At 37.4% G+C, this 141,155-nt stretch overlaps 25 protein-coding genes across 25 annotated transcripts; 13 read left to right on the plus strand and 12 right to left on the minus strand.

Annotated features, from left to right (window-relative positions):
* Positions 1–2,056: 2,056 nt before the first annotated feature.
* GCK72_024442 (uncharacterized protein) lies at positions 2,057–2,448 on the plus strand (the record flags this gene model as incomplete). The annotated part of the gene is made up of 2 exons (XM_003118243.2): positions 2,057–2,266; positions 2,320–2,448. The coding sequence occupies 2 exons, from the start codon at positions 2,057–2,059 to the stop codon at positions 2,446–2,448; spliced, it is 339 nt and encodes a 112-aa protein (XP_003118291.2).
* Positions 2,449–7,871: 5,423 nt separating this feature from the next.
* Positions 7,872–9,652, plus strand: GCK72_024443 (uncharacterized protein; the record flags this gene model as incomplete). The annotated part of the gene is made up of 9 exons (XM_053735890.1): positions 7,872–7,968; positions 8,145–8,248; positions 8,306–8,378; positions 8,645–8,802; positions 8,876–9,004; positions 9,090–9,224; positions 9,274–9,392; positions 9,445–9,525; positions 9,595–9,652. The coding sequence occupies 9 exons, from the start codon at positions 7,872–7,874 to the stop codon at positions 9,650–9,652; spliced, it is 954 nt and encodes a 317-aa protein (XP_053579456.1).
* Positions 9,653–10,417: 765 nt separating this feature from the next.
* GCK72_024444 (uncharacterized protein) lies at positions 10,418–14,099 on the plus strand (the record flags this gene model as incomplete). The annotated part of the gene is made up of 4 exons (XM_053735891.1): positions 10,418–10,573; positions 10,647–10,720; positions 11,498–11,583; positions 11,770–14,099. 4 exons carry the CDS (start codon positions 10,418–10,420, stop codon positions 14,097–14,099), a joined length of 2,646 nt encoding a protein of 881 aa, XP_053579457.1.
* A 2,411-nt stretch (positions 14,100–16,510) lies between these two features.
* GCK72_024445 (uncharacterized protein) lies at positions 16,511–17,876 on the plus strand (the record flags this gene model as incomplete). Its single annotated transcript, XM_003117706.1, has 7 exons — positions 16,511–16,668; positions 16,714–16,826; positions 16,879–16,999; positions 17,055–17,207; positions 17,256–17,499; positions 17,548–17,672; positions 17,729–17,876. The coding sequence occupies 7 exons, from the start codon at positions 16,511–16,513 to the stop codon at positions 17,874–17,876; spliced, it is 1,062 nt and encodes a 353-aa protein (XP_003117754.1).
* Positions 17,877–18,396: 520 nt separating this feature from the next.
* On the minus strand, positions 18,397–21,426 carry GCK72_024446 (uncharacterized protein; the record flags this gene model as incomplete). The annotated part of the gene is made up of 16 exons (XM_053735892.1): positions 18,397–18,908; positions 18,961–19,216; positions 19,260–19,332; positions 19,377–19,483; positions 19,528–19,815; positions 19,861–19,940; positions 19,987–20,054; positions 20,102–20,184; positions 20,229–20,387; positions 20,433–20,535; positions 20,582–20,646; positions 20,691–20,755; positions 20,798–20,980; positions 21,027–21,097; positions 21,223–21,371; positions 21,418–21,426. The coding sequence occupies 16 exons, from the start codon at positions 21,424–21,426 to the stop codon at positions 18,397–18,399; spliced, it is 2,271 nt and encodes a 756-aa protein (XP_053579458.1).
* A 1,935-nt stretch (positions 21,427–23,361) lies between these two features.
* GCK72_024447 (uncharacterized protein) lies at positions 23,362–27,648 on the plus strand (the record flags this gene model as incomplete). Its single annotated transcript, XM_053735893.1, has 18 exons — positions 23,362–23,436; positions 23,927–24,068; positions 24,138–24,266; positions 24,320–24,408; positions 24,482–24,736; positions 24,785–24,909; positions 24,992–25,209; positions 25,370–25,471; positions 25,521–25,635; positions 25,686–26,061; positions 26,105–26,233; positions 26,277–26,418; positions 26,464–26,638; positions 26,685–26,817; positions 27,005–27,113; positions 27,190–27,236; positions 27,385–27,480; positions 27,532–27,648. 18 exons carry the CDS (start codon positions 23,362–23,364, stop codon positions 27,646–27,648), a joined length of 2,574 nt encoding a protein of 857 aa, XP_053579459.1.
* A 416-nt stretch (positions 27,649–28,064) lies between these two features.
* GCK72_024448 (uncharacterized protein) lies at positions 28,065–29,993 on the minus strand (the record flags this gene model as incomplete). The annotated part of the gene is made up of 9 exons (XM_053735894.1): positions 28,065–28,186; positions 28,235–28,310; positions 28,359–28,532; positions 28,587–28,735; positions 28,783–28,953; positions 29,010–29,108; positions 29,208–29,366; positions 29,416–29,587; positions 29,895–29,993. The coding sequence occupies 9 exons, from the start codon at positions 29,991–29,993 to the stop codon at positions 28,065–28,067; spliced, it is 1,221 nt and encodes a 406-aa protein (XP_053579460.1).
* A 13,767-nt stretch (positions 29,994–43,760) lies between these two features.
* GCK72_024449 (uncharacterized protein) lies at positions 43,761–45,182 on the plus strand (the record flags this gene model as incomplete). The annotated part of the gene is made up of 5 exons (XM_003117962.2): positions 43,761–43,979; positions 44,026–44,190; positions 44,346–44,516; positions 44,704–44,804; positions 44,855–45,182. The coding sequence occupies 5 exons, from the start codon at positions 43,761–43,763 to the stop codon at positions 45,180–45,182; spliced, it is 984 nt and encodes a 327-aa protein (XP_003118010.1).
* Positions 45,183–46,338: 1,156 nt separating this feature from the next.
* On the plus strand, positions 46,339–47,020 carry GCK72_024450 (uncharacterized protein; the record flags this gene model as incomplete). The annotated part of the gene is made up of 3 exons (XM_053735895.1): positions 46,339–46,533; positions 46,581–46,733; positions 46,778–47,020. 3 exons carry the CDS (start codon positions 46,339–46,341, stop codon positions 47,018–47,020), a joined length of 591 nt encoding a protein of 196 aa, XP_053579461.1.
* Positions 47,021–48,738: 1,718 nt separating this feature from the next.
* GCK72_024451 (uncharacterized protein) lies at positions 48,739–49,594 on the plus strand (the record flags this gene model as incomplete). Its single annotated transcript, XM_003118340.2, has 3 exons — positions 48,739–48,922; positions 48,968–49,063; positions 49,293–49,594. The coding sequence occupies 3 exons, from the start codon at positions 48,739–48,741 to the stop codon at positions 49,592–49,594; spliced, it is 582 nt and encodes a 193-aa protein (XP_003118388.2).
* A 796-nt stretch (positions 49,595–50,390) lies between these two features.
* Positions 50,391–52,426, minus strand: GCK72_024452 (uncharacterized protein; the record flags this gene model as incomplete). The annotated part of the gene is made up of 6 exons (XM_003117946.2): positions 50,391–51,138; positions 51,186–51,459; positions 51,503–51,701; positions 51,814–52,122; positions 52,168–52,281; positions 52,334–52,426. The coding sequence occupies 6 exons, from the start codon at positions 52,424–52,426 to the stop codon at positions 50,391–50,393; spliced, it is 1,737 nt and encodes a 578-aa protein (XP_003117994.2).
* Positions 52,427–53,036: 610 nt separating this feature from the next.
* Positions 53,037–54,069, minus strand: GCK72_024453 (uncharacterized protein; the record flags this gene model as incomplete). The annotated part of the gene is made up of 6 exons (XM_003118327.2): positions 53,037–53,169; positions 53,219–53,328; positions 53,381–53,542; positions 53,588–53,726; positions 53,780–53,892; positions 53,941–54,069. 6 exons carry the CDS (start codon positions 54,067–54,069, stop codon positions 53,037–53,039), a joined length of 786 nt encoding a protein of 261 aa, XP_003118375.2.
* Positions 54,070–55,811: 1,742 nt separating this feature from the next.
* On the plus strand, positions 55,812–57,883 carry GCK72_024454 (uncharacterized protein; the record flags this gene model as incomplete). The annotated part of the gene is made up of 7 exons (XM_003118158.2): positions 55,812–56,021; positions 56,132–56,238; positions 56,295–56,365; positions 57,178–57,331; positions 57,477–57,594; positions 57,645–57,766; positions 57,817–57,883. 7 exons carry the CDS (start codon positions 55,812–55,814, stop codon positions 57,881–57,883), a joined length of 849 nt encoding a protein of 282 aa, XP_003118206.1.
* Positions 57,884–62,262: 4,379 nt separating this feature from the next.
* Positions 62,263–62,921, plus strand: GCK72_024455 (uncharacterized protein; the record flags this gene model as incomplete). The annotated part of the gene is made up of 3 exons (XM_003117612.2): positions 62,263–62,391; positions 62,438–62,766; positions 62,813–62,921. 3 exons carry the CDS (start codon positions 62,263–62,265, stop codon positions 62,919–62,921), a joined length of 567 nt encoding a protein of 188 aa, XP_003117660.2.
* A 9,827-nt stretch (positions 62,922–72,748) lies between these two features.
* On the plus strand, positions 72,749–78,011 carry GCK72_024456 (uncharacterized protein; the record flags this gene model as incomplete). Its single annotated transcript, XM_053735896.1, has 10 exons — positions 72,749–72,892; positions 74,180–74,262; positions 76,082–76,174; positions 76,222–76,288; positions 76,345–76,428; positions 76,853–76,991; positions 77,036–77,308; positions 77,359–77,577; positions 77,647–77,876; positions 77,931–78,011. The coding sequence occupies 10 exons, from the start codon at positions 72,749–72,751 to the stop codon at positions 78,009–78,011; spliced, it is 1,413 nt and encodes a 470-aa protein (XP_053579462.1).
* Positions 78,012–79,646: 1,635 nt separating this feature from the next.
* GCK72_024457 (uncharacterized protein) lies at positions 79,647–81,133 on the minus strand (the record flags this gene model as incomplete). Its single annotated transcript, XM_053735897.1, has 8 exons — positions 79,647–79,947; positions 80,009–80,106; positions 80,150–80,319; positions 80,371–80,504; positions 80,570–80,628; positions 80,677–80,775; positions 80,819–80,989; positions 81,101–81,133. The coding sequence occupies 8 exons, from the start codon at positions 81,131–81,133 to the stop codon at positions 79,647–79,649; spliced, it is 1,065 nt and encodes a 354-aa protein (XP_053579463.1).
* A 1,091-nt stretch (positions 81,134–82,224) lies between these two features.
* GCK72_024458 (uncharacterized protein) lies at positions 82,225–84,093 on the minus strand (the record flags this gene model as incomplete). The annotated part of the gene is made up of 8 exons (XM_053735898.1): positions 82,225–82,903; positions 82,949–83,055; positions 83,102–83,268; positions 83,313–83,446; positions 83,495–83,562; positions 83,609–83,746; positions 83,802–83,972; positions 84,028–84,093. The coding sequence occupies 8 exons, from the start codon at positions 84,091–84,093 to the stop codon at positions 82,225–82,227; spliced, it is 1,530 nt and encodes a 509-aa protein (XP_053579464.1).
* A 3,031-nt stretch (positions 84,094–87,124) lies between these two features.
* Positions 87,125–89,034, minus strand: GCK72_024459 (uncharacterized protein; the record flags this gene model as incomplete). The annotated part of the gene is made up of 11 exons (XM_053735899.1): positions 87,125–87,220; positions 87,331–87,526; positions 87,576–87,673; positions 87,720–87,913; positions 88,097–88,221; positions 88,266–88,306; positions 88,353–88,436; positions 88,486–88,645; positions 88,688–88,762; positions 88,808–88,979; positions 89,025–89,034. 11 exons carry the CDS (start codon positions 89,032–89,034, stop codon positions 87,125–87,127), a joined length of 1,251 nt encoding a protein of 416 aa, XP_053579465.1.
* Positions 89,035–96,206: 7,172 nt separating this feature from the next.
* GCK72_024460 (uncharacterized protein) lies at positions 96,207–96,660 on the plus strand (the record flags this gene model as incomplete). The annotated part of the gene is made up of 4 exons (XM_003118106.2): positions 96,207–96,242; positions 96,288–96,338; positions 96,383–96,523; positions 96,568–96,660. 4 exons carry the CDS (start codon positions 96,207–96,209, stop codon positions 96,658–96,660), a joined length of 321 nt encoding a protein of 106 aa, XP_003118154.2.
* A 1,549-nt stretch (positions 96,661–98,209) lies between these two features.
* Positions 98,210–101,640, minus strand: GCK72_024461 (uncharacterized protein; the record flags this gene model as incomplete). The annotated part of the gene is made up of 8 exons (XM_053735900.1): positions 98,210–98,413; positions 98,464–98,576; positions 98,626–98,804; positions 98,854–99,098; positions 99,155–99,347; positions 100,677–100,761; positions 101,027–101,198; positions 101,248–101,640. 8 exons carry the CDS (start codon positions 101,638–101,640, stop codon positions 98,210–98,212), a joined length of 1,584 nt encoding a protein of 527 aa, XP_053579466.1.
* Positions 101,641–107,981: 6,341 nt separating this feature from the next.
* On the minus strand, positions 107,982–110,568 carry GCK72_024462 (uncharacterized protein; the record flags this gene model as incomplete). The annotated part of the gene is made up of 11 exons (XM_053735901.1): positions 107,982–108,207; positions 108,257–108,422; positions 108,472–108,587; positions 108,635–108,809; positions 108,923–109,024; positions 109,071–109,253; positions 109,773–109,915; positions 109,960–110,145; positions 110,190–110,359; positions 110,408–110,502; positions 110,550–110,568. 11 exons carry the CDS (start codon positions 110,566–110,568, stop codon positions 107,982–107,984), a joined length of 1,581 nt encoding a protein of 526 aa, XP_053579467.1.
* Positions 110,569–113,709: 3,141 nt separating this feature from the next.
* On the plus strand, positions 113,710–115,850 carry GCK72_024463 (uncharacterized protein; the record flags this gene model as incomplete). Its single annotated transcript, XM_003117976.2, has 10 exons — positions 113,710–113,762; positions 113,809–114,055; positions 114,137–114,262; positions 114,313–114,407; positions 114,454–114,605; positions 114,652–114,935; positions 115,074–115,303; positions 115,351–115,494; positions 115,544–115,718; positions 115,770–115,850. 10 exons carry the CDS (start codon positions 113,710–113,712, stop codon positions 115,848–115,850), a joined length of 1,587 nt encoding a protein of 528 aa, XP_003118024.2.
* A 94-nt stretch (positions 115,851–115,944) lies between these two features.
* GCK72_024464 (uncharacterized protein) lies at positions 115,945–117,422 on the minus strand (the record flags this gene model as incomplete). Its single annotated transcript, XM_053735902.1, has 7 exons — positions 115,945–116,185; positions 116,236–116,474; positions 116,553–116,683; positions 116,735–116,853; positions 116,897–117,012; positions 117,067–117,276; positions 117,327–117,422. The coding sequence occupies 7 exons, from the start codon at positions 117,420–117,422 to the stop codon at positions 115,945–115,947; spliced, it is 1,152 nt and encodes a 383-aa protein (XP_053579468.1).
* Positions 117,423–118,279: 857 nt separating this feature from the next.
* On the minus strand, positions 118,280–125,362 carry GCK72_024465 (uncharacterized protein; the record flags this gene model as incomplete). Its single annotated transcript, XM_053735903.1, has 11 exons — positions 118,280–118,786; positions 119,271–119,396; positions 119,445–119,549; positions 119,860–120,059; positions 120,106–120,299; positions 120,650–120,876; positions 122,401–122,822; positions 122,989–123,118; positions 123,167–123,322; positions 123,372–123,503; positions 125,225–125,362. 11 exons carry the CDS (start codon positions 125,360–125,362, stop codon positions 118,280–118,282), a joined length of 2,337 nt encoding a protein of 778 aa, XP_053579469.1.
* Positions 125,363–135,649: 10,287 nt separating this feature from the next.
* Positions 135,650–138,546, minus strand: GCK72_024466 (uncharacterized protein; the record flags this gene model as incomplete). The annotated part of the gene is made up of 13 exons (XM_053735904.1): positions 135,650–135,802; positions 135,847–135,935; positions 136,300–136,410; positions 136,460–136,561; positions 136,646–136,782; positions 136,851–136,990; positions 137,042–137,128; positions 137,432–137,549; positions 137,597–137,733; positions 137,780–137,917; positions 137,965–138,097; positions 138,368–138,444; positions 138,490–138,546. The coding sequence occupies 13 exons, from the start codon at positions 138,544–138,546 to the stop codon at positions 135,650–135,652; spliced, it is 1,479 nt and encodes a 492-aa protein (XP_053579470.1).
* Positions 138,547–141,155: the final 2,609 nt, after the last annotated feature.

The following is a 141,155-nucleotide window of genomic DNA, read 5'->3' on the forward strand; positions in this document are numbered from 1 at the left end:
CGAAAACAGATTGAGTTTATCCGTTGTTGATTAGCTTCTTAGAAGCCTGAAATTCTGTAACTTTCTTGAGCAGTACTCGTCTTGCCGCTTAATTGCTTGTTTAGAGCATCTAGAATTTCAATCCACTGAAAAACAAGCTAAATGTTATTTCTATCTAACCAGTTATTACCAATATGTCACTCATTACCCAAAGTGTTGAGTTTTCAATCTTCCCAGATTTTATGGAATTTAAAATTAGATTGTGGGTAAATTCCTTTTAGAAATTCTGTGTTCGTCACCGAGAAACATATGGAAAAGGGGAGAAGACTTTAAAGAAAGCACTTCTGCGGCTCAATGCTTGCTTCTCATAGCATTCTGATTAAAAATTCGACATACCCACTTATTCTTCTCATTTTTCTGTCGTCACGTCACCTGCTTCCGTAACAGAACTTTTTTCGAAAAAAAAAACGAAGAGACAAAAAGTCGGGTTAGGCTGTCAAGAAGAAAGTCTGTTTTATTCATCAAATCGGCGATACTCTCCATACTCTACTTGAGACAATTTTTTCTTCTTCATCTGATGTTGTCCGAGCCGCTCCTGCTTTTTCCGGCATGATAGCGTGATGACTGAACAATTTTTGGAGACAAGAGAGGTCCTTTATGCGCATCAAGGAAATCTCTGCCGGGGGTTGACTTTGAGGGAAAACGAGGAGGCGAAGAAGCGAATGAGTTAATGAGGCTAAGGAAGGACTGAGAGCATAAACCTCTTCTCAAGAGGGAAAAGTGTACTTTCTGTAGAAAAGTGTAGTGAGAACTCGGGAATAGTTTATTGAGAACATTTATCTCTGCAAAACATTCAAATCATCATCATCATCATTTCTGCAAACATAGTATTTTTGAAATTCAACGAATGTTTCCAATATCTCCGGAGCCCCCGCAAGGTTGATTCAATTGGTTTACATCCTTTTTCCATAACGTACAACATATACATACATGAAATACATCCTTCACACGTTATGTGTTTTTGCAGTCCCCCTCTCCACTTCTCTTTTTTCCATTTATAGCCGGAATGACACGTTTCCGCACTCTCAGGTAGCAACAACAAATGTTGAGAACTTGTATACCAGCAGTTCAAAACAGAAAAGGGAAAACCGAGAGGTATTAACAGAAAATGAGTTCAGAAGGATTTGTATGGAAACCATGAAACACTCGACTTGATTTTTGAAAATAAGGGGAGAGTCGTCTCAGGTTTCTTCAAATCCTACTCTGTGTCTTTTTCGAAAGTTATTCTTGACAGATACGTGGGAAACACATAAACAATACGACGAAAAGAGAAGTGATGAGGAAGGAAAGAATAAAAGAGCAATTGATGAAAAGTCAATGAATCGGAAGGAATTAGATGTTTCGAAAAACAAGTGTCTATCTGAGGTATTCTTATGAATAACGGAAAAAATATTTTTTTTAAAGAAAAAAAGGAAGTGACTAACAAGTTAGACTTCTTAAATGACAATGAAAAAGTGTTATCTAAAATGATAAACAATAAAACATGGGCATTGTAGAAAGATAAAAATTTATCTTGAACAATTTGATTCTTCAAATCATTTTATCCTGTGCCGGTTCCTGTTCCTTCAAAACTGCCAAAAGTCTCTCATATGATCCCTATCACATTTCCCATCCTTCAAAAGTATCGTTGACCTTTTTTCCAAGAAACTACTACTCCAAAGACCGTCGTAATATATGCATGTAAGTCCTACTATCTAAGTTTCTTTGTCTTCAAAAAAGAAAATTCTCCCAAAACTCTTGCATTCCGATAGACACCATTGAGTCACGCCAGTCAACATGCTCTGCAGTCTGCACTGTTATATCTGAACCGTTTTCGATGCATTTGTGATCAGAGACGTCATATAACGGTCGGAGAAAAGAGAGCGTCTTCATGGTCTCTCCAACCCATGAGTCTGCTCATGGAAATCCATACATTCGAGAGTACATCCCACTATTCCAAGTGTTTATGTGTCATTCGTGAATCCTAGTCCTGTATTCTGTAGTTGAATGTCCACACATTCAATCTATGAGCACCGCAATGTCATCGGCTCGCAATTCGGTTGTTTCACTTTCTTCCAACGGTTCTGTCAAAGTTGAAACCCGATTGGTTAGCAACGAACGGAACTCTAGTATTCAACAAGAAGGCGCCATGCTTCCATCGTCAAGTTCCAAAGACGATGATCTACTATCAACATCATCTGATGAAGTGGAGAATATGGCCACAAGGACGTTACAACAACTAGAAGAGGTGTGTGTCTATTAGATTTTTTGGTTTCCGGATTATCTTTGTTTCCGCTCTAGAGTACATCAATCATCTCTGCCAATAGCGACGATGACTCAGTTAGGAAGGAAAAACAGGACAAGAAGAATCATGTGGAGATGGCCAGAGACACCGACAGGGATGAAAAAGGTTTATACTTTGACACTTGACTTTTATTAATTCAAGATTTATCTAACGTTTGGATTATTCACTCTGTCTATGAGGAAGTATCAGTCCATATATGTAAATGTTTAGTTGGAACGGTGGTATCAATTTTTTTTAATTTGAGTAGTTAAGTATAAACTACTGGGAAAGATGCATGTCGAAAGTATATAAGAGCTTTATATTTTAGTTTTAAAAACAAAATCATTATCGCTGAACTTTGAAAATTCCCGCTTCATCGAATCTGCTGACGAGAACGAATTTTTAGTTAAAAAAGAACTTCTGATTACATGTTGGTCGTCACGCTGTTATTTTTTCATTTTTCCTTTCTCAGCATTGTTACCGCTAAAAATGTTCCATATATTCTTCTATCAAACACTTTCATTCTTAAAAATTTATAATATTGTAAACACTTCTGAAACCCCTAAAGAAATCTAAAAACGGAACACCGGAAAACAAGGCAAGAGTATTACTGAATTGGTGGTCCAAGTGAATTCCCATTTTGTTCTTCTTTCACTTAGTTGCGGAAGGAAATCATTTTATTTCTTCAGAACGAAATACTAGTCGTTCTCTATGAAACGTCCGCAAAGCATCTAATCAGTGGCTTAGCGTTAGGTGAATTAACTAGACTGATCGACTTCAATCCGAGAGCATAAAAAAGTGGCAAGGCGTGAAGGAACTCATGAATAGTAATTGAATATTAGTACGATTGTTTACCACTTATCGTGGAACCACAACGATTAAGCGTTCCTTTTTTAATGTCACGCTTTGAAATTACTGTGAAATTATTTTTTTTTCTTTTCATTCTTTTTTGTCATGCTAGCCATTGTCAGTGCTCAGAGATTCTCGAGTAACGAGAAATATAATAGACTCATTTAACGGATAAGCAGTAGCCAAGTAAATGAGAATTTTACTTGTTTGTTTCGTTTTCCTTTTTCTTTTTCAGAACCCCTTTAGTGTCTGAAAAATAGTTTACTCACCTCGTTCTTCTTTTTTTCATAAGCCTTATGTATTGCCTCTGGAAAAGAAGCTTCTCTTTTCTTGCCCGGTTATTTGTATGTTTTTTTCAACTTAGTCGGTTTTTTTCCGGGACCCCCGATCTTCCTCCCTTGCCTATCGCCTTTTTTGTGTATGCGAGTGAGTTTGTCGTTCTAAGAAGATAAAAATTGAAAACAGGCTGTGTTTTAGACGTATCATTCTGAATATCCAGACTGAAAATATTTTTGTTATTATTTCAAGACTGAAGTGTCAAATCTTCAATTTCAGAATGCTGAAATAGATGGCTGATCAATTTTTTGGCCCTCCAATTAAGGAAATTTTGACAATTTTTGTGAATTCTGGGGACTGGCTTTCGATCAAGGAGAAAAAACGGGTTTTCATTTTTTTTAAATGCTTCAAGCATACTGTAGTTTTATGTTATTTAAACCTGAATTCTGCTAAAAATAGATTTTAACTGAACTTTTTCCGTTCCGAAATACGATTAGAATTTTCGACATTTTTCTTGGAACAGTTTTTTGTTATGTTCTCTACTTCTGTTTTTCTCACAAATTGCAACTTTAACTGATCTTCTGTCTGAAAATGCGAAATTACATTTTGGAAACGATGTTTTCGTGTTTCTTTCTAGAAAAGTAATTTTCCAGAGTGAAAAAAGTTTATCACTGTGGAAGCCTGCAACAAAAACATAGTTGGAAGAAGTTAGTCACACTCGGAACTTTTTTATGCGAAAAACAAGATTTAGGAAGAAAAGTATCCTCATTTTTCTTCTTTTTCCAGTTGTTCTGTGTTTACTTTTAATGCAGACATCAAACAAACCCAGTTTTTTCCTTTTTCTTCTCTCCTCTGGATATCTTTAATTAAGCTTAAAAGTGCTGACGTCCTCCTTTTTTCTGCATTTCAGATTCTTTTAGATAAAGTAGCACGCATCAACAAAAAGGTGTAAGAGCACGAGTCTTGACACCCCATTGTTGCTATCTATCCAAATCTAACATATTTGCAACATTGATGGCGTCCAAGAAGACGTTGCGGTGTAGTTTTAATAGACGTCACGCAACGATGGCAAATTTTGAACCGAAATGAAATTTGAAGTGAAAAAAGGATGAAACCGAGAAAAGAAAATGAGATGAATTCGTCTTTTTCTTATATGTCTCATTTACCAAAACATAATAGTTTTGTCTTTTTGTCACTATTTTCTCGCTTTTTTCAAATTTCGAAAACCTTTTCTGGAAGAAAATCTACTCATTGCTCATGCGAACGGCTTAACTGTTAACCCCACAAGTTCCGAGTTTCTCCCATTTATTTTCGAAACCTCAATCCTTCCGTTTTTGTTCAGTTTTCTTGTCAAGAGACAACAAACAAGTGATAAATCAGTTCATTTTATTCGTTTCAATCCAGCCTAGCCTAGTGTACATTTGTTTATAAAAGTCAGATCTCATCTTAGTCTCGATTGAAAATTTGTTTTGTTTTCTTCTCCATTCTTGCTTGTGATTTAGATTGCGAGACCCACTCAATTCGAGTTTTCATTCAAAATCTTGGAAATCGAATTCAAATTTCGACTATAAATCCAAACTAAACCTCAAATGCTGACACTTACATTTCATGCAGCGTTTTTTATGGTTGTTATTAGGTTTTTGAATGAGAATGCATCATTTTTCTTGTCTCATTTTGTGTCACATCCTCAATTTTGTTCTTCGTTTATTTCTGCTCCTTCTATTTATGCAGCGATCTTTACAAACCGCTCGAACCTTCATACGACTTAATATAGCTCATTTCTTTCCATGTTCATGGATTCCCAAACGACAACACTACGACATACCTAAAAAGTTATGTATGACGATCCGGTTGAACGCAAGTTTTCCGTTCCGCCACCACGAGAATTCAAGTTTTCACCTTATATTCCACGTATCACTACCGATGTGAAAAAACCACCGCTTGAGCCGCTTGGAGGTAAGAATTCTATCTGGACACCCGGCACTTGAGGCTCAGGAAAAATAATGTCCTATTGTTTCAAGTTGCCCTTTTTGTCCAATTTGTAAGAATGTGGACCAACTCCCAGAGGTCCCTTAAAATGACTTCCCACCCACTGTGTTATTTTCTTTTGTCTTTGACTGACAGCTAACATGTTTTCATAACTATATTCTGTTTTCTATTCAATTTGGACTAACTTTCCTACATATGATTGTGCATTGGGGCATCGTTAGTAGCCTCGTATTCTCAAAATGTTATACCAAGAGATATTCTTCACACCTATCATTCACATGCGACGCAGAGACGATCAGAAGTCCGACAAGAAATCTGGTACTGGTTAAACTTTGCAAAAACTTCTCTCAGATTTCAAAAAAAAGAGAAGAAGCGAAAGTGAGAAAAAAGCAAAACTAAATTCAAACAAGACGTAAAATCAAAACATGTGTGGATTTCTACTCTATGAGCAGGCAATGGCTGCTATTATATGCTAAGTGTGTTTCTTCATTATATGCTTCCGAATAAGTCTTCTCAGTACACCTAGTTATGCAAAAAAGTAAGTTTGTTCAAAAATCAGATTTTGAAAAATGAAAATGGATTTTTGAAAAATGAAAAATTCTCCGAATAAGAACGCTCACTTTTTAAGTGTCAACTTACGTTACTCATCTGGATTATCCCCTTCCCTCGGATGTTTTTGTTTTTCATCTTTCTCCGTTTTCTTGAATGAAATAGAATCTACTAATCTTCAATATCACCATGGCACGAACAAGACACTTCGCCTTTTTGAATTCATACGTTTTGTTCATCCTGCGGACGGATACTAACGTATTTATGGCGAATGTCTCTTGATCTCATGCCAACACTTTTATATCAAAACTAAATTTTAAGCATCATGTACTGTTTGGCTCCTTTTCAATTTTAAACGCGAATTTTGGGTTCGTCTGCTCCCTCACCCACTTTCCAAATATGAAAAGTGTCTGCCAAAACTCAAAAGCTTAAAACTCAAAACAAAAAAAAAACCAAACCTTTTTGCCGCCTACTAATAATCCATTCTTTTTCTCATAAGTACCCAAACAACGGCAACCGACGAACCCATAAAAAAGTCAGGAAACTCAGCCAAAAAGCCATCGCCAACATTACTCACTTTTTCAATTTTTTCTTCCCGTCGTCTGTCACCCGTTGCACTTTTTCAATTCTTCAATCCGCCTTTTGTACGGAAAGAGTGCAATGTGGAGATTGGCGAGGTTGCATTAAATCATACCACAATTCTTCATTTTCATTTCACTCGGACCTTCACATAAAATCCTAAGTACCCTCTCAGTTTTTTTTTTCGTATACCGGGATCTCCGTTGAAAAAAAGATAGAAGAGATATACTTCATCCTCATAACTTTCCGTTCCGATTCCTCAATTTTATTTCATTTTTTGAAGAGCACACTTTCTCTATTTCCTTTTGATACAAACTTGGAATACACATTTTTTTTTAACATGACCAGTAGGACCCCATTCAATATGTCATTCATTGTATAACTACACTCATAAAAACCCAAAAATTCTCATTTCTGAATTAATTCATTGAAGCGAAGAGAAAGTATGAGATGCTAGGCCGAAGGTCCCTTCCAAAATTTAGTTTTGATGATATAATTACTTTTCTCCAAGTGCCAGACACAATTTGTATTTTTTGTTTGTTTTTGTTTTCAATAAAACAAGATTCAAATCGGTTTGAAATATTGAAAAATATATATTCATACCGGATATTTTCCTATTTTCACTTCTTTTTCACAGAAACGGAAAGGAACATACATCTTTTTTCTTCCTGCAATGATCCACTAATCAGAACTGATCACTTATAGAACGTCAGCTGTTTTCTACGTTATGAAAACTAATAATGGATCTTTTGTTGAGTTAGAACAAGTTATTTCAACTTTAAAACTAGGATTCAAACTTTTTTAAAACATTATATTAGTCCGGACGATGATGTGATATTATATTTGTTGACACTAACCATAGGAACCCTGATAAGATCGGATGCAATTTTCTGTTTCCTGGTACAAATTTTCAATGCTATTCTGATTTCTTATTTTTAAGGAGTGTCTTCGTCACTGATCCTTAGTACTTTTTAAGACCTAATCTGTCTGCTCATGGTCACAATGTTATTTGATAACAATGATCATTTGCTTCTTTGGATTTCCATAGTTATTCTTTGTCATCCTTTGTTATTTCTTGCTTTTGAAGAAGCACGTTCTTCAAAAAACAAGGCCTGTAATTTCTCGACAAAAAAAAAAAAACAGAATTAAAGGGACAAAATATAGGTACAACGAAACCTAGGTGCTGTCATTTGATATCAACGTCGCTTTATGCCCGCTGGCAGCCAAAGCTAAGAAAAACGAGAAAAGAAGAAGCTGTGTTGCCTTCTTCTTTTACAATTCCATTCGTCCACTCTTCCTCGCATCCCGAGTTCATATTTCGAACTGAATGAAAACACGCGAAACGGTCGCCACGACAAGTGGTACCGATTCGTCACCGAAGACAACGATATTGCCAGCAAAAAAGGACTATTTTCATGTTGAAGGTTTGATGTTAGCGACTGAACAAAAATGTAGAAAATGTGTTTTTTGTTTTATTTTTCAAATAAACAAATTATTATGAAGATTGAATATAACAGGGATCATTTAAACAAAACTGGGACTGGGGTGGTTTTGGGGGCATTTTGAATTTCTGACAAAGAAAAATGTATTTATATTTCAGCCAACATTCAAAATGAGTTTGGAGTCTGTGGATGGATTCTCACTATCCTCTCTTATCTTCTCATTTTCTTCACTCTCCCAATTTCGGCATGCATGTGTATAAAGGTAATTGAAAAGAAACTGAAAGTGGATAATTGAATGGTTCATATTGTATAATTGCAGGTAGTTCAAGAATATGAGAGAGCTGTTATCTTCCGTCTTGGTCGTCTCATGCCAGGTGGTGCAAAAGGACCAGGTTGGTTTATAGCTTTAGGGCTAATGGATTTCCTGCAAGAAATTTGAGCGGATTTCATTTGTCTGGGGGACCGATGTGAAAGGTTTTCGACAAACAAGCCTAAAATTTAAAATTTAAATCGGTATAAGACTTTTGCTTTCAATTTTGAATCTGACTATGGTTGACAGCTGGTCATTTTAATTTTGCGTCCTTTTTTGAAGACTAAAAGCAAAAGTTTTATGTACATAGTTGAACACTCTTTCAAAACTCACTCTTTCAAAATTTAGGTATATTCTTCATTGTTCCATGCATTGACACCTACCGGAAAGTTGATCTCCGCGTCCTTTCATTCGAAGTCCCTCCACAAGAAATTCTGTCAAAAGATTCTGTAACTGTTGCTGTCGATGCTGTCGTTTACTTCCGTATTTCTAATGCAACTATCTCGGTGAGTACTAAAACTATGTTTTAGTTGCTCTGTTTTCACTTAAAAAACAACAAATGCTAGTTTTTCTTTTCAGGTCACCAATGTTGAAGACGCTGCTAGATCCACAAAACTTCTTGCTCAGACAACTCTTCGTAACATTCTCGGAACTAAAACTCTCGCTGAAATGCTCTCAGACAGAGAAGCCATTTCTCATCAAATGCAGGTATGTTCATTGCACTACCAGAAATCTGTAGTCATCATATTGTAGTATTTGTATGTTATTCAATAATTATCCTAATTCTTTGCAGACAACTCTGGATGAAGCTACTGAGCCATGGGGTGTAAAAGTCGAGAGAGTCGAAGTTAAGGATGTCCGTTTGCCAGTACAACTTCAACGTGCTATGGCAGCTGAAGCTGAAGCTGCTCGTGAAGCTAGAGCCAAGGTAGGAACTTTTCGGCTATTAGCAATTATTACTGAACTACAATTCTCAGGTCATTGTTGCCGAAGGAGAACAAAAAGCGTCCCGTGCACTCAAGGAAGCTGCCGAAGTCATTGCTGAAAGCCCATCTGCTCTTCAACTCCGTTACTTGCAAACATTGAACAGTATTTCGTAAGTTATAGTTATTCATCCTGTGTTTTCAAAACTCCATTTTATATTTTAGTGCCGAGAAAAACTCAACAATCATCTTCCCTTTCCCGATTGACTTGCTGAGCGCTTTCCTCCAACGACCTGCAGCAAAAGTGTAAGTTGAATGAAAAGTTTTTTTTTGCTTCAAATCACCTTGCTTTTTATTCATTCTCTTCAATTGCAGTGATAACAATTTTGCATCACAACAACAAAAAGCCGGTGGAATACCGTCTTCATCTTGAACACTTCACGCTTCACACACGTGTGATATTCCAAAGCTTTCCATCATTTCTTCTCTGAATTCATCTCATTTCTCACATCTTTTTGAGTGACCTCATCTTTCACAAACCAAAAAAAATCGAATTTTAATATTTTTTCCCCTTAAATAATTTCAACAAGGAACTTAGAGTGTTCCAAAGACACTGGTCATAACAACTTACAAATTTTCCTCTTGAAATACATAGTCATTATTTTTAACTGAGTAACCTCGGTGAACCCATTTAATCCCTTCCTGTATGTTTTCCCTGTCCTGTCCTATTATTTCTTTTCTAACAGTAACATTTCATGTTTTGAAAATGTGATATAACGTCCATCCTCCAACTTGCTTATTACAAATTTTCAATGGAATTACTTTCTATTTGCCATTCAACTTTAATAGCTGGCTTTTTCAATAGAAACTCCCGAATCTCTTTATGATTTTACATTTAATTGTACAATTTTTTTGAATGTTCAATATTCCCTCACCAGCACATACTTTTTTTCAATGAACTGTCTCATATCATTGTCACCGAATCACTGTTATGGATTGGCTTACATGAAATATGATACCTACACCGAGTATTACATGTTTCTGCAACAGAAAATAAGTCATGTGTGGCTTTGACTTACAACGGAAGAGCACCTGCAAATTCGAAAAATGAATGATACATTTTTTACAACAGGTCAACACGTGTTTTGTAACACGACGATATACATATTCAAATTAATATTTAACCTATTCCCAAAATATGAATTTCAGTGAGGAACCCCCTGCTCTTCCGAAGAAAATAAGATCGTGTTGTCTTTATAAATATCCTGATTGGGTACAAGGAATGGTTGGAGGGGAAGGCGGTGGCGGTGGTCATGGACACTCTCATGGTGGGGGAGGACTTGGATCTTCTCAGGTGAGGGCGAAAGGTACGCATATACTAATAGCTATTCATGGTTTGTTTTCTGACCACATCCGTATATTTTAAGGGAGCATACCATCCATCTCAAGCCGGTTCCGGCCCGAGCACCACAACCACCAGTGGCCGTCCGCTGCTCCGCAGGTAATAGTAACAATGAAAATCCGTTTATAATATAAAAGAGCCGGCTGATTCCACTCTATAAACACGCACCATGTGTTTTCGAACATTTCCATCATACTTTTTCGATCGTTTTATTATAAGCAAAACGATGTTACGTGTTGGAATAGCACATACAAACGAGCGGGACCGCTTAGATCTCAGAATTGAGACCCCGTTACATAATATCACTATAAAAAAGACAGAGAAGAGAGAAAAGAGAAGAAAAAGAACAAGGAGCAAAAGAAGTCTGTTTGAAATATTCACAATCACTTGCCTTTTCTCCTGTCTTCTTTTCGTTTCTTCCATTGATCAACAGCTGACACCGAAGAGAGTGCGAAAAAGAACAGCCGATTTTGTGCTATTTTTCAAATCTTTTCACACACACACATATATCCATGATATAGTGTATCTGTTGTGGTATTATCATTATCAAATCCAAACACAAACATTACAATGAATTTGTGTTGTAAGCTAGTTGCAGGGGTCTATACTCCCACTATTCGAAATATTCCTATTAGTAAAGATGAACAGTTTTGGTAAGTGCATGTCTAATTGTTTTTTAAACATTTTATAGTTAGAATAACGTAATTGAAGTGATAGCTGTAAAAGTTACAAGACCATTATTTATACTGTTAAATCGTCTTCATATAGAAGATGGGCCATATGTAATTTATAAGATTATAGATTTTATAAAACTTGTAGTGTTGTGACAAAATTCAATTTAGAAGCTTTCAATCATACATGTTTCATATTTTCCAGCATGCGAGAAGCGCAGCTTCACTCCGCAGTGCCGCCGATCTCAGCTCCAAGTCAGTCCCAAACATCAGCGAGTCAGCTGGACCCAGGTGAGAACAATTACTATTCTCCTGTCACTATTAGTATGTGGTTGCTTGGTTTTTTCGTTTCCGTAGCACTCAATTTCTGAAGCATCGCATTCCTTTCTTCTTTTTTTATACGAAGAAGACTTGTCATAAATCAAGCACTCGCACCCATCAGTTTCTTCAAAGTTGCCCGACAGAGCATGTGTTCAGGTTCGCGCTATGGTCAACAATCTCGTCGAAGCAGCAAAGCTCCAGGAACCGGAGCTAATTCATTGCTCAAACAGGCGATTGCCAACAGAATGATGCCACATGTAGCACCATTGGATGGAGGTGAAACGTCGACAAATCCAAATTTCGCCTCGTCTTCTGCAACTTCCCCTACCACAGAACCAGCTAGGATCCATAGAACTGATTCTAGTGAAATGTCAAAGAGTGTGCTTTTGAACCCCGCTTGGTATCGTGATGATCAGGGAAGAACCGGATACAAAACGTCTGACTGGGAGAAAATGTCGAATCAGCAGAAAAATGTAGTGAAAGAGAATAGGAAGAAGCGGAAAGAATCTACAAGTGAAACTGGTGTCATCAAAGAACTGGATCCAGATCTGTTGAGTCAGTCAAGCAGTGAGAAGGCTGATAGTGGAAGTGACAATAAGTCAATGAGCTCTGTTCAATCTGATCAGAAGGATCTCAAGGATGCAAAAGACTCCAAGTTGGACAAAAAGCAGGCGAAAGCTTTGGAGAAAGAAAAGAAAAAACTGGAAAAGGAACAGAAGAAGTTAGAAAAGGCCCAGAAGAAGAAAGAAGCGGAGGAAGAGAAGAAGCTGAAAAAGAAGAAGGGAAGTTCCACAAATATATCAGAAGTTGGAGAACATGAGTCAGTTGAGATGAAGACTGTGGAGAAGAAAAAGGAAAAAGCAGAGGCAACAATAACTCTCACTATGGTTTCTAAGGATAAAAAAACAAAGTCTCAGGAGAAGTCAAAACAGGAGAAACATCATGAAACTACTGAAAGTGATAGTTCCAAGGAGACAATTAGGAAAGATTCGACTGAGAAAATTTCAAAAGAGAAAGTAAAAAAGCAATCCTCAAAAGAAGACACCACTGATAAGGACTCAAGGAATGAAGGCCGTCCTCCATCAGGTACCACTCATTCCTCCGTCCGGAAACTGAAAGCAGAGTCTTTTTCCAAAAAAACAGGACATGGTGAGCCAAGGAAGAAGAATATTGGCGATCGAAGAGACTCCAGTATGTCTGAACTTTCTCGAGGATCTTTCAAATCTGTGACATTCAACGACCGAGTTCAAACTCATGAAATTGAAAGGAATAGCAGTGTTTACACTTCCAGTGAGGACGATGCTGCAATAATGAGTGATGATGAGATGTCAAAACCAAGTCAAGCAAAGATGAAGAAAAAATTGACAATGCTGCAGCAACAGGATCCACAAATGTATAATCAAATGGGTCAGAATCGTCAACAAGAAGAACACACTGACATTTATGATGATGAGGATTTGGAAGACTTTGAAGAACAGGAGCGACTTGCTCTTCTCGCTGCTCAAGGATATGATTTCAGAAGAGAAATGCAGTATGATCAAAATGAAGGTGTTCCCTATGAAGATGATGAGTCGGAAGAAGAAGAGAATGAAGAGGAAGATGCAGAAGACACACTTTCTCAGAACAGTTATTATGCAGAAGATGTGGAAGGTGCTGATATCTACTTGAGAAATGAACACAGTTTCTTGGGAACGGATGTAAACCCGAGAGTGCAGATACAGAACGTAGGTGGCTACGAAATGTTTGACAGAACTATGTTAGGTTCAATGAGTAAGCTGCATGGAGAAGATTCTGCATCTAACAGTTTGCTGTTTGGTTACAACCTTCCTCGATCTGCTAGTGGCTACTTCGAACCTCCACCGGAAGCTGGTCCAATGAACTTCTCTTATGAGGAAGCAATGCTCAATAGACAAGTTCAAGCTTTGCAGCAGCAGCAACTTCTTCAGCAACTTCAGAAGCTTCCCTTACAATCTCCTCAACTACAACGGGAACTTCAACATGAAGTTCCTGGAGTTCATAAGCTGAGCCCTTCGGGAGGCTCATTACGCCAAACAGCCACGCAGCGGAGTATATATGAGAATGTAACACCAGGAGATTTACTTTCTCAACCGCAATCATTAATCATCCCCCAATCTCCATCGCAAAGAAATCTGCAGGCACGCCACGAGTTTTTCACTCAGACTCCATCAAATGTGGTTTCCAAAACAATAATGGCTGCTTCAAGTGACGGACAAAGTGTTCAAAGTCTTGGAAGTACGGATTCAAATGCCACTGTCAGGGCGGAAGATGAAATGCGTAAAAAGTTTGTGGCGAGATTTGGCGTAAGAAAAGCTCCAATTGCCAGAGAAGAAGATCCCGCAGATCCACAACATATGAATGTAATGGGAAGCCAAGAAAGCATGAATTCAACTGATTCTCGGGAATCTGTGGTTTCTGCCGCATCTATCAAAGCGGAAGCATTGGCACGCCGCAATTTCAACTACTAGTTATTCTTGCATCTTCTTCCTCTTCTTCTCCGCTTTCTGCTTCTTTCTGCACATCACAGTGAGTTTGAGCACTTTATATCATGATTTGAAAAATGTTGAATCTGATTTCCAAACCCTAATGTTTTTCAATGCATTATAGTAGATTTAACATTTTTGAAATCTTCTCAAGCCAGCGTCGTAATTAAACAATAAAAAATGTTCTTTCAGCACTTCTGATCCGATAGGTAAGACGATCAACGAACGGTACAACTTCAACGAGATGGACCGAAATCTATCTGCACTGGTCAAACCACTTTGGGCAGGAAATGAAAAAGAGGATCGCGCTGAAAAAGATGATAGCACTTCCTCCTGATCATCTCTAGCTCCTCATGTCTGTGTGATTTATTTTTCTTTATATTCCATTATTTTCTTATCCCCCCAAACGCTAATGCATTGTTGTTGTCATACTCTACCCGTCATGTTTCCTCTTTCATCCTATCCGATTTATTGAAAAATAACTCGATCTCCAATTTTTCCAATTCCAAAATAAATAACCTGAATTCCGTTCTTTTACCATTTCAGAATGTTTTCAGAATGTATGTTCGCTGTAGGAAATCCAAAATCGGATTACTTCTCACAAAATGCCTAGCAGATGTTCATCAGTCATTATGATGTGATTTCGTTTTTATACGGTCTGAGGAATCAGTTTACGATCTTCTTGAAAGGACGGTCGAATTTCTATACAAGTACCACCAGCTGGGAGACAGGTGGCGGGACCTCGACAGTGAAATACATGTGACGAAATCCATGGTATTTCTCGAATGTCATCATTTTCACGAATTGTCATTGTTTTCCAGATGACAAATCCTGATTTTTCTGGATGCTTCCACCTGTTGATATGAGATATGATACTAGATGACTAAGATTGCCGAAGGACAGGTATAAAACCAAAGGTGAAGGACAAAGACATATATCTGCCAGCCGTCTCCCTCTACCCGATTTATTTTCGAAATTTTTTGAAAATCTTTAAAATGCATTGTTACCTCTCAACATTCGCATTTCTGATGAGTCGCTCTCACAACTGTCTATAAACATGTGTTAGAAAAAGCTTGTCCGGCCTGTTCCGAGTATCAACGAGCAGCAATACTTGGCTATTAATGTGACCCAACGCACGCAACCCATCTCTATGTCTCTCCATATCGCGGACTATTTCTATAGTTGTTACGTCTGCGGCTGTAGTCTGTGACCCCCCGCTTGGCTGTCGGCCAACCCGCCGCGCGCGTTGCCTCTCGCTTTCTTCACTCTTTTTAGTTGTACATTCTGCGCACTTTCTTTTGGCCAATAAATGCCCATATCACTATGTGGGTGTTCGTTTTTACCAACACGTTTTTTTGTTCTCACACTGTATTTCCATTGGCTCACAGTATATGAGTCATTCCTTTCAATCATTCAATAAGTCATGAGAATTTAGCTGGTGCTGTGATATACAAAAACATAAAAGTAAAGAAAACATTGTTGCATTTCAAAATATCTGACGCAATGCCCAATGTTTCACTATTTGACGGGAAAGAAATAAGCATCGCCTCGCTGACTTCGTCTGCGCGAGAAACTAGTGCAAATCTGGCAAAAATAACCAGTCGGATTTCTGCGATTTTTCCGTCCGAACACCCATTTTCTCACCCATTTCAAAAATGTTGTCAAGTGTGAAGTGTATCCCCCTTCTTCTCCGTATCTCATACAACCCTCTCATATCTTCTGCTTCTCGATCAATACTGATCATCAACACATCGGATCTCGTCTTGCTCGGAGAAGACTTTGCGAGTTAGAGTCAGGAAAGAAACGGCAGAGACTCAGCGGCATCTCGGTTGAATCTGTTGTGCTCCACACACTTTTGTTGTTCACTTATCTCTATCTCTTGGTTCGTTTTCATCCTTTACACAAAATGCAATGCCAATGCTTCCACACGCCACCGCCTCCCCCGATTTCTCTTACACATATGTCAACCCGTCTCATCCTATACCTTTGGCACATTTGCTCTTTCTCTTGAAGATCTTTTCTCTTTTCTACGACTACAAAGATTCCCCTCTCTCTTGATCTCTTCTTTTTATGTTTTCAATGGTATTTATTATTTTCGAAATTACCATATACATGTCATCGCTGCCAAAATTAGCACAACAAAGGCAAATTGTTTTTGCGTGTTCTCTCTTTCTCCTAATTCCATATTCCGACTATCGATTTTAAAATACCTTTTTTCTACGCCGAAACCATAAACCCGTACACTCTATGCTTTCTTCGGCTTTCCCTTGTTTGTACATATTTGTCTTCATATTACTCGCCCTCTTTTTCTTTTCTTAGCTTTCCTTTCTTACCTTTAGTCGTTTACCATCTGTATGCATAGTCGATCGTTTCTGCTTTCAGGGCTTCACCATTAGATGGTGTGTCTCGGAATGGAGCCCGACCACAACCATATCAACGGCGACCTCGCCCATGGCTTTGAGAACATGGTGTGTGTGCGTTGTCGAGATGGGTTCTCGATGCAAGATCAAATGGTCAACTCTTCCGGAGAAGTTTGGCATTCGGAGTGTTTTGTGTAAGTTGTTTTGTGGTAATTCAAATTAAGTTTTTGATATTTCAGATGTGCTCAATGCTTCGAACCATTCCCAGACGGAATTTATTTTGAGTACGAAGGAAGGAAGTATTGCGAGCATGACTTTCATGTCCTTTTTTCTCCGTGCTGCGGAAAATGCAGTGAGTATCGCGTTGAGATGACACGCAAAGCCATAAATGTTTTATTTTCTAGATGAGTTCATTGTTGGGAGAGTGATCAAGGCAATGAATGCCAGCTGGCATCCGGCTTGTTTCTGCTGTGAGATTTGCAATAAACAGTTGGCCGACGTTGGATTTTTAAGAAATGCTGGGAGGTAAGGGGATTAAGAGATTCGAAAAAAAAATGAAACAGGAAGAAAATTATTTCAGAGCGCTTTGCCGTGAGTGTAACGAACGAGAAAAAGCAGCAGGTCATGGACGATATGTGTGCCACAAATGCCATGCTATGATCGATGATGGACAGCACATCAAGTTCCGTGGAGATTCCTTCCATCCATATCATTTCAAGTGCAAACGATGCAGGTAAGATCACATATTATAATTGTAAACATATAAATTATTTAATTGTAGCGTGGAACTCACAACAGCATCTCGTGAAGTGAACGGCGAGTTGTACTGTCTGAGATGTCACGACACAATGGGAATCCCAATTTGCGGAGCTTGTCACAGACCAATCGAGGAGCGTGTCATTGCTGCTTTGGGTAAGCACTGGCACGTCGAGCACTTTGTCTGCTCGGTGTGTGAGAAGCCGTTCCTGGGACATCGTCACTACGAGAGAAAGGGACTTCCATACTGCGAACAGCACTTCCACAAGGTACTTGAAAAGTGAAAAGAGTGAAAAACTAAAGTACATTTGTTGTAGCTCTTCGGAAACCTCTGCTTCAGATGTGGAGATCCATGTTGTGGAGAAGTGTTCCAAGCTCTTCAGAAGACGTGGTGTGTCAAATGCTTTGCCTGCAGTTTCTGTGATAAGAAGTTGGACCAGAAGTAAGTTTAACCATTTCTCTATTCATTTATAATATTCTAAACGGTATGCATTACAGAACGAAATTCTATGAATTCGATATGAAGCCAACATGCAAACGATGCTATGACAGATTCCCAACCGAGCTCAAAAAACGTATCTCAGAAAGTTTGAAGGACCGTGATGTCGAGAATCAGAGAAGATCGATGAGTCCAGGTCCGAAATAAGGATTCAATCAAACTGATATCATCTATACTGCCCCATGCCATTGCTCATTTCTATCCCTTTGTTTTTTTCTTCGTCTTGGTGCTTAATTTTCTAAAACACAAGTAATCAACATAATGTAACCACCCAATTAAAACCGTTTTGTATACCAGCTGCCTTATGTTTCCACAGTTTTCGGTCCAACATTGTCATTTTTTGTTATTTTTTTCAAAAATCGTACCCATTTCTAGCTCTACGTCCCTTCCTTACCTGCTATCCCACTGTCCACAGCAATTCAATTCAGAAGCTCTCTGAAATCATTTCTAAAATTCGACCAAATTTTTTGTGCCTACAAAAAACTTTGAAACTTTTGTCCGGGTGTCATTAATACATAACTCCGATATTTGAATGTCTTTATTCGAAATGTTTCAATGATTGTAATTTGATATAAAAAATGATAGAAAAAGATAAAATTAATCCACAGTAATTAAGATATTATGACCAAACCCATGTTGATGGCAGATATACTTCAGACCCAATCATTCACTTGCTTTTTTTGATATCGAACAACTCTTGTTGTTTGGTGATTAACTCGGGGGCGGCGTGCAAAGCGTCTTGTATTGAGGGATATATCTGATTGTATGAAATTTTCTTCACCTCCTCGTTTCTCTTCTTCTCTTGATCTTCAGGAGACAACTTGTTGAATTCCTTAAGTTTTTTCTGCTTCATTTTCAGCTCATTTCTGACTTGAACCAGGGTTTTCTTGTCTTGAACCAATTTCTTTTCATCTTCAGCCAATTGTTTTTGATCTTGAGAGATTTTGATTTCAATATGAGAAATATCCTCATCATCGTGCCCTCCGGACTCCACGTTTGCTTCAGCACATTTGTTCTTGTTCCTATTCATTTTCATACTGACAGAAGAAAGTGTTTTCTTTTCTTCCTGAATTCTCGATTCTTCTTGTTCAATTCTTTTTTCCTCTTTTTCAAGGTCTTCTTCGTCAATTGGACGTTCTTCAATTAGACCAGCAGCTCTGTACTGACGACGGACGGATGCTGCAAATCATTTTAATAATAACTTTAATTCTTTTTGATTTTCTAAACATACATTTCAAATTGGCAAACAGCAGTATAGCGTTAAATCTGTGAAGACAATCGTTAGCCTCTTTCACGGCATCCATTCCCATCGAGTCAGTATAAGTCCAAGTGTGGCAGTCCAGAATGATTGCTGTCCATCCCTCTAGGGAACCATTCGCTGCATTTTCTCGTTTTTCAGAAATTTCATCGTTGATCATGTCGGTAAACTTTTCCGCATTGCAAAAAATCAATGGCGCATCAAAACGAATGATCGGGAACGGGGTTTCCTGGAAAAACATGAATTGGGAAAAAAAAATATCAGAAACATACCTTTGCTGATTGGTAATGAGTTTTTGCTTTGAAATCGTGTTCACCAATCTGTCCGAGGCGTTTGGTAGTTGGCCTAAAATAAATTTCTATACAAGCTTTTTCAAGTATCAAACTGACTGTAGAAATGGAATAGCAAGTGTGAGCAACGCGAACGCCATTCCAACAAAAACTCCTGGGGCTATATCAGTACACAGAGTGACAATTGCTGTGACTATCCAAATCCACTTAAAACAAGAAATATGATAGGAAATACATCGAAAACACTTACAAAGTCATTTATGGAACATCTCCAGAAGTACGGTAATTCCGAGCATTTCTTCAGAAGTGAGCGAACAACAAAAACCACAATGGTGGCTAACACGCACTTGGGGAGGGGCTCTAGAAATACACCGAAGAACTCAATAACTCCCAAAATGATGAGAGCGCTGACTATTCCGGACAGTTGACTTCTAGCACCACTGTCCTTGTTCACCACAGTTCTGGATAAAGAGCAAGAAGTTGGAAACACTGGGAAAAAAGAAGAGCCAAAGTTAGTTATGCCCAGTGCAAGAAGTTCCTAAAATGTTGAATGTCAGATTAACTATTTAGTGAAATGTCGCACCTGATTAGTATCCAGCCGATATTTCAATTCACTTGCATACATTCGTCCCATAGCAATAGTCACCGAATAAGCAACAATAGCTGAAAAGTTCAATTGTGTTTCGTCTTTTTTTCAATAAAAACCTACCAATTGATGCAGCGTCGTACCAAATAACTATCCATAGATCAATTCTCGGAATGCCAAAATGAGGAAACCTGCAGCTGATTTTGATTATAATTGCCGTGACCTAAAAGATACTCACCCACGAGGTACAGTTCGTAACGTTTGAACTCCATATTTCGCATCGAGGTTCAAGAAATACGATATGGTAATAGCGAGAGTCATCTGTAAAAATTAAGTGAATTATTATTTCTTATTGTGGTACATACCAAAATAAGATCTCTTGGAAACGGGAACTTCTTACATATCTTCTTGAATAGAGGCTCAAATAACATTTGCGAAACTATGAGGTATATAAGCGATCCAGCAGAGAGTAGAGTTGTCCATTCATTGAGTTTTGGGATATGCACGGCTATATCATACATTGACTGAAAATTAGAAGATCGAGGTTTTCGAGAATATGGCAAACTCACATGAAACAAGCTGAACATAAACTCGTTTCTGTGTGGCACGGAAAATCCAAATATTTTTGGGATTTGATTGACGATCCCAAAGAAACATGCAGAGAACGTGATTCTGAAAAAAACCTTCTTTGTGAGTTTTGAAATCGAAAAATGCTTACGCTGAAACGGAAGACTCTGGCAACAACAACATGGCCTTGTTAAAACGAAAGACGGACATGATTGTCTAAAAGATTCAAGCTTATCAGAGATGTTGTAAACCACTCATACCTGAAAGAGTCCAGTCAAGAGACAGAGGCTGGTGATAATTTCGATGGAAGTCAATCCAGGGAATCCTGAAAGCTAAAAATGTTTCTTGTTTTTTATTGTCAACTTACTGATGGCATTGTCTCCGTGTTGCATTTTTTCAATACAGTTGTTCACCATAAGACAGGTGATCGAGAAGACACCAATGCTGGAAGTAGGCGATGATCCGAAGATGGCATAGAAGATTGGAGAAAAAAAACTGGCATACAGCCCATGAACAGGGGGGAGACCCGCAAGCGTAGAATAACTCATAGCTGAAAAATAACGCTGAAAAGCACTAAGTTAATTATATTACCATACCTTGCGGAACATTATATATGCCCGTGGTGACTCCCGCGAAGATGTCGGCGGAGAGTTGGCTTTTGTGGTAGCTGAAAAAAAAATATTATTTGAATTTAGGATATCATCACAAAAATTCTACCACAAAAGTTCTAAGACTCTAATAATTACACTACTTTGCAACTAATTGTTTTTGTTATGTTTTGAAAACGCTTACCGGGAGGACCAATCCAGAATCGGCAGTCTCCTTTTCACTGCCTTTTTGCACCCGTTTCGGGTGAAGACAAGGCCAAAATTTTTGACCTTGCGCTTCACCCAATTCTCGCCGTCTTGCCTCCGATATCCATGAAGCTCGTCGTACTGTTGCTGAAAACAAAAATTATAGTTTTTAAATGTTGAAAAATAAAGTTACCTGATTCATTTTTCAAATGAACCAGCAGCAGACCTTCCTTTAAGTACTTCTTTGAGAACGGCTGTAAAAAAGTTCATTACTCAACCGGAAAGTTACAAACAAGGGGGAGGCAGCTGATTAGCGTGGTCAAAGATACTATTATTGAAAAGCTGGTGGAAAATACACCCACTGTTTCATCAGAAAAACCCCAAAATCGGGTTAAAACTGATAACACAGGGTCGTCCTGTGATCGGAAACAATTGACACCGATAATATCAGTGGAAATGAAAACATATTGTATGTTTGTGCTCAACGCGAGCCTTTTTGTATCGGGTGCCAAAGGAGCGGTGGCAGGTACACCGAGGTACCGAATTATGCTTAGATTCAGAAATTTTATCGTTTTATGGTACGGAAAGGGAGTGCCTGGTGCAGGTGAGCTATGCCACGAGACCATACATATGCAAATCGGAAAAATCAGTTTCACAAAATGGGTTTAATGGTTTTTTTTCTGACACCAACAATTTGGAAAAAAGGAACTAAAAATTTGGTGGAAAAGGCTACATTATACTGTTTCGATTGTCATCATAAAATGCTTGGGACACTTATTGATTTGTATGCGAATAGAAGCATTTGCAGAAACAAAGTCCCTCGCAATAACGCTATGAGTCACTCATGTCGAGGTTAACGGATGTTTCGGGAAAAGAATGAAAATGAGTAAGAAAAAGACGAAAAAGACCAATTATTTTTTCCCAAAAAAAATACGGAAGTTGTTAAAACGTGTATCACGTTTGAATGGACCGACGAATACAATTTTCGTCTCATGTAATGTCATAACTGGTCATTTTATATATGAAAATTGATGGATTCAAAGTTTTTACTGTGAAAATATCATGAGATGTAGTTGGTTTTTTTTTTCGATGTTTCGTTAGTGTCATTATCTGTCATATCACATCTGATTAGTTTTTTGATCTTTGGGCTGTTTTAAAAAATTCAATTTCGTTAAATTTTGGACATCAAAATTTAATGTTTCAATGGGATTTTATGGGACGTGGTTTCATGTTTGAATTTTATTTATAGTAAAAATAGTCGAAATAAAAAAAAACACAAAACACATCGATCTAAAAAAAAATTTATTAAAAATTAGAGCAGTTTTAGTTTTAAAAACATTGGTGTATCAGTTAGATTCAAACAAGCAGGTAACACATGATATACAAAACTTTTCAATATAGCAGAACTTACCAAAATTTCCATCCAAGTATATAACATTAAGGTAAACACTTTAATATCATCTAAGGATCTTTTGATTATTTTCCTTAGTGAATATCAGAGGTCATGTCGGCAGTGTTCTGTTGACTGTCTGCGGGAAGGGGTAATCCTATAATCCAGTCGTCATCGTGTCATGTTTTTCATCTGTTCTTTGCCAATTACTTGTTTCTATATTTTTAAACAAATATTTATATTTGTTGTTTTAACAGTTGTCATTCAAAAAACCACCTGTTGAGCATTTATTTATCTCTTGTTGGAACTGACACAGCCAAGAAGGGAGAAACTTGAGAAATTGAGAAACGACGTTAATTTTATGTGATACCGGTCTTTGTAATGGCGCCGCCGTTGTCACTTGTGCCGCCGATTCGCCAATAACACTATATCCCCGGTCATTATCACTGTCGTTTATCGATTTCCCTTCCTAATTCTTCTCTCCAGTCTCACACTATCTTTGTCTCTGTGGGGTCCCCTCATGCGCATAGTAAGAGTGTGATGCATGTGTATGTGTGTGTGTGTGCGTGTGGTGCCGGTTTTTCCGATCCTTCTTCTCTTTTCAATCATCTCTCCTATCTGCGCAACAACATGTTCAACCGTTTTTTTTTTCTCGCCTTGATTTACAACGTTTTTTTCTCAAACTTTATTGCCCTCTGCTATCAATGTGACCTCTTAATGTGTCTGTTCCGTTTTGCAGATGTTACAATGAAAGAAAGAGTCGAACTGAACAATAATGGCAGATCCATCGAATCGCATTGCAAATTGTTCCAGAATGATAAGGTATACTTTATTTTTAGGTTATTAATTTTATATATCAAACAATTTCGACACTTCATTAACAACTTGAAACCAAACCACCACAGTCCTTAGCATCGTATCCAGCTTAATTATCACATACAATTTTGAGAAATCTAACTGTTCCGTTCCTTTTCTCTTATTTTTGTGTCAATTCAAATTAGTGTATCAATCTAGGCCATAGAGAACGGCGGAACACGAAAAGGCTTGAAAATGATAAATCACCTCTCATCTCTTTTCTCATAGACAAATTAGAAGAGAAGCAAATGAGTTTCATTAATCATTTATCTTCTGTGTTCTGATATCTTGTAGAAAACAACTGATTTGAATGATATTTGATAGTGTGTTGATTACGACATTTATAATTTGATCAGTCCAATTAAATCAACACAATTGTTGTCATTCAAACTGAATACATTAATGAATTCAATTTATATCGCTTTAACTCAACAATCGAATATGTTTTGTATTACAGTGGGAGCCCCGATACATCGCTTGCAAACTACAAAATGATTTGGAAGATCAACTTCTAACCGTCTACAAGAATCGTAAAGATCGGCAGAAGAATAAAGCGAAACAGTCGATTCTTCTTCAAAACTACATCGGGTTTGAGAAAAGTGAATCGGAAATTAAAATAAGAGACTTCTCCCGCATACCTCTTGCATTTTCTCTTTTAATATTTTCAGGTTTCCCTCTGAAGAATAAAAATCAAACGCTAACGGTTATAACAAAAGAGTATAACGTTGTGCTTGCTTTTCATCTACCCGAAACTCTTTTACAATGGGAAACATGGTTCAAGAATGTGGGTGGTCAAAGTGAGTGAGATTCATTTTTTTGTTAATTCAACTGAAAATTCATTTTTTGACAGGCACAACACATTATATGCAACTATTGCAATTTCCTAATCAAAAAGATAATCCGTCGTTTGTCAACAAAGAAGTCAGATGTCATCTCCACGTGAGGATTGAAAACTATGCGCAACCAAACGCATGGTCAAAGATAACACCCGTGAAAATTCGATTTTTTTCAGGATTCTCGACTTGCAGTAGTGTATGGATATCCAGCAGAAACATTATTATATTGTGAAGTGGCAGCTGCAAGTATATCTGCAGATCATATGAACCACCGTGTAACAATAACTCCGTACGATGGAAGTAGTGAATTCGTATTTTGTTGTCCGTCGATTGAGCAGTTTTCAAAATTTTTGAGAAAAGCTAACGAAGATGATGGTTCACTCAACTTCTATCTAAACAAGAAGAGTGCTGAAGGTATATGGTTACAAAACGTGAGTTAATTCCTAAGCAATTAATCTTCTTATCGCCGTTATTATCAGATTGGGAATCGGACACGGAAGCATCAAGATTCGATATCGGGTCTGTCCGGAACCTTCAGTGGTTGGTTTAATCTTATGAGTCCTGCGACACCATCAATCAAGCAAAGCGATATTTTTTCGTCTAGGTGAGAAAACATTCTCTATCGATGTTGAATATCTTCTTTTGATTCTTATTTACTTCACATTGAATATCTTCATCCTTATCAGCGCGGCAATCAACACCGTCGGTCTGAAGAATTCCGGAATGAAGACGCCAGTGGGAAGTTTAAAATTCCTCAACGGGTTATTGCCTGAAGTGACACCCACTCCACCGCCAGCGGAGACAGAAAACACTGAAACAGCACCCGAGGTCAACCCTTCAGAACCAATCACATCAAATTCAGAATCCCCAGTGCTTGCAGAAACCGACAACGCTCCTTATTTAGGTTGGCTACATTTGAAATTTGAGAAATATGGGGTGGTGGCATGACATTTCTCGAAATTAAGCTTTTGAAAACGATAATTTTCCAAAATACTTACATTCCAATCAAAACAACTACCGCCAGTCTATGTATCATCTTAAATGATCACTAATTACTAATCCAGGAATCCACGCAAAACAACGTAGTACAAGTTTACCAGACTATGTCAACGTATCCCATGTCATACGACCTACACCTCCATTACCTGAAGAAGAAACGGAAATAAGTACGACACATGTGATTCACTGTTTTTAAATTCTTCACCCTTTTTTCAGGCCAACATGAAGTCATTCAACGCAAGGCTTCAACAATGACCACACCTGCAAATGACTCACCGAGAATTTCAAATTGTGGAGAACATAAAGATTTCTTAACAAATCGAATTCCTTCGTAAGATTCAAAAATCAAGGGAATGTGTGTAATGTTTGTTTTGGTTTAAGAAAAGGAAGATCGATGATGGACTTCTCTACATTACCGTATGAAGAAACCGGAAGTCGTTTTGAAAGTTGGCGTAGGGCAAAGAAATTCATCTCAGCATTCAGCCAGAAATCACAACAAGATCTCTATAAAAGCGTTCCAAAGCTTGGAAATAGAAAAGCGTCGAGCACAAGTGCACTCCAATATCATCCAACTGAAATGAGTAGATCTTTAAATTTTCAAAAGTCAAGTCCACTCAATCAAAGTCTCCAAAAAATCCAATCAAAAACCAGTTTGGTGTCGAATTCATCAAGCAGTGAACTTGATGTAGTACCTCCACCAGCTCTAAACGTTGCTATATCCAATCCGCCGCCTCCATTATTGCCAAAGAAGAATAAGGTATGAAAAACTCATGATTTGTTTTAAAACTGTGTTAGTTAAGGTTCAAGAAACTGAAGTGATACCTGCGGGGTTAGTTCGTCTCCGTGAAGAAGGTTCATTGAAAATGCGAGGTGGAGTGAATATTGCACTTGCTAGAAGACTAAACGCTGGGATCAATGGATCTTTTACGGTACGACTTTTTATATTCTCACCGATAAGACACATTATTACAGAAATATGATGGAGATCGTGGCACTACTCATATGTACCCCATAACTCCTGAAGAAAAAGAACGGAAAATTGAAGAATTCATAGAAGAACGGAGACGTACTGCAGCATTGAGAAGAGCAGAAACTCCAGATTTATCTGATGATCGTAACCGAGAAGTTTTTTGTTTCTTTTTTCATGTTCATGTTTTAGCTCTGGCAATGGTTGTTTCAAAAGAAAGAGAGAAGATCCGAGCAATGGAAAGAAGAGCGTCATCAGTTTCATTTAACAAAGCTAATTCAGTACAAGTTTCTCATCTCAACGATATTCAGAAGAAAGCGTTGGCGTCAGTGAAGATTATAACTCGAAATCGGTCACATTCTGATAGGTCAGTCAGTTTATAGAAAAATTTCTCCTAAAAAATTATTTTTCAGTTTGTCATCATCCTCGGAATCATTATCATCAGATGCTCGCTCAAAGATTTCTATCAAGAAACGTAGCAACTCCCCTCCAACAATATTGGCTCCAACCATTATTCACAAAGCACCAAGCCAGCGAACGTTGACTGTTTGTTTTTTATTCACTCTTTTTATTCTAATTGTACATAGGCGATCCGACTCGCTTCCAAATGTATAATCATATTAGTTAATTGAAAAGAAGCTCTAGAGAGAATTTGTTCCGGTCTCTGAACCTTTTGGTTTCACTTACATTAGAATGCGGTAATGACTCACAGAACCCCATTTCACAATTGCAGCTCCAAAAACAATCGTCGTCGTCAATTGATTCACTTAACTCACAAAAGACAACACCAACAACATCTACTGTCCGACTGCCGACTCGTATCACTGTGAACCAGTCCTCAAGTACTGAACTTAGTAATAGTTGTCTGATAACATTCTTGAAAAACCCTTCCAATGAACTTATCCAAAATGTTTTCAGGTAGCGAAGAGAGTTCCGGAAAATCACAGCACTATTTTGAGAGCAACGTAAGTTTCTCGTCATATTTTCCCACTTTCCTAATTCATCCTCTCCGGACTCATCCAAGTTTATCCCCACTTTCCCAGCACTTCCTCATTTTTCGTTTCTTTGAATCATTTAAAACTGGAGCGGAAAAGAAAGAGATTTCATATTTAGATTGGTCCCAAAACGAGCGACTGCACGACGAGGACGTCGACAACTACACCATCACACCAGACTCTAGGCAGACAGGATTCACGACGAATGTCCGAGGTTTTGCATAATAATATCGGGGTAAACAACAATTATTTTGTGGTTATCCAGGGTCAAGGAAGTAATTCCTCAGATGCGATGGCCCAAGCGCGGAAAGGGTATTTTCGTAAAAATAATAAGATACGGCGAAGCAATAGACATTTGGACGACTCGTCGACGTCGCCGTAGTTGTTGTGACGTTTGAAGCTTGAAATTGAAAAACATGGACGACAAATTCTTGAGTATTTACGAATTGAACAATGATGGAACTCCGAGATACACAATTTAATAAGTGAATTTCGTATTGTTAGACTACTTTTCAAACGGGTCCTGTTTTTTTTGTTGACATAACAATTGATCTTACTCTTTGCGATTCGAATAAAAAATTGGGAAACTTTATTATTTCATTTTCCAAATAATAAATATTATTAATCCATACATGTTCAACAATACAAGAATATCATTTCCTGCATGAAAGTTTTTCGTCTCATGCTTGATTGATTATGTTTCAAAATGGAGTTTCAGCTGGGCATATAAATTAAAAACGACCCGAACACGCAAAATTTCAAATAAATGAGAAGCTATGAATGGCAGTGAGCATGAATTCATTTGTAGAACTCCATCAGAGGATGAATGAATCTCTCGAACTTATGAAGTTGTTTGCAAAGACCACGTTTGAATTCCCGGTTGAAAACAGTATAAATGACCGGGTTGATTCCAGAGTTACCTGAAAATATAATAGTTCGGATGGAATCGAGAAAGAATTTCCACTTACAGTAGCCTAACCAGAAGAAAAATTTGAAGACCAGTGGTGGAGCCTCGTGACCGAAAGCGCCGATAACGTAGAGCAACTGAACATTTCTCAGATTAATTGAAAAAAAAGTTTAAGATAAACTTACGAAAAATGGGAGCCAACTCAAAATGAATGCAGATAAGATAATTCCGAGAAGCAATGTAGCTTGACGTTCTTTTGCCTTCAGTTTTCTCTTCCTCTTCTCACAAAACTTCTTCTCCTCCATCTTCCGTGCCAAATCAGATGATGGTGGACTATTGTGGTTTGTGTCAAGAGCAATCTGAAATTTTCCACATGATGAACGAAATTTAGATGTGATTCAACTTACACTCACCTTGACCCCTTGTCTTGGTAGTTCTTCGGAGATTTTCCTTAGTTGCCAGCAAACTTTGTTAATCATATCCCGATTGGACGCAGGTTTCTCTTTTTCATCCTCCACTGGATCTGAGTTTTCTTCTAATTCATATTCCATATTGTATCTCTCTGAAAACAAAACAATACGTCATATCTCATGGAAATTAATTAATTACCATTTGTGCTGCTTCGGATTGTAAGCATATTCAATGTGTGATCACGTCTTTCAGTTTCCTTCAGTCTCTGCCTACTATGACGTATTGTGATACTGTAGATTTTTGCATAAACAATGATGAGAATAACGACGGGAATGTAGAAAGACCCAAGGGACGAGTATAGCACATATCCTGCAAAAAAGAACTTCCTGTGTCAATTCTTTGGCCTTTCCGTGCAAGTTACATACCGATATCAGTGCTCACGGAGCACTCTCCTTCTGCCCTTTCCGGCCGCCATCCGAAAATTGGTGGGAGGCAAATAAGAAGAGATACAATCCAAGAGACTCCTGGAAGTAGAAATGAATTCAATGGAAAGGAAACAGAAAAATAAAAATAGCAACATTTCAAGAATCGCATCTAAAAATAAATCATTTCTTCCTCCTTACCAATATAAATAAACATCCTGAGCGGAGTCCGTGTTGCTGGATAAGTAAGTGGATGTGTCACTGAGAAATAGCGATCCAGCGAGATTGCACAAATGTGCAAGATGGAAGCAGTTACAAAAAGAACGTCGAGTGCCAGCCACATCTCACATAGAACAGTCCCTGAAATCAAATTCAAGTGTTGTGTTGTTGTTGTGGTCCTGCAAATTACCCATCGTCCATTCTCCAACGATTTCGTAAGTTAGAGTAAGTGGCATGACCAACAGACCGACAAGCATATCCGCAACGGCGAGACTCACGATTAGCCAGTTTTGTCTTTGCATTCGTAACTTCCTATCTCGGTACACTGTGACGACAACAAGTAAGTTACCAAATATGATAATCTGCAAAGATCAAGATTTGGGAGTTAGTGTACTATTGCAGACGTTCTTTTCTTCCTTATTTACGCCTTTTTTTTTTTTCTCATTAGGACCTGAACACTGAGTCTTAGATGGACTGTACTTCCTGCTACGCCTATGAATGTTCTATAGACTTAGTCAGTTCTATTGAAAAATAATAAGCAAGCTACAAGGAAAACCAAGATTTCTATGCAAAACAATACAAAGGAAGAAGCCCAGAGCGTCGCACATGACTCAGATAATTTTAATTGGTATCCTAGAAGAGCATCAAACTTCAACTGCATCGACTTACCAGCATGACTGTGAGCATTGAGGATATTGTGAGCACTGCTTCGCCAAGGTTTAAGCAGGCGACTTTTGTATCGCTCTCACTGCAGTTTAAATTCCACATTTTTTGTCTTACTAGTGCATCGATGGTCTGAAAGTTAAAATGGGAACGTTACGAGACAAAAATTTTAAAACGAAGGAAAACGAAGAAAATTTGAAAGATGGACTGAAGGTGATAGATGAAGGATGAGCTAAGGGAATGAAGGAATAAACTGGTCTTCTGGGATTATAGTTGAAAGATTGGTGCAAAGTTAGAAAAAAAGGAATATTTGGAAATTAAAGAAGACGGGAATAAGAAAAAATGATGGAGTAAGAGAATTAACAGAAATTCAAAAAAAACAGAATAAATCTAGGACACACATAGCTGAAACCATAAAGTATTTTCTGTTCTCGTTTGTTTTTCTTCTCTGTGTCACAACTCGACGCGTTTCAGTCCCACGTCTGGAATGCCTTTCATTGAAGGTTCTTCTCTCAGTGATGGTTGTCTCTAATTGCCACCGCCGGTTCTTAGAATAAAGAAAAGAGAGAAAAAAACCCGAATGCAATGAAAAATAGGAGGAGAAAACGTTGACCGTGTGACAAAGAGCATTGATGATTTGTTTCGATAACGGAAATCGACAGGAAATTAAGAAGGTGGAGGTCGAAAAATAGGATTTTCAGAGGAGGGTTCCGAGAAACAAAAGAAAAAAGTCTTTAAGAAATAGTAGGTGTTTAGCATAGACATGTAGATGCCAAACGAGCATCTGAGTCAAAAAAAAGGAACACGTCAGAAGCTTATCCAGAGATTACATTTTCTCCTGAAGACGGACCTACTCATTTTTTTGTGGGACATCGATACGGGGCTTCTCGTTTAAAAATCTGACGACGACAGCGAGTTATGAACTCTTAGCTGAATATTTTATCAGTATGATATCTGACTCCATGTTTTCTTTAAAATTTTTCAAATCTGAACAGCTTTCACTTCTCGTTTTGACTTCCAAAAACCAAAAAAAGAGATAGAAAGTGCAATATTGAAAAAGTATGAATGAATAGTTTGCAATACATATTACTACGCTTAGTGACCAGCTGACTAGGGGAGTAGTGTGACCGGTGTATCAAGGTAACAAGAATTAAAAAAATAAGATTTAAAAAAGAGAGAACTGAAATTGGCGGGGATCCATAATCTTCAAAGATCATCAGCACGTTCTAAGCAGTCTCATCTCCGGATGGGTTTTTGAACAGTAGACATGGCAGAAAAAGTGAGTGAGAAGCAAGTGCATGCAAATATCCGGTGAGAACTTGTGCTTCGAAATTAAATGAATTCGTTTCTGATTCCTGAGCATTGACACCTAACTAATAGACACCTAGACATCCCACCGAAAATTCTGAGCAAGCGTGTTTTTCAATTTTTGGAACGCCAGTATTTTTCGCAGGCTTCCTTGTAATTTTAAATATTCTCACAAGAAATTCTAACAGACTGACGTTCTCATGCATGACCTTTAGCAAATGTTCCATAAGGTGAAAATAATCCAAATGTTATTTTTGGGCTTTCGTACAAAAGGTTATGTTTTATTACTGTTTTCAACATTCCCTTTTCTGCCTGACGAATTATTTATTATTATTTCGTACTTCTAATATTTTCTTCAAGAACAAGAACACTAGGAAAGGCTGTTATGAAAATAAAGTCTAGACCCAAAAATTGAACCTGTCGCTCAAAATTTTCCAATGAATACAAAGGAACGCTTTAAGAACTGGAAATAGAATCAGAATGTGATTTTATTTCAAGTGTCAAAACAAAAAGAAAAGGAAAAAAGCACACACAATCAAAGTTAATTAGAAGATTAATTAAGCCAATGTTTCTTTCTCAACGTTTTTAACATATTTTTCTTGTTCGAGAATGTCTGCTTTTTATGAATAAAATGAAAACAAATACCTACTTGTTTGCAAATGGTCCGGCTTTCAATCAAGACAAAAAAGAAGAGACTTGGTCATTAGAGTTAAGAACGCTCGAATTATCAAGAAAAGAACAAAAACACAATGTTTTGATTTGCATGAGAGAATCAGAGTAACAAGGTTCCGGAATTGGGAGCGAGGGGGCGGACAGACTTCGGCTCCAGATGCTCCAGATGCGAAGGCATACTGGCTCCACCCCTTTCTATGAAAAATGTTTCTTGACATGATTTCTAAATGAAAAAGAGTAAAAACAATGAATAAAGAAGACAAATTGAAGAAATGGAAGTGTAGGGGGAAGAATGAAAGATGGAATGACGATTTTTGATCAGAAGGCTGTAATATACTCAAAATGAATCATGACCTGCCGCATGAGCAAAACTGATGTGATAAAGAAAAAGGAAACGCCGAGTTGGTCTCTTCTATTGAGAACACTTTGTTTTGTGATCAACCAGCGAGCCAAAAAATAAAAGAACGGAACTCGTTTTCCGTTGTTCACTTGAACTGGTGAAATTGAATAACAGAGGTATGTTCCTATCAAAAGTTAGTCGGTGTTCTAAAAGCATGACTTGCCAGTTGAGTAGTCAGGTTCTGAACGCCCTTCCTTATACAGAAACAGAGTCATTTTTCACATTGATGATTCAGACAGCCACATTTGGAACGACGACCGACGAAAAAGTGCCTAGGAAAAGAAGTGTGACATTCGAGAAGTGTTCGAATGGCTCATAGCTCCCAGACTCCATATTTTACTTTGTTTTTTTGTTTTTCACACCGACTTACCTATCTCCTCAATTCACTACCATATTTATTTCGAACTAGAAAAGAAAACAAGAAAAAAAACCTTTTGATCTTGCAAAAACTTGTGACTGATCAGGATTTATTTTTATTTTCGAGTATAAACCTGGCATTGCACAGGAAATTATAATGGATATTGAAATTGTGGTGAGCCGAAAAAGGCCAGAATCGCACATCAGTACTAGACGTGATAAACCAAAAGCGGATGTCAAAAATGATGTGAAACAGGAAACTTTTTTCTCTTTTCTAGTGAAAAAACACACTTTTCGAGCCGATTCATAAACTTAACTGCCTGCGCATACGCAAGCACACCGCGCCAAAAATATTCAGTGCTAACGTGTTTCGCCCTTGGCTATTTTCCCACATTTGAAATCTTCTCCGGAGGCTTTCAGGGCAAAATGGTTAGAACATCGTCATGTCAATCATTGGAGATAGGAGAAAATGAAATTCTTGGAACTGTCTAAATTCAAAAGATTCGAGAGATTAATTCAAGTGACATTCGAATGAATTAGGCGGGGGTTGACTATTTTTCATTATGCATTTGTTTTTGAAGAATATTTCTGTTTTAGGTATTGGTCCAGTTAATCGGAAGAAGTGAATTTTTGGCGAGCGTTGTATTGGATAAAGCTATGTCCAGACAAACAGTCCTCCATGATATCAAAACCACTCACCCATTGTCTAACTGGAAATTAAGAAAATTGGATGTGCCGAACACCACGTATACAGGCCAACAGATCGGCAGAAAAACAAAGCAAATCGTAGATTGAGTAAGAGATGTTGGAGCAGAAGATATGAAGCGAAACGAATTGGTTAGGATGTACAGAGTAAGATAAAATTGTGATGGTTAAGGAACACGACCTAGTTTGATTAAGGATTTCAAATAACCAAAGAACCAGATGGACCTCTTACTTCGACTCCAGACAAGAAAAACGAAAATAAGGAGAAAAAGTTGAATTTTTGATTAGACGTCGTTGAAATCGAAAACTTACAGACTCACGGAAGAGGAAAAGTTGGAAAAATATTTATTGGGTGGATGGAGGTGGGTTTAGAGTGACGATTACAACAAATCGGTGGGGAGAATGAAAACATGCTCAAAGATTCATTGTAAGGGTGACTAACACAGCCAAAAAGTTATTTTCAGACAATTTGTTACAAGGAAACTGTTTGGCCTCAATTGTTCAGATGACGTCAGTCACAATTTGTTAGATTCCAATATGATGAGCCACTTTTAAAAAACTTAATAACTCATGGGAACGATAATATAATAATGACAGTACTTCAACTTTTCAGTCTCATACAAATTAACACAACCTTTTCTGGACTACACGTCATCTAAGAAGGCGAAAAGAAGATGGATCTCAAAATCTCAATCCACCCTCATACATGTTATTCGAAAATACCCATCTCTGCACGGTGCAAATGAAATCCAAGGAAAGAAGCAGCGGAAAACATACGTCAATTGTGGAAAAAAAGGAAATTTCGTCTTCAAAATGGGTGAAGTGAACGTCGGAAGAGAAGGAGAAGAATGAAAAATGGGAACGATTATAGTCGTTATTTTCAACAGTTGTTTTTTTCAGAATCGCGAAGGTTACAACTTTCTCTTTTTTCTATGATAATATTTTTAATTCGTGTGCAAACCATATAATTCTCTCACAATGTGAAAGTTTGTGCGCTCGTTCATTGAAAAGGATTCATAGATCGTATGACTTCCGGTTTCTGATAATCGTTGTTTTTATTTCAAGCTTGCTTGAAAAAAAGCTAAAACCTCTTATGAAAACGAAAACAAACAGAACCGAATTTCGAAGCCGTATATGGTTTTTTGACTCTCGGCTAGTAAGTCAAGCCAAATTCGAAAACAAAGGAAATAGAAAGACGACCCGAAGATTACTAGACAGATCATCTACATGTCTCTGTTAATTGGACACCGACTTTCCAAAGAACAATAGTTATGTTCAGAAATTTCGAAACTCTGAAATGGATACAACTCAACAAAACAAAAAACCCATTGTCTGGAAAGGAGATGGATCCGCAATGCGTTGATATATGTGTTTTTGCCGGTTTGACTTGACTTGGAGACTCGAAAAAATGAGCTTCTGAAAACGTGCCGTGTTTATTTTGCAAACAAAAAACAAGTGGCGACGTGAAGGAGGAAGAGAAGGGTCTCCGCTTTTTTCTGATTGTCAAATGAGGGGATTTAACGCTTTTCGTACGCTTATAGTCATACAGAACGTACGTAAATAGTGTCATTCTATCTAGAAGCATAAAGAGTAAAGATAAAACACCAGAATAAGGAAAAACCAAATAAAAACAAACGACTTCCTGCTATTTTATATCAGGAAAAAGCTGTAGTTAACCTATAGTCTAAAGAGCATCTACCAAAGAGTGACACCATCTCACGTACCCTGCAGAATTGAATAATTCATCTATCTACCCAGAAAGACACAAAATTAGCCAAAATTAGAATCGAGAATTGAGAATTAAAAATTGAAGATTCCAGTAACAAAGAAAAGAATGCGATTCCAGAATTCCATCGTCGAGGATGAATAACACACGGACGCGTTGGCTCGCGTACACCCGAATTGGTTTATGGTTTCCTGCTCATTCGAGCGTTTTTAATTGCGTGTATTTCAAAGTTAGTCATTGTAATGAAATGAAACAATGCGGCCTAGGCAAGAAATTTGTGAGGATCATTCATCAAGTGCGTGGCGGCCACGGAAAAGAAAACTATTCTACGGCGGAGGACATTTTCGAAAAAAGCACGAAATAGCAAACAAGTGGCGTGAAATCCGAATTGGTTATGGATCGCATTAGTTTCAATAAAATGAAAACTTTGTTTAAACATTCAAAATAGAAACAATGAGGAAGCAGGTAAAATTCAAAAACATAAAAAGACACCTACACAAAAACGTTATCCTGAGCTTTCAGGTTTATTTTGGATGATCCCAAACATGTTTCTAAAAATAACAAATTTCGCCAATAAATTACGTCATTCAATTCACACTATTCACACTTGTTGATTCAAATTTGTGATAAAGGAACTAGAAACAAGGGAAGAGGGGCCGGAACTTTTGAATCGAGTTTGAGTACGCTTTGTTTAACTGAGAGTTGCAAAAGAGATATTTTAAGGAGACAGATCAGAGAATCTTCTTTTCTCACTTGTTTCTCCCCCTTGTCCTCTTTTATTTTGAAAGTGCACACATTACATCAAAACATTAGTCTGCAGGGTGGGAGGTACTGACAGAGCAAAAATCTTTGTTCTATGTCCAAGCCGACCAGATAAAGATCTTCCAGATTTGCTCATACTGAAAAACGTGAAAAACTGGCGCAGATAATAAGAAGAGTAGGAAGAGTGAGAAGAGAAAGAATTTTCAGCTCGAATTTTTTTCACTCTGAAAAAATAAATTGTTTTTCTTGCGCCCTCCTCTTCCTTTCCTCTTATTGGGTGGCAGAAATTAGGTTTCTTTTCAAGGATTGTTGTTTTTTTTTTAGATTCCTCATTAAGTATGAACAAATAACTCAGAAGAACAATCACTGAAAAACAGGAAGAGGTCGGAGGGGAAAAATACCACGCGGGAAAAAATAATTGGTCGAGGAGGAATCACAATATTACTTTCAATGTCTGGTTCATCAAAAACAGAAAAAAAAAAGAAAGCAATGCTCAATATTTATGTGACATTTAGAATATTGCAACGGCGCCACATGTTCAGAGAGACTAATGAAAAATAGAAGAAGTGGAGGTGTTGTTCTTTGAGATCAAGTCACTTCGATGACAGGGACGCAAAAGAAATGGTGTTGTTAAGAAGTTGTCCCATCGAGAAAATGAAAACGACGACGACAACTTTCTAATTATATTACCAATTTCAAGAAGGCTCGACGTTGTGCAGGAAGAAGAAACTCTTTCCTCAATTTCGGGTGTTTTTTCCTTATTTCGAAATGAGGAAAAAAACGAAAAGAGGAAAGTTTTTAGTTTTTGCAGTGAAAGAAATAAAGTAGGACGCTTACAATTTTGGAAGACTTATTAGATTGTGACGAAGAGTGTATACATATATGGAACATGAAATTGGGTTCAAAACGAAACATAGGTAATTGTGGAAAACTGAATTTGTGTCTTCATATCTTCAAAATTTTGTGTGTTCTGTTATCAAAAGATGATGAAAAATAGCAGAAGAAAAAACAAAAAGGGATGCATGAAAGAAGCAAAATCCTTTTTGATGCTTGATTTCTAATAATAAATCAGGATTGATATCAAATAGATGGACTAATCTTGAAAAAAAATTTGAAAATCTGCGAGCTATGCTTTGAGTTCTGAGCTATACAAATACTAGAATGAGTATGTTCGGGGGCGAGTCAAAATATTCGTGAATAGAGAAAACTTTTAAAAAGGGTACTCTAAACTTTGGTAGAATGAGTTATGTTCGACCTTACATCTGTTCAAATATTCTGATAAGTTCCTTTCTCATATGGCATATTCCAAATCATGAAAAATTCTTTCACCTGTGGAGAATACGTGTTCTGGTTATAGTTTGTATGTTCCGGTAACATAGAATACAAAAGAATTAGTGCTGAACTTGAAGCCTTATGTCTAACTAAAACATTATTTATTACTCTAAGCTTTGACTAAGGAAGTGATAACATCATTTTCAAGTTCTACGAGAAAATTTCAACTTCTACGAAAATTATATGCAATTTTGAGTGCATTCGATATGGCCATGATTCGATAATTGTTAGTTAGCGTTCTATGTTATTTTAAATTTTAAGTTCTTGGTACACACTCATTCCAAATACATCACTTCCTTCAAGATTTCTGACTTCTTAACCTCAAAACAAGTGTTCTGTTTATATTCGTTAAGTCATAACATTCTAATTGAGTGCGTAAAAGAATAAGCTTTTGTTTTCGTGCACTCAACTGTAAATAAATGAGTTGGATTATTGTGGAAGATTAGAAAAAAGCAGCGGAGAAAAGAAATTTGCTACCAAAAATCTTGGTTCCTGGCAAACAAATACGTTTCTAGTTGAGATCATCGACTTTCAGAGCACAGGGGAAGAATTCTTAGGGTTGGTATTTAAAAGACAGATTACACGTATGAATAATGATGTCCTCAGTCAATAGGTTGAAATATAAAGACATCATGACGTCAAAATTATTTTCCAGTTCCCTAGTTTTTTTTTATTTGACTATGTGACATACATTATGAATAATGAATCGTAATCTAGAAAATTGCAAAGAATTTTTAAAATTATGTGTGAGAAGAGATTCAACAATGTTCCGGGTGCAAAGACTCCCGTTGTCTTTTTGACCTTTGCGTGACATCGAATGGAAAATCTAAGAAGTCGAAAATGGCTTTGTTGATTTTCAAGAATGATTCCAAGACGGAGAAGGACAAAAAGGAAAAATGCATGAGTCAATTCGAACGCAATGCATACAATGAGCAGGTCACACAGTTGGACATGGAATTCGCTGATTGACAATCCAGAATTTTGAAATATTTTCCTTGTTATTTGTCCTTCAAGTTTCACTTTTTGTTTTTCGTTATTTATACTTAATGACGTTCAAAAATTGTCTGTTTTCAAAAATCCCCCAGATTTTAATGAATGTGTTCAAATTGAACGTGGCCTGATCCAATTTTAATTAAAAATTGTTTTCGTTCGAATAAAAACAAAAGTAATAGTGTCCAAAAAGTACAAAAGTCTAGAGAACCTCAAGATGAAAATCTCAGAAAAAATGTGAGGAGGTGGGAGGATAATGAGTACTCTTTCCAGAAGTATTTTGAATAAGTGAAAAAGAGAGTTATAGTTTTTTGGTCCGTTTTTTTGAGTATCTGGCTTCTTTAGCCACCCACTTGAGAATCAGGAAAACTGCTGGACACGGGCTAGTAGCTATCAATACTTGAAGTCTTTTCAAAGCTATTTCAATGTTATTTGACATGAATGGCAATGATGAAAATAGAACGAGCGGCAGGATGAAATCTTAGATATTTTGCCCTCTCCTTGCGGTTAATCGATTTTCGAACGTCGAATTGTCACTCAACTGACGAACTTTGGACAGATAAATGGATAAACAAAAAGTGGCAGGAAGATGAATTGGAGAGAAAACCAAACTATGGTTAGAGAGAGACGAAAAAACGAAATTTCAGGCTGGATACGAGACATTTTTCCGAGTGGGAGGACAGATAGACAGATGGATGAAGCGATATATTTTGGAGCAGCACAGTGAAAGAAAAGAGGAAACTTGAAACTTGAAGATGGCATCATTTGAATTTAGTCAAATCCGGATTCACTTTCAGATAAGCGGATTTCATAAGGTTTTATACGATCTCCGGGGCAGACTGTGAGGCAACGAGCAGTAGAGTACATAATGAAACGTTTGATTCATTTCTGAATACGTTTTTGATTGAATAGTGAACAAGACATCCGTAATAGTAGAACACTTGTAAGATCGACAAAATATGACATGTTCACCAAGTTGGTTCCACTCGGGAACCAAAAACATTCAATTTTTCATGTATGAAGAATCAAAAATGTATGTTTTTTTCTGATGGATTCCAAAGATTATCTATAGGAAGAATCGAAAAGTAGATTTTAGAGAAAAATTCATGAGAGATCTTTGTGAATAAATTGGGTAGGCGGATATGGAAATGTTCAGGAAATAACGAACAAAAACATTTAAGAAAGGTATTTCATTTACAAAAAGGTTCGAGTGTTATTCCTTGTGTAAATTGAGGTTTTCAAAAAGATTGTCTACTACTGAAATGAAATGGTAACCTGAATAAATACAAATACAAAATACAAATACAAATGTTGAAAGAACTTAGGACCTTGTCATTCTACTTCTAAATTGTACCAGGAAAAAAAGTTGCGAAAAAATGAAATCATGACTATGACTTGCGAACAGCTGAACTAAAGTGAGTTTAGTAGTCTTTTGTCTTTATTAGTCACGTTCTTGTACTGAATCCAAAAATCAGTTTGAGAAATGTTTTTGATATCCAATTTACTCACTCAGAATCAGATTATGCATATCATAACGGAAATTGAATGTTGGAGTTTGAAACAAGGTTTTCAGATTTTTATCAGGAACAACATCAGGAACAATTGTGATCAAGATTTTTGGGAAAGGGAAACATTTTTTCACCTTTGACAGATGTGAAAATTCAAAATCAGTGAAGGAAAACTAAAAAATTCCATTGGATTCTAACCTTGACACTTTGACAGACTGGCAGCTGGGAAACCAAAAAATACCCAGAAGTTTTGGTTTTCCAGTTTTCGTTCAGCTAAGACAAAGTTTTCAGAGATCTTCTCTCTAGCCACTCTTTCCGGTTCTCTCACCCTTTTCTCTAGAAGTATCAATCAGTTTTTCAAGAGAAAAGAAAGCAGACAGCACCGAGTTCATGACTCACTTACTTTGCACCTACCACTTGCTGTTCATATGTTCGTCTCACGGTTCCCAGTTCTCAAATAACAGAAGTCATTCGATATTTCAATGTCGAAACATGAAACGAAACAATTTTTCATATGACTGTGTTTTTGTTTTTTTTTACGCGAGCTGAATAATTTCTTGTTTTTCTCGAAAAAACTCAAATTTCGTGGAAAATGTTAGACAACTTTAACACTCCCTTAAAGGAACCAAATGTTTTGCGAAAATAAGAAAAATAATACATAGGTCCCTGGAGAACATTTCAAACTCAACAAAAACTTGACTTTTCAGTTCCATCTCTAAGATTTAACAATTATCTAGACAGTTTTACAAGACATTTCGATGAAACGTAATACTGGAGAGTTTTAAAAGGAAGTTAGGTTTCTAAATTCAAAGTGGTATTGAGAGTAATCAATGAAAACTTCACAAAATTATATGAAATTAAAAATGAGTGGGTTAATAACTCTTCAAAATTATATTTCCGTCAGAAAAATTATTAGCTGGAACAATTGGTTGTGTTTGAACAGCTCTTGAGTACAGAGAACATAGTTTTTGTTCAAAGGCTAGACATTGTGTATGGATTACAAAATCAAACACACTATAGGAAAGCGGATAGTTTGAAAGGGAAACTTATGTCAGAGTAGATTAGAGTGTGCACTTTTTTTGAAAAAAAAAGTCAACGTTCAAACTGTTTCATGGGTGTCATTGGATGTTTTTGGACTTGCTAGGTAACTCATAGACGACCAGACAACATTCGGATTCTGTCCACTCAACTTTGCTCATTTGTAAAATGCGGGAAAGAGGAACGCATCTGCATCCTCTTCCCTACCAATGACGTACGTTCTCGTGTAAATGGAAGCATCATAAATCTGATCAGAATCTGCAAATAAAGCTCAATGTATAAAAATCAGAAAAACGTTTTGTGTTCTAATTCATATTTCCTAATATTCAATCAAATTTTTAATAAATCGAGATAGAATAGAAAACACACAAGGAATCAACTGTGTTTTCTCAGATTCAGACAAGATTGTGAGGGCCGAAAGAAAGGAAACTTTTGAGTTCATCAAGAGATATTCTTCACCGGAAAGAGGATTTTCCAAGACGTCGACAACGACAAAGCTGCCGATCATGATTAGAACACACTTTTTGCAAACAACTGCGGATAGGGCAAACTCCTTTTCGAAAAGAAAAAAAACTTGAGAGAAAAATTGAAACATTAGAAAAACTCCGATAGAGAAAAGAGAAGGAGACTAGATTTTAATGGATATGCAGAAACAGAATATCCATACTTTGTGTATCTTTCTCATCATATGACATGTAGACATTTTGAAATGGAAGCAATGAACTCATCGTTTGTTGCACCAAACAAGGACTAACTAATGAATTTCCAAAAAGTGAGTGCGTAGGAAAGACAAGTCTGAAAATGAGAAGAAAGAATATAACTGGATGTACGTGTCTTCTGAATAGTCACTCCAAAAAACGCATGTTTAATTAATGCATTTTTTTCAGTGGAAATAATAGTGAACGGCACTTCTGACGTCTCTCATTCACATTGCCCCTCATCTTCATTTGACATACCACTATGACTACTGTGCACCAACTATTTGCGGATGTATCATCCTTCCTGGTTTATCTTCTTGTCTGTGAGTATAAAATGAGACGAAAGTTTGAAAGAGAAACGAATAAAAGGAGACTAGTTGGTTTCTGGAATTGTGTCCAGAGACTCACCACCCATCCCGTTGACAACACATGAAATAGGAAAGAACACGAAGACCACTCGGGGAATAAAGTAACCTGATAGTTTTATTTTCAATCTTCTGCGCCGCGACACCCATTTTCTTCAATTAAGACGTTTGGAAGGAAAAACAAAAGGATTGGGTACGTTGTCTAGGGCTGATTTTTTCTTGGAAATATTTAAAAACATGAACTGGCAAAAAAGAAATAAGAATTAATACGTTCAGGATGAGTATAACTTGTGAGAAAAGCATTCTTTATCCTTGTTGACACCGATTTAGCTTCATATGGTATAATCAGAAGATGAGCTTTCAAACAGACGACTTTTATGTAAACCGTTAAATTTCATCAACTCCACTATATTTTCTTCCCCTTTAATTTAACAAAACATATATTTCCTTTACTTAAAATTTTCATCAATTATATCATTATGATTTCCGCTGATGAAATATCTTCCCATCACTCGTCACGTCGGTTTATACGGTGAGAAGAGAAAGGGGATTCCCCTTTTGAGAGACATACTGGATCAAGATCACAGCGACTGATAGCGATAGAGAGGCAGATTTATGACAGGGATTTCCCCATACGTCACGTGGCCTCAGTTGAATGTCAACGACAAGGAATGTTTGATTTTTCGTTCCCTGCTTTGTTTCGTCGTCGACAGCCTATCTTTGTCGGGGACACGAATAATCTGAGAAGGGTAATAAACTGTACCAAACATATGAGAGGGTTCAAAAAGCTCTATGGTTATTCGGGGATGGGTTTGATCTTTTGGACTGTGCGATTCAACAACAATCTGTACAATACCTGGTCAGAGCGTGATAAAAACTAGTTGACATGGCCTTAGTACACATTCGATCCGAAACTTGTGTTATGTAATGTTTCAATGATCATAATATCATCATGGCCGAAGCATGGTTGTTCAAACATAACTATAATGATCAATTGATCACTTCTGGAAATTCTTGATAAGAAATGGAAACATGCCAGTTTGCAGAGTATGCAGCAGATAATAAAACAGAATATGATGAAATAAACTTAATTTGCGTCATGATTTTTTTCCAAGTCTGCATTACGGTTTTTCAAGAATTCACGAGAATGATGATCCTGGTGTTTTTTCTTGGTTCTCATTAGAAGCAACGAGCATAGTAACTTCTAGATCAACAAATAGAACGTCCAAAAAAGTTTTTCTGTTTAACTTTAATGAGTTTTTGAAACTACATAACTACTCTGGGAGGCAGTTGAGAAATATAACGGCGAGTTGTTATAATACAGTTTTTACGGTAATTCATGTTTTGCCCAGATCAGAAGCGCTAGTGTTCTATAACCGCCGTGGGAACATTTTTTCTGAACTTGAAGGCTTTTGCTAATTTTCTTATGCATAACAATTATGACTGATTTTCAGTTTTTACGTATTTCCATTTTGGTCCTCTATCGAAACAAAAATTGTTTTAGGTGCCCATTTTACAGTGAAATCTATATTTAAAAGTCATACATAAAACAAAAAAACTTTCCATATATGGAAAAAAAAACGGTATTCTATTTTTGTAATTCATATTGTTTTCTACCTTTGTAATAGTGAACTTTAAGGTTTTTAAAGAACTGAAATCGTGAAAAAAATCATCAGCTGTTTCAGTGCAACCACGTGGTTTGTACTTTTGCCTCTTTGTCCATAATCACTCGGAAACGCCGTCCTTTATCACTCACAACAATGATCACGTGGTCTTTTCTGAGGCAATATTCTAACATTCGACACGTTACATATCGTTCAACATCATCGCATCTCGTCTTGACTCCGCCTATTGTCGACTATCCCCACACGTGTGAGGAGGTTACGGCATTTCCTTCAGTCATTCGATGATCTCTCGAACCAAATGGTGGTGATAGCCATTTTGTTTATGTCTTTTTTATTTCTGAACTTTTTGGAACCATCTTTCATCTTTAGTTCCGGTTACTTTCAGAATGAAGACGACTACACAACTCGCCAGACAGATCATCAAAGCAGTCGGATGTGCCAATGGTTTAGCTGGAAGACAACTCGGATGTGAGAATGCTGTGGAAGTGATCAAAGCTTCTCCATTCTTCACAAATGTTCAAGAGAGACTTCCACTCCAATGGGGAAAGATCATAGAAGAAGTTAACACTGGACGACATGCAAGTGCTCTGTCAGGAGTCACACAGGTTAGTTTCACTACAGAATATAAGACAGGACAGTTAATTTCTTCAGACATGTCGACAACTTGCACATGAGACTCGTCAAGTTATTGAGAACAAGGATGAGCTTCTCGTCTTTGGAGGAGATCACAGCTGTGCTATTGGAACATGGAGTGGAGTTGCAACAGCACTCAGACCACAAGGAGACATTGGATTGATCTGGGTGGATGCTCATATGGTATGTTAAAAGAAGAGGGAATTCTTAAATAGGTTACTGTAGTTGCACTTATTTTGTTTACACGAGAAAGGGGGTTTTCCCATTAGGTCACCATGTCATAAATAGACTGATTTCCTAGTAAACAACAAGATCAAACAATCAGTGGTTGTTTTTAGGATGCCCATACACCTGACACAAGTGACACAGGGAACATTCATGGTATGCCGGTTGCCCATCTTCTTGGTTTCGGTGACAAAAACCTTGTGAAAATCGGAGATCGTCTGCCCAAACTTCTCCCACACAATCTGTGTATGGTCGGTATCAGAGACTACGAATCGGCAGAACAGGTAAGATTCGCTTAGTTTTCTTATCTTTCAAATATTACTTTGATAAGGAATTCGGTAGTTTCAAAGTGATATAATTGTCAGATATATCTTCAGGAAACGGTAAAAAGATTGAGAGAAATTGGGAAAGAAATTGAGAATGATTGATAACAGTTCTTCTTTGTAATCATTAAATTCTCGTTTGTTACAGGAACTTCTCGAAAGACTAGGGGTCAGAATCTTCTACGCAAACGAAGTAGAGAAGAGAGGAATCCAAGATGTGATGCAAGAAGCGCAGTATCTTGTCACAAGGTGACTAACCAGTTTCCACAATTTGAAAACTAACAATATGTCTATTTCAGAAATACAATCGGATACGGTTTATCAATTGATCTTGATGGTTTCGATGTATCTTATGCCCCAGCTGTCGGAACACCGTCTGCAGATGGAATCAATGCACTCGAGTTCATCAAAGCTCTTCTGACTATCGATTTGACCAAACTCATTGCTACTGAAATTGTCGAGTTCCTTCCCAGATTCGACGACAACCAGAGGACAAGTGAACAGCTCGTTTCTAGCCTTGTGGAGTACATTTATAAGACGAAGCAGTTCCAAATCAACTCGGTCAATGAAATTGCTGCTCGTGTTAGCAAATCTGAAAAGATTCAACAAGTTTCCCAAGCCATGTGATAATCTCGATTCCGTGATAATATTCTTTTCACTTTCATTTTCGCATAATAACAATATTGAAAAATAAATAAAACTGCTTTAAAAAACAGTGAAAATTACAAAATAGACAAATTAATTCCTTCAAAAATGAAAGCACATGTGCCACTGTCACAGAATTCACAATATATGTCTTGTTCCTCGTTTGTCTACAGTATTCTTGTTAATTTTCGTTTCATCCTTCGGTTTTCCCGGAAAAACTGTCAACAATTCAATTTAAGGGGGTCTTTGAGATCTTTGTATTAATACTATTCGTTTTTAATTATTGTGAAAAACATGCGTATTTTTCTAAAATGGAAATCCTCTATTTGAGACTGTCAAAAATGATGGTGGCAAACTTTTATATCACGAAACTCAGTTTAAACGTTCTGGAGAACAGGTAAGACCGAAACAGATCTGCTAATCATCTTTACGCGTTTTTCGTACCTACAATTCCCTGGTTTGCATAGTAATCTGCAATGTATCCACTTTGTTCCTCAGATTTCGTCAAAGTTGAATATTTCAGGCAATGATTTGCTCACCCTATACTCCTGGAAAGCCTGTAAGAAGATTAGATGGGACAGTTGGAAAAAATAAAGGATAAAAAAGCATTATTCCTCATGAACTTCGAAAGTTGCACAAATATAAGTTTCACAGCTTCGAGCAAGTTGGTAACGCTTTGGCCAAATGGATTTCTAGAATCTTCTGTATCACAATTAATTCATACTGTCCTTTTACAACTTGAATTCAGTGTCTGGTCTGGTCGAATTCAGAATCAGCCCGTTTTTTTCACAGCGTTTTAGAACTACCAATACCACTTTTACATAATTCTTCAGCTGTGCTCTCTCCTCATGAAACTTCAATTTTTTTTTACTTTGTTGCTCACAAAAATCTCGATATTTTTGACTTTACCTTCTGTTCCATTTACTGTATCCTACTAATTTCGTTCAGATTCTATTATGAAAATTTGAATAGATTATGCGATGCAGTATTTTGAAGGGATCTTTTGCACTTTTTGTTTTTCAGCACAAGACAGTCGCTTAAAGACGTCTACAAATCGTCTTTAATTGATTGTTTTGAGAATCGAGAGTCAGCCATAACACAGTCTATTCAGCTCATTCTTTTTATTCTTTTCTGCAAAATGGGTTCTTGTTTTTCCAAGCGCGATGAGCCTGACGATGAGGTTATCGATGAATCTGTCGATGAGGTTACCGATGAGGTTACCGATGAGGCTAACGATGAGGAAATCGATGAGGCTCCATCCGAAGCTATCCGTCCTATTCTCAATGATCCATTAGTCAATTACGTTTCTCTGTTCATAAGCGGTAAAAGCTTGGTAAGAAACGCTTTACTGAGAATTATAAAAGTACATATATTTTTAAGATCAAACCCCTTCACTTGTCTTCTAATCAATGGATAATGTGTGAAGGAAGTTGTTGCGAACTGTTCTCCGAATTACAAAAAATGGAGAGATTTGATTTAGTTATACTATATGTTTCTCAACACAAGCCGTCGATGAGCATGCCCTTCTGCGTGGTAATTTTAACTTCCTTCGGATACATCCAATTTTCTTTTTTCAGGATATGCTTCGTAGTACTTATACTCTCGCAAACGTATGGAGAGCATTTTTCCAAAACAACGGTTGGGGAAGAAATGGTGAAAAAGGAGACAAGAAAATTGTTGAATTGGGATACCGAAAAATCTTCCTTATTCGTGCTGAAGTCAAAAAGCTGTGTGAAAACAATTTGCAAAACTACAACGAGATAAGTAAAGTTTTGAATCATTGGTTTGGAGACATCTACAGGGCCATACTGCTTTTGTGAGGACGTTACCCAGAATAAATTCTTTGTCTTGGCGTACTCAAAGTTTGTCAGTATATATCAATTAAATGCCAGTCTACAGTTATCATCTGACAGGCTTCTTCATTTCAGTTCTCTACTTATTTGAATAAATTATTCAAAACAGATTTGTAAATTTGGATTAATCAGAATGAAAAAATAAGTCAATTAAAAAATAAAATTACTACATCAAATGTAGAAAATTGGTACAATTTTATTGATTTAAGTTTGAAAGTTGCAGAATGCTTCAATTAATCAAAAACATTGCAGGCAGTCATTTTTAAAGTGACTTTTACTTGTTAGAATGTTTGAGTGAGTTATGTTATATTATTTAATTGAAAAATATACTCCTTACGACACTTAGTTTGGTGTGAAGTAGGCTTTCTTCTCAATCCAGCAGTTTTACACAACAGCGAAAACTCTCATTGATCAATTATTCAAATTTTGTTTGATGTAACAAACATACTATTTTTCACTAGGCAATCATAGTCTGATTATAAAGGTATAGTTCCCAAAAGTTTCTTTGGTTTTCAACTTTGGTTTTGGTTTTCAAAATGGAAATGGTATCTTAACGCTGAGGAATTGGAAGATACAGTTTTGTTTGAAAGTTTCACACCGAAATTGGATTTTTTAACTAGTGTGGAATATATACAAAAAGTGAAAACTTCTAGTAAACGTAAAAATGAAAACGCTACCATGACAAGCGTTTCTAATAAAATTTCAGTATTTGGCCATTTAACTTCATTAGTTATTGAAACCCAATATTGTTGACTGATTCTGGATTGTCCATCGTTGTTCAGGATATATTACGTGGATTTTGTAAATCTGTGGTAGTTTTCAAAAATGAAAGAAAGACAAAAAAAGTCTATATTATCGCTTTGAAAAAATTGAAGTCGACTGGATTGGGATTCAAATCTGACTGACTTGATGTTGAAATGTATCAAATGAACAATAGATTTTTTTGTGGTCTTCAACCATACCAATATGAAACTAGGACATACCCTTTTTTCCTATTTATAAGCACATTTTTAACATATTCTCAAATTCTTTATTCACTTGTCTTCAGAAATTTTGTTTTGCTATTTCTATCATTTTTGTGGAATAGTGTTATAATATAATTTCTTCCAGCGCTTTTTAAATATCTCTTTCACTACTGGATTTTAAGTTTTTGTATGTGTCTAGTATCTCATTTTTTGTAAGTTTTTTTGTAGGGTTATATAATTCACTCAACACATTTAACTGATACTCATTTGACCGAGATTAAAAAATGTTCTTATTCTTATGAAAATCGTTTTAAATCAAAATTTATGTGTGTGAATCATGATTTGACACGACTTCTCTTATGAAAACTGTATGCATCACACTTAAAAAAATATAACAAACTGCAACTCATAAACATTTTTTCTGGTATTTCAAGCTTTGCTCTCCGTATTGATATACACATTAATGTTCATTCCGTTTTCAGATTATGATTGTAATGTAAATTTATGAACAGAAACTCAACTAGCGTCCAAGCTGGTTCGAGTCTATTACTGAAAAAAATTATCTAACAGTTAGCAAAAAAAAGCCAGTATTGAAGAGGCGAGACTGTGAATCGCCAACTGATAAGACGCATTCGCTCTATTTTTTCCGTGTGCAATCGATTACTTTTATATTCAGAAAAACAGTCAGTGTACTCTTTTTGTTGAACAAAATTTTTCAGAATGGCCCGTCTTGAGTGTAAAATATGTCTACAAGAATACAAAGCAAATGTACCAGACTTGACTCCAAGAATTTTATCGAATTGCGGTCATACAATTTGTGAAGGTTGTGCAGTCACTTTATTGAATCAAAACGAGAATGGAGATATTGCATGTCCATTTGATCGCATAGTGACCGAGTTGGAAGGTAAGGGTCAATAAATTTATATTTTTTCGAATTTTCTTTTACCAGGCTCCGTTCAAGAGCTACACAAAAACTTTGCCATAATTGAGTATTTGGAGGAGATTGATCCAAACGCAGCAGCACCTCAAGTGCAAGCCATACCAGGTTTGTTGCAGAATATAGATTTTCAAAAACATACATTTTACGGATGAGCAAGAAACTAGAAAATGAAACTATGATGCAGTGAGGGAAATTTCTGTATCACAGAAAAATCGATATGAAAACTGATAAAGCATCACAGCGAAAAAAACAGGTAGTATCGAGTATTTGATTTCTGACAATATTAAGTATTTAGTTTGCAAATTCAGCGTAAATACTTTTTGAACTCTTTCAGCTGTGGCAGTCAACCAAATTCATGACGTGGAAAATATAGAAAATAATATCCCACTCATCAATCATCTCCAAGACAACGACATATTTCGTCAATTTTTCGATCCACTTGAATTTGAAGGAGCAGATTATCTTGCGTGGGATCCACAGGCAAATGCAAATAGGTACAACGATGAGGACACAAGCGAATCTGAATCTGACGATGAGGAATTGCAACAACAAATGGATTTCATCGAGGCAGTTCAAAACTTCAACATTGGAGATTATCAAGAAAACTATGAAAATTTTGATGAACATTTATTGTGACATGATTAATGGGTAAATTGTTTTTGCTATCAGAAAAGATTTGCCTAAAAATAGTTCACATTTTAATTTCTAACAACAGTAAATGGTCTTTGATCGAGAATTTCCAGTGATATAACTATTACATAAAGGGGATAATACATTTTTTAATTTGTTCATTAAATAGTTTGTGAATTCAAAATCCAATAGAATCGTGTTAACAACTTGACCGAAATACTCACATTGAGATACAATTTGAAATTATTATCTGATCTTGCTTGAAAAAAATATTCCGTTGCGGGGAATCGAACCCCGGCCTTATGGGTGAGAGCCATAAATCCTAACCACTAGACCACAACGGAGATGTTTGAAAGTGAATGTTTCAATCACTAAATACTTGAAACATGCCGATAAAATCAGCCGTTGTAACATTTCTCTCCGCACCCACTTGCCGTTGACTGAACAAACAGAGAGTCTTTTGACTGGACTTTATATTTATCTTTTAGTTTTTATCAACTCAATAATGACCAAGCATTTATTTTTCAAAAACTTTACAATTAAAAAATTAATATTATATGAACAAGAACTGTTTTTGGTGGATGAATCAATGTTCAATACAAAAGTTATCTTGGAAAAGTGATTAAGTAGATTTCAATGAAATATTTTAAATTAAAATAAAGCAGAAAAAAGACCATCGGTGACAGCAATCATAGGAGAAATTTAGAATGACAGGGTGTTTATATGACAATAGCGTATCAATAAAATTTATAAAATGTATATTCCTTTAGAACAATATTTTCAAAAATAATTAATTAAATATTCAGAGCTCTGGTTCATGATCGGAGTTGATTCCTTTTCCATCACGTTCATGATCTGATATAGTTAGTCCAGAAAGAGCATCGCTGGAATCATCATCAGAAGAACTAAGTGCTTTCTCTTCTTCGTCACTGTCGGATTCGATTTCAAATCCATGATGTCTTGGTCCAGAGGATGTCCCTTCTTCTGGATCGTGAGGCTCTCTCGTTTCTTCTTCTTCTTCTTCATCGTCTCCTGTATTATCTTTTTCTTCTTTTTGAGTTTCAGTGTCTTCTTCCTCTTCATCATCGACTTCTTCTTCTTCTTTCTCCTCTTCTTGTTTGCCATCATCTTCATTTTTTTCCTCTTCTTCCTCACTCTCAGTTTCTTCTCTCTCATCTTCTAAACCATATCGAGCAAGTCCTGTGAGAGGCGATTGTGGTTGAGAATCAGAATCATTATGCTCTACATCCATGTTCGTATCCTCTGTGTCCATTCTTTCAGTTTCCGGTTTTTCCTCTGGCTTCACTTCATCTGAAGGCTCATTGACTTGATCCACACTCGTTGGAACCACATTCTTCGGCTTTCTCTTGACCTTTCTTTTACCAAACTGACGAGTTGATACATGTTTCTTGTGTTCCGGAACTTTAGCTCTTATGATTTTGACCTTTGGCTCCGCTGACTTCTTTCTTGGCTTCTGTTTTTTGACTGGCGCAGTCTCATCCGGCGACTCATAGTAAGTCGGAGCTTTTGGAGCTGGTCCTGGCACATCTCTGAAAATAATTGCATGAACGAAATGTTTTCGTTTTGGGTCTCTTACTTTTCATCAATCACGTTGTTTTGTTCAGTATTCTTTTGCTTCTCCTTCTTCTTCTTCTTCTTGTTTTGTTTACTCGGAGAGATTTCCTTTGGCTCCTCGAGTCCCAGTTCAACTCTTTTAGCAGGACGTATGTACATTATTGGATCCTTTTTAAAAGCAGTGACATATCTATCCGACACGGGCACCGGATCAGAGTATTTGCTGGGTTTATCGTTGTCGACAAAACGGATTTGATAATGTTCAGATGCTCTTTTTGGAGGCTCATGAACGATTCCTAAAATGTAAAATTATGTATAAAACGGATTATTAGTAATTACCTTCATAGAAGCACGTTGTGTTAGGGAAGAGAGCCAAAACAATTGCGTTTTTTGGTAAGGCAAGATTTGGGTATTGACAATAGTGGACGGTATACTGCGGCATTGGTATGAGTTGTTTCCGAGCAAACACTGCGACTTTTCTCTCTTCATCGTCAATGTCGATGCATTCGTAGCGGTGGTTAGAAACTGACCCAACAACCTGAAATGATACTGTAGGCATGAAAGGATACTGTAGGAAAATGCGATACATTGGAAAATATAATGTATTGAATCAGTTCAGTTTTCTAACTAAATTGTGCGAGAAAACCTACTTCAGCCATAATCCATGTTTTGGATTCTTCCACGAAAGCTGCAACTTCATCATCCTTCTGTAGTTTCTTGTTGTCTGGCCACGCGTATCCCCCTGCTCCGAACGGTTCAGACTTAGAACTTGGATCCCAGATGGGTAGACATCCGTGTCTTAGTTTCAACATTTCGATTGCATTGAACTCTCCTCTACGTTTTGCTTCGTTGATCGCCTTCGACCTCATTGCTTTCATCTCATTGAGGTAATCATTAACTTTCATTTGACCAGGTAACAAAGTTTTATAGTTTTTCTTTATTATTACTTCGTGTTCTGCCTGAAAATTGACTATCAATTCAGTCACAAACAGTTCAACACATACTTTTTCTTTTTTGTTCATGTGTATAGCTCGACCTTTTCCTGTTCTTCCCTGAAAATTGTTCGATTCGCCAATGAAACCGTTTTCCTTATCCATATGTCCTTTTATATATGTTAGCTGTAATGGAAGTTTGTACAAAAACAAATTGTTATGACTTCTTCAGACATACCATATCGAAAACTTTCTTTTGTTGAACCTCAGGAGTCTCCGGTTGACCTGAAACCTCAGGGGGCGGAGCTTGGGGTTTCTTGTTCTTCGGCATTGTTAGAAGTGCAATTCCAAAGTTCTGTTGGTTGACTACCAACCTGAAATATTAAACTTGCTTTTCTGATAGACAATGGTCAAATAGAAAGGAGAAGAAGAGTATAGTAAAGTCATTTCTTCTCAGCACTCAATGGTTGGTTTTTGGGGCAATACGCGCCGCTTGAGGTGGCGTGCGCGTGTCTCTCCGCGGCCCCCGGTGGTCGATATCTATAGGCAAGAGGCTGAGACGAGCAGACGAAGGAATGACCTTGCAGCGGAGACTCATTGAGAAACGGCCCCTCTTTGTGTAACGCAGTCGTCTTTTTTTGTAATTGTTCGGAAAAGAGCAGATGGCCCCGGGATAAGAAATAAGAGGTTCTGAAGGAGAAAGATGCAGAGAGTACAGAAAGAAGGAGGAGATTAATGGGATTTGTCAAAATGAACGGGTTTGAGAAAATGAGATCGTCGGAAAACAGCTCGACAGATGACAGATAGAGATTAAGGATTCGGATTTAGACTAAGGACAAGGTGTGTATGCTTTCTAATGCTTGCCTGAATTATCTCCAAAAAATCTACACGTTTATTTTAAGAACAGTATGTACAAATATGAAATACAAAATTTTTTCTTTCTAGCAGGGCGTTCCACAAGTTGGTACTCTTCTGTTTGATGTATTTTTGTTCCCATCTATATTTGTGGAGGATGCAAATTGTTGTTCTGGAGGAATCATTATTCTCATTCGTCGGAATCCAAACATTGGACATCTGAAAAATACTATTTTCAATTTTTGGAAGTAATATTTTGGAATGATACCGTAGCATTTTAGTCACATGCGCTCGCATGGAACGCGAGTATATCAACAATAACCATCCAGACAGTCCACAATAAATGTCATTGATAACATCGTAGAGAAGATAGAACACCTACAAACATTATTTCCTTATCTTCTTTTTCGAATCTTCGACAAATACCAACCCTGGTAGGAACACTTGTGTTGATTCCAAATACGTAGATAACATAACAATAATATACAATTTCTGCGACACACGTTAAACCAGCCACTATATTAAGATTATATTCTTGTCTTTGTTTTTCACTCATCACTTTTTGGTTTAGATGTGGTTGTGTTGACAGACGCTGAAATGAAGAATTCGTGGTTCAGAATGTTTTCTGTTGACAAACCACTCTGTATTTAGTTCTGAAAGCGATGACCATTGTGACATTAATGACCATAATAGATGCTACAAAAATAGTTTCTATGACATAGGCAGACATGAAGAATCCTCTTCGGAAATCTTTGTTCTCAAATTGAATGTAGATTCTGCAAAAGTGAATCAGAGATTATCAGTATGAACAGTACCATTCTATACTAACCCATTCCTTTCAAATTTCCAGTAGAATTTTTGAGTTATCAAGCTTGAACCAATGCAAAGGCCAACTCCCAATTGAAATATATGAATCATCGAGATAAATTTGCTGTTCCAAATCTAAAACCAACAATTTTCAGTTCAGATCCCTTTCAAAATCATACATACTTGCTTATGTTTGATTGGAAGACAAACAGCGGTGGCACGATTAAGCGCAAGGGCAACTACAGTGCATCCCTGGATGCCTCGAGCAGTCCATGCTATCATGAGATACATTTGACCGACGAACGTGCCCATGGATAAATAGAAATCACGAAACCATCTGAAATATGAGACATCAACCCATAAAACGGAGAAAAAAGAAAGCAATATCGAGAAGAGATATATTTGGATTAATCTTTTGATCTCCCTCTTCACTCACCCTTTCGCTGGAAATACACAACCAAAATAATTGTTCACTAAACTGAAAACATCTACAATGATACCAACTGTGAAGATCTGATAGAACATTCCTAAAACCAAAAATATTAACAAAATCCTGAAATGTAGTTATTACCTTTATAAACCGAGTTTCTCAGAGTAACCAATATCAGTATTTCCATAAAATAAAGGAGAATAGTCACAAATGATCCCAACATGAAAACCGTGCTTACTACACTTTCAAGTGGATCGAACCATTCTGGCAGTGTTGCATTGGAGGCCATAGGCGGTCTAAAAACAAGCACAATAAGTAAAGTCACTGAATCAAACATTTTGAAGAAGAATGAATTCTGAAATGAAAATCTGAGAAAGATGTTTAAGCTTTGATGTTATAAATTGAAATGGACTATATAATCATAGTGAACAGCTCAAGAGTTTTAAAATTATAGTCATTATAAATGTTTCGTCACATCTCAGAGAACTATTACAGCTTACAAACTTTTGCTTTTGATCTTTTGGTTTGATGCGGGAATCAAAAAACGAACAGTCCATTCTTAAAACAACACTCATCACATACATTCAGTGATTTCAGATTCTATTCCTTTCGAGGTTCAATGCATCAAACTTTTCAGGATTCCATAAGAATAACCCCATACTTCTATGTTTGCAACATCCATGCCACACTATCTGACCCCTCAATGATATCTCTATCTTTGCAGCATTTGCTTCGTACATCAGAACAAGTTATTCCTGATGAAGACACCCGTATCAAAACGATATTCACGTGAATGAAGTGAATAAACCAATTGCACGCGCGCATCATAAATCATTTGCCTGTATTGACCATCTCTAGTGTCTAATTACCTTGTGATCCGGGTCCATTTTATAGAAGAAAAGCAACATTCTATACTGTTGATATGTTCGTTGAACACTTTCCGGGTTGAAGTAAATATTTGGCAAATTGAACATTGATACGAAGATTCTGATTACATTTTGATCCTGACTCATAATTTCAACAGGTTTTTTAAACAAAACTTCAGAAAAGTTTCTACCAAGTAAACTAATTGTAACAGTTTACTATTGTCCCTTACAAGTTTTTGTCCTTATATCAAAATGGACAACTGCTGACTGAAACTTGAACTGATTGTATTTTCACATTGTTTTGACTATAATGTTCAATACAGACCGCCCATTTTCCTTTGTTCTATGGACCTTAAAATTCCAGTTACAAACAAAATAGACAGCCTGCAGGATCTCTATAAAAGGCAGGCGAATCAAATGATTCTTTCTGATTTTCGAACCTTCCCCCTCTTTGCTATCTTTCTTCCTTATCTATTTTCTACAGAAGCATGATACGCGTAGACTAAGAAACAAACTCTGCACCCAACCACACACATCTATCCAGCCATCTGATCTAACAATCTGACGTCGTAAATTATAGTTCCCTGAAGTGGGTGGGAGGAAAATATCAGCGTAGTGCGCTTAGTCTAAGACGTCAGCAGATCAACTATCGGCTGGTATAAATACAGTTCGTTTTGATGCTGTCTCGTTGGTTTCAAGCTGATATATCTTTTTCCTTATTCTACAACTCTGTTTATTTATAATTTACAGTTATCAGAATGGCTTCTTCTACACTCGTGCGCACACTGGAGCATCATGTGAAAAGGATTCTAATGGTCCGCCCAACACATTTCGAACTAAAATATTCGATCAACCCTTGGATGGATATGAAACGAGGAGTGAATAGAGAAAAGGCTTTGAAGCAGTGGGACTATTTGAAAAACACAATTGAAGCAAGTGGAGCAAAAGTGGAAGTAATGGAGTCTACGGTTAGTCATATTAGAGTAAGAACTTTAAGATATCTGAGAAATAGTCTGAAAATGAGGAATGCTGAAAGTTGATTCATGGTTAGTGTAGCAGCTGAAAATTCTCATTTCAGGGTGCTGAAAGCCTTCCGGATATTGTTTTCGCCGCGAATGCAGCCATCATCAAAGGAAATAAAGCGTATTTGGCGAGTTTCGCACACCCAGAGAGACAGGGAGAAAGGTACTATTGAATGAACTCACCCTTCGAAATCAAACGTCATCTTTTTTCTTTTGAAGATATTTCTACGAGCAATGGTTCACGAATAATGGCTATGAATGCGTCGGAGATCAAGATATTCCATCGGAAGGTGAGTCAAAAGAGTGGAGAGTGGTTGGTGTTGCAGTGGCAGAAAAGTGTGGGACCCTTGGTTTAACGATCAAATTACGCTATTCAAAAAAGGGCGCGCCCCCATATCATGGCCTCAATTTCCTATTCGGATCGGATAAACATAGCGAGTTATTAGCAATTCAACTTGTGACTCGGTAATATTGTCAGTGGATTAGAAATCAGAGACACAGCTGATCGTGGCTCATCTTGAGAAGTGCATGGAAATGTCTAGGAATCTGGTTTCTAGTATGAGATGAGCAGATTCTATAGCCAAATAGAGGAGCATGCTTCAGTCGTGTTTTGGTGTGAAGTTTCATTGTTTCCCGTTGAAAATTCAAAATGAATCTTCGGTTATTTTAGTTCACTGTATTATTTTTGTTTACTCCAAAAAGAATGATTCATATACTCTTACGCGAAATAGAACTTCTTGAATTCAAGTGGCCAGATATTGTTTCAATTTCAAGATCTATTTATTGATAGTTTTTGAAATAGAAAACCACTTTAAACTGGGTTTTTTTGCACGTGGTGAATGAATATGAAGAAAACACGTCATGAGCTCTAAGAGGTTAATAATAAGACATGGTAAATTGAGAAATGTAGAAATTGATTAAAATAAATAATTACTAGAATGAAAAGAATTTTCAGATCTAGACAAGAATTTTTCCAGAAGTTAGATGAATTCAACCCAGGTGTTTTGGTTTTTAGGAAACTCTTCTACTACGAGTAATACAACTATAAAGAAAAAAGTCTAGAATCACATGATTGAGTAAAACGAAGTAAAGTGAATTACAGGTGCGGGTGATGCTCTCTGGGGAGGAGATCAATTGCGCACTCTGTTCATGGGCGTGGGAACTCGGACCGACGTAAGAGCACTTCGCGATGTTGCAAATAAACTCGACGACGGCACCAACTGGAAAGTGATCGGGTGTCGACTCGTCGATCCAAGGTTTGTTTATTAGAAAAAATCTTTGAAAATTCTTCAACTTGATCTTTCACTTCCGCAAGAACATAGATTAATCGAAATTCATAACCCTAGACATTCGCAGAAGTAGAGTGTGTTGAATATTTAATTATAGTAAAAATGTTTTCAGGTTCTACCACATAGACACCGCCTTCTGCCCACTCAACGAGGACGTGGCCATCTACTACCCATATGCTTTTGATCACATCACCCGCCATAATATGAGAAATGAGACCGATTTGATTGAGGTAGAATAAATGAATTGCTCAACAAACTATGAAGAACTAGAGTTTTTCAGGTTTCTCAAAAAGAAGCTCGCAATTTTGCATGCAACGCGGTCGTCGTCGGGCAGAATGTCATAATGCATCAGGGCAACGAGGAAATTGCCAATAAGCTTGTTAAACTGGGGTTCACTGTTAGGTACGACATTGCCAGTAGTCTTATGCAAACATTGTAATGCATCTTTTCAGATTTGTCGACATGAGCGAATTCATCAAATCCGGAGGCTCGTCCAAATGCTGCACTCTTCAAATCTAACAAATATTCTACGTGTACCTATTTTTTGCAATCTGATCTTTACTACTTTTTCCACTTGGCATTTTTGACAATACTAATAAACTATTATTTTTAAACCTGGTTGATCTACTTCTCAACTAAACGTGGCTAATTTAATTTCGAAACTTTTCATTCCAATATTCAGGTTGTGTGTTCTCAAAACTGATTTAAAAATGCCTTTTGAAGAACAAAGAAACAAAAAAGCAAGAAAAAAAAATTGAGAACAAAAAACCAATTACACATCTGTAATGGATTGAACACAATGCAGCTGCGGTTTAGAATTAAAAATTGGAAAGAGTGATGTGAGTGCAAGAACAATGAGAACCATTGGATTTTTGACCTCTTCCGTTCCGCAAAAACTAAAGTTCCCTGTCTTCAAGAGTTCAACTTTCTTATCGGAGGCTACATACCAAACTCCCACATTTTCCGGAAATCTGATATCTTCCATTTTCTGAAACCAAACACTGGTATTATCAGGACTAGAAAGTTAAAAAAAGAAATGAACGTTTATTTATAAGGGAAGTTATACTTCTGGACTTATATATACATTCAATGGCGCACAGTGCATCGAAGTTAGCAAGACTATGACATCAGATGTGAAACTAGACTCTCCAAAAAGACAATAAGAAAAAGACGAAGAAATAAACAAATGAATTAGTTCGTTTTTGCAGTGTTCTTTGCTTTCCATTGGGCCACAAACTCTTGCATGTTGTGTGGAACAACTTGTGGGAGATTGATCTCTTCTTTTGTTTCAAATGTGAATAAGAAGCGATCGCATAGTTCGAAAGTGTTGGTTTCCGAATTGTAGACTTCAACTTGAGAACTGATCTGAAAATAATTATTGCTTATCAGATTATCAAAATGGATGTGGGTACTGATTACCTCTTATCACTACTACTCACCTGGAATCTCTGTTCTTTATTGTCAACATTGCAAATGAATGCACTGAATTTCAGAATACTGCCAATTTCCACAACTTTCAAGAATTCGGCATCATCAATTGAGGCTACACGGAGTGGAGTCTTCGCAAACATTTTAGCGCAAAGCTCTGCAGTTTCGAGACCTTTTCTGACTAGAAATCCTCCAAAAACAGATCCGTATGGGTTCTCATGTTCTGGCTGAGCAATGGTTGTGGTTTCTACAGTAGTCGATGTCATTGCTTGTTGTCCATCCTGAAAAAATATAATTAATTTATATAATTTTAGAGTATTAGTGTTACCTGCACAAGTGGAAGTTCAATTGCTCCAAGTTCTGGAACAGCAGGGCGTGCTGTGTTAGCATCATGCCTTTGTTGGTTCAGGAATTTTTCAATTGGTGTAGATGGAAAGAGTTGATTAGTCGGAAGCTTCCTTGAAGTGTTTGTTCCATCCAACGAAGACTGAAAATAATTGAATGAGGACAATCATAATTGAAAATGAAAATAAAACTCACAAAGACAAGTCTGGCAGTGAGAAACTCTGATTTGTTCTGAATGACATTCACAGTAGCTTCCGCTTTGTTATCACTAGTCCAGGTGACTTTTCCTCTCAAAACAATATCACGATACGGAGACAATCCGTAGCCATTTGACAAGTTGGTCTGGTGGAATCGAGCAGTGACGAACATTCTTGGGAGGGTTCCAGTTTCGAAAGTTTTCAATGAAAGGTCTTCTCTATTAAGCATATAGCAAGCACATGGAGCCACAATGTCAACGGCTTCCAGAAGTCGACCCATACGGATATGACCATTACTGTCCGTCATGTTAAGCCGGGTTTTGAAGTCGGTGGCAAGTGGGATCACAACTTTCAATTCCGATTCAACCATTTTTCGTGTTTCCAACGAGATATCCGGATTGGAACTAGCACTGATGAGTTGTCTTGCATACTTGTAGAAACAGTCATAAAGTTGATCCATTGTTCGAAGTTCTGGATGACGAACTGGTTGAACAGGATACTTTGGCCGGTAGTTTTTTAGATTGCTCATAAGAGAGCCCTGAAAACAGAAGGAGGTCTTAGTTTTTAATGTTCTGATAGCTTACTTTTGATTGAAGAGCTCTGGCAGATGCATTGGCAGACATTGTAGATGTTTGGAAGAGAATTAATTGCAAGCTAATTGGCTGCTGAATGGTTTCTGCCAGTTCCAGAGGGCGGTTTATATACTGGTCACAGCCTCCTTTTGCAATCTAAAAGTGCAATCTTTTTTTGTCAAACGCCTGTCGGTTAAGAGTGCACGGCTGATATGTTGTGTTGTTGACGACGACGCGGGCAGCAGACTGCCAAAAAAAAGTTTGCACTTTTAACAAGAACAGCCGCAGAAACCGAAAGAAATCACACAATTCACGTGAATCATCACAGTTCCAGTAGAGACAGAGACGGGAAGACAAGAAGTGGGCTGGGTCTGGATTCGCAACATTCGATGTTTAGTCTAGCACAACTGAAATAGACATGTTAGTCGTTTAGAGGGAAAAGAAAATTGGAATTGGAGGGTCAAAGAGCGATCTAGATACTGGCAGGTTGAGGAAGAAGCGGTTTTGAAAAGTGCAATGGAATTCTGCACCACCCGTCAATTCCTTGAAACTGGAAAGAATATGGTAAACAACTTCTGGGAAGTGTCAAATTCAGTACATGGTGTGACGTTTATACAGAACTTTCAATCAAAAGGGCATATGCCGATAAGAGTGTCAACTGTTTGACCGGACATCGTTCTGAATGATTTCAGCACTCTTTTGAAGTATTCCCAGGAGAGAAAGAATATTTGTTGGTCAAATAAAGTTTAAAATAAAAAACCTTCAAAAAAGTTATAACTGGATAGTTTGAGAAAATGTTATCTGATAATTTTGAATTATTGTGAACTCGAAACTGCTCAAATTTATTATTTGAAAAAGGACATTTATTTTTATAATTATGATTTTCTATTGGTTTTTGTAGTGATTTATAGCCTCGGTCATATAACTTCCGGAGATTTCAGTAAATAAGTGCCGTTTTTTTAATTAGATGGCACCCGTAGTAAAATATTTTCCTTTTTCAATTGCAACTGGAAAGAATTGTCAGACATAAAAAATATTCTTTTGAATCGATGACTCTTTTGTAAAAAAATTTCAATTGAAAGACATTTTTTATGAAAAAAAAAGAATATGAAAAATAACTATTCCAGAGTTTTTGAAAAGATTAAGTGGCGCTTAACGTTAACTTAACGTGGTTGGAAGAGAGATTTTCAAAAAGCAGAGAGTTATAAACTCAGAATGATGAATACACGTATACACCTGCTAAAACCGAGTCAGTTTGAAATCCGTGCTATTTTGCCTAAATTGGCTATTTCCCAGTTTTTTTCTGCTGTACCTTGCACCAAAAAGTTTCATTATCTCTCTATCGCTTCATCTTCAATAATCATGGTTTCGAAAATAGTCTGTTACATTTTTCCACTTCGTTCTGTGAAGTTCTTTGCACCCAGCAAACCCGAAACTCTTCTATCAAAATGTTTGTGCCAAAAAGACAGGTCAAAAATGTTACACTGTTCAGACGGCTAGCTATGCTATTTTGTTCCATCTCTCTCTTCCTACGCAAGTTCTCCTCAGGCAAACCTTTTCATCGAACGTTGATCGGTTCCCAGTTTCCTATCTCTTTTCCTTTTCAATATTTTTTTCGATAGCAGACGTAATAAAAAACAAAGTGCAAACAAGAGTCTTCTCCAATGCTGCCGACTGCAGTTACACTGAACTTGAATGACAGCTGTTCGACGTTTTATGTTTCCGATAAAGAATATTTTTGACTAAAACTGTCTGGCAGAAAGTGATAGTATCTGCAGATTGTAATGTCTAGAAGAATTGTTTACGGTTTAGAATAGAGACTTTTACAGAAATAAAGAAGTGATAAAACTGTCTGAAGTTGCAACGTTTGCTGACGAATTGGATTGCAAATCATAGACAATAGATTTCCTTGGTTGGTAGATACATGAACATTTTAAATAAGACACTCATAATATTTTTGATGACCAAAGCCATTCATAAAGCTGAATTTGTTGTTCACATCTGGGCTATAGATTTCTTTTCAGAAATCGGTTTATTTGACAATAATGATTTATTTTTGTGTGTACACAATCCAACCCGGTTTTCTATTCAGGATTCTATGTATACTCCTCAATAGTTACTGAAAAGTACAGTATACTGAAGACTATTTCCACTGCCAAATTTCTTCATTCTCTTATATGTAGATTTCTTTGTGAACAATTCAACTACCATCAAAAACTGCCAATCGTTTCCCAAAGGCATCTCTGAGAACAAGGAAGAGTTTCTCAGTTTTGAAAAAACCGTTCCGACAGCGACTTTCCCAGACGGTTTTGAAATAAATACTTTGTTTAGAAACAGGAACTGTATCATTTTCAAAATGAAAACGGCCCTTCTTTTTGTTTTCTTTTGCGTCGTCACGACTATTTTCGCCGATGAACTCAGCAAGTTCAACGGCCTTCGTAAAAAATTTGCTGAAGATAATGGAATCCCAAACATGTGGGCGTTGGTAAGCAGTCCAGAAGGTTTCCATTCTTTTGATTTGGAAATTACAGAGATACAGCAAGATGTTATTGGATATCGCCGAATCCATTCCATGCCCAACCGAACCAGGCGCTGACTGGCGTTACTACTACACCATCGGAGGAAAGAACGGGGCAGAGTTCAATAGGCACTTGTTTCAATGGTTCGATACATACAAGAAAACCAATGCTTCTATGGTGACCGCCCAAGTCAAGCAATGGGAGAAAGGAACTGCTTATTTTTTGGAATACGTGAATCCAACTCAAACTGAAATTGCATGTGTTGATAAACGGTGTTATATTAAGTCGACAGATCTCAAACTGACAATTCACTATAAAAGAATGTGCTTGTTTGGACCATAGTAAGTTTCTTGAGTGATTTTGAAGTATATTCGTGTTTTTTTAAAGCAACAACATTGGAATGACAGTGCCGATTGCTCAGTCCTCTAAAAGACTCCCTGGAACGCAGTGTGGACCAAATGGCGAACGCCAGGACAGACTGTGCGTTCCGAAATAATTGAATCACATGGATCGTTTTATAAAATCATCGAACATTTTACAGTCTTTTTATCTGAGATTAAAAAATAATTCTTCGAAATGTTTACCAGAAAAGAAAGTTGATCTCAGATTGACAATAGGTTTTTTAAACTAACCTAAAATCGTTTTTGAAAGAAGAGTCCTTGTCTAGGAGGAATGCGAAAATCTCGAGAACAATTCTCTATTATGGATAAGTGGTGGGTTTGAGGTGTCATCACAAGTTATCGTGAATGCGGTGAATGTTCGTCTCCTCCCTGCGCATCAAGCCTTTCCTTACTACAGATGCTCCAACATCTCATTCCCACTCAATTACAATGGGTAATTGTGCACTCGAAGCTGAAGACAACAAAACAAAGCCACTTTGAACCCCGGCCGTCTATGTAAGCGAATCCATCGGCCCACAATTTATCCCCTATCTCTGTTATGCATTCCTGTCTATGTTCTTTCTTAGGTTCTATCATTTCTGTATTGAAAGTCTTAACTGATTTTGCTTCTGATTTTCAAAATCTTATCAATCAACGACAGAAATCGAACTGGCACTAGAGGGTTTCCAATTTAGGCTCAACAATTTAATAATCAGGAGTTGGCCAGGTAACTGGCGGAAACAATTGAATAGGACCTGGCAATAATCAAATCAAACGTTTCTTATGAGAGCAGAGCACTTGTATGTCGTCAGTTGGATTATTTCATCTATCAATATGTCAAAAACTGAGACAAATAATGCTTATTTAATTCAGTTTCCTTTATTTTTTGTGATCTTGTCATTCAACATTTCTACATTGTCGTGTAGTTCTGAACCATGAATTGTATCTGTAAGAATTTTCTTTTTTGGTTTGAAACAGAATCAGGAGTAAGTAGTTTTAGTGCAAGATTAATAATCGGAACTTGCCTAGACATGTCCACTGTTCAAAAAAAATCTTTATTAGTCTAGACTATCAAAAAACTGGGGACATATTTATTTTCATTATCTGATATCAAACATTCAGAACATTAATAGACTTCTAGACTTTTTTCTATGACTGAGGTATAATGTTTGCTAAGAACACAAGTAGTCTAACGCATCTTTCCTGCAAACGGAAATCCACAAAAGGAAAACTCTGAAGGGCCATTTGCCGAGAGGGCAACTCTTTGTGGCCAAGATTGCAAAGCCTAATTGCTCAGTTAATTCAAATTACGCATTCATTGAAATCACTTGTGCTCTTAACCTGAGGTCCCAATGTCATCAAAAGGTCACTTTTCCTGTCCGAAATTTGGTTTTTTTTCTATTTTCCACCGTCTTCCGAATTTCTTACTACCGCTTCTCAAACAATTTCAATTTCTTTTCTCATCTCAGAGGGATTATTATTCTATTTGACAACTATCGTATCATCTTAAAGAGGAAAACTGCGGATTGAGTTGAAATATATTGAATGCGATATTAGCAATAAAGGCACTGGTCTAGTGGACAGCACAGATTGCCTTAGGGTGAACCCCGAAGTGAGCGCATTTGTTGTGTCGTGGAAAAGAATGAAGATATGAAGATGAGCACCTCATATGCTCCGACATTCTTTAGTTTGGTGGTCCCACGCTGAGATTCCTCTGTTTTTCGGTCCCTTCTACTAAATCGGTGCCATTTTTAACTTCCACATTTAGAATTGAAAAGAGGTAAGGAGAAAGGTAAAAATGATGAACCAGTTGTGACAAGGCTCACTAATGGAAATTAGTGTTTATGTCAAAATTCATAATGGTCGTTTAGCCTTAGAAGCTTTCAGGAATAGTGAAATGTTTGTTTATGAATTTATAATTTTCTGAGAGTTAAATTTATACAGACTAAGTTGTTGATTGAAAAATATCATACTGTAGTGGGAACCTATGTTTAATATTTTCAGTTTTCCAGTCGATATATACTTAGTCCCCACTTTTTCCTATCCAAACTATCTCTCCAATAGTTTTCTTTAGAATTTCTACCGTATCTGATTGTAGCAACTTCACGTTCATCTATTTATTAGAATGGGCCACTTTGGTCATTGCGTTCAGCATCCAATGATGTTCATTTTCCTTTTGTGTGTATGCTTCTATGTTTTCTCAAAGAATCGGGCGAGTAGAGAATAAAAAGAAGAGGCAACAACACATACATATATACACAAATGGAGAAAAGAACTTTCGATAGCTAATTTGTTTTTTATTCAAATCCTTCTACTGTCCACCACCCGATGACCATCGGTCGTAGATTTCATTGCCTCACTTTGTGAAACGAGGGTGGTTGCGCAATAGAAATAGTTCACTTTCTTTGGCATCGGCAACAAACAGGATCTGAAGTGTGTTACAGGGACATCCTCGCCATCCGTCGAAACACCAACTTCCATTCACACCAATCCCACCTTTCACTATCCTGACACCAATGAATTTTTGTTCTAACCTTTCCCTATGTTCCACTCGTTGCTTCTCACTACCACTAATCAGTGTTCCGGCTTGTCTATTGAAATCCATTCTATCAAAATGAGAGGCACAAAAAACGCCTGGCGAAAACTGCATTATTTACATAGCGGTCGAGCCCAACGGCCGTTTCTCTGTCTATCCGCAGATAGATGTGCCATTTATGAGCATCGCTGTTCTGTATAGGGCTCAGGGTGTCGAGTTGAATGCAATTAAGTTTCGAGCAAGTATTGTTGTCCAGAAGGGAGTGGTAAAAAGAAGTTGGGTGGATGGGCGATGAGAATGGAAACGGGATTTAGGGGGTTGGGCTCATAAAATAAAACCACTGTTTTCATCATTTTTTGTTTAAACTGAGAAGATAGACGTATTTGTCTGAATTTCCATCAGGATGGTGCTAATATAAATTTTCGCCGGTTCTGAATCCGTTAACTGTTTGAATGAGCACTGACACATGCTTCCACACATAAATTGTGACATGATTTTTTTGTAAAATTTTGAATGAGCATAATTTTGGTCTTTTATGCTAATGTTAATCTAAAATCTTGCTCTATACCTCATCGGATACTCCAAACGTTCTGTATTTGATAATTCCGACAGATTAACTCGTCTCATGCAAGCAAGTCCCTCAGATTTCTCGTTTAATCTGAAAAAGATAAACTTTTCGATTAAGCTTCATTTTTGCAACATTGATAAAGACGTGACACTATCGCTCTTTGCAAGCAAAACAATGCGCCCCAAAAATAAAATCATGCAACGGCCGCCAACTTAAGTGGAAAGGAATTTGTTTCTTTTCTAATGTCCTCTTTCTCTCACACTGAAAAAATGGACAAGTAAACGGGTTCCTTCTACTTCTCCCACTTTACCTTTCTGTTTCGAAGTCCCCCTCTTCTTCACTTAAATTGTGAGGGAGGTGCCACCGGCGAGACACAAAGGACGTTATGGTAGCCATTTGACCACAAGGTCGGGCATTGTCTTCTTCTCATCCTCTCTCAGTGTCTCAAAAATTGAAATTCGTGATCACGATTTTTGTACTCGCAACTGTCACTGTTGCTGCTACAAACAGATTCAGAAGAAAATGACCGTGAACACAATGAGGAGTGACTTGGTAGAGAAGAATGAGTAGATGAAACAACTTGAAACAGTATGAAAACAATATATTGAGAAGAAGAGATAACAAGCGTGAAAACTGCCAATGGGTTGTGTGGCTAGTGGCAGTTCCAATTATGTTTCAAAAGACATCTTCCGGTCATGACATACGGTTCATTGTACTTTCTCAATTACTTCTTCGATTTATCATTCTCATGTTATTTGTTGTAGCAAACCAATCAATTAGAGTGTCCTAAGTTATTTACAAACGATTCTTAACTAATTTTTCAATTGTTTTGTTTTCTTCTATTAAAATTATTTGAGTACTAAATTTGTTTTAGAAATATATGAGATAACTGTTATCAACTCATCTCAATGTGAATCACAACACTTCGATTATCATCGTGTTTAAAACACCAGACGTTTGCATTTTGGTGCTCATCTTAAATTCTAGATTCTATTCTGAAATTTGAAATTGTTAAAGAAACTAAACACACTTTTTTAATGTTTCCGCTCTTGAAACAGTCCCCTTGTTTCACGTTGTAAACTTCTGAAAAGACCACCCGATTCTCACACTTTCGACGCTTTCCTCATTTGACCAATTTCTACATCACATTTTAAACTGACCCTTTCTTGCTTTTAGCCCCTTTATCATTCAAATCTGAAGACGTCTGGATTGTTGTATGCCTATCCTGCCAGTCTACTTTTTTCTTCAAAAAATGAATGAAGGATCAGATAAGATGAAGCGGTATCTTGAAGTCTCTATTAATCTATTGTCTCTATTAGCATTGGCGTTTTTTAAGAACTTCCCTTGATCGGTTGCGCCATCCGACTTTGGGAAGGTAGAAGCAAGTTCTTCCATTCTCTTTCGGCAATTTTTTTGGAGTGCCGCACGGGTACCATCACCAATAGATGGCGTTGTCGGTACCCAGTCCTACCTCTTCATTCGCTTCGTGTGTTTTTTGTCTATTCATTCCAGCCGCGCTAATCGTCATCTCCTCATACAGTTATATGCCATCCGTACGGTAGTGACCAGTGGCAAATCAAATCAAACAGGTTCCGAGTGTCAATAATAAAGACGATGAATGAGGGAGAATTGAGGAAAGGGGGGGGGGGGAGGCAAAAAGGCAAATCGCAAATTATTTTGACACTACCTCCTGTATTTGTATGCATTTGCCGCAATGGTCATCCGCTTTTGCGTAACACGGGTACAATGGGCGGCAAAAATTGGAAAAGCAGCAAAAGAAGGCGAAGCCGGCCTTTCTCAGGGAAAAAGAAATAGATTAACCGGTGGGAGGCAAATGAACAAGCATGGATTTTTCGGATCTACATACATACAATGCCTACCTATGGGTGTGGTTGGCAGATATCCGGGCTGAAAACTCCTCTCAACTATGTCCACCACGGACTCAGATATTCTTCTAACAGTTTATCAGAATTGAGGTCTTCATGATTCTAGCTTCTTGTATCTGAAAATCTATGAAGCATCTGAAAACCTGAGCAAGTTCAGCTTTTTTTCCTTGATAAACAGTCTCTTTGCTTCTTTTTTTGAAATCTCTAGTATTCACTGCCGTAAAACTAAAATCCACGACAACGGCGTGAATTTTTGTGAGCCCAAGTTTTTGGGTTACTGTAGCATTTGCCGAGCAAACAGTTTTTGAAAGAGGAATCAAATTTAAGTGATACCATACCAATAACCAAGCCTATGATATAAAAATCCTTTCAAAAGACGGTTATAAACTTTTGACATTCGTATCAAAATTTGGATGGTCCCAAAAAATATATTTCACATTTTCTCACTCAAACCACCCGAGACTTTTCACTGAACTATGTACTGTACTGTACTCGCAACACTTTTCGTTTTTCAACTTCCCGTTACCAATTTCGAAATTTCTATTTCCCGACCGTACTCCAATTGTTCTCGACATCTCACAGCCCTCTTAGTCTATCTTAAACGCATTTCGGAATCTTCCTTTCTCGATCAAAACGAGGTTGAGTAGGTGCATTGTGTCAACTAAAAGAAACATTATGGAATTGTTGCAAGTGGTTCTCGACCTATTACCATTTCGCATTCTTCAAAACTTTTGCGCCATTGGTCAAACACATCCAGTTTCTGAAGAAGCGCGGGTCCCCTCTCTTCCTCTCCATGTCCAACAACACCCACTTTCGCAGAGAAGAGGGCACAGTGTGTAACTTATTGTGAGACTATTCAGAGGACAAACAAATTGCGTGGTCAGTTTTGTTTTCAGGTGGTCACTCTATTTCACTCTTCCATTGTGATGGAACACGACCACCTTGAAACACTTGTCTGATACCAGTTCTCCCAGTCCTTTAGTTGCTTACCTTCTAGACAACCAATACCAGTCCTTTTCCTGCTTGTCGATTAGTTCAAAGTTCTTGGCTGTAACCAGGTCAACCAGCCAAAGTCTGAAACAAGTGACCACTCAGAAGAGAACAGTAAAAGGAAAAGAAAACCAATTAGTTTTTACTTCACTTTCCACAAATTTTATGTTTGAAGCTTCGTCTTCAATTTCACTGTTTTTCTTGACTAGTCCTTCACTATACCTACTGTTTGTCTTTTGTTGTTCCAGTAAGTACTGCTTTTTGTTGCCTTTACCGACCATTTTTCTCAATTCACTCCATCTTTCTACTCCCCGTATTTCATTCACTCGAACCTTGTGCCCAACACTAAAAGGACAAATCGTGAGACCATATAAATGGAAGAAAAAGAATTCATGATATCCGTGCAATATCTTTGTTCCATCGCATAATTCACAATTCATTCAGCGCGTGTGAAACTTTTGAATAATTGACTGACTTGAACTTGAATAATCGCCTATTTGAGAGTTTCTCAGTTTCTATACCCTTTTCTTTTTATTTTTCTCTTTTCATCTCAATTCTTGATTCTTTTCTTTTTGAATAATAATTATGTATTTCAGAAAACCAAAATCTATTGCATTCTTCAAATACTGCTGGATCAGTAACATCGACATCCCGAATGGCTCTATAGTGGTGAGTTAATAAAACTAGTTCATATTCTAGACTTTTGTACATTCTGTACCTAGCACCTGCTCTTTCTTCTTTCAATGTCTTTTGTAATAACAAGTAGAACCAGTAACAGCTTGCAAACATCTGTTCTTTTTGGCTTTGTTAGGCATTTAGGTGCAAAAATCTCTCCTCCTCTGCAAACTTTATGTTCTCATAATGTTCCATCTTGTTTCGCATTTGGAGATAGAGATATCAAATAAAGATTTTCATAGTAATACTATTTTCTCTAGTCTTCTTTTCTCTTCTGGTGCCGTTGTTGATCATAATAATAGTAGGCCAAATCGGCGCACCCGTCACCACTCATGATCCCTTTATTATCCTAGCTAACTCCTCCGAGTTTATCATCATGTGTCTTCTATGGCAGTGCCTATTCCATAAATAATTGTTTTTTTTCTTTCAATCCTTTGTATTATTTCTCATCCCATACTTTACATTATCAAATATTCATGTATGCTTGACAGACTGTAGGAAATAATTGGAGCTGCGGATGATGAATTATCCTCCTCTAGCTATTCTGTTTGGAGTTTGAGAGGATAGATGTCAATTATTTCTATAGAATCTTTTATGGAAAATCCATTGAAATAATATTGGGACCTTTCTAAAATTTACAAAGAGAAACATACATGGAGAAGATCATTGAGCTAATTTTCTGATAGTCTTTTTCTTCAAATCGTAATGTTTCGTGAAATCAACAATTACCTGCTCTTCCTCTCTATCCAATATTTGAAATGAAAAACGAAGCGGATACTCATTTATCTCTGACACCAGAACATTGCAACATATTCTTCCGTTCATCAAACATCCCGCCGCCTCGTCACTCATCAATCCCATCAACATTTTTTGTCTCTAACCTAAAGTGCAACTCAGTCCCATTGTATTGCTCGAAGAAAGTTTCATCTTTTTTCTCTCAAAAGTGTGACATTGAGAGAAACGGAGCACACCGTTGTTTCGAATTCCGCCGCCACAAGCCAGTTGTCATCGGGAGCCCCGGATACACGGAACAAAGCCATGCGACGTGTGTTCAATTAGGTGTTCTTCTATTGCTAATCTGTCACCTGTCAGCCCAATCTGAGATATCTATTGTCTTCGAAATTAATGGTAAGTTATGTGTGACACCTTGAGAAAGTAACATCTAAACATCCGAGCTCATCCGTTTAACCGAGAATTGTAGTACTACTATCTTTTTTCCTATCCGTTTTTCGTTGAAATTCGTGATGGCGCGAGGAACCTCTGGCTCCTGTCCTGTCGGAACAATGCCAGTCAATATGTTTGTCAATTGTTGCATCTTCCTGGAAGACGAAGAAACCTTCGTTTTTCATCTTTCTCTCAATGCTCTCATACGAATCTCGAACAGAATGTTGCGAAAATTTTTTTTTGCTTTCTTTCAAAAACTGACCTCAATGAATGAGAAGGGAGATGAGCCACTTGTCACACTTGTTCTTCTCATTTACTACACCTTATAACACCTCGATTTTGTAATCAAGTCTCGGTCATAACTTCCTTTGGTGGAGGCACCTACCGTACACCAGACCTTAGTCCCGTTTGTCCGGGGAAGACAAATACAACAACATTTTGGAACCTTGCATGGCATTTTCATTTAACGAAAAGACTCTGCTGAGCCGGTAGATCTCGAGACTATAATCGGCTCTCTCCTTGTCCACAGCGTCTTTTATTCTTAACCTCTCTTTGCTCCTTCTTCCTCCCTCAACAACAGGCAAAAGAGTTCTTAGTGAAGTTGTATTAGAATTGTGGAATATGACACCGATATACCGACACTCGCGATAACATTTTGTAGGTGTAATTGAAAGTATTCAAATCATTGTCAAATGAGAAATATAAGAATTGTGTAGAGTTCCCATGCAAAGAATATCAATGGAAACCATCACTCCATTGATTACCAAACAAGGACACTTTTTCCCATTTTCCCACAAAACCATTTTCTCAGCTTTTCGAGAAGAAAGGGCGACAAATTAGGTGCGTGGTTGAAGGTATTGTTGCGAATCGATTAGTCATAGATTGGTTTTTTTGTGTCGGCTAGTTTCTCTTTCTCTGACCAGTACAAAAGACTGTATGGTCATAGTAAGAAAGAAAATGAAATTACAAGTTTGGAAGCTAGAAAATGACAAAAATCTGAACATCTGATACAACACATACAAAAAATTGTTCCCTGAGTTCAAATTCAAAAATAAACTTGTTTTTCAAGTTTTGCTATTGACAACGAGTCTACAAAAATTTCAATGAGTATCTTGAAAGCATGATTGATAATTAATTCATTATCACTTCTATCATATCTAGAATCCACAAAACGCAATGTCATTCTCTCTTTTCTCCCTCTGTCCATTTCCAACTTATATTTCAAAGCATCCGTTTGCGTGTGTAGACCTCATGAATAAAAGCATATTGAGACATCCGGTGGACAGGTATACGGTAGTGTCTGATGAATGTTAGGAATCATCTTGAGGGCCCACCATGGCAACATTATTCTCACGTTATTCTTGACGACTCCTCTCATAATTGTGCCATCATTCTCATTTTCCGTAATTATTTGAATTCCTGATAGCAACATCTGTGTGAATAAGTGAATCGCATGTTGACCCATCTAATGACTAATGACTCGTATTGGGATGAGTTACGAAACGATTATATGAATTTTCAATCACAGGTGGTCCTCCACTCGCCTCCTCCCTCCTTTTCTTGACAGAGCTCGTTTTTCTCAATTTCCCAATTTTCTCGTTTTTCCTATTGAAGATTGATGTGCATGTAACACATGTATGTACAATTCTCATTTTCCGATTTTCCAAGAGTCTTTGAAATGACAAATTTCCGTTTTCTAACGTCTTCCATCAGAATAATAAGTGGTGAAAGTGAATAACACTGCACAAAAGTGATTAGAAAGCATAACATTTCCTGTGGTGGCTTGATGGGCCCATTTCCGGTGATGGCACGATTTGTCCAGGTGCTCACCCTCGGATTTACACGGAAGCCGACGTTGCTCTCCACCCTTCGCTTCCACCTACTTACAAGTCGAAGGCTCCTCAGTCCAGCTGATCCCGGGATGGGAGGGCTTACACAAGGAGACGACTCCTCATTAACGCTCATGTTTCGAAGTATATTTGCATTGTGTGTATGCATATAATTTAGAGTTATAATAGATCTCTTTTCTTTTTTCTTTTCAATCCTCACTACCCACTTTAGTAAACTTTTTTTTTCTTTCTTTTTTTTATTTCTGCAAAACACAACACTGTTTTTGTTTCCAGCATGAGCCGTAGAAGAAAAGCAAATCCGACAAAGCTTACTGAAAACGCCAAAAAATTATCAAAAGAAATTGAGAACAGTCAAGAAGAGAACGACGACAAAATGTTGACCCAATCGCACACCCCGACTATTATAATCCCAGATCACGTAAGTTACCAGTTCAGTTCCCATATTATTTTTTTCAGTTCCTATACTGTTCTGTGTGATAGTCTCCGTAGAGAACAAGAAGAATGGGGTAACCTTCCAATTAGAATAGAAGATATTCTCTTAAGAAGAGCGTGCATTGCACCGGAAAGCGGAGCACAGAAGCGCAAATTAGGAACAGCACTATAATTATGAATCCGTTTACCGCACATTACGTAATCTCTTTGCGAGAAGCTGGGTGGAACGGTGAACACCCGCATTAGCGGGTTTCTGGGAGCACCATTGTCTATTCTTTAGACACTGTATCTTTATTTTGTGTTTACAATGTTTTCTCAGTTCCTTATATCTTTCCATATACATTTGTCATATTCTACCGTATACCACTAAGGACGCCACCCACTTTTGCTCTTCTTCATAATCCCATTATGTCTGGCTCCTCCTCATGGCGTAACCGACAGAGGTAGAAGGGGTGACTCTCGTCCGGGGGACAAAAGCGTTAGAGTCGTCCGGAGAGTGGCGTGTGGGCGGAGCAAACTAACTAGAGCTCACTGTGCATCTCACAGCTTACACCATTTCATTGTACATATGAATTCTCGAAACGTTCGCATTTTACCTACACCTCCCATAGTCCGATCTTTTCATCATATCATATTTCAATTGCACGTCTTATCCTGTAACACTGATTCAACTCCTTTGCAACTTTCACCTTTCACCTTTCTTCTCTGATTCTAAGAGAGTGTTGCCCAGCCGAGAGCCAAGAGCCTTGAATTGAAAATTGCGAATTTACAAATAGAATTGTTATAATGTATGATAATGAGTAGGTTGATGAATTGAATAACTTTGAATAGTAGGACAACTTTCATCATTAGTTAACATTAGGATTAAGAATCTTGTACTAATATAGGAAGTATGAATCTGATCATGTCTCAAAAGAAACATTATTTTTGTTTTGAACCCTCTTCTCTATCCCTTGAATCTTTTTGGGGGGATTGAGAAGAAGGAAGAGTTGTAAAATGAGTACTGAATCTGATTGTCACAATAAATAATAATAATAAGAATAACAAGAACTGAGAGAATAGAATAAAAGAAACCTCCTCTTCCCGAGTCTAGCATTCTTCTACATATCCGTCTCACAATTAGCAAGACGAAGAAGACACAGCTCCTTGTGGTCGCCCGCCCCGAAGAGCTGTATCCAATTCTTCGGAGGAGAAAGGCTTCTTCTTCTTCCTTAAACAAGCTCTTTTTTCTCTTTTGTCTCAAATTCCAGCATATGCACATCCTTCCTTTCAGATGGACGACACTCCGAATCCTGCCGTATCCCCACACGACGATTCGATCAAATCGAGTTCCAGCACCATATCTGATCATACAAGGTGAGTTCTGAAAATGACCAACGGGTGAATCAGCACGTTATCACCTCACCGGCAGTGTGTTAACAAGACAGTGTGTTGCAATAGAAAAAGAGAGAGGCACAATTGTTCCCCTCGATTAAAATTTCGAGAACCGAGGTCAAGATGATAACAATGAATTGCCGGGTTTTGAATTTTACCGCTCACTCTCTTTCACCCTCATTCGCAAACAATGAGTGTGCTCGCTTATTCCCATCCCGTGATCTACAGTTTCGGGTTAGTTTCAAAAGTAACAAAACCTTTAAGCAAACCTACCAAAAACCTAGCCTTATCATCAAAACCTGCAAAATATCAATTCCGTTATACAAAAAAAAGAAAACAAAACAGTATGTCACTCTTCCGTTTTAAGGATGATTCTTTCTTTTATTCACGTTGTTCATTCAAAACAAACCTTTTTTATCTATATATTATGTTTTGTTTTTCGGAAAACTGAAAACAGTACAAAATCGAATTCTTTTACCTCTAATCATTCTCATTCCGTTTTTCATTTTGTTCAACTTTCTATACAAAAACATACAATCAAACATACCGTTTTCTTTATTCTCTTCTCTTCTTTTTCAAAAAGTTCTGAATTTGCCACTTTCTGTTCCACCTGGTAAAAGAAGAATAGACGCCCTTGGCTGTCCGTTTTTGTTATGGCCGCCTTGACAGAAGTGGACGCTGCCATTGTTCTTGGTGACAGGGAGCTGACGAATACAGTGCTTGATTTACTGCTGTCCCCCCTTTCAATTCCCTCATTTTCTTAGCATTCCAACGGAAATGAAACGTTTCTTCGAGTTGTTTCATTTTCCACTATTTTTGTTCGGAATTTTTCACATTGGCCTCATTTACTTTTGTTTTTGAGTAGACACCGTAGACAGGACCTTTTTATCCAATTCAACTGTTTTTTTTTTCGAAAAAAGAAGAAGAGACATCGTTCTTCCTATCCTACATTTTACTAATTTTTCAATTCGGTTTGGCAGCTTGACATTGCCTTTCTCCTTTTCCTTCTTCTTCTTTTTCATTCACTGTCAAAGTAGAATAGGATGATTCGGTGACAGCTGAAATTGCAATAACAGAAGAAGAAGAGAAGCGAGTGGGCAGCAGCAGCCAATAAAGGATAAAAGAAAGGCCACACTGAGTGACGAGTGAAAGAAGATGACTGATGAGCAAAGGGATCTTTTATTTTCCAAAAAAGAAAAGGAGGGGCACACTGTAGATTGCTTCCGTTTCTTGTTCAGCTCTTGCGAAATTGACACAGACTGGTCGGTGAAACTCCGTGCCAGTTCATCTTCTTTAGCGCACTGATAAGAGAATTTTGATGGGTTAGTAATAATGAAGAATCATAGTTTCATTCTTCAAGGGATGTTCATTTTCGTAAATACTGATATAGTGGGAGACGCTACTTCCTAGGTGTGTCTCCCGCAATCATTGGAATTTCAATACATTCCTCAGTTGTTCTATAAATGAATGCAAATAGTCTTCTACACTTTAACAAAAAGTGCAAAATACAAAGAGTTGTCAGTAAATGCACAGCAAGCCTTATAATTATGACTCCGATGTTCAAATTTTGCAAGTTATCTACATATAGCTTGGTTAATTTGAAAATCAAAACATCCGGAGAAACTGTTTGTGGCAACATTGTCATCTATGACATAATGCTGATAACCCGAACTATTTTTGTGCATAGCGTTTGCACTTTCTAGGACTTTTGTCATTTGTTTATAAAACAATGCACACGCACGTTTTTGAACTACCATCCATATCTGTGTCACATACACAAACAAGTCTGTCTTATTTTCAGCACGTCTGCTACAACTGGAATCTCAGATTTTCCCGATATACTTGCCCAGACCGAACACGGTTGTTCTGTTCTAATTGACGGAAACCATTTGAGGTTTGGTAATAAATCAAATGAATAGTCTATGATTGTTGGTATTTTAGAGAGATTATAAACTCGGTGGATACACAAGACGGAAAGCAAGATCTATTATCGGACGTCATTCGACAGGTATTTTAAGACTAAGCACGTGCAGAAGATTTTTGACGATCCAAATAAAATTTCAGTTGACATCAATAAAGGAGAGGTTAACGAGCGACGAAAGTCCCATCAAAGACGATTTAAAAGAAGACCGTGACGACATGAGCCCGGTAAGTCGAAGATTTTCCCCTATTTGGTTCATTTCTTCTTTTTTGGGTGACACGTTGAGTGATATAAGTAAACAGTGCCTAAGGACGTGTCATGTTACGCAAGTATAACGCACAGCTTGAAGTAGCTATGTCAATTTTCTTTCATCTATCCGCATATGGTTGGATTAGAACATAATTGTTCATTCTCGACTTTTACTTTTTACTTTCAAACAGCGCTACCGCTTTTTGTCTTTGCAAGGTTATCAATGATTTTTAGTCGGCAATTCTTTTGACTTTCACAATTCAAGTGTCCATTAACCTTGTAACAATTTCGCTCCGCCCTCTTTCGGCCAGTGGGCAAAATTGAATGATAGATGTTGACACAACAAAAATAGTTTCGTTTTTTTCTTCGTCTTTCACTATTTCTATGTGGCCCTTGGTTCAGATGCTCCACGCTGGGAACTTCGATTCTGAGATGCTCTTACGACAACATGAAATGATGCAGCAACATCAGCAACAGCAACATCAAATGATAATTGCAAACATGCTGAAAGCCACTACATCACTCCCAATGTTATTCAATGGTATGTTTCCTATTCTCTAGCTCTTCTGCAATATTTCTTTTCAGGTGGAGGTTTAAATTATGAAGCTTTACTAAACAATCCGGTTCTAAATGCAACAATCGCCGGTCACTTGCCCAATACACTTGCCAACAATATTTCTATGATCCAGAAGAGCATTACGGCTAAACTCGCAGCTGCCAATTCTTTACAAGCTGCAGAGAAAGTGGAGACTCCTCTGAATTTATCGAAAGACACTCCGTCCCCAACTGCAGTTCCAGAATCCCCACTTTCCGGTTTCAGGTTACCATACTCTCTTGGAACCAATTATGGAAGTGATGGTATTAGTTGCATTTCAGAATTCAAAAAACGAATATTTTTTAATTTTCAGGACAGCTATTCAACAACTGTTCTCCAGACTCCAGTGGTAAGAGTACACCTGGTAACACATCGGTCACTAGTGAAGTAGCCACTCCACGTCCACAAGCAAAGTCACCAAACCACATCAAAAGACCAATGAATGCGTTCATGGTCTGGGCTCGTGACGAGAGACGCAAAATCCTTAAAGCTTATCCGGATATGCATAACAGCAACATTTCCAAAATACTCGGTAAGTAAGCTAAAACGTCTGTTGGTTTTTGAACGAGATCACTTCAAAAATTCAATTTTTGATTTCTAGGATCCCGCTGGAAAGGGATGAGCAACTCGGAAAAACAACCTTACTATGAAGAACAGTCGAGGCTGAGCAAATTGCATATGGAACAACATCCAGATTATCGGTACAGACCACGTCCTAAGAGGACATGCGTGATTGATGGAAAGAAAGTGCGTGTTAACGAGTACAAAACCATTATGAAGACCAAAAAAGATCTGATGTGGGGAGATGAGCCTGGATTTTCTCAGCCATCGGTAAGTAAAAACAAATTAATTTGTTATGTATTTGTTATCATTCTTTATTTTCAGTTGGAACTGGCGTCTCATGTAAATCTTCTTAATGACCTCGCTCATCACCATCAATCCCATCTCTTGCAAACAGCTGAATAATCTTTACAACGCGTGTCATTCCCTCGATCCTCTTACCGTTTTACTGTACTTTTTCAAACATTCAAATACTTTCTACTTCTCGTGTTGTTCTCATACCAGCTTTACTTTGGTACTCGTTCCGATCCCCCCACACCCAGAACATTTACTTTCCTGGTTCCATCATGTATTATTACTGTATCTCACTTCAACTATAGCAGAAAATTATTTTACTCGTTGTCTGGAAACAATTCTACAATCTGCTAGCCGGTGGACCAATGCTCCTTTTTCATTAAACATTGCATAACTTTATGCAATTCCCCTCCCTATCCTTTTTTTTCTTGTTTCACCTCTTTCTAAAGCTTCCAATTCAAGAATCTCAACTTTTATACATGGTTTTTCACATATTCTGACAACTGCTTTTCAGTTTCCTCTTTCCTTTTTGTGTGGTTCATATCAATTTTACCTTTTTCTCTTTCCAAACTAGGCATTTTCCTCTTTTCCTTTCCCCAGCATTGTTTCTTACTCCATCAGGCGGCAGATCTTTTGTCCAATCTTTTCCAATCATAGGCTAGTCATCAATCACACATCCTCACAACATTTTCTGTTTTCTTTTACTTTACTGCATGCATCTGATTATGGTTCATATACGTATTCTGATAAATGTCATATTTGAAAGTAAGATTTAAACACACAACAGTGAAGCGTACCAAAATGAGTAAGTAATGACACTCCCAATAGAAACTAATTTTCGCAGAGCTCAGAACATTCGAGAAAGAAAGTCCAGTTATTGGTTCAGTGAAAACTATGATTTTACAATATCATGTTGTCAGTTCATATTGGTAACCAGTTTTCACAAAACTGGAAATTCATACCAGAATTTGACTTAGAATACAATACTGATCTTTATCTGGTATTACATTCTACAAATCAGTTTGAAACTAAAATAATGTCTAATAAATATTCCATAAAATGATATTTGAATAATTATTATTATTTATTGAATTTTGAGTTTATTGAATGAATGGGATCTGTTATTGTTTAAAAGTAAAACCGTTTGTTACAAAAATTAAGGCGAGGTTTTAAAGGCAGGAATCAATCATGTGATGAAGTGAAAGTGGATGTTATGGATGGAAAGAGTCGTTACATAAAGCACACATACAACAATACAAAAAATATAATGAAATTAACAATACAAAAAATTATGAAAAAGAAGTTAGGATATAGAAATGATTATTAAAAATTTTCAGATAGAGAAAAAAACCTAGAACATAAAAAGTTATAATAAAATAGGGGATTTTTGCAGAAACAACTTGATTGACGAGCAGAATTGTGGTGAAGGAATTATGTAGGAAGTACTGTACTGTAGTATTGCAGAGACAATTGCCAATGAAGATTCAGTGAAATTACAGCTTGCATATAACTGTTGATCAAAACGTTTTGATGCCATAAAAAAGTGGATTGTATTGATACTTTATTTTATCTGAAAACAAAAGAAATTATATACAAACAAGAAAAAACTTTTAAAATCAAAAACAACATTGTGCAACTCACTGTTTTCAAATCCAATCTGGTTAGCAGAATTTTTTTATGGATTGACCTAGCGTAGCTGCCGATAGACTGGAAAATGAGTTATTATGAAGTACATAATTGAAGTGTTCATACGTCGGTAATGTTAGCTAAGACTTCACGTAGTTTTTTCGGTTGCCTCGAATCCTCATCTTCAAATTCCAGCTCCGCCGATCTCTTTTTTTGGGGGCGCGCGTTTGCGCGTTGCTCTTTCAATTTTTCCTTGGCCTCCTTTTCTTCTTGCTTATTCTTAATGCAGGCCTCGCACAAACAGTTTTTCAATTTGTAAAGTTGTCCATAATCAAATGTTATTTCTTCGCCAGCTTTGATGTTTCTTTCAGCAACAAAATAAATTCTCATATCTGCCGGAGAAATACCACCTTGGAAAGCTCTGAAATAGATGTTATTAGTTTGAGATGAACACATCCATGCTCTTAAACAGTCGAACTAACCTCCAAAAAGACGTATTAGGCTTACAGCTGTGTGATAAAAATCTGGTACAGTTTCCGTACGTCAGCGGGTTTATCCACATGTCGCTTTTACAGGTTTTCTGTAAATAAAGATTTACGTTATGATTTTCAAAAAATGCTTACCAGTAGAGACGTTCTATATTGATCATCGGCAAATGTTGTTTCGTAATAGAAGTCCGTCAACTCATCTTCGGCATGATGTATCAAAAGAAGAGCGTACTTTTTAGCACCTGTCTGACGATTAACAGCATCTGCTCCTGCTAACTCTCCATTGAAGGTTGCAATGAAAGATCCTGAAAACAAATGAATTATGTTTTCCAATTTTTTATTTTTCTCATAATAACCTGCAGGAATATCTTTTTTAGCAAAGCAGTTGAAGCCTTTAGCTTTACTTCGCCTTCTTGCCTCAAACTTTTCTAGATGGTCTTCATCGGCAACGTCCAGTACTCTCATACTGCAACTTGTATTGCAGGAACATCTGCAATGACTTTATTTTAAAAAACTTTTAAAATTTGAAATCATTGTTGAAAGTGCACAACTTACTCTCCTCCACAAACAAAGATCATTGTATTGTAGAAAGTTGCTTTCTTTTCTTTGGATTTCTGAAAAATATTGCAAAATCCAAAACGGAAATTTAAATATTAACATACTGTTGGGTCGAAATGTGTTGCCACTTGTTGAGCAATATTTCTGCACTCACAGTCTGGGTTCTTGGAACAATCCACTCCCGGTCCACAAGAGCAGCAGATCTGAGAGTTATGATTTCCGAAAATCCAACTTTTCTCTACCAACCTTATGTCTTCGACCAATTTCAACACAATTTTCTGCGACTTCGGAAAGACCATCCATCACAATGTTTTGTGCTATCGCTGTGTATTTGGAGGTCGGTGACCAATTCGACGGGTCGTTGTCGCTCGGGTTCGGCAACTCCGATATCATCTCAATGGCTACACCTCTTGGCACCTGTAATTTTTTTTCATTTTTCAAGCAACAATTGTCGATATTTTCGACCAATGTCTTTTATCAAACTTAATTTAATCATCGACTTTGCGTTCAGGGCGGTTTATAACTTACACGGAAGCGATTGTTTCGTCTTGCTCTCAACATTCTGGAATTCTGAAAATAAGTTTATAGCTTTGAAAAGACAAACATATGGAGGAAGTATTCAGAAATAAAAATGTAGAATAACATTTTACAGAGAATCAGTTATCACAGTAAATCCTTGTATTAATTTTTAGCAACATCATTTAATAAATATACAAAACAAGAGCACTTAAAAAAAGGATATGGATCAAAAACTAATATTAGAAGTTTTGAAATATGACAAGAAGTAGTTAACAAGAATGGAATTATGTCAATAATAACAAAACTTTCAAAAAAACCCGGCATAATAGAATTTTAACTAGAGAAGGATGCCGAGTCGAGATAGAGTTACAGGGCGAGACATATATACATATCATTAGAGCGAAAATTTTGCATCCACAAAAAATGTGTCTCAAAATTTTCTAAAGTTCCAACATAAGCAATACAATTTGAATGCCTGGAAATTCACGAACAACACAAAAAAATTGGAAAAATAAAAAAAACGCTAATTTTGTGAGTCTTCAAAATGCCCATTTTGCACTGAGAAGCCAGAAAAACACAAATAACTTTTTTCACGAGATCGTTTCGGAAAAATAAAATACAGATTTGAAATCAGCGCAAAATTTCCGTTCTAGTGATATACGTCTCGGCCTGTAACTCCATCTCGATTCGGGATCCTTTCCCAGTAAGGACAGTCATGAAAATGGATAGGAAAAGTAACTTTTATTATAATTTTCTATATTTGAAATAAAATAAAAAAAGACATTTCAAACGGGAAACAAAACATAATAACAAGATGAATACAATCAACAAATACATGTTTTAAACGGGAAAGAAACTTTAAACGAGAAATAAAAAAATTACAAAAAGATCAATGTAATAAACGTTTACGGGTGATTCTAAAACGGTAGCTTTAGGAGATTATATCTTTTGAGAAATTGAGTTGAAAAAAGTCGAGAAGATTGGCGTAGGAAACTTGGACGGACCTGAAATAGCAATAGTTCCCTCGATGCTAATTTTTTGACATGTTGCAAAAGTATTTTAATAAACCAAGCCAATATTTAAAAATCAGCGCTCCTTATAAAAATTGACCCAACACTCACATTTCTGTCATATTAGTCGGTAGAAACTGCAGGAATCTGGTTTGACCAAAATTTTGCATATAAGTTCGCAATGCTTGTGAATGGCAACTGTACACAGGTTATCAATCCCGAACAAGTATCGTACACAGCAGACTTGATTTTTTGCATTTTGGATGGGGTTTCGACGTCTTGATCCATAGTATCTGCTGATCTTTTTCTTCTTCTAGATAATTCGACCAGCTGATTTTCATTATTTTCAATCGATGGTGGCAAATTCATAGTTTCCCTGCGATTGCGAACACGAATAGATAGGCGCATTGGCGCAAGGTTCATGTGACGCTCGTTTGTGTCCAGTTGGATTCCACTAGAAGCTTCGTTTTGGATGTCAGCCTCGTTTTCTGTATTTTGATCTTGCAAATTGATGCGAACAGCTGCGAGTTCTTCAGTAGGTTCTTGGAAATCAACAGCTCTTTCTTGTTCTTCATCTTCAATTGGTAACATTTCCTGCTGAACTTGAGGCACTGGTTGATTGGATGTAGAAGCAGCATTTTGTTGTCTTTGTGAGAGACAATATTCACAAAAGCAGGTTGGCAAATATTGTGCCTTGTATTCGTCTCCATAATGAATTGTAATCTCTTCTCCAGCCTTGATTTTCCTACTTGTAACAAAAAACAGTCTGATGTCCGAGATAGACAACCCTCCTTCAAATGCTCTGGAATGGAAAAGTTGTAAACATGTTTCATAGTTTCCCACTCACCTTAAAACTAGTGAATTTGGTTTGCAACTATGATTTGCAAATCGAGTAAAGTTTCCGTACTGAAGGGTGTTGATGGAAATTATTTCCTTTTCATCCGAAAATATAGTCTGAAAGAGGAACATTTATTACTTAGTCTATTAGGATGATGAGTACCTTTAAATATTGTTTTTGTTGACGGCCCAACATTTTTGTTTCGTTATAGAACTTTCGTAGCATATCCTTTTTGTGAGTGATCGACATTGAATATGCTGCGACGGTGGCGTCACTGTTGAGAAGACTTTCTCCACAAATTTCTCCATTGAGGCATCCAAGCACCGTTCCTGAATGTTTGTACTGTTATGTGTTCTTTTGAGTGTATAAATACCTTTCTCAATGCATTCTTTCGCGAACACTGAAAAACCTGTGTTTTCATTTCTTCTTTGAATGAAAAATTTGTCTGCTTGTCCTTTATCGGACTTCATAAGAACTTTCATCTCGCACGATGGGCCACATGTACACCTGGAATAAACGATATCAAAAATAAAACGATATATGTAGTTAACTTACTCTGACCCGCAGTTGAAGAACATCTGTTTGTCATGCATGTTAGCAACTAACTTGATCCCTTGATCGGTCTGGAAAAAAAAAAAAAGAGAGATATAATTAAACATAAAAACTTACTAAAGCTTGACATCTTTCGGCCACAAAGTTTCCCCTTGCTTTTCTATAGTAAATTTTTTGCAGTTCGGCCACAACTCTGTTGCACTCACAATTTTCATTTTTCGAACATTCTTCATCTGGTCCGCATGAACAACATATCTGAATATTTTGAAATAAACTTTGGAATTCATCCACTTTTTTGTTTGTAACAAACCTTGGTTTTCTCTCCTTCTTTAAGTGACATTTGGGCAGTAGTAGATAGTTCTCTTCCTACAAAATTCTTCGCGGTGTAGTCGAAGATGGCAGTAGGAGGCCATTTCGAGGGATCATTGTCTGGACTTCCCGGGATCACGGAAGTCATTTCGACTGGCTGTTCGTCATCTGGCTGCAATTGTTAATTGTGGAATGCTCTCTGACCTCGATATTTAATTATCACTCACTTCCGGCGAATTTCTTCTTCGGACAGGCGGGCTTTTTTCTCGTCTACGGATAGGCGGACTTCTCATCTACAAAGTATTTGAGTTAATGTAAAGGAAATGATTAGAAAAGCAGATATACGAATGTACGAATACATATAATGAAAATGGCGTTCCTGAAAATTAAAGCGACAGAAAACTTTATTGTTTATGAGGCGTTGTCTGAAAGAAGAGGATTCCTCTTGGCACAGTTGCAAAAAGTTGTTTCAATTCGAACTCTTTTCACAGCATATGTACCCCTATGGTAGTAATTTACAAAAAAATATGTCACCAGTCCCCTATGACGTCATCATAGAAAAATATGCCCAATAATAGACTTTTCAGCCAAAAATTCACAAAAATTTCAATTTTCTAGATAACATCGGGAAACTTTTGTAACATGTTAGGAGTGTTTTTGACTACCCCTACACAAATTTCCAGCCCTCCAGACACCCCAGAAACCGTTCAATTAAATTTCATTTTTATGTTTTTTCAACTTTTCTCGAAAATTCCCTCTAGAAATCCTCAAATTTCTAATCGTATACGTATTCCCCGCAAAATGTTCTATTAGGTCCAATTAGAAACATTGAAAAGTAGGCGGACCATTTTGAGATATTTCGATTTTTTCAAAAATCACATAAGGGTCCCCCCTTATGAAAATTTTAATTTTGACAAAAAATTCAAAAAATAAATTTCTCCAAAAATGATCAGAATATTGATAAAACACTTGGAATAAGCCAATCCCAAAATATGAAATCTCAGAAATGTGTTTGAACGGATTCCGTTTTTTTTTGTTCATCCAATTTTTTCCCATTTTTTGACGTTTTCATCAATAATTTGTACAGAAGTCCTCAAATGTTAAGGGATATCCTAATTCTTTGCAAATCGTTCTATTAGGTCCGATTGAAAACGTCAAAAAGTAGGCGGACCATTTTGAGATATTTCGATTTATTTCAAAAATTACATAAGGGTCCCCCCTTATGAAAGAAAATTTATTTCGAAAAAATAATTCAACATTTTTTTAAATGAAAAAACGTTGGAAAGGCAGATAAAATATTAAAAACATTTTTTCATAGTTTGAATTTTTTTTTCATTTAAAAAAATGTTGAATTATTTTTTCGAAATAAATTTTCTTTCATAAGGGGGGACCCTTATGTAATTTTTGAAATAAATCGAAATATCTCAAAATGGTCCGCCTACTTTTTGATGTTTTTAATTGGACCTAATAGAACGACTTGCAAAAAATTAGGATATCCCTTAACATTTGAGGACTTCTGTACAAATTATTGATGAAAACGTCAAAAAATGGGAAAAAATTGGATGAACAAAAAAAACGGAATCCGTTCAAACACATTTCTGAGATTTCATATTTTGGGATTGGCTTATTCCAAGTGTTTTATCAATATTCTGATCATTTTTGGAGGAATTTATTTTTTGAATTTTTTGTCAAAATTAAAATTTTCATAAGGGGGGACCCTTATGTGATTTTTGAAAAAATCGAAATATCTCAAAATGGTCCGCCTACTTTTCAATGTTTCTAATTGGACCTAATAGAACATTTTGCGGGGAATACGTATACGATTAGAAATTTGAGGATTTCTAGAGGGAATTTTCGAGAAAAGTTGAAAAAACATGAAAATGAAATTTAATTGAACGGTTTCTGGAGTGTCTGGAGGGCTGGAAATTTGTGTAGAGGTAGACAAAAACACTCCTAACATGTTACAAAAGTTTTCCGATGTTATCTAGAAAATTGAAATCTTTGTGAATTTTTGGCTGAAAAGTCTATTATTGGGCATATTTTTCTATGATGACGTCATAGGGGACTGGTGACATATTTTTTGTAAACCACTACCATAGGGGTACATATGCTGTAAAAAGAGTTTATATTGAAACAACTTTTTGCAACTGTGCCAAGGCCCAACACAAACATTCTCACTCTTACAGATAGTGCCTCTTATAAGAGAAATTGAATTTTAAGACTAGATTAACAAAACAAACAAGCCCAAAACAAAATGACATTTCAAATAAATGCGGGGAATCGGGAATCTAAAAGTGAAGTTGTAGGGGAATAGAGCACCTGCATAAATGAAAGAGAATGTTGAAAACAGAAAAGAACGACAAATGGGCGAATAAAGGAATGTTTCAAAATTAAAACTACTAATTATGGTGGAATAAAAGATCACCACAAAGTGCTGGGGGAAGTATGAAAATTGTATCATAAAACAGAGAGCAACTGCATGTAGGTTGATAACAAAGAAACTCAAATAATACAAACATGGCACAGGAAATTGTCTGATAGATTGATTGGAAGATTGTTACGGATATATGAAATTGAAATATAATAACTCAGTGAAAATCTAAAAACTGATTGAAAGAACATAAAAAAGTGTAAATAATGGTGATGATAGTTTCAAGATATTAGTGATAGCTCTAGATTTGGTGGATAGTTTTTGTAAGCTTTCTCGAACAAATAGATACGTATGAAAAAAAATTTCCTGATAATGAGTATTGATACTCCCTATTTGAAACGCATAAAAAAGTATTTGAGTGCTCAACAACTTCTTGCTTACTTATAGGCACATTCTCCTCTGTTAAATTCTTATTATGAAACCACTATGAACGCCAGAAAGGGTCAACAGCGGGGAGTGGAATGGCAGATGTGTTCCCAGGGCGCGGTGGTACTGGACACCATGCAGCCGTATCTATATCTGCGCCTCTCAACTATGCACAGTATTTTTGTGAGTAGAGGTCAACACGGTCGTACAGAAAACGTGCACTTGCCAGCAAGGGCCTCGACGACCCACCGCCAGATGCCCACCAAAGAAGTACACCAGAAGGAAGGAGAGGCAGAGAAACGCTTTGTGGGTATCTACAGCTAATGTGTCAATTATAAACTCATCGGCACTACGAGAGCTTTCTAATATGAAGGAGGAAGAGGAGCAACAGGAGGAATGCGGAAAGAAACCTAGGAAAACGGGTATTGTCATAAAAATAAAAATATTTTAGAAAATTTCAATATGAAAAAACTAATAATCATTCACAAAAAAAGATATCACCGACCGTGAAGCAAACATTAATTGGATCAGTTTTTCCTATTTCTTTTTCTGGGAGATTTGCGAGTGATAGCCTTGAAGTTCCCATAGACGACACCATACAGTCTCTTGTAGAACCTAATGATCTGAAAACCGTGGAGGTTATTATGTTGGAAAAACCCAATAATTTGATAGCTAATTTTCTCATGAATCGCATACAAAACTATTTGATTCCATGGACTTATTAGTTACTCACATGATTCCTTTTGATGAATGGGAATAAATGTCGGTTGGTGATGCAGCATAATTCACCACACAGGCAAATATTTTTCAATTGTGTGGTGACGTATGGAAATCCATAGAAGAAGCTCAGCTCTTGGTTTGGGAAGATGGGCATCTTCGAGGTCATCATCACTCTGATATTGGTGGGCGCCAGACCTCCTTGGTAAACGCTGAATGATACGAAGATTATTTCTTAATTAATATACCAAAAAAACTTACAAGTTGGTTTTAACGTTGCCAAGACACGAGGAAGACAAGAATCTCCCATGATTCCCTTCAAATCTCGGATCGAGACTGATGGTTGTCCCGAGAGTACCCTGAAATCGAGTTTTCTGTAATAATTTTCCAACAGTTAGATATTACCGTCAATGTGTCTTTAACGTCCTCTGATAACATCTTCAATTTTTTTGATTCAGCTAGTTTTTTATTTTGGTTGAATAATTCCAAGATACACTCCTTGTCTTGGTCTTTGTTGTAGATATCGAGAGCGTAGTTATCGTCATCTTGAAGGGATTTAACTCGACAGTAACTACCAGTCATGGTAGCTACTGTTTCGCCTGAAAATAACTTGCTGAAATCTTGTTTATTGTAAAAAGTTGATCCTAACTAAACTGTTTTTATAGCACACATTTTTCTGTATCGGCTTTTGCTTAACAAAAAAATCAGTTACGTATCCCCGTGATCGTCATTTTTTCTAGCATGGCTTTTAAAACTAAATTACTCATAATAGATGAGCTAACCTTGGCCAAAATATTGCAGAGCCCGGCTGACAAATCCCTTCTGGGGAAAGTTGTGAAGGACTGCTTCAGTCGAGTTCTCTGGCGGCTCCGGAAATGTTTTCCCACATTTTCCTTTGCATGCACAGCTGTAAAAGATAATTTTCTCTAGCTGGGTAAAGTTTTAACATACTGTATGGAGCAACTGTAGCTTCGATTGTGTTCGGGATCGTACTGAAACATCGTAAGCAATGAAAACAATTCCATCTTTAGAACTCACAATAGTATCATTCTTGAGTGCATTATTTATTCGTCCACATTCACAATTTTTGTCGCATTTTCCTCCCACACAGTTGCAACAAGACTATAAAAATAAAATGTTTCTCAATTATGACTCAATCAAAAAAATTCACCTGGGATTTGACTCTCAATTCTCTCCGAGCCTCTAAATGGAGCCCACTGACGTCTCGAATGTTGTTTTCCTCGATTTCTTCATGAAAATTTTCCAGCTTCAAATTCTTGATTTCGGACTCTTGGTTTTTGTTGAGAAACAGTGATTTCTTGCTGTTTCTTCTGAAAAGACAACGTTTTGAAGGTTATTGTAATCAAACTCACGTTCTCAATTCGATTCGATTTTTGCCTCCAATCAAAATGTGAGAATCCAACGATTTTTTGAGTAGGTCTTCTATCCTGAAATACTTAATTTAGAAAAAAAGTTTATTCACTGAAACTCACTCTTTTTTACATCGTTTCTTTTCCTCAGGATGAGCAGCCTTGAACTTTTCATACAGTTGCTTCTTTCCTTGCGCTGCACTGACCTTGCGCTCCTTTCCTCGCTTACTGAGATAGTTTTCGAACTCTCCCATTCTGTTGAAAACGTTTTCAACGATTTCATCAAAATCGGCGTCTAAAAAAACCCAGTGTGATAAGCATATATTTCTTGGAAACAAACCAGTGGGCATGGCAATTATTTCTCCTTTGATCTTGGCAGTTCTCAGTTGGAATTGCTGGAACAGAACTCATTTTTAAACGATATTTGTGCAAAAGCGTGTGCGGCTTAACCTTAGTTATTGTCTCAAATTGACTAACAAGGAATGATCCAGAGAAAAACGCGAGATTCTCGGTGATGTTTTGATATAAAAGAAGTATATGGGTAAACATGTCTATCCGATTATTTTTGCCAATTAAGGAGAAAATGAATGTTGAAATATGGTCCATCTTTCATTTTGAGAATTATTTCCAGTTTTTCAATTTTTCTGCTCAACTTCATGTATACATGGATATTGTAAAAAAACTATGATTAAAACTGGGTATCGGCATGTTTTCACAACGATCTACAATGATTTGTGTTACGTATTTAATAGAAAACTCGAAGTTGGACGGAAAAATTGAAAATTTTCGTCGAAGTGGGAGGTGGACTATATATTTGAACATATATTCCCAGTTTATTAGACAAGAGGAATAGAATAGACGTGGCTCCCCTAATACTTGTTACCAGATGAACATTTTCAGATTCTATAAGTACTGTTCATTTTTCACCAGTAGTATTTTGGGTTAGATTCGTGGTGAGTTGGACTTTTGAGTTTGTTTATAGCCTACATCTTCACCTTTTCATACCACTCTGAATTTCATGAAACCGTTCAGTTTGAGCAAGGTTACAATGCCCCAAACCGACCGTAAAATTGAACAAAACAAAAAAAGTGCAACAACTTTCTGTAAACGAATTGCTGCACCGAAAACGTATTGTTCTAATCTTGCTAAGGCTCATCTAATATCAAAACAACGTCGTGAATTTTGCGTTCTATTCCGGGTCATTCCATTGTAAACAAAAAGTTTTATGGTATCCCCGATTCTTGTGTTAGTAAGGGATTTGGTACCTGCAAAATGTGGTCAGTTTCTTGTTGTTCATCTATGTTTGTGTGGTCGATCTTCTCCACATTACTCCTTCCAATTCTTACTTTTGAAGACAGCGAGCTTTCTGCTCGCAGACATCTCCTCTGAAAACAAAAATCATTTTTTACGAGTTTTTTACACAAAACGTATGAATTTTCTGATCATGTGTACAAAGAAGATTTGAAAAATGTTTTTGGACAAAACTAAAGTATGATTCTTTGAGGTATGTCGTCAAAAGTTTCAAAAAACCAAAAAATTTTGTTTATTCCTAGAACTTTGATAGCGTCGCTAAAACTTTTGGAATCAACTTTATCCATTACTCCAGCAGAAATACCAGATACGAGTAGAAACTACTTAAATAAGATCGACTAACCGCTAGGTGTGTTATTAAAATGATGATTGAACCCAACGAATTATGAATACAAAAAATCACAGCTTGATCAATGTATTTTCTATATAGGACATTATGACTTACGACGGGTATTTGGGGAGGAGCCGGATACATTGTGTTGAGCTCGGCCCGGTGCCTTGCAGGTTCCATTGATATGAACCTCCGCCGGAAAGATTGCGTTGTTCTCTGGAAATAATGTGAAAACTGTTTTTGTTGTGATTCCAAGACTAGAAAAATATTTACCAAACCTCGTAAACATCTGTTTTCTTAAGAAACTTACTTTTCTTATGATGAGTTCTGGAGGTAGAGCATTTGATTTTCTTCGCGTATTGCACATTCTGAAATCGAATACGTAGGAAACTAGAAGTTATAAAAACAAGAAACTGAGAGTGAAGAAAGGGAAGAGAAGAAAAATAATTGAAGAAAATAAAAAGCTGTTGTACGTTTGAATGTTAAGTTGATGTGCAACAAAAGTATTCAAAAAAAATTGTCAACTTCAAAAATACAGCTCTAGGTGTGAGCTATAACTTCTACAAAAAATGGTATAATGAGCCAACCAATGATACCGTCGCATACTCTCAAACTTTTTCATTTTCCACTGAAACAGCAAAAATTTTCAACTTTTGAGCAGTACTGTAGCTTCGGACAAATGTAGGACAGAATACAACAATCAGAACCCAGTGTTTGTCTAGCATCAATAATACATTTTATTGAAATTGCTGCAATTCATAACACATTTCTACTGGTTATCTAATCATGATTGATATTTAAATTGCTTGCTAGATCAGAAACTACTTTAAAAATCTGTATCATGCAAAACTATAAATAGGAATACGGTATCTATCTAACTTTTTACTGACTTACTTCTGACCAGTAGTTATTCTTGCTTTGAACTATTGAGAAGAGCGAGGAATGTCCTCATGTCAGAAATGCAGCGCAAACCGAATGCTAGTGGACGGCCAGAGGGACACTCGGACCGGAGGAGAGGAGTACGAGGGCACACACGATCTCACGTCTCTCGTATAATACTCTTCTCTGTCTCTGTCGTCTCTTTTGCCTCTTCTTCTCTTTATCGTCTCATTCTGTGTCGCGGTCTTCTTTCTCCACTTTTCTTCATCTAACCTTTTGGCACTCTGATCAGAGAGACGCACAGAAAAGTCTCTGGTAGGAGTGTGTCTTGACCATTGGCAATGCCAACATTTCGAGTGACAAGGCGTGATAGGTTTCCTATCAAACAAAATAGTGTGAGAAAAGACAGGGGATACTGACAATCAACTAAAATTAATCAAGATCCAGTGTACAGAAAACCGAGCTTTCACTGATTCCAATAAGAAAAAGTGCCTCCACGACCTGTGAGCATGAAGTAGAGCAGCTGCCTGTTATCAGGTGTCAACTCTTTATACCCGAAGAATACATTTAATCATTTTTTGAGATTGAAGCTAGCATCACAAATACGATCCATCCTTCCAACTTGTGGTAAATTACATGACTGAAATATTATGAAGAGAGCGTAGATCTCACTTCTGAAGATGATTCACTTTTCAGATCAAAGCTTGATGCACAGAGAATACATATACATACATATACTGACAGGAATAAAGAATCAATATACAAATACAAAAAAAATACAAGAAATATTTTGAAGAACAAACTATTCCATTCGCCAGTTTTCAGTATGATATGCACACGAAAAGGAAATCGCTGAAATCGTGTTCGCAGAAAAATACTATTGCGTGGAAATCGAGAATAGAAAGAGTGAGGTAGAAAATAAACAATATGATATGTATGAGTGATTGCATAGAGCACTGAGTGTACATACGAGGCTTTATTGATAACAAAAGAGGCGGTCCATCTTTTATCCGCCGCCTTCCTTTTATGTAAGAAATAATATTGTTGATCTTATAAACGGCGAAGGGTGATTAGAATGGGAAAACGATATAATATAACCATATATTTAGGAGGTTATATCATTGGTTTGGTAAGAATCTCAACTTTGAGAGTACCGCTGTCCAATGGGAATCAACCGCAGTTTGCCAAACCAGAAGCCTAACCTATAAAGTATTGCCCACCCCAAAACTAATTCTGGTACCAAATAACCCAATAGTATCAACCAAGAGTAACGCATCAGGTAGTTGCAAAGTTTATATGAAACGTTTCTTTTGCGCTTCTCATCCCGCGACTCTCATACAAATCTTCTATTGAAAACGGATTCCATCAACCCCTCCCAAGCGTTAAGACCAACAGAGAGATGCAGAGAAGACGTACCTGACCGATGGTCCTCTCCTAGACAGCTAACGTCTCGCTTTTGGTGTATTTGTGGCAGGGTGTATCGCAGTCGAAGCAGATGAGGTTCTCCGCGGAGATAGCAAGCTTTGATGGAGGGGAATGAATGGAATGACGGAGTCCTCCGGGCAGTGCCGAGCTGGCTAACAATGCTCCTCCCCATTAAGAGGCGGAGCCAAAGTGACCGCTAACATCTACTTGTCTGATCTTTTGAACTATTTTTAATTTAGTAACGAAAGACCCTATTTGAGCTTGTGCAAATTTTTGATTAGTTGATAAAAATGTGGATACGGTAGACTCAGTTCTTGATTGGGAAAAGACCAAGCCAAAAGTGTGAAGCATAAAATGTCGAATGTATAAGAATGCAATGTGATGTTTTTGAACACAAAACTGGAATCAAAAATCAAACAGGACTACAGGTGTAAGCTCTAAACTAAAAACTCTCAGATCAGAGTAGCTGAATTTTTAGAAAATTGAAGACATCCCGTAAACTTACATATTCCGATCAAAAATTCGTTTGAAAGTATGATAAAAATAAAGTGAATACGGAAACATCGTACGATAACTCAAAAAAAAGAGGAAATATAGAGAGAACATAAAGCTTATTGGTGAACTCCGTATCAATTGTGAATGTGAGAAGCGGCGCAGCTAATTTGAATCACCCTTGAGTTTGATAGAGCGTCCTTGGTAGACAGTACATTTATGGGAGGCCAACAGCGCGACCACACGCAACGAAAAGGACAAGTTAAATTTTGCATTGTTGTCTTCACGCAAAATCTACAGAACAAAGAGAAGATAAATGAATGTGAAACTGAACAAAAGACCAACAAAATGGAAATTTTTGGAGTACAAAACAGTAGAAATTTTGGTTCTTCACGATGGTGCTTCTCTTTCGTTACAGTATGAAACGAACAAATAGAGTCATTCATTATTGTCAAACTCATTTGGTAGGCTCAACAATTATCTCTTTTCCCCCACTCTTTTACATAGACAATGTCTAAGACAATATTTGTCACAGTGATAAGGTAGGTTATCAGCTATACGATTATAATTCTAAATGATCTGTTTTGCTAGGTTATTTATCGGAGTGAGAATTGGTTTCCGACATATTCCACAAAAACAATCCATCTGTTGTTATTGGTTGGTAAGAAAAGTGTAATATGAAGAGCTGGCAACGAGCAAAAATACAGGGCCGGTCATAAAATCGAGATGACAAAAAGGCACCGCGTTGTTTATGCGCTATTCCAATTTTCTTTCATCAAGGTTATACGACTCGTTTTAGCGCACATCTGCTTCTCCAAGATTTGTACTCAAGCCAGACAAGCTACACTCTAGAGAGTGATGATTGAAATGAATTTATGTAGGGATTAAATACAGTGTCGGCAGGTGCTGGGTGCAATTTCTAAAGAGTTTTAGGACCACCCAGTCAGGTAGAAATGAAATGAGAAAACTAATACTACTTGTTAATCATTCCAAATGCGTGGCTCCGAAATGGCGGTGAATGATAAAAAATTTGACCAACTAACGTTTTGGAAACCGTGCGGAGACGTGTGCAAGATAAGCATAAATTGAGAGACTGGTCGTTAAAAACTAAGATTGAGGTATGGAAAAAGACAAGCAATACAAATTGAAACGATAAGAATCCGAAATTTCAGATACACTTTCGCCGGAGAACGGATATGTTCCAAGCTATCAAACACATGTAAAACATTGAAGGAGAGAAACAGAAGTGTTGCTTCAACGACAGTTTTGCGTGATACATTGCGGCTGCAGCAGAGTAAAGGTTGGGCCGCCCTGAGCGGGTCATGCCCACGCTGTGCCAAAAAGAAAAAAAGACCTCACACGAAGAAAATATTAATTTTGATACGATGAGAGTGATTGTTATTCTAGGACTGCTAGGGTTTGCTAATAGGAATGACATGATAAACATACGGTACTGTATCAAATTTTTTCTCAATAACCTACTTTGAAGGATTGTTATGATTTCACATATTGTTTTCTAATGGTAATAATGAAAGGATACATAGTTCAGATCTGGAGAGTGTGCGAACCTTTTTGTGTAGGTATGAATTCATAAAAAATGTTATTCAATTAATTCATTTTGAAGCGATTATGAAAGTTTCAAGCCTTCCAAGCCAATATCTATCGAATTAACTTTCTGAGTGCCCTAACAAAACAATCTCAAGCGGAAGATGTACAACAAACTTGAGGGCACAGCTAAACTTATTTATGTAAAAAAGTTCGAACGAGTCCTCGAAGTTTCTATTTTAATTGTTTATGTTGCAGTTTATATTGCTCTGGACGTTGACATCCAGAATAATATGATCTGAACATAAACAATAATCATGAGCCGCATAGTATGTTTTGTATAATTTCTTTTGTAATTGTTCAAATAATATTCCTTCGAATTCAAAACGACACCTAAGTGATTTATTGCGGAAAATATTAACAGAAAGATTAAAACAAAAATTGGAACATAAATTTGAAACTGACAACTTTGAAATTTTGTTTTCTGAAAGTTATAACTTCCGTGGATACCATTCTACTCTATCAAAAAACAATAACATTCATTTTAAAATACATATGTATGTAACTCGTACAAAACGATGCAATTTAGTATTTTACTCAATTATTTCAAGCAACAGTTCATCAAATACTTTTTTGCAGAGTAACCATTTTTTTAATAACATAAATATGGTATATCCAATTTCCTGTTTTGTAGGTTGTCTCAAAACAATGGAAGTAACTCTGTGTAGGTGGTGGTAGCATGAAAGTGAACACGAACGAGATAATTGTTGGGTGCTTCATCTCTCGATTCTATTTAGCATCACCACATTTGCCATAAATTTCGCGCCACTCTTCTGGCACGCATCCGGAGAAAGAGTCGTTATACATTATTCACAGAGGCGTCTTGTGAATGGAATCCTCAATATTTCAATTTGGCTTAGCAGATTATTCAGGTATTGTTTTTTTTATTCAGGTTTTTTTTTTATTCAGATATTTTTTTTAAGATCAGAACAAACACTTTTAATTATTCGTAAAATCGCCAATTCAGTTGTACTAACTGGTACTCATATCTCGCAATCACATGATTTCTTTTCTGATTTAGCATTACTCTTACAATTTTTCGCAATAGTTAGTATTCAGTGTACTTTTATTCGCTTCTTCCAATGATCACGATTTTATGTTTCAAAAACTGTCCATGTCTCATGATTCGTATCGTTCGATTGTATCCATTCCCAAAAAACAATTATAAGAGCTAAAAACCAACTTCATCATGAGCTTTTACACCAACGCGTAGTATTGGGGAAACATTTCTAAGACAAAAGCTTCCGTTCTATTCTACCGCCTGACACGGGACAGAGGACTGTCCGAAGGCCGAATTTTCTTGTTTTCTTCTATTCGTCAATGCTTAGAAAACAAACAAATCCTAAATTCAGTGTCTCCAGTTGTCACATTTTAGCTAGGAATTTTTTCTTTACTATTACATAGGATTATCTCATACCAACTGATTGTATCTTTTAATCCAATTATTTTTTCCAGCGGTCGTATAATCTTCAGTAGGAAATGGAGGTTCCCAAGCATCTCACGAAAGAGCATAAAGTATGAAAAACAGAAAACAATAGGTCTCAAAATGGAAATTTACAGAAAATACTGTCAGACGTCAAGTCATTTGGAGAACTGGTGAAAACGTTTTCTGTAAGTAGGAATTCCAAAAATTCAGACTTGTCTATTACTTCCAGGAGAAACTTGGTGGTTCACCAAAAGAACAGCGATCATCCCCACTAATTCTGTTTATCAAGAACTATCTCCGTTACTATTCGACTGCATTGATTGATCAAGTCATTGATCTGGAATTTAGAAACTCTTTCTCATTGTTTGAGGTCGGTGAAGAAAGTATGAGATTTGGACAGTGGAATATTTTCAGAAAAACTCAAAAAATCTGATGTCTGCATTTGAGAAACTGAACGCGTCCTACACTTCGATTTTCCAAGAAGAACAAAGTGAGTCCGAACTATAGTCTCAAACGTTAATACGTTTTTATGAAGGTAGTTATTCTCAGTGGCTGCTAATTTCAAATTTTAGACTCACCTTTTCAATAGAACAAAAAAAGCATTGTTCAATAACTGAAACCTATTAAAACAGATTGAGGGAGAATTATTTTAATGTTTTAGAAAAAGAGCCACAAAATTGAATAAAACTTCAAAACCCACAAACACCACCTATCACTTTTACATTTCAACAAAATTAGTTCTGAATATAGTTAAATAAGAAAGAAACACACGAAATCATGAGAGAAACAACGAGAATTTCAGAGAAAATCAATAAACTTATATCAAAACTACGTTTTGATATAAATTAAATTTGAAAACGCGCAAAAACCACACAAAACACACTTTTTGAGGAATAACCAATTTATTCCAAGCCCAACTGGCTAAAACCTACTGAAAACCTCCGCCAGCGCCCAAGAGTCCCGAAATTCTCCATTTTGAAACCGAAATTAACAAAACAGCGGCGAGAAATGCGCGCGCGCCGGTAGGTCAACGCGGCACACAGTGACATACGGAGGTGAGTCTAGAAACTCAAGCGACTTTAAAGAATAGTTTAGAAGATCACACGGTGCCAACCGTACAATATTGGCAATGTTCAGTTGGAAAAAATTGGTAGATCACTCTAGGTATGCGCCACATTCACTGAGGAAAAGTTTACATGGGGTATAAAAACGATTTAAATTTGCACACTGATGCTTTCACAACCATCTCCGTTCCAACACTGCCGTAGACAACTCTACCACCAATCAACATTTTAGTTCCCATCAAAGGCGGCAAAATGGAGAATCGTGGTAGTAGTTGCGTCAGTGTGCAAATCCACGTGGTTCAGTACTGAAAACTCCAACTCGAAAATATCAAGGTGTAGGGTCTTTTAGCAGAAATTGCAAACAAATTCGGAATCAGCGTCAAATTTACAATAGGATAGCTCTTTCAGATGTCAATAGCTAAACTTGAAATTTTTTTTCTCCGTTAGTATTAAAAAAAAGTAGTATACCCCTATATTTTTCTTGATATTTTTCAGTTGTCAGCTACGCTACCAGTGCATTGCAAGAGATCATGAACGAAACTACTAGATTCTGAACAAATGCTACGGTTCCAATCTTCTCCATTCCGAAATTAACAAATGTGTACATTAAATCGTTGTATTTTTGTATTTTTTCAAAGTAATTTTAAAATATGTTTATTAAAACACAATAATAAATTGAGTTGTATTTTCACAATGTTTTCGCACAACTCAAGAATGACACTATTCATTAAAAGAGCAGTAGAATGTGAAAATTAGAGTAGAAGAAAATATAAAAATCTCGTATAGAAATCGGAAAGAAATACCTACTGGAACAGGCTGGGGTATGGCAAATTCCCAACGGTTAAACGACAGAATTGACAACAAAAAAGCAAAGGTGAGTCCCGAATAAGTAATACAATGATTCAAAATCAAACATAAGAGAAAGAAGTGGAGGGAGAGATCTAACTGAAAAGACGTTGTATGTTACAGGTATAGTGAGACGCGGAATACTTTTAGGCTATCATAATAGTCAGAATTATCAGAAAAACTGCAGCAAGAGTAGCTTTTCCTCCGTTTACTTTGTCGGCTCGTTGACGGCTCAAAGCCAAAGTGTGCCATTTCTCGCGGTTATACGGCACCTCTGCACTATCGGCGATGTCTTCTGGTAGCTCATCAACAATGAAGATTCTGCCTCCCATATTGAAGTTGTTTCCGCTCTGAAATGATGTTCATCATGTTTATATGCGCAATTCCGCATCGAACATACGTTATAATAAAGAACAGATGGGGTGGTCTCATTTGGAGTGAAAGCGAATGAGTGAACATCTTCCGGCCATCCATCACAATCCAAAAACGTATCCGGTTCGTTAGCAGATTTATCTGAAAGCATGAATGTTGCTGGTAACTTTTAAATATAGATGAAATATACCTTTGTTGTGCATCCAGAGACAGAGTGGTCCAGTGTTGCTTTCAATTGGTCCAGGCGAGTGAACTGTGACTCTTTCAATTTCATTTTCTGACAGCTCATTGTATCCTCCGTTCTCATCATCTCCAATGTAGAGTGGGTTGTAGAACTCTGGGATCATCTTTTCACGGCCCCCTTCAACACTGAAAAAAAGCAACATTTGTTTCTCAACTCTGATGAAATGTGTCTCACTTGAAATTGTAAGTGACATTTCTCATCAAGTAGAGATCCGGAGTCATCACGCTATTCACGTGCCAAACATATTTTGGTGACCGAAGGTTTCCCTGCAAAAGAAATGCTATCAGTTTGTCAGTGCGGGTGGTCAACAATACGTTGTAATTCTTGATGTGTTCTATGTCTCCTAGTTGGAAAGTGAAATTTCTCCTCTCGGCGGATCCCTTCAAGACTCCACGTGTCATTGACTTCTCATCGGAATTCTGAAATGATTTCACTTGATTCGAATAAGTTCATCACATGTTTCCAGCTGACTCACTCTTTTGAATGACGGCACATAAGGTGGGAGGTTAGCAAGTGTGTCATCTGTCGGAACCAGAACTGATCCAAAGTTGACCCGGTATTTGTAGCAATAAACTGAGATCCAATCAATGTGGAATATATCATAATTCTCCGGCAGTTCAAGGATGATGTCCTTTCCTCCGCGGTAGTTTTCACTGATTTCACTTATCCTGCAAAAGTATTCAATTTGAATAATGTGAGGATTGGGATGAGATAATAAAACTATGACTTACGATATAGCTAGAAAGAATAAGGAAATCAAATGGGTAACGATAGAGTCCCGTATCCGGAATTTCTGTTTACCAATTGTGACAATCATTACTACTAGGGGGATCGGATCGGAACGCAAAATTAACTGGTCTGATTAGAAACAGCAGGTGGGACGATTTTTTTATCATCAGAAGAGAGCGAAAAAAAGAGCGAAGTAATATGAAAGATTTGCTGACTAGGGAAGGATCCTGAGGCGAGATGGAGTTACGGGTCGAGACCTATATGGTTGGAAAGCTTGAGTTTTGAAACTTCCAAAACAGTTTTCAAATTTTGCTGAACGCTTCTAGGAATGGAGAAAAATGAGCTCAAAGTTCAGCTCTGATCTCGATACTTAACCATATGAATCGTCCGAGTAGAGGGTGAAGGGGAGCTACTTTCCTCACTCCCCAGATAATCCACGTTTTTCAACGGTTGGATGGTCGAGTGGGTAAGAGGTTGGGTTGGGAGGCAAGAGGTCGGGGTTCGGTTCCTCTGGACGCTATTTGTTTTTTTTCTTTTTTCTTTTTTGATTTTTTCTTTTCTGGATATGGATTTTATCTATTTTTTATGGTTCTTTGTGAAAAAGTAAGTTTGTTTCTCTTTTTTGACCAGTGAAAGATACGAAAAAGCTTATTTCTGAAATTTGCTGATAATTTTGCGAAGATTACTTTCGTGTATTTTTGTTAAAATCTCATGAAGAAAATCGAAAATAGATAAAATCCATATCCAGAAAGGAAAAAATCAAAAAAACAAAAAACAAAAAAAACAAATAGCGTCCAGAGGAACCGAACCCCGACCTCTTGCCTCCCAACCCAACCTCTTACCCACTCGACCATCCAACCGTTGAAAAACGTGGATTATCTGGGGAGTGAGGAAAGTAGCTCTCCTTCACCCTCTACTCGGACGATTCATATGGTTAAGAATCGAGATCAGAGCTGAACTTTGAGCTCATTTTTCTCGATTCCTAGAAGCGTTCAGCAAAATTTGAAAACTGTTCTGGAAGTTTCAAAACTCAAGCTTTCCAACCATATAGGTCTCGACCCGTAACTCCATCTCGCCTCAGGATCCTTCCCTAGTGAGAGCGGTAAAATTGCGCCTCCCCTTGTCTGCGTCTAGTTTTTTGTCTAACACTATAAACCAGGGGGATGGTGTGTGTGTAATCAGGTACGAGGTCATCCTCTGCTGGCTCGCCCGCCGGTTCAAGAAACACTCGCAACATTTTGGTGGCGTGTTTGTCAAAGAACACTTACTCTTTCTCGTCTTTCCCGCGAATCGCCACTTTGACGCCAGAACTGTAAGATACCGATGCACCACGGCCAGCGTAGAAATAGGTTTCTGCAAGTTTGCATGTTCGATAATTCACATTCTGTTTCGAGAAGTGTGATTTCTTATTTCTGCTGATTCAACACTAATTAAAACTTTTGATAAGTCGAACGACACTACACTTTAACAAAATTGAAATTCTTCTCAAGGAAAGCCGTCAGTACTGATTGATATGTGATATTAGGTGAAAAGTTAAATTTTGAAGTTTGAATCATTGTTATCAATTTTGACGTCAGCACGTGTTTTTGATTTCAACCTGAAAATGTTTTGAACGTACTTGGCGCCTTGTTTCCTTCGAATGTGAATCCATACACCTTGATGGTTCTTCGGTCGATAACATAGAGGGGTCCTGATCTTAAACTGTACCGTTTTCCGGAAAATTCAGTAGTAAGCGCAACAGATTTTGGGATTTTCAGTGCTTCTGGGAGAACCAATGATGCGAAGTTTTTCTGGAAAAAATGTATAGTACATGAGGAAAATATCAATATGCAAACTTACATCTGTTTTGAAAGAGTAAATGGAGAATGATTTGAAATCATCAATTCTGTTTTTCTCTGGAACATGAACAACAACTCGATCGTTGTCTTCCGGGAATGGTCCGAGTGGTGTGATTCCGTATTCATAGGTGTGGGCTTTCACTCCTTCCTTAGTTGGCGTTTCTTTGGTATCAAGCCAGAAGTAGAGATCTTGTTGAGTTGGTGAGAAAGTGAGGTTGAAAATTTGAAGAGTGGTAGCATTCACAACAAACACTTGTCCGGAAATGTCGGATTCCGGACTAGAAAGTTCTCCGACATACACTCCATAATCTGCATTGTAAGTATTGATGTCATGGCAAAAGACACTGCTTATCACAAAGGATAGCAGAAACGTCCGGACCACCTGGGATATCATTGGGCGGCTCTGAAATTTTATAATGCCAATAATATGAATGAAAGCTTATGAAGATTGAGCGAATTCATAGTAATAGAAATAAATCGTGATATCTGAAGTACTGTCAAAACTTTTGCCTGCCAAAACTTAAGGCCATCTGTCACCTCTTATGCAATTTCAAAACAATTTTCTATTCAACATGACGTCTTTTTTTGTCAAGTTGCGAATCGTCTAAAACTAGCCAATCCGACTTAGCGCCGGATGATTGGTCGCCAGAAACAGTAATTACTTTTGTTTGTGGCAATCAATGAGAGGTTGGTTGAGGATAAAGATGGCGGAAGGAGAAGAAATTTGAAAAGTGATTCATTCATAGAAGATGTTCACTCTGTGTGATGTTGAAGAGATGAGCAAAGAATGAAAATGACAATTGAATTCATAATTTTTGATGAAAGAGAATAAAGCGCGAATGGAAGTGAATAAGGAGGAGAAGAAGGGGAACGAAGAAGGCGGAGCATTCAATTCATCACTTTTGCGTCGAGATGTATATCTCGAGTGGTTGGACCACCACCAAAGATGACAGTCATGTGCGGGTTGAGAATGAGAAGGGGAAGATAGAGCAATATTTACAACAGCAGATTGCACAACAATTACATTTACGAATGAATTGATCCATCATCCGATAACTGGCATTTTGCGCGATTTCGGCACCCAAGAACTAAATCTTGGAACGATAGAGATGGAAGGAGACGTCATGCTTAATCGGATTAAAATTGAAATTCAAGAAGATCAGAAAATCTAGTGAAGATGAGATTGACAAGAATTAAACAATGCGAAACGGGAAGCGTGTGAATAAAGTTCCTGGATAGCCAGTCAGGAGGAGAAAGTAAAGTGACAGATGTGACTAACTGGTGGGAGTACAAAAGTGGGAAAGGGAACATGTTGGTAAACGCTGGTAAATGACTCCCCTCACGCTGTCAAAAGAATTATATTATGACGAGCCAAAGAAAACAAAAGAAGGAGAGTCGGACAGTCCCCAGAGAGAAAAGAAAAACAGTGTGGCATGAGTCTACCGCGGAGCCACCGTTCAAGTCTATGTTAATGAACGATGCAATAATAATAATCATAATGCAGAAGACAGATGCTTACACAGATGTACGCGTCCTAAAAAGAGAAATAAGAACAGAATAAGAGTCAAACGGATAAGGGGGCGTGGTCAAACAGTGCGAGATGATGAACACTTGGCCTGGTGCATATGGTCCACACGTATTTGTTGACACTCGGACAAGAAAACTCGCGGAACTGTTGTGTGAAGAACAAGAGGGATTAGAGATGATGTCTTATTGGATAGAATGGTACGGGGTCCAGATGACAAAGCGGGAGATAGACTCTTCTTCTTGAGAAAGGCGCTTGGACGGGGCTTCTGGGAACTTGATACCCTGTTTATGGAGGGGTGTCTGGTGATGGGACATGTGGCCACAACCATAAAAAGGCGGCTTCCACATATCTGTGCGGCAAAACAGACTGACCTTTCGATGTATTCAGTAATAAAAGTATGTGTTTATGAACTCTCATACATTTGCTAGATAAGATAGAAAGCGAGAGTCGTAAACGATCGGCGGACCGTAAATTGTCGGAAGGGACAGAGAGAAACATACACCTACAGCCAGAATCTAATGAAAAACCGTTTGCGATAACATGTGAAGAGATAATGAGCACTGATAACTACAGTCAGGTAGTAGAACCTAGTTGAATGTTATTTCCAACTTCACTTAAAAAATATGTAAAGTAATAAACAGACTAAAAGAGTGGGTAACCATAATCGAAGATCTATTACCACTTGAACATTAAGATCAAATAAAAAGTTCAATGTTGCGAAGAAAAGTGGAGCATTAATCATTTACAAAAACTGAACGACCTTGCATGAACAAACACTCCGTTCACCAAAGTTTTGTGAATGAAGGGCATGCTGTTGCTGTTTTGCGACATGTGTTCGAATGTTATGAGTGGCAAGGAACCTCACAACAGGCACCAATCACTACCGGAACTTCCCGCTGGTCCTTAGAACGATGAAATTTAGCTAATTTGCATAAGTCACCTCATTGTGAGCATGCGCATAAGGTCATAAACGTTCATCTTCCTATCTATTTGTGTCCCTCCCACTTCACCTCACTCCAGAAGACTGACAATACGAGAATAAGTGCATTATTTTTCTCTTTCTTGATAGCACCTGCTGTTGTGTAACAAAATCATCTAGTACTACCCATTTTCTTAATGGAACAAAGGTGTAGAAAAAACATCAGAAGTGAGAAAAGGTTTGTGTAAACAGAAGACAGAGTTTAGGCTTACATCAAGCCAAAGGTACACAAACGGAGTGTGCCATCAAAAGAAAGGATGCTCCGCTTTGAAAGCCTGGAAGCCGAAACCGCTAATTAGAAGCTACCTGAGCGGAAATGAAAACTGGTACCAAAGCTTATTTGGGGTGGTACCAACACCAGGACATACAACATTTATTGGTTATGGTGAGGTCTTCAATTAAGGTTTTGAAGAGATGTCTATTTGTGGGATAAGGGTTTGAAGAAGTAGGAGAGAGGCGGAAGGATAGTTTAAAAATTAATTATGTCAGGATTTAGAGGCACTTTTCTTGCCTCTCAGAGTTTACCACTGTGACACAAGAACAAGAGTCGCGCATTCCGGAATGAATGGTACTCGAAAATGGGGGCCTACGTCAAGTGTAGTGCATATGTTTTGCCAATATATTGAGTGTTCGTCAATATAGAACAGTTTTCTTTTTACTAGTTGACACTACTAAGGACCTTGGAATAGTGACTTGAAAGTTGTAAATGGGAAAAAAATGTAGACAGACTTGCTACGTCAACAAAAAAACTTGAGAAGCTTGAATTTCACGATACTTTGCTACCAAATTTGGTTACTACTGCCACCAGGAAAACCGGGCATTTCAAGACTATGACACTCTTTTCATGATAGAGAAAGGATTCCGAGATTGGGTCAAAAAAGGCAGTCAAGTGGACAATCAAGCCAATAAAATGGGTAAATGGGTGGATATCGCATAAATGCAACGCATTCTAGCAACTGTCGGCCGTCAATCGGAACATGCAAATCTGGTCATTTGACTGACTATGCAGCTGATACAAACCTTCATTTCTGACTTTTCCCAAAGTCAGTCGTCGTTAACCGAAATATTCGTAAATAAGAAGACGCGTTGATTAAAAAGAGGTTGGAGTGAGGTTTCAGACATACGTTTCGGGGCCACAAGGCTAAGCTGGCTGGTTGAGTTAATTGGAAACCGTGTTCCAATTATCGAACGAGTAGCTGGTTGGCGCCCCCACGCGTGAGTGTGATGGGAACGATAGACGACGGGAGATGAAACTGAATAGACTGTACACAAAAGCTTGAAGTCGTTAGGTTTTTGAGTAAATGCAAACAATCTAGACATACAGTGTGCCAATATATTCGAAGCTTCTGGTACTTGCCTCCCTACCTACCACCCCGCTTCCCCTCTGTATACCTATTCAAATTAAACCGGGCCATTGTTCTTGGCATACGTGTTTGACAGCCTTAAGCAAGCACTTGACGCCGCCACGAATACCATTGTTTAGGTTGCGTTGTTTATGCGTTATTGTGGGACCTCCTCTTCTGCACCTCCGCCAAGAACCCACACCGTTTGATTTTTGCTAATTTCGAATCCAAGAAAGGGCATAGTCTATCGGGAGAGGTGTAAAAGAAAGTGGAATGCGTGAAGGTCATGCCATCATCAGCGATCTGTTAGGTTGATTTGGTGTGAGAAAAAAAGTTTGAAGGTGGAGAAATGTATATTTTTGGGGAGAATGTTTCTTGGATCGGTCCAAAGGACCTTGAAAGAGAAAAAAAAGTATTACGGATTGAAAGAATTAGTAAAGGACAAAGATGTGATGAGAAGTTTTTAACGCTTTGTAATGACACATGAACGCTGAAGGGATGAGAAATAAAATCATTTGAGTAATAAGAAAATTCGATGAAAAAGTTGACATTTGTTCGTGGAATATCTACTGCGATGCGAGCGCCTGATAATCCAGAATGAGTCAAGAACAAGGAGAGAAAACCAGAATGTACAAGCTGTGGTGACCTATAAATTGACATTGTCGGACTATTTAGTCACTTAGTGACTCATCAACATTGTCCTTGGGAGGAGGCGCGAAGACAGCCGCCGACGGCGTGGGATAAGTCAAAAGCAAGAATGATTGCATTTTGGTAGGTTTGATTCCGATGAAAATGATGAAGATTTTGAATTGTAATTAAATGTGTGAGAACAAAATGAAAACGAGTCTTCCTCCTTTTTTTTCATTTCTATTTCATTTGTTTCGGCTTTGGTTTTGAAAGTAAGACTAGGAGAGGAGAAAAGCCAGAATGACCAGCGGTATTGGTATTCGAGACGGCGTCAAACGGACGGGCGACAAAACACTAAATGTTTGAACTGGACATATCGATCAGTGTGTTGGAGGGCCGAAAAGGATTAAAGCGAGCGGAAAATTGGCGAAAATGGTTCTTTATGTATATTCGTTCGCCTTTTTTTCTTCCATCTTCTCCGCGCACTATCCTCATCCGTCATTTCACTCTTCGTTGCCGTTCGATGCCTTTTCAATGCCTGTTGATTTTCAAAAGAAACTGTTCGAAAATGGCTGTGAAGTGGAATTGAAAAGAAAATGGCTATTCGATTCGGGACATTGGTCATTTAAAGATTTGAATACATGGCTCGTAATGATTTTTGAAACGTTATATTGGAAAATTCTCCATTTTCACAGTTAGAAAGAAAAGAAAATAAGCAAGTTAGACGATACAAAGTAAGAAGTACTTTAAAAAAAATGTTTCGTTTAAAAATAGAAATAGGAAAAAAAAAATTGAGAACACTAGGAATTTCCCGTCGCGGCCAGTATTACTTTTGGGAATTACTCCTTATCTCGGCCATCGATAATATATGGATGAGAAGATTCTTTCCAAATTAAACTTCATATAAAATTCGATTAATTCGATTAACTGATCGGACTTTGAGAGTCGGGAACAACAAAAAAGAGCGAATAAAGGGACGAAAACTTCATTGAAAACGTGTGACGTTGTCGCTAGTCGGTAACGATGGAAAAGGAGAAAGAGAGAAGATTGAAGAACCCGACCAAGATAAAATCAAAGCTGCAAGCTGGCCTCTTTCACTGGAAAAACGACGATTCATCGAAAAAGGAAGGAAAATGACGGGGTAAATAGATACAGGGACCGGAGACAAGTCTCAGGAAGGAATTCAAGAAATAGGTCTTTATTATCTAGAAAATTGACAACAATAGTTTTGTTGACCATCTTCACCTAATTTAAAAGAAATCAGAATAGTCTCAAGTGATTTTCTTTTTATATGTCGTTTATGCCTTTGTATATGGCACTTGAAGAATTTGGATTAATCTCGGAAATTCCGAATGTATATATGAAAATGATTATTGGAAGGAAAAAATAAATAGTAATGTGAAAACGCAGCTATCCTACTCAAAGTATTAAAAAACGGAGGTTTTTTTCGAATTCAAACAAGTCTATCCGGATTGTCAAGTAGATAGAATGCTATGTGCAATGAAAACGGTCAAAACGATAGATTTGTCCATCGTTCCAGGTGTCACAATTCCATTTAATGTGCAGTCGACTGTGAGAAGGTAGCACTTACTCCCATCCATTCCGATACCCACTTTCGATAATCGAGTGACCTCAAACATGCTAGTCGCTTTTCTCCTCGCATCGTCTTCATGTCCTTCTTCACCTTCGACCATCTGCGTAATATTTATTTAGGTGGTACTCTCTGTTTTTTTTTTGCAAGAGGATGGAACACTCAATCTGGTGAAGAGGGGAGAGGATCCACTTGCAAATCTATCAATTTGATGCAGATGCGGTTGTTTCGAGATGGCGTTATCTGGCTTGCATATCTTGGCTTAATCCGTAATTATAGGCTAGCGTTGGGGAGTGTCATCCAGAAAGTGAAGGATGACATTTATCATGGCCAACTTGTGGATTGACAGTTCAGTTGAGTAGAAGTCAGGAGGGGGTGGATATGAAAAATGAAAAGCACTTTTTCTTTTCTCAAAAAGTATGAAATAGCAAAACTGTAATTTACTGAAAAATTTATGCGATGTTATAAATTATGGATAGAATTGAAAATTACTGAGATATTCAAAGAAAAAAAACTACTGTGATTTGTCTAATCATAAGAAAATCATAAGGTTATAGCCAGAATCTCATTGAAAAAACATTACTTGAAGAAAGAAATTACGTGATTTGGATCAAAATTGAAAATTTACGAGTAAATAGAAAAAATACGAATCATTTCAAGAAAAAATCTAGAATGCACTCGTTGCGGAATACATATTGTTCTGTTGAACTTGTCCAGCAATGTTCATTCCTTCGATTCTTTCATAATTCTCATTGGTGACTCTCGAGTCACCATTTGGACGAAGCTCCACTGGTTGGGTTTGAGTAGTTGGTTCGATGAGGACTGGTGGGTTTTTGAGAAGGAACATCAGAGGAGCATACAAGAAGCTGATAATCGCAATGATATACATCATTCTGAAAACATGTCGATGCACACTTATTTCTTTTTCTTTTTTCTAGTTACGTTGGGAATCCGAGACTTTTGACAAGTGGTCCGGAGAAGAAAGGTCCAAGGGCGAACGCGAAACAAAAGGCGGCATCGGCGATGGCGTAGATAGATCCGTAGACACCGACATGACGGATATCAACAAGGTAACCCATGAGCGGGAACATCGACGCATCAATCATACCTAGATAAATCTCATGTCATAAAATCTTTTGACCGGATCAATGACAAACCGATAGAAAATCCGAGAAGGCCGTGAGGGATAATGAGACCAGCAACTGATGTGGCAGACGGGATAGAGAGAAGACTGAAACCGATAACAACGAGACCGATGAACGAGGAGAGCCATCTGAAATAATTACTTTTGGAATATCACAATTCCTATTCTTGATCAACCTTCCAATACGATGAGCCAGAGGACCGAAGATGTTAGTTCCAATTAGATAAGATATGGAAGCTGGCAAAAATGCAGCTCCACGTTCCAATGAGTTAGCTCCCCATGATTCCATCATCCAGAGCGGAAGAGAAGGCTCCAACATAGCAATTCCAAGATTTCCGATAGTGATTGCACCTTAATGTCAATCATCATTTATTGCGTCAGAATTTAAAAACATTATCTGTCATTCACAGATTCAGGAAAACGTCATTGCCCTATTTAGTCAACCAGCGTATTTTCCCACTTACCAGCAGCCACAATAATGTATGGATCCTTAGCCAGTTGTTTGATAGTTGATCCTTCCGGTTCTCCTCTGTCAATTTTTGGTTGGAGAACCATAAATTGAATCGCTGAATTTCAAAATTATAAAAAGAAGTTGAATATTGTTTGACTCACATCCATCAAACAATGCAAGAAGAGCAAGAAGAACAAATGGAAGTTCCTTTCCACTCCATTGATACAAAAGTCCTCCGTAAGGTGGTCCAACCAGCACTCCAAGAGCTAGACCTCCCAACGCAATACCCATAGCACTTCCTCTTTCCAAGTCATCTGGATATGCTTGCGCCAACATTCCCATTCCTAAAAATTATCAATTTTCTTTTCAACTTCTCATTTCGGATGTATGCTTTCCACAAGTCAAAAGTTGTGTTGTCTACGCGTACGTGTGTGTGAGAGAGAGCGCCAGACGACAAGGGTCAGCGGCGACTAGTAGGAAAGAGACAGCATGAAGCGAGTATAACAACTCTTCCCGACCCAGTAAGACCCGCTGATCAGGTGGCCGAGTGGTTAAGGCGATGGACTGCTAATCCATTGGGGTTTCCCCGCGTGAGTTCGAATCTCATCCTGATCGAATCTTTTTTGCTTTCTTATTAAGACAAGAAAATCACTTTTCCGGAATTTTTAGCAACAATCTTCCACGTTTTCATGATAAGTGACAGGTCTAGTTGAACTTTTTGTAAAAAAGAGTTATGTGTATCACATAAGTGGTGAATCAGTTTCACTTTGTTTTTGCTAATATTAACAATTATAAAAATCTCTTAACATATTCATCTGGCGCTAATAAATCTAGAATGTGAACCCTATTTCTGTGCCACTCACCTGAAGTACTGGTACATGCTGATCCGACACCTTGCAGAGCTCTTGCCAACCAAAGTGTGAAATAAGAATCACCAAAAGCAAAAAGAATAGTTGAACAGAACATAATGACAAATCCTCCAAACATTGGTAGTGTATAACCGATCCTTAAAAAAAACTTTAATGCCATTATTTTGGCAGCTGGAGGTACCTATTGGTAAGTGGACCAATCCACGGATTGACGAGTAGTTGAACAAGTGCTTTGGAACCAAACATGAGTCCGACATGAACATTTTCACTTGCCAATAGTCTATGTCTTTCTGCTTCATCGATAACTCTTTTTGGAGGTTCCTCATTCTTTATCGGTGGTTTCTTAGCCGCAGGTGACATATACTTTCTTCTGAAACAAAGGAATACCATTGAACCATGAAAAATTCCTACCGGTCATCGTATTCACGATTCTTGTTTTTTTGATTTTTCTGATTTTTCCTGCGTGATTCTTTTTTGTTGTCTTCATTACGACCAACCGGACCAATTGGGTTCTCCTCCCAGTCAATTTCAGATTGGCTACCAAGTTTCAATGGGACATCCCAACTGTCATCATCTTCCCACTGCAACCGACACAGATATCATGAGACTCTAACAAAACAACTATTTACCTGTCTTTTCACACGTTTCTGAGAGTCATGACTGAAGAGTATATCGGTTTCATTTGGATGCTCCATTCGAAGCAGATATTCAGGGATAATTGGTACTTAAACATGAACAGTTCAATTTAGAACCAAAAGATTCTTGACTTACCAACTGTAGTGAGTAGCATATTATCGAGGAATAATGCAATATAAACGATGAGAAGCAGAATTTTTCTATTGTTCCTGTAGGAACTGATAAGATCAAGAAGGTACGACATACCTTCTTCTTCCAAGTTCTATCGGATCCAACTCCTGAAATCAAAAAAGTAAAGTACGCACTCGATTGAGAAAACTCAGGAAAATTGTGAGAAGTATGATAACAAAAGTGAGAGAGTGGACAGAGCAAGAAGACGTGGGCTAGGAATCTCATAGTTTCGTTTATGGTTCCCACGCTTTGAAAATTGATTTGGTATTATTTATGCCTAATAATTGGCACCGAAGAAAAAAGGGAGAAGGAGAGATGGAGAGAAGTCATAAAGTCCCACAGTTGAATGTCACCCGGTTATGACTATAGTCAGCATTGGAATCTTGGAATTGATTGTGAAATATGAAAAAAAATAAATAAAGCAGGAGAAGAAGATGCGAGAAGCTCATTTAAAAGAAAAAAGAATAAAAGGGTGAACACTGGTAATGACAGCTCATTTCGCATTTTTGTCTATGTGGCTTTCGAGAAGACGGGGTGCCGTCCCGGAATAGATTGGAAAAAAGAAACGGTGCCTTCGCTTCCATCAAATTTTCGCATTCAATCCAGAAAGTGTCACGGAGAAAATGAAACAAAAGGAATGAAGGAAAATATTTCAGGATAAGAAAAAGAAGAGGTGGGCGCAACAGAATTCGCACTACCGGAAGACAATTTTCTGACAGTAGAAAAAGAAAAAGAGAAACCAACGGGCGGAATGGGTAACAACGGAAACCAGAATGATGAATGATTCAGTAAAGAATAATGCTTAACACACACTTATTTCTTTCTACTCAGTTTGTAATACAATCCACGAAAACGGCTTCCACATTTCGGCACCTTGTTTGTAATCTAGTAACTTGTGAGATTTACCAACAGAAATTTGATTCCGAAAACCCATCATGGATTCAAAAGAGGGTGTCTCGCACATAAAAACAGCTGGTCGAAAAAGAGAGTATGATGAAAATCAAGAGCTCACCTTGATAATTTTTAACGTTTCTCACAGTGAGATATTCGCAGTGAAATTGTCTGGGGCTTTTCAAAAGTTTCACTTTCAAAAATTTATTTAGCCTAAAATCAGGAACACTGTTGAAGTTCTTCAATAACTGTAAAAGAAATTTTGTAAAAATGATTTTTTAAACAGTTTTTCATATACCACTAATATGGATAACAATACTCAAAAGTCAGGTAGCCGACCACATTTTCAAATCAAAAATGATGTTTTGCACTCTGAAATACTTCTCAACTTTTCGAAATGACACGACTCATACCGAATCAAGGCTCATAAAAAGTCATAAAGTGCTTGAGAGGAATCGTCCATGTCTCCCTAGGTGAAATGAGAAGAAATCTCATTCGAATTCAATGATGCTCTCGAGAATAATGCTCACATTTTTCACTCAACGACGCCGTCGAAAGTCTCATCTGTCAAGTGCCAATGTGCGTGTGAATCAACTCAAAACCCGTCGAGGAACTTTTCATGGTTTGAATTTTGATTCAGCTGTGACAGATATGGAAGTGAGTAGGAGAGAAACGCTGGATAGAAAAGGTAAAACGTTTTTGAGTATAAATAGACGAATAGTGAGATATGAAATAAGTGGAAAACGGAGCCACTGAAGAAATAGAAAGGGATAATGGCAGGATGTATTGATGCAATTGCTTCCCGACAAATCATTGGTCCTCATAACGACAAAAAGAGAAAAAGAAAAGAGAAACCTTTTAGGTCTGCAATGGCAATTACGTATATTTATAAGCAGTGTCTATCCATGGAGACGGAATGACTTTCTGCTCTCAAAAACAATCCTTTACAAAAAATGAGCTGAAAACGAGATACGTAAACAAAGGAGCTGAAGTTTCCATAACAGACCTGAATGTAGATGGTGGTACGGTAGCACTACACAGAATGACTGTCTAGATAGTTCTGGGACAGTTTGATGAGTGTTTTATTACGTATAATAAAGTCATAAGTACATTTCATAGTTAAATTTTATGTCTTCATTGTTTTCTTTCTAATTACGGTATATGGAGAGTTCGAAGAGTTCAAATTACAAAAAAGGACAATATAACAATATTGTAAAGAATGTTGATGTGAAGTACAGTACCCACAATTTTGACTAATTTGACCAAGTTGTAGGTTTTCATGGTAAAACTGCATGATTGAACGAGACTGCAATTCTGTGTAACTGTTGTGCTCGATTGATCGAATCCAATCAGTCGCTGATCCGGGAAACTAATCAATTTGAAATTAATCTGAAAACTCTGCACTTGGGGTGTCAGTCTGTAAAATAGTGAACTTCCTCATATTGTATCCTACTTTTAATTGAGTATTGAATGAAATTACTATAATTCAAACAATTCTTTATAAATTCACGTGGCATACTTTTAAGTCTTCATAGTCATTGTATTTATAATGTTCTCTCAGTTTTGAACAGTCGTTCAACTATCATCCAAAAATTGATTACTCGTTTTTAGAGACCATGTCCACCAGAAACCATAATACTATGAACCATACTGTTTTCATAACATGTTCCAGAAAAAACTGATTTTAAGATGTTATTAGTGATATCATACCCGTATTGTTTGTTTTCAATGTACCAAAAACCTCAATAAAACACGTCCAATTATATGGTCAATAAAACCTGGCTGATAAATATTTCACGAAGAAAGGTTTCCGTTGATTTTTTGATTCACTTCTTCTTTGTGTAGATTTCTTTCTTTTTTCTTCCTTTCACTTTTGAAAAGCAAACTTATTTCGCAATAGTTTAACACTGTTCTCCCAACAATTATTGTTTGTCATCATCTCTATCATTATGTTTTTCGCTAGACAGACCCATTTGATCATCCCATTTTTCTAATGGTATGCCATTCGATTTCATCTTCAATTTCTTGACAAACCGCTCTCTTTCTTTTCCAATCCATCCACCCATTTTCTTGCCGAGGTTCACGTATTATTTGTTATCATTTACCCCACAATAGTCACAGAAACTTATCTTATCGTTCAATTCTTTTTTTGCTGACTATCGACACTTCGATTTGCCAGAATTGTTTGTTGAACCAACAACTATACGCGTCTGCACTTCTTCACTCTGTGTCAATGATTCTTCTATTCTCACTTCCGATTATTGTTTTAGCTTATGTACTGTGCAGGTAAGTAGTTTCAGTAGAACTATGTTCAAAAAAATGTTGATTCCAGAAACATCAAACTTTATTATGATCTTCATAGACGTGGGTTGAACCCTCAATTCGACATTTTCGGGATCAAAGGATTGATGTGGCTGGACAGCTCTGCAGCTCATGAAAATTTCACACGAATGTGCTCGGTTATCGGTGACAAAACGTTTTCTGTGCTCCGCGGAGCAACACCTGTCGTAGTGACCAATGATGTTGACCTAATTCATGCAATTTCAACAGAACATTTTGATTGTTTTCATTCAAGAATAGTGAGTTTTGTAGTGAGAACTGGTTTTGATTGAACAAAAATTGAAGAAGAAATTTTTTGCGATTAAACGATCATCTTTCAGCCGGAAGTGCTTTCCGATGACCCCATTACATCAGAGAATATTCACATGTTTTCTGCAAAAGGTGAACGTTGGAAGCGTCTTCGTACCCTGACAAGCTATGGACTATCAACTGTGAAACTGAAACTAGTGGGTCACATGATACTTTTTTAATGGCCTTCCTAATCATATTTGTTCAGTTGTTCCCAACTATCGAAACGTGTGTGTCTGAATTTTTGGATCACGTGAACAGTCTTTCAAATGGTCATAGTGTTGTGATCAATCATTCCCACAGGTTAAAACAATAACTTTTAAATTTAGACACTGTGTTTCTATTTCAGTCTTTTTCAAAATCATACTTCTTATGTGCTAGCCAGATGTGCTTACGGTCACAAGGAGAAGAACCATCGGGTGAATAAGTTTTTGGGGGTTTTCTCCAATGCATTCGGTGCTTTCTCAGATTTCCAAAAATCCACTGCAGAAAAAATCACATGTGAGTCACTAGTGCAATTATTTTCTAGATTTAGAATTCTTTGCAGATTTCTTCCCAGAAATGAGGCTAATTTTCAAAAATAGTTTTGTTGGCCACTTTCTACAAAGTGCAAATCAACAAAAGTTTTTGGATTATTTACTTCATTTAATCTCAAGATTCCGATCTCGCACAATTAATGAGAACAACAATAAGCCAAGTGAGAAAGAACCGGACAACTACAGTCTTTTGGAGTTCTTCTTTGATCATCATGACGAAAAAAAATTGGTGGAAAAGGCGGAGGGACAGATAGACATGAAGAAAGTGAAAGTCGAAAAAAGTATCTCCTATCAGGTGTGAGTCTCGGTTATCTGTAGTCTTCTAGTCAGACACACTAGAGTTTGTGTCCTTCAAATATTTTGCAAAAATTGTTTATTAAGACTTCACTTACCACTCAAACAATAAATACACATCAATCATAATCAATTTCAGGAAATCACTGCACAGTGCAAATTCTTATCGGTTGCTGGGTTTGACACAACTGCCAATACGCTAACATTGCTTTTCAATTTTTTGGCTCACAATCCAAAAATTCAAGACCGAATTTTCAATGAGGAAATGAAAAGTCATTCGGACAAAATCGACTTTGAAACTGTCTGTTCCCTCCCACTGTTACAGAATTGCATATTCGAAACTCTTCGATTGTTTCCACATGCCTCTCCGTAAGTGACATAATATGATTCCACTTTCTATCTGTGAAATGTTTTAGACTGCAAACTAGGATCTGCACTGAACCTTTACAAATCGGAAAATACGAGTTCTCTGAAAACATTCAAGTGGTAATCAACCCATGGGGACCTCATCACGATCGAGACATCTGGGGAGATGATGTTGATTGTTTTCGGCCATCGAGGTTTGGTTTCAATATTCGGTTCACTGTCGTCAACAACCAATGTTTTCAGGTTTGAGAAGCTGACAGAACAACAAAGAAAAGCATTCATGCCATTCGGTGTCGGACCGAGACAATGCGTTGGAATGCGATTCGCATTACTTGAACTGAAGACGACAGCATTCCGAATGCTTCAAAAATATGTTGTCAAAACGACACTACCGGTTAATGATAGTCACGGAAAAATGGTAATTTTTTTTAAGAAAAAGGGAAAACTGATCAAAAGACAATATTTTCAGGTGAATATGACTGTTCGAGATACGGGAACAATTTGGCCAACGGATAAACTAGGTATCATTCTGACGAAACGAAATATCTAAGAGACTATAACTTTTCATATGGTACAACATTGAATAATATTCATTATATTAATAAATCAAGTAACATTCTTTGTTATTAAAAAAATTACTATTTTCAAAAAAAGAGTGCACTGGCATCCGATGAAAAATCAGCTTGGTTGCGGTTTCTTCTAATGAAGTCTCTTCTTTTCCTGGTGACGTGATCTTCAAATCTGAAATGTTCTGTTCTAACACATGGTCCCCATAAGTCGACGGTCTCCAGTTGCTCAAGTATCTCCCCATTGTACATTAAACTGTCACGAGCCTTGTACCCTGTGATAGTCGCTGTAGAAGCGGTCATGTCAAACTTGGTGAATCTGTAGAAAAAAAATTATGACTGTTCAATTTTCTGTCCCTAGTCTCCTACCTATTATTTGGTACACTCCCAATGTAGACAAATGGCACTTTGTACCCTTCAATACATTCTAAGGTCACTTCATGTCTTTGATGCATATGTGCATAAAATGCTCCAATTCTTGGCACTCTGTGATTTGATTCAAAACTTTTCTTCACAGTTGACATCCAACGTCTTAACATCATTTTGATCTTATGAATATGCATACTTTCACATTGGTGCATATTCAAAAGAATTGGAAGAGAGGTACTCTAAAAAGTTGAAAAAAATAGAATAAAAGATGAGAGAAAAAAAAGTGAGGAGAGTTCACTAGAGTTTACTTTACTCACTCCAAGAAGGTTCAACTCGTTATGAAGATATTTCATCGGAGAAGAGATATTCCATTTCACAAAAAGAGATGAGAATTCCACATTATAGTCAATTGCATTGTTGAGTTGGATAACGAAGGCACATAGTTTTCCTGGAATACACATTTGCAATGTAGACGAGTAAAAATATAACAAAAAATTACTTGAACTAGAGCAAACTGTCTCTGTGTAAGCCAAACTTCCAGTGAATTCCACATCGAATTTTACTGTTTTTCTCTGAATATCCGCCACAAGAGACATGTTCTTCACATAGTCTGTATACCTGAAAAACTGATTTTAGAGACATAATATAACTACACAAATACCAAGAAAGCATCGTATGAGCACAAAAATTTAAGGCACAATCGTTTATATTGTTCTGATAATCATGGTTTCCTAACCCAAGAATGAAAGGTATCGGGAAGTTGTTGTACCAGACTTGCTGAAATTTAAAAAATTGTCTGATCTTTTTATCAATTTCGAGTTTAACACTAACTCTGAACTCATGCAACTGGTGTAAATGTCCAAAATCAGTCAAATCTCCATTGATGACGAGTGCAGCTGGTTTATAATCCATACTGCTAATAAGAGCATCCAAAGCTTGTCTTTGCACACGATTCGCAAATCTGCTTTCTATTTTGGTACATGAATCCCGACCCTGACGTAGTGTTTCGTTCACTTCAACACCGTCTATGAACTCCAGTCTCTGAAAAGGAAGACATGATTTTTTGAAAGTCTTTTTGTTATTTTATTTACACTGTTCAGGAAAAACCTGGATCGTGGTCTTTTTGAGACCAACTTGCACTGAACATTATCTTCTTCGCATGGAAAATGGAATTGTGTGTCTCCCATGAGCAATAAGGTTAGAGTATCCTCTCGTATGGTTGGAAAGGTGGAATTATCTAACCCATTTTGGATATCTTCTATAAAATTGAAAACCTACATCTTGAGTTGTGCTAAAATCACCTGTGATTGTAACATTTGTTTCCGCAAAAGCGTAATTGATGGTGGTTAGAAGCAGCAAAAAAGTTAGCCACATAGGAATTTTTCGAGGAGAGAAGTTTTTAGCTGGACTGACGCTTGAAAGTTGTGATTGTTCTCAAATAATAATAATTTATATAAAACAGACAAAATTTGTTGATAAAACCACCTCTTTTCACTTGCCCCGTTTTGATATAAACAATGTCTTCTTTGCCATCGAACACTGCCCCCCGTCAGCTATACGAATGCATTTTCTTTTTTGCATTCAATTTCCAGATGGCCAACTTCTCATATTGTGTTGAAATGAATCGAAAAAGACAGTGAAGACATGTAAGATTTATTGACACTAGAAAGGAAAAAGTACATAATAATTTATTGTTACATATTTTCTTAATTTCTTTTGATGAAGCACATGGTTTTTGATGAGACACTTTTTTGTTGATTTCGACATACTTTTGACTCTTAAAATACCCAAAGTTGAAGTGTAAGCTAGCTTGAAATGAAACACTGGTGAGGAAAATGAGGTTTTTAGCACAAAAAAAAACAGTTAATAAAAGGAAGTGTGTACAGGTAAAGTGAAAAATTGTCTACCGAATTGGAAAAAAAATCATATAAAAGTGGAAAATAAACACTAGCTCCGAGATGTATTCAATGGAAATAAATATGAAATGTAAAATGATAGAATGAATGAAGAACCAAGAAGACACCGGCATCAAATCAAATAACAACTACACATAAGCAGCAGTTTGCCAAGAGGATTCCCTTGGATTACCACCAGCTCCACCTGCTACTTGTGACGTTGTCGCGGGAGTAGATGAAGATCTTATCGTATGTATCACGGGTGGAGGTGCTGCACTAACAACAGGAGCCGTTGTCGTTGATGTAGACGGTGTCGGTGTTGGTGTCGTCTTCTTTGGAGATGATGATGACGGTGCTTTCGGAGGAGAAGCTGTCGGTTTTGATGCCGTTGATGTCGAAGGTGCTCCGGCCGCGGCGGCTGCTGCCTCGTCGCCAATTTTTGTCGAAAAAATTGCCGGATGCCGGATACCTGACGCTTCCTGTGTGTCGTCTCCGCTCTTGCCTATCCTTGTCGTCGTTGATTCTTCGTTGCTTCGTCCACCATTTGGTTTTGTGTCAACTGCCACAGGAGTTGACGACGTTGTCGGAATATCATCGGTTCTTGGCTTCAGCTTTTCCTTCTCTGGCTCAGCTTTGACAACTTTCTTATCGGTTTTCTGAAAAAGAGCTGGTGAAATTGAACTAGTTATTTTCGATATCTGTGTGATATTCTGAGCATTCCAATATCAATTCTATATTTTTCTAACAACTAGTATCAAGTTCCATCCAATCACACCAACTTCCATATTTTCGCTCCCTGGGTTTCAGATTTCGTCTATTTCAATAAGGTCATCGAAAGCCGTCCGCGATGCTTACAAAAAAAAACGCGGGTAGACATGGGACAAAAAAAATGTATCAGGCAAAAAGTATATGTATGCATAATAAAGAAGCCCGTGTCACATTGAAAATTCAATAGAGCGAAAAGCTGGACTCCGACAGCAGGGAGAACCCTTTCTATTTCAACAAATCAACCAAAAATGAAAAAAAAAAAGAAGTTTTCGTTTTTTAGAGAAAGCGCTGGAAAGAAATGGAATGTGATTGGATTCTTGTGACACTCACACTTTTGAATATGCTCAGCCGATTCTTGTTCGGTTCGCTCACATTGTTAGTTGATGTACTAGCACCGGCACTGTTCACTTGATTGGCCGATCCGCCAAAGTTGTTTCCAGCTGCTGCCCGACTGGCAAATGAAGGACCCCCTGTTGCTGGCGCATACACTCCGGACGCCTGAAAATTTACTTATGCACGAAATGGCAAAAATTGAAAAGTTGCTACCATTTTCTCAGGGTTCGAAGCACCTGCAGATGGATTTGGATCACTTTTTGAAACTGCGTGAGAAGCTTTCCGCACAAACTTGTTGAAAATGCTGAGTGTGTACTCCTGCAAAAAATGAAATTGGAATTTAATTTTTTAGTCTAAATATGTAAAATTCTAATTTATATTCTTTTAAATATTTCAACTTTTCCAAAAAGTATTCGAAATGAAATATACATTTTAATAAAAAATTAAAACCAATTCACTAAATAAACGAAAGCCCCTCTTTCATCTTTTTTTATCCCTCATCCTTTTTTTGCTCTCGTACACACACACATGCATATATACATCTCTCCTCTCATCAGCAGTGTTTCTCATCTCGATTCTAATGATTCACTTCTGATGATCATCCCTCCGGTCGTTCCAGCTCACTAACCTTTTGTTGATGCGCCGTATTTTGTGCGTCACCGTGAAGATGAGCATGCTTGTTACGTTCCGATTCGCTTGGAATCTCACAATACGAAATATCACCATTTTGATGGAATGGGAAATTGTTTTGCTCGTATATGGTACTGGGAAGTTGAGAGAGAATAGGATCTCTTGGTGGTAGACTCATCTTTCCAGCATTCACACGATCTGAAACAAAAACTTTGTGTCTTTCTCATTGTTTTAAAGTACAAACCATTGTACTGTGCTTCAGACATGACAGTCAAACATTTCTGAGAGACTGCTCCAACAACACAGGAACGTTTCACTTGTTCCAATGACCCATTTAAAACTATCCTAGTCACTTGTGGATCTAATGTATATTTGTGGAGTAGCGGTCGTAACACCACTCCAGTTGACAGTGAGTGTCGGGCGCGAATGCAAACCAATCTGAAATCCAATTTAGAAAAAGTGCAACCGGAAATTGTCTAGATGGAAATGAAAATGCAAAAATCCGGAAACGTTTTCTATTTGGAATATCCGATGAGAGAGTCAATCTCATTTTCCGAAGGGAAGGTGGTGGATGTACTAACAAGGTTCTAAATGCATGCTAAGAAAGAAACATGAGATTAAATTGAACGCGCAAAATGTCTATTCGGGAAAAGGGGGTATTATCGCATTACCGGTTTACCACAACCATAATCTTTGAAAATTGAAACAGCTGTAAGGTTTGTCAAATTTCGACGACAATAGAGAAACAGAACCCGTTTATTTCACAGAAAAAAACAACGATCACTCACTTGGTTGGCGTTGAAGCGGGATTTTTGAACGAGAAATTGGCGGGCAAAAATTCGATAATGAACGAAACCACAGGAACGAGCCGGAGTGCACGAGATTGTAGTGCGTCGATGGCTTGTCTAGCTGGATCTATTGTACTACCCGTCTCAGCATCTACAACCTCTACATGCATCCGATCCATTCCTTGGGTGTCCGCCATTTCCTGCGTCCATCGACGAACCGACATTGTCTGAAATAATTATAATTATAATCACATTCTGGAGAGAATCATTGTTAGTTTTTTATTGTGAGTTCTGTAATCTAGGAATTGTTAGTATATTAGTGTACGATGTGTTTCTTTTCTATATAATTCATTTTAACTGATGTTCATTAATTCGTCCCATCCATTTCTTTGTATCATCTCCATCCAAACCCGTAGTGGAAGTCGATCAAACCACTAAGAACCCTAATGCTCATTCAGGCTTCAATTTTCCGTGCACTCTATCTTTTAAATATTCATCTACATTATTGTGCTCTTCTCCCTTTTCACTTTTCCCCGTTTCCCTATCGGATGTGCACAGAACAAAGCGAACGTTGAACAAAAGGAAATGGCATCCTCCATATTCAAAGTTTCTCAAGTGAAATGAAAACGAAATGTCACTCGTGGGTGCCTGAATATGATGGAAACCAAGGATTTGAACGTTACCAATAAGCATATTCTATTAGGTGCACAATTGGCAATTAAATAAAGCATATCTATTCTAGACGTTCAAAAAAGATGGGAGACTTTTCCTTTGATCTCTTTTTTTGTGCTCTTCCTTAACCTTTTTTGTCCGAGTCGAGACGACAACGCATTCAATTTCCCTAATTAAATTCTACCACCACCAGTAACCCCTTAACTCCCCGGAGGCGTCGTAAAAGTTGGGACCTTCCTTTTTGCTCAAATAACACTAAAGGATGTGGGCACACACATCCGCACACATTAATGAACTTCTGGACCAAAGCACACAAAAACTGAAATCGCTTTTTTCATATCTTCTTCTTTTTTCATTTACTTCCCGGACTATGTTCAAAAAGGGGAAGTGTTTAAAAGCTTTCATAACATTTACCTCGTCTGGCCAAAAGTGCACTTCTCCTTCCCTGGGAAAAAATCGTTTGCCACCCCTGGAGCAACATCATAAATTCTCGATGAAGTTTCGTAGAGATGAGAAAAAAGGGGAAACGAAAAAAGGCTTGTGCGAGTAACGTCCTATTGAGAAGTATTTTATTGAGAAGGCGCGGAGAAGGCTTCTACAAAACTGATGCTAGTACACTAATTGGGACCCTTAGCGGTTTTTCCTCATCCCTTTGCTCAAGAGCTAATGATAGTCAAGAATGAAGTTATCTTAGCTGAACTAAACCTTTTTTCGTTGTGTAAGAAGTGTTTCATACACTTTGTCAGGATTCAAAAGTTCTAATTTCTCTTCTTTTTGGATTAGTGTTGGTATTTTATGTAGAGATCAAAAACCAAATAGAGAAACAAGAAACATCAAAATGAACAGCGAAAACATATTTTTGTCAGTACCAGATTCAGAAACAGAGAAAAAGCGGCTAAAGCCACGTCACAAAAACATAATACACCTTTCTGCTAGATATTCTTTCATATAATCCGATTTTCAGACTTTCAGGGGTGTAGATGGAGACCATAGCAGTGGATGTGAATTTTCCAGTCCTTTTTTTAGATGCATACTAACAAAAACTAAAAAAAAGCTAAACGTGCAAATCTGAAACCAACCGGGTCGTCGAGAGTAACAGTTTCCGTATTGAATTGGTCCCCGATCATCAGCTGACAATGCTTCGGCTCCACCGGTCGACATCGACGACGTAGATGCGTAGGCGACAACGAGTTCTTCTTCACAGGAGACGTCATCTCGGCCGGCATACTGTATTGCTTCGATGCTGCGAAGATATATCGTCGTTTTGATCCGGCAGACCCGACAACACCTCTTCCACCAACCGCCGAGCCGGACGCGCTGGCGTCGGCATCGTCGTCACAATTAGTGGTTGTGTTGCTATCACCGCGTCGCAATCGGCGCGAAAACCGATCCAAACCGTGCCAAAGAATCGACTTACGTTTTTCCTTTGTTGCTGCTGGCGCATTTGGAGCAGGCTGCGAATGTTGCGCAGCTGCTTCAAATTCATTCGTGTTATTGAGGGCTGAAAAAAAACGCGATTCCTAATGACGTAACTCTCAATCTCCCCCTCCTCCCTCCTTCAGTTTTTTTTAGCTCCGTGTCTAACCCAGGAGCTCCCCTTCGTTGGCGACACGCGTGAGTGTCTCGTTTAGACAGCGCGGACCCCCGTTGTTTAAAGTGAAACGCACAAGTTGGTTGGCTGTGCCCATTTTTCTCTTCATCATCCGCCGCTAGCTCTTCATCCGTGAACGAAGGCTGCGTATTATTAGTAGACCGCAAGAAACGTGGCCAACAATCATACTTCAACAAGTGAAGAATCTGAAATAGCGATCAGTATATCTATAGAAAGACGAGAATGTTTCAAACCTGATATTGGGCTACATCATATGTATCTAAAGGAAAAGCACCACTTTCTACTGTTTCTCGTATTCGTTTACTTGTGGAATTATCAATATTCACAGGTTCTGTACTATTCATGGCAAAATATCTGTCAAATATTCGTCGTCCAAAGGAGGATCTCTCCTGGAAAAATAATAAATAAATAATGTGAAAACATTAATTAGAGGTATACCTGGAAATCTTGTATTTCTTTGAATTGTTCTACTGCTAAATAAAAATTCAAATTTTCTGCACAAAATTGCTGTTCCAAAAATTCTTGAAAGGGTGCTCGTAACACAGGGTCGCGGATGACTTTTTTGAAGATCTGAAATAAATTAATAAGTATTGAATCTCCATCATTTCTCAAATAATTTATTGTCTCTCCACTTCCCCCTCAACCCATAAGAGCTTTCGTCTCTCATCAACATCATTTTTCAAACAGTAAGCCTTCTAAGCACCCCTGAAGTTTCACATTGCAAAGAAAACTAGCTTCTTTCTTTCCCCTTTTTCCTGCCACATTTACTGCAAAACGGACAAATTCCAGATGATTTGTTAGTCAAGTCCTTCTCTCTCTTTCTCTCTTAACTTCCATTCAATATTCTTTTTTTTGCTTCTACCCGGCTGTGCTCAGTTGTCGTAGGGAGTCCGGCGCTCCGCCTCTCAACGACATCCACTGGAAAAACAAATGATCCTGTGCCGGCAAAAGAAGAGACCCCTTACGAATCGATAGAAAAAGACTGCTATACGTAGTTGGCTTTTTTTCTGTGTGAGGATGAATGAGAGAAAAGAACATGTAATTCCTTGGGAAGGGCATCGGAGGATTATTGCAAACCCCTTTGAATAGAACAAGAAGAAGGCAAAGAGAGAACAAGTATTCTGTTGAATACAGCCAATCCATGTACATAATTATCATTAAACACAAAGCTGAACCGAATATTGAACAAAAAACCAACTGGCAACATTTTAATAATGTGCCACTGATTCCCATTGTTGTCAGAACTTTCATAATCCCAATAACAAAAGAGCCGTGTCATGAACATTTTTTTGTTATCCCTCACTTTTTCCAAAGTAATTGGACGAGAGAGAGGTTTTGGTTCGGAGAAACGATTTGGGGAGAAAAATGAAAGCACTTGGATTTGATTGGAACGTGAACATCTGGAACTAATTTTGCACCGGCTGCGGTTCTGATGTGTTTGATTTTTGATGTTTCCGGAGAAATTACTTTTCTAGTGTATTTAGAAAGCAGAAGTGTTGATAAAGGCATGTTTGAAATTTTGATATCAGGGCATAAAGTGAAAATAGTGAAAATCAGTTTCTCTAATTGACTCGAAAAACAATTATTTGAGATGTTTAAGCCAGTCCTTAAAAATTTGTGCAAACAATTATGAATGTATGTAAAAGTTGCAATGTTAAAAATTCAATTATTCAAAATAGTTTACATCACAACATGAACATGTTTAAAAGTCAGATTTGCAAAATTAAGATTTGTAAATAATTAAATTTGCAAAAAGTCTATTTACACTGTCAGACTATGCTTTGAAACTATGAAAAGTTACGCGAACTCCCTAAACTAAATCTTGTCACAGTTTCAAAGTGTACTGTGAATGTTGCAATGTTGTGCACTTACCACAAAGTCCATTGTGCGGAAAGCAACCAAAAAATTGGTTTGAAAAGAGAGAATCGTAAAACCACTGAACGCTTTCTAAGGAGTTCTAAAAAAGGCGAAATTCGGGGTGGAGACAAAAAAGGACATGTCGAGGACGCGATTTAATAAGATTTGTGGTTTGAAGCAACGGCCAAAAAAGACGAATCATTAGGACCGCCAGTTCTTCTCCACTTCACACAGCCATTCTTTCTTTTTGCTCTCACTTCTTCAGTCCTTTTTGGTGCGCTCACTCTTCCCCCCAAAACCATTTTTATCCCCCCCCCCCTTCTCTCAGTTTCCGAGAACAATTTATTCCATTTTGTAGTATTCTCAGTTTCTTCCCACTTTTTCTTCTTCTTTCTCTTCTTTGTATTTTTCCATTTTTCAAATGAATCGCTTACCTTCAACTCTCTCGAGGAATTCGTCTCATTAGGTGCCGAACCAACGCCCATCGATAAGCTCGAATTTGAAGTCTCATTATTAGGTGAGGTATTTGTCGGTGTTATGTTGGGCTCGTTTCCGGAGCACGGAGTCGACATTTATCAATGGCCGACAGTGCTGAAATGTAACAATTCATCTTCTCCCATTCTCCCCCCGCCCCCTTTGGCGTTCAAAACGATCACTCCATAAGATTGATGATGGTCATAAGACTCTAAGAGTCGAGATTTTTGACGGAAAAATAAAAGATATACATTATTCGGCGTCAGTGTCCAAGGTGGCCATTAGAGACGTGCATAACACAAGGAAAAAACATGTTTCGAGACAAAATGCAAATAATAGCTGCGCATGAGTAGTAGTAATAGTAGTCGTTGATGTAAAAAAGTGGTAATAGTTATCGCTTTGCGCGTCTCTTCTTTTTTCTCAATTCCTCTCTTTTTTTGGCTCTCTCGTCAACTTCACTCACGCCCGCCCACAACTCATGAAACATAACTCACAGCAAAACTCACGCATGGATGGTTGAGTGCGCGAATGAAATGCTCAATGGCAGTGAGTGCCGTGGGAGGAAAAACGAAGAAGAGAGGAAGCAGAAGAAGACGAAGACATAGAAGAAGTAGAAGTATGGAGACCTACCACGCATGCTAGAGTGTGGCGTGTGCGCGGCATATATAGACGACGGACGACAGCGGCTGGAAGTGAGGCGAAATGAGGCGACATGGAGAGAGGAAGAGGAGGCTCGCGCGCTCGCGGCGTCTATTTTCCAAAAAGCGATTTGTGCGAGCGGCAGCAGGGGTGCGACATGGGTTGCGCGAAATGCGAAAATGGGGGGCTAGCGCGACGCCCCGGAGAGACAAGCAGACGGTTACGGAGAGGCTACTACTGAGGAAGGAGAGTTCTTAACATAGAAAACAAGAAGAGTGAGTTGAACATAGAGAGAACTAGAAATGCAGGAAGGACTAGCTGCTGCTTCTGCCTTCATCGGCCGCGTCGTCTCCATCTCCTTCTTCTTTTTTCTTTATCTTTTTCTACTGCTTCTTCTTCTACTTATTTGCTGTCGTCGTTTTCCGTTGTGGAAACTCTCTTTTCTGTCATGCTCATGTAGAAGCGCCTCAAGGCAGGAGGCAGTTGCAAGCAGTAGGCCAATATCCACTAGTGTTGCTCGTCCCCTCCGACAAGCACAGGTCGATAGATAAAAGCATTGCCCATTGCCTGCACACGTCGCCAGACCCTTTCTACACGAAGTACGCGACGACAACAAGTGTCCCTCCTTCTACTCCTACTACTTCTTCTTCTTCTTCTTCTTCTTCTTCTTCTTTTTTTGCTACCCTTCCTTCAGGGCTCACTATTTGATTGTCGTAGGCTTAATGATCCGCACTACTCGCCACGCAAACACAACTCAACACAGACGTTTCCCGTGCCCCTAGTTGAATGACTGAGTTTTGCGACACGCGATTTAGACTAGGTGGCTTGGTGAAAGAATGAACGAATCACGGAAAATCGGGAGCCGACGAGCAACTGTACAAAATAGTATGGAACTGACGGATTTCAGCGGAAATGCGACCAAAATAGTTTTCAACGAGGTACGATACGGTTAATTGAAAACGATTTTGCAGGGTTCGTCATTATGAAAAAATTGACGGATACAAGAAAGATCCTACAAGCTTGGGACAGCATAGTAATCAGATGAAACTGAAAATTTTAATGAATTATGTTATACTTTCCAGATACCACTTGTCTAAGCCGGACTCACTGCCAAACACTTATGGATACTGAGAAGGTGAGAAGATTTCAAAAAGGGTGACAACTACTAAGATTATTGTTGAATAAATATTTTAATATACAAACTGTTTCACCTATTAAATGACTTTTACAGAAGCTTATAACCAAACACTATGTTGAAAATAAAAGTTGTACAACCCTAATGTGAAATGAGAGAACAAGAACATCAGAACAGATGAAATGAAACCAACATTGAAACCTGAACCGTTAATAGTCAGATCTCAAAACAGAGCGCGAGCCAAATGAGAGCCGAGACGAGCGAGAGCTTCCATCCAAATTCGTTTACATTTTGGTTCTACGAAAAGTGATTCATCAAAGTAAACAGTGGTTGGCTGGCAAAGCCGCCGAGCATGTACACGACCTAACAAAATGAGTGGTGGTAAATCTAGGGGAATCGCAATTCTACAAAAATCCAAAATTAAAAAATCAAGCTTGCAACTTGACTCGACGCGCGGACAACAAGGATTCACGTCGTTTGTGGCTCATGATGTCCGGTGCTCTTGTGAAAAAGTAGGAGCAAGAAAAAGAGAAGGGGTCGAAGAGGTTAGAGAGGGGGGGGGGGATATTGCAAATTTTTCGAGAAGGGCGGACCGCCGCGTGGTAGAAAAATGCGTTTTGACGGAAAATTGGAAGAGAAGGGGGGACGTGGGCTTGGGCTTTGAAACGAGTGTGGGGCTGCTGGTCCCCCGGAGTTGCATTCTGAACTGAAAAGAAGAGACAAAAAAGGAAAAGAAGAGAAAAATAGAAAAAGGGGAGTAAGAGAGACAGAAAAGTGACACTGGAAAAATGCCTGTGCGACTCTGAATGCTTGTTTGCATTATTGAAAACATGAATAGAAAAAAATCACGTCCCCATTCATCAAAATGAAACTATTTTGTCAGTGTGACCATTCACATGAAAATATTGAAAATTCAAACAAGAGGTTAAGCTCACTGTCATTCGAAGCGCACTAATCACATGTTCTGTACAAGGTAGCAATTAACAGCCGGAAGAAAAACATGTCTACTTCAAAAGTAATAATTAAAAGAATATCCCAAAAGCAGGAATTATCAGTTTCAGCTTTTTCAATCTATCGGAATGAGAGAAGCCATTTGGTCGCCAAAATCTAGCTCATAGTACTAAATGGCAGACAATTTTTTAGTCGTTTTTTTTTCAGTAAAAATAACATGCACGTGTGATATTCGTGACTATTCATAATGTTCATGTCATGAGAAAAAAACAACTGCGAAAAAATCTTTCTTTGTTTTTTTCGAGATATTTACAGAGTTGTTTTTGAAAAAAATTTACTAGTAGTATTACTACTGCTTACGGAGAGAGATTCACCTACACAAAATTGTTGAGCTAATGATTCCTTATGGATTTTACGCATAACAATAGGATTTCTCAAAAATAGAATTGGTGATCTGTAATTCAAAACTTTCTTTGGTCGTTCGGTGGCTCGACCAGTTTAGCTCCATAAATTCCAAATATGAAACCGTAGACTACTCGATTTCTTGCTCAAGCAGCATAGTGGATCTCCTCAAATCTCAACCAAGATAACTTTGAGAACAAGATCTCGTGTTACAGGAACATCTCCATTTTCCGTGCTCCCAATTTTCCCTACGACACTACGTCCCATCTCATCCAATTTCCTTTTCTAGCTGTCCGATTTGATATTCAACTGACAACAACAGGCCATAGCAGAAGAAGAGAAATAAAAACTCGGGGACTCACTTACCTGCTGTATCGTCAGCGGTAATTCGCTGTTTTTGTGTTCGTTCAACCTAACCTGTTTTTCAACGCACTCGCAAAATCTGAATTTTTTCTGATTTTTTGTGCCTCTCTTTTTTTTTGCGAAAACAGCAGCAATGATGAATCGTAGCAGTGGCAGTGTGACGACGCTGATTTTGAGTTATGGTAAATGGAGTGAATCAGATGAAGCTCTGGGTTACCTGATTGATATTAATAAGATGGAGATACAAATAGAATAAATGCTTGGGTCCAAGTTATCTGAAAAGCGGATATAAAGAAAAGAGACTTATAAGAACATGAGAGATATTAAATTAGTGTTGGAGACACGACAATCGAATAGAATGAAAAAGAACGCGCAGATATATAAAAAATAATTTTGGACACACACACACATGAATGTGTCGGATTTAAAAACTCTGAAACATACACAAAAGGAGAGGAAGAGGAAAAGTGAGAAAAAGTGCACATTTCATTTCTAGAGCTGAGCCGCAAAAGAAATGAGCCTGGGAATGTCTGAGACATTCTTCGACAAGAACAAAGTGCGGGGATCGGCAAAGTTTTTGGGTGGAAGAGACAAAAAGTATCATGTTTCAAAGCACAGTGCGCGTGGATTTCAGAAGGAAATGTGTGGGGCAGATTGGGCTTTAGGTGAGGTAGGTCCCGTATTTGCATACCATTAAGTGCACACATGATGAGTCTTCTCAAGTTTCTTCTACGCCAGATTCAATATGTGCGTGTGTATGGATGTGTGTATGTTTATGTGTCGGTTCTTATCCATGTTTTGTCATCAGCATAATAGAATTTCGAATGTGTAGTCTCTGGTTATTGTTTCAATTATGTTCCGTCTTGTGATCTCTGCTTTTTTCGAATTTTGCTATCTATTGCATAAGGAAAATTAAAAGTAGATAGTAAAACATAAGTAAACTTTTGCGCTCTTAACAGTAATTCTACCTGATGAATAGCCTTTTATCTCTTAATTCTAAGAAAACTGCTCAGTTCCGGAGTTGTGTGGCAAATATACAAAATCAATAGTTGTCAGTAAGCTAATGAAGTAAAATCCGATATGTTCTCTCAGCTAGAAAACATCTGTAACTCAGATTTTGCTGGAAAATCAGTGAACTATAAGAAAGTGCTCTGTTCTGGTGGGGTTTTATATAATTCTCAGCTCACTTCTTTCTTCTATCATAATCTCTTACATTAAAACAATATGCTCGAGATAGTTGCTAAATTTCTAAGAAAACAATCACTACGGTAATTAGAAAATACCGCATTGTTGTTGCTAAATGTGCAACATGAAGCGGAAAGAATGAAGGGGATAAAACGAGTGGCAATCTTATTTCTTCTGTACTGCGAGTCGACTCGTTTCGACGTTTCGTTTTCACGTTTTTACACCACGTTTTGCTTGAACTAATTACCCGAAAGGATTATGAAAGAGGAAAAAATGCATTGTGTTTGTGTCTTTACTCAAACGGGGAAGAATGGTTGTGTCACGTGACATACTATTATTGTGTTTCTTCGAGGGTGGTGTGGGTGAGGGGACTACTGAATATCTATTATAGAAAACAATTGCAAACTGAGTCCTTGCTGCTTTACGAAAGATGGAAATTGTAGGATTAGAACAAAACGTTGAAGAAATTGAATTTTTGGATACAAAAAAGGCCACGATTACATTTACAGATTGGAAAATGAAAACATAAAATATAAAAACTGACATTTCTAGAAAAATCTGAAGTACGGAGCTGTAAATACAGAACTCAGAAATGGTTTTACAATGGCTTTTTCTTTGAGTTTATTGGATGATTAATGTGTCTAGACCCTAGAATACATAGCGACATCTTAGATAACCACAAACAGACGAATTAGTATAATGAGAGGCGTTTCGAGAAAAGGGACATGGACAACGGCTTGTGCAACCGCCCGACAAAGACATATCTTTAGCAATAAGACGAGCCACAGTGTTTGAATCAAGTTGTGTTGCAGGATTTGAGAGATTTCGTGAGATATTAGATTTTTTGCAGCCGAATGAGAAGAAAAGGAAATTGATGTGACCGCAAACTTTGGAAAATTGAATTCCTGATGGCTTTAGCCAGCTGAAATTAATTAACAGTGCAAATAAAGAAGATTGAAATTTCATCATGAATTGCACATGCTAATCAAGTTTCCACCGTAAACGTAATCTGATGATATTACGCTGGCAAGAAATTCAAAATAAGAAAAAAAACTATGTAGCGTTTGGATTGTGAAAGAACAACACGTATAGTGAGCATAAAAGAAAGATGTTGTATTCGAATGATGTTTTGAAGAAAAGGGGCGGAGTCTAAAATAATGATTCTGCCCGAGAAGGGCAGGCGAGAGGAGAAATTTTTAATTAAAGCTCAACGACTGTTTTTTGTTTCGAAAGTTTTTCATCGGGGGTAAAATGAAATCTAACAAAGCATTCGAAACCAGTTTGAGTTCGTGATTTTTGTATATGCGGATAAGAAAAGAATCAATTACTCTAACTTTCGCTGAAGATAATACTGGGAAACGGTAAGATGGGAAAAGATAAATTTTGAAACATTTTGCTTTGAATTAGAAGATATCGCCCAATTAGAAGAAGATATTAGAAGAAGATATTCTCAAATATTGAAATAAGCTAAAGGAATAAAACAAGACCGCCCGTACAGGTAAAGCATTTGATGATATTTCAACGTTATTGGTTCTTGTTTCATCCTTTGAAAAAATATTTAAGACACATTCTCTGTGAAACTCGAGCACCGAGCTGTTATCCACTGTACAGAAAAAAGTCAAACCGGTTTTTATGAGTTGGTATTATGCATAGGTGGTACCTAGACAACTAATAACACATTGGTCCATATTCCATTTGGCTCCGCCCCCTACCGTCTAAAATAGCCCCTATGAAGGGTGAAAATTCTTTTAAAAAATCTGTAAGTTTTTTCGATTAAATTTTGACAGGAAACAATGAAAAACATTATTTTGAGCACTTTTTATGTTCAAACCATATTTTTATCGCTTCATTTTCACCGAGAAAAAATGTCATTTTTGTAAAATTTTCGGAATTTTTTCAAACTTTTGCTTCTATCCCAAAAAAACATTATTTGTTTAGATGAGATCTTTTCAGATTCGGAATCCGCAGCTTTTTTGAAAATCACCTTGTCAGTTTTCAGTGTTCCAACCGGAAAAAATTCCATCAACTTCGAGAGGCGGGGATCAAACCGAATGAGCTGAAATTTTGGGAATGAATAGATCACATATGGTGTAGTATTCGGACAAAATCTCAAACGATTTGGCGACATTGAATTTTTGCTTCATGAGCTTCATGACTTCAGGGGTACGTTGAAATTTTTCAAAAAAATTGCATATTTTGCTCTGTAGCAAAAATAGGTACCCCGAGATTTTTGACCGGACATTGCCTATATTACTTCAAATTTTATATAGATTCCGAATCTGAAAAGATCTCATCTAAACAAATAATGTTCTTTTGGGATAGAAGCAAAAGTTTGAAAAAATTCCGAAAATTTTACAAAAATGACATTTTTTCTCGGTGAAAATGAAGCGATAAAAATATGGTTTGAACATAAAAAGTGCTCAAAATAATGTTTTTTATTGTTTCCTGTCAAAATTTAATCGAAAAAACTTACAGATTTTTTAAAAGAATTTTCACCCTTCATAGGGGCTATTTTAGACGGTAGGGGGCGGAGCCAAATGGAATATGGACCAATGTGTTATTAGTTGTCTAGGTACCACCTATGCATAATACCAACTCATAAAAACCTTTTTGACTTTTTTCTGTACATCGCCACGCTCGAGATTCACAGAGAGTGTGTCTTAATTATTTGAAAATATATATTGCTCCATGCGCTAGTCTCAAAAAGTGTCATATTGCTTCATCAAAATGTAATACCATGATATACTAATGCAGTTCTACGAATGTTGTATGTTTATCACTTCGTCTAGATATCTTCTACTGAAAATTTCCAGCCAGTATCGCTTTGCCCTGCCCAAAACCCATCTTTCATTAGGTAACAGGGAACAAGGCAAGACCACCCTTACAGAAAACTCACAAGCTGTTATTGAGATACAGCGAATAACAATCAACTACAGACAGACGATATCTGACAAACATCAAATTTAGCTGCTCGTGAAAACAACCGACAAGACCGTATTATTTCTTATTTTAAATAATTTTCAGGTTGCCGCCAAAAAAAAACGAAAACAGCGCTCATATTTCAGGCGGGAAATATCTGTTTTTGAAGAAGGAATTTGGGCAGAAAAAGTAAGCGATAACGTCACTATGAGAGGTGTTCTATAAAAAAAAATATGGTGTTTAAATTCATCTTACAACTGAACAATTTATCTGAAACATTCAGACAGCTAAAAAGCGAAAACCTTTGCATCTGAATGGTGACTGACTTTAATCATTCGAAGAAAAGGAAATGATTGAGAAGCGGCTGAAAATAGTGAAAATGACTCTACGTGGGTTTCCCGCAACCACAGGTGAAGTAAAAGGGAAACCCCTTTTTTCAGAACGACATCTGTACATTGTACAGCTACGACGAATACTTGAAATAATGAGTAATATTTCCGTTCAGGCGGATAAAAACCATTCTTTGATAAGAATTTGCGAAATATGAAAAATAAAAAATGTTTTATATAGAACAGGTGACATCATCCTTTAACATTTTGTATTAAAACTCACAAACATTTTAGTTATACTGGACAGGTACTAGTAAGAACATATGTCAAAATGAAAAAGTTATTATACTCTTCAGTTGCATCAGGTGTATTCGAAACGACATCTGAAATGACATCAATCCTTGCAATTTTTCAATTGAAATACACAATGCCTGATTTACATCTAACATCAACCAAAATTACATTTTCTTCATAGTAATCTTTGTATGTGCGGATGCAATGTAATGATTCAAAATGAATCAAATCAGCGTGAACGCTTTTTGCTAGACTAATAACTCAAGTGCGCTTTGAAATCAAATTTGCATCTCTCAACCGAAAGGAGAGTGTAAAGAAAATGGCGGCAGAAACTGATTGAGATCGAGAGCTCTCAGCATGTGCACTGGAACCAGAAGCGCCCCATAAACGTTGAATGTGGTCGTTACCCACAATCTGGAAGCAATTCCGAAAAACTCATTCGAGGAAACAATATCACCCGCAGTGTATTATTTGCTACCAGGACGACGGAATACTAGTCGTCATAACTTATTCAGCTCCACTCATATCAATTATTTTTATGTGTAACTGAAAGTTGTTAGAATAATGGTTACCGAAGGTTACGGTATATAATTATGTGTAAGGAGAACTACGCAACCAAAAATACATTCAGATTTATGTGGTCACATGATTTTTCCCTACCAGCCGGTCTAATAGGTGAGTACCCAATCAAACAACAATAGCAGTTATTATTTTTCAGAATAATAACTCTCAACTCACTGAACACGTGTTCGGGTTTTGATGGTAATGTCAATAAATTACGAAGAGAATAACTTGAGTTTTGAGAAATTGAAGAAAAATAGATATACAGTTTTATAAAATTGGAATTCAGAGAATGAAGAAGGTTTTCAGAAATGAGAGGCTTGATTTAAATTCTTACATACGATTGTGGCATTTGAGAATTCGGGAAGATTGAAAAAGGGGAATGTGCATACTGCAAAAAAATTTTCCTAATCCTCCAATCTCCAAACAAAATTATCTTGAAAAGTAGCTATACTTTTGAGACAGAACGTACTCTGATTATTTTTGAAAGTTAAGCTGAAATCTAATAAGGCTTCCCGCCATAACAGCAGAAGGAATAAAAATCACCTGGACAAAACGGCATGCTGTCAACAACTATGCCATAAAAATTATACATTTAGAACTTTTTTCTTTTTCTCTATCTTTCATCCTCACTTTTTGTTCGAGATGTAATTTCCGGGCTCATCAAAAAAAGAGGTCAATTTATTCATAAAAATAACGATGAACTATGCATATTCTACGTTTTCTGTTTTTCCCTCTCGTTTTTTGTGTTTCTTTCAACTCTCATTAATTAAACTAAAAGTGATAGATGAGAAAACCCTTTTTTATGCATACAAAGACGTTTTTGTGTCAGCACGGTGATCCAATGAATAATCTTAATATCTATTTCATACCAAATTAAGAAGAGACCAATTTTTTAGAATTGGAAAATTGGGAACAAAAGTACAAAATGCATAATAGCTCGTTCCACTTGAAACATCGAGAAAACATAATTGTAGTCTTCAGAATCGTCCATCAAAACACGTTCAGAATGGCTTAAAGGGTGAGGGGTGTGTTCAACGGAAAAGCAATCAAAAGATTAAAAGGTTCAAAACGGAAAAGCGATTTTGAAAGAGTTGATTGAAAAATTTCGAAATAATTCGAAGTTTTATTGGGATTTGCTCCAGATGACGGAGCAGTTAAACGTAGTCCGGTGGATTTTTGAAATCAATAAAATATTTATTTAGAATTATTATTTTCATCGTCATAAAAACAATTCAAAACTTTCAGTACCGGATATTCAAACTTTACAAGACAGGGATGGGAAACATTCTTCACTCGGGTTCTGTACCGGACCATCATAAATCAATACAATTGAAAAAGAAAAATGAAAAAAAAGTAAACGAACAGAACCCAATTACTCGTGGGAATTTTCGCTCAACGTTGAGCTTCATTACAGATCGATAGTTTTTTGGAGAGAAATAAGAAGACAGTTGATAGGGGATACAGACTAATTTCTCAGAATAGCAGAAAAAAATGTGGGATGTTACACGTAAATGAAATATGGATTTCTAGGAAAATCTAGGAAAAAAGCAAATGCGGCAAGGTTTTGAAAAATTTGTAGTAATCATTGTATATTTGAAATCTGGTTACAATATAATATTGGACACGGCATTGAATGTGACTAGTGCATTCACAAATTGGAAGTTCGTCAAATATTGCGAAATGATTACTGAAGACGTGATTGCAAGAATGCAGTATGGAGCCCAGAAGACAAGATTAAGTGAGAGCATAATGAACGCCTGAAAAACAAATCAAAAAGATAGGAAATAATCTTCTGGTATACCTTCCACCGTGCATTTCTGCGGGCAGTATCTACAGTAACGACCCAAAGTGTGTTGGACCGAGAACTTGCAGGAGCACTTTGTCGTCGAACTGAAAATTAACTAAATGAACACAGTTTTTTCTCGGAAAAAGGCTTTGTATGGTTCGTTTTCAAACCAAAACAAAGTCCTTTTCAGGAACGGACATATGAACAAAGCTTCTAGGGAAAGGTAAAATACTGAATAATAGGGAACAGAAATACCCATGCATGAGATTTTGGGATGGTTTGACGTGATTTACGCTTTTAATAATGTATTTGTTAACATAATCAGGTCTTATGCTTTTTTTTCAGTTCCCATGCTGATAACGTCGACATGCTGGATTCACTGATTCCATTTATTCCTAATTCTACCTTCGCCCTGTTTCAATTTTGATAATCGCAGCTCTGTTTTATGTCCGTTGAAATGAACAGAACCTTCTGATCCGTTGTGAAATAGATCCAGCAACAAATTCCAAACTCGTTGAAAACATCCCTGAAGCTTTGTCTGTGGTTCCGGTTCCGGCGGCACTTCGGGTCTCGTGGCTGCTATAAAAATGTCATGCTTAAAAAATGACGGCATTTAATTGATTAGTACCAGTCGCTGAGCCATTTTCATCAAGACACACAGTTAAACTAGATGAGTTCTTCATTCTCATTGGAACATCCACCGACGCAGCTCTCCTCCGTTCCATATCGCCTATAATTGGGCATAAGTTATTAAAAGTGTATGTGGGTTGATACTCTACAACATAAAAAAAACAAAAGAGAACCAAACACTCACAGCTTTTACCTTCCGGGGCTATATTCTGAAACCGTTTGGACCGGGATGGTACCCGAACCATCAGGTTGTCAGATTCCTGTGTAACGTTTGACTCAATCGGAGAATCGCGTTGTCTAGCACTCTTACAGCAACAGAATCTGAAAGATATTTTGTTTTTGTAAACGACACTGAAATGGGATTCCAAATATCTTTAAGTTTCACTTACATATCCTTGATTATATCCGATAAACTGACAAATCTTCCCTTCGATGCTCCTTTCAGAATGTATAAGATCAATGTGTAACATATCAACTCTAACGCATAAGGCATCACACAAATAGTCGCCAGATGTAAAACATTATAAAGCTGAAAATGATCATTTGATTTTGAAACAATCTTTCATCCCTTATTGCTCACTCTTTCCAGATAAAGCCAATTTCTGTTGTTAGTGTGAAGCTCTTCTATCGTGAATCCTGGCTCAGACGGAAAATCTTCTTTTGCATACTGAAAATAGATAATATTTGTTTTAACAAGTTTCATTAACTTGGATGATAGAACTCTCCAACTGCAATACCAAGACTTCCTGCTTTCCATTCACCAATTTTTTTGCACTTTTTATTCTACCACTCAACTTTTTTTCCAAAGAACCGAAAAAAACACTAGTCTCCAGACCCCCAACTTTTTCCTTTTGAAAGTCTTTCCTGCTACTCTTACGTTGACCTAATCAACAAAAAATGAGACACGCTTCAGTGGAGAGCGAAATTAGTAAGAAACCTTCTTCTTCTAGATTTTCACGTCCGCCCCCACCTTTAATGTTCCGTTCTCATAAAAATAGAGAGGCGATTTGCTGGCCAACTCTTGTTGCATATATTTGTACTGTTCCAGAAGCTCCAATCGGTCATAGAAGTCAACACGGTGTTCGGTCCTACAATGTTTACTTTGCTAATACATTTTGTTTTCAATATCGGATACCAAATAGAGATGCATTGCGGATATCCTTGTGGAGTAGTTTTCTGGCGGAACAACATCAATTGCGGCCCAGCACAAACAAGAGCCAAAATCCAAGCCGCCGCTAATGATAACCTTGTGTTGTATTGTCGCTTTTTGATCTAAAAATCAAGTCTAGGAATAATAATGAGTTAGATTTCAGATTACATTTCTGGTCACTCGGTTCATTTTCGCAGTGATCAACAAACGATCGGCTGCTACGAGTACTTGCATGTTGGCAGTCAAATGAAATCCAAAAGTTGAGATAAATTTGAATAATCTGCATCCGATATCTCCACCGAACCACTTAAAATAAAAATTAAAAATTCTATAAATTAAAAAACGAAACTAACCCAATAAGAATGAATCCAAGCAAACTGAGTCGGCGCATAGATGAATAAGACGATGCAATCAGCAACAGATAAACTGATTTTATAAGAGAACAGTCGAGCAGCAAGAACGAGATGTTGACGAGAAGATCGTGATCTGAAACGCGGACAATGTTTGAATATTCCAGATAAAAAATATCACTAGACATGAACAACACTACGGGGAATAAGGATATGGGACGGGGACGTATAATGTGGGTCTGAAACAACTATGAAGCGGTGTGACTCTATTTAAAGCTTTCTCACATCAAATAACCAATGTTTCCCTTCTCACCTTGTCAATCTGAAAGTGTTATTAAGAGAAACTGTTCACTATTTCAAAAAACCCAAATGACCACATTACAATAAAAAGTTTCTTCAAACCCACCTTGCCAGCCGAACCACTGTAAAAATAAATGCAGGTAGTCCGACACAGAACGCAATACCATACATCCATAGTTCTAGCTGTAAAATATGAATTTAAAATTCAGTCATTTGATATTTTGATACCGTATAACTGAAGCTTAACTCGACTCGTTGAGTTTCCTGTTGTGTTGCCTCGCTCATTGTATACGATACTTCACAATAGTTACTTGGTATGGATTATCAGAATGACATTCACCCTGCAAAAAAATTAGTCTTAATATAACACAAAGATTCTAAAACGGAAGAAGGAATGATCGAATTGGAAGTTTTAGAGAATAAAATAAGATTCTGATTTGATTTTGATTTCTACTAACAAAAATTCAGCAGATAATAAAAGGGTATGATGATGTGAATTAGAGAAGTGCGGAGTATTGCGTGCGTCTGCATAATTGTTGGTTGGAAAATTGGTATCAACTCGTACAAATCGCGCACTTAGATTTTAGATCAGAAGTTTTCCTAAATAAAAATTATATAGTCGAAAATTTTTTTGAGAAAATCGCAACATGGAAAACAAGAATGCTGGCTTTCCTTTTCATTTTAGGGAAATCGAAAGGAATGTTTCTATGGAGGTTCTTTTTTTTCTCCATAGATTCGTAGCAATGCTAGGTAACGGTTCTAAATACAAGCAGAAAAATTATTTCCATGTCTAAAATTTTCAGATGACTGAAAATGACAAATGACTAACCAGAACATTAGGTCCCCTCATGCTTTCTATATTAGACCTGGGTCTGTCTAGAGTAAAAAGGAACTAAAGAGACAATTGAATGAAAGGAAATATAAAAGTGGGGAGTAGGAAGATTGTCCCCGAGACACGAGGTGTGCTCCGGTTCAAACTGATATAACATAATTCATTTTGAAGAAGAACAACAAGAAAGAAAGCAGTCACACAAACAGATAAAAAAAAATAAGAAGAGAATTTTGATATAAAAAGAAAAGTGATGTTGGAAAAGGTTTGGCACAGAATACATGAAAAATAACAGAGTGAGGTAATAAAAAATTGAATAGATAAAAGTTGAAAGCCAAGAATAAAAATATGTTACGTCTTCGTATTCTTCTGTGACCCAAGAAGCCGAAAATGAGAATGAGAACAATGAAAAAAAGGGCGAGCATGACGAGAAAGTTTTCCTTTTTATTTTGCGATGACGCCTTTGAAATTAAACGCATCCGGCTCAAAAAAAAGAGCACTGACTGTGTACCCTTTGCCTCGCAGAATAATTATGACCATGCTCTCAAAAAGAAAGAAGCAAGCACGAAACTATTTTTCCTTGCTTCCTCCGCCTCTTTTCTTTTTTCTTTAACGAGGTTAATTTAGGGAGCCGAGAGGAAAAGAGAAACGTCTTTGTGATGAAATGAGCTTTCAGGATCGCGATTTTCTTTTCGTTTGCTTTTTTTGGGAAAAAAATGAATAGCGGAAATTAGAAAAAAAAAAGAGAAAGAAAGAAAAATGGCTCTAAGAAGCCGATTACGGTAGATTGATGAGAATGGGTACGGATTTAGGTGTGAAAATACTAAAGGAAATTGGGTGTGGGATTAGAGAAAAAACTATTTGCATAAATTAACCAGATGGGAGAAAAGAAAAGAAGAAAGGGGAAAAGAATTTCGCCGCTTTTTCGGGAAGAGGAAATGCCGTGAGTGAGTTGAAGAATTGAATTGGACGATCAAAAAGCAAAAAAAGTGAAGATGAGTTTTTTTGACTTCCTAGTTTAAAAATTTGTTTATGGAACCTCTGTATTATTCAGAAACCATAACTTCACAGTTGTGTCTTTCCATACTTGTCAAATCACGGGCCGGCCCGCAGGGCCCGCAGCAAAAAATTATTTTTGAAAAATAGAATTGAAAGTCTTGGAAATTAAATTTTTCGTCGGTTTATACTAAATCAAGGTCGGGGGATTTGATAAGACTACTTTCAAAAGCCTCCAGCAAGTTCTTGATCAAACGACGAAAAAAATTTTTCAATAGTTTGACGGGCCGAACGGGCCGGAAGATTTTTTTAGCGGGCCCGGCCCGGCCCGTGACAAGTATGTGTCTTTCCAAAAGTTCAATTCTGTTTATTATTAGCAGCATCAGCAGTATTAGCAGCTTCTTACATTTTGATTCATTCTAATAAGAAGAAAATTTTATGAAAAAAAAACCTTAAAAGTATATAATCTTTTTCTAGTTAAGATACAAAGAATTACGCCACGGGACCGCGCCTAGGCTCACAGGCCCATCTATGCGCACCTTCACATGACCGTCTCTCATAGACAGGCAGGAAGGCCCCGACAGGGAGAGAAACGAGAGGCGGTTTTATACCCCCTACTAGGCGAGCAGCCGACATCTCACAGGTTCCGTCATCCACTATGTTAATACATAGGGTGGGGGTGAGAGAGTGCAGGCAGTCGAGAGACGCAGCGCATAAGTTTGGATAGAGTGAAACCGTATTAAAACTAATTTTCTGTTATTCGCTCAAATAATTGTTTCGAAAACGGTCGCTTTCTTCAGAGATGACTATCGAAACAAATCTGAATTCAGAAAATGTTACATTTTCATTTGTCATTTAATTGCAGTAAACTTCCGCATAGACGTTGTTTTACGTGATTTGCTAGGTGTGCAGACCGGCTGAAAATCCGAAAAAAAATAAGCTGCGGATCTTTGATATGAGGAGGTGTTAAAGACTTGTCGGAAATTCGAATTTTGGGAATCAAAAAACTGAATATTGAGAATTATTTATGTCTTGGTAAAGTTTAAGTGCGATTGATGTTTTGATACAT

This window comes from Caenorhabditis remanei, chromosome X (assembly GCF_010183535.1).
Source record: "Caenorhabditis remanei strain PX506 chromosome X, whole genome shotgun sequence".
Classification (NCBI taxonomy): domain Eukaryota; kingdom Metazoa; phylum Nematoda; class Chromadorea; order Rhabditida; family Rhabditidae; genus Caenorhabditis; species Caenorhabditis remanei.